General features: G+C 41.0%; 1 protein-coding gene across 3 annotated transcripts; it reads left to right on the forward strand.

The window, feature by feature from the left end:
* Nucleotides 1–9,056: 9,056 nt before the first annotated feature.
* On the forward strand, nucleotides 9,057–107,458 carry nova2 (NOVA alternative splicing regulator 2). Of its 3 annotated transcripts, XM_075472846.1 has the most exons (5): nucleotides 10,116–11,079; nucleotides 13,558–13,626; nucleotides 31,809–31,952; nucleotides 74,344–74,510; nucleotides 97,170–107,458. In XM_075472846.1, the coding sequence occupies exons 1-5, from the start codon at nucleotides 10,923–10,925 to the stop codon at nucleotides 98,190–98,192; spliced, it is 1,560 nt and encodes a 519-aa protein (XP_075328961.1). In that variant the 5' UTR covers nucleotides 10,116–10,922; the 3' UTR covers nucleotides 98,193–107,458. The 3 variants fall into 3 exon arrangements, with proteins under 3 accessions (XP_075328963.1, XP_075328961.1, XP_075328962.1); XM_075472848.1 differs by lacking the exons at nucleotides 10,116–11,079; nucleotides 13,558–13,626 and adding an exon at nucleotides 9,057–9,126; XM_075472847.1 differs by lacking the exon at nucleotides 13,558–13,626 and having other exon boundaries at nucleotides 10,117–11,079.
* The last annotated feature ends 24,509 nt before the right edge of the window (nucleotides 107,459–131,967 follow it).

Below are 131,967 nucleotides of genomic sequence, written 5' to 3' on the forward strand. Positions count from 1 at the left end.
CTCCCCATCACAAACTAACAACAAAGATCCCACTAATCCTCGAGAAATGACTGTAAATCTCAGCATGTCCATCTCCCAACAGATCTAACTACTACAGAGAGCCGAGCTTAGTTAGGAATCTTTGCAAAATATATCAGAACTGCAGATTAAAATGGAACGAGAGCGCTTGGATAAACAAGAATAAAAGATGGATAAATACATAACCTCAGACCCTGGATAGGATTAAACGGCCGTCTTGCCGCTACTCTTGACAATAATAATGATAATGGACAGTTAATGGTTGGAAACGTTAGAAACACTGATGAAGCTTCTTTGGTACCCTCCCCTTTAATTTGAATCTACGCTACAGTTTAAGTAGATTTGTGTGTATGATATGTATAAAATCATTGCTTTACTCCCAATGTGGCCTGTGAGGCTGAAGAGTTTCTAGCAACAGACTGATAAATGAGCTAAGTGATGTGAAAAGGTTTTAAGTTTCATACTTTTAACTTTTTTACTAAACTTTATTATTCTGAAAGAATTATAGTCTGCAGGTTCTCTTGTTTCTGAACACGTTAGATTAATTGTTGACTCCAAAATGACCACGTAGGTCATACAGTAGCAGAACGTTCAGGGAACTAAAAACTCCAACGTTTTCTTTGTGCTCTTCACACATCACATTCACATCACATTCTGTTTCCGTTACTTCAGGTGTTCCTCAGGGCTCTGTCCTGGGTCCCTTGTTGTTTATTGTCTACCTTCTCCCTTTTGGTTACAATTTTCGCAAACATCATATTCAGTTTCATTGCTACGCGGACGACACCCAGCTCTACCTCTCAGCTAAGCCTAATTCTACACTTCCACCTTCGTCCCTTACTGATTGTCTCACTGAAATTAAACACTGGTTCACTTTGAACTTTCGTAGTAGTAAAACGGAACTTCTTCTAATTAGCACCAAATCAATGCTAACTAAACTTCTTAATATTATAATATTTCTATATCATTTGATAACTCCACCATCTTTCCTTCTCCTCAGGTCAAGAGTCTGGGTGTCATTCTCGATAGCAGCCTTTCTTTCAATTCTAACGTCAATAATATTACTCGGTCTGCTTATTTCCATCTTCGTAATATCCACCGTCTCCGTTCTTTTCTCACTCCTCACTCAACTGCTGTTCTAGTCCACAGTTTGGTCACCTCTCGTTTAGATTATTGTAATTCTCTTCTGTTTGGCCTACCTCAGAAAACTTTACATAAATTGCAGTTGATTCAAAACTCATATCCTTTTATATCCTGCCACCAGTTAATCTGCTGATTGTAGATTGTTCTCTTATTTCTTATTATTGAGGGTGTTGCTGGCATCAAATTCTAGATTTGTTTAAAATGTCTGAATACAGTGAAGTTGGTCAGTGAAGACACTATAGGGCACTTCCTTGTGTCTGATAAATAAAGGTTTAAAGTTTGTACACTAAATCATTAAGATTGATTATAGTAGGTTGGAGTATCACTGATCAGAGTGAGATATTTATCTTTTCAAATTGAAAATAGTGCCTTTATTTAACCATTATAATGTATATATTAGGACATTCATTTAATTTGGTATCAACAGAGCAATATCAGATGTTTAAAGTCAGTTCCATCAGTGCTTTGAATGAATCCCTCTTTGGAAAAACACACTCTTGGAAAAACCAACCAGGTACTAATTTGCTTTTGTTAAAATGTCTGGAATTCCTTTATACTGAGCACCTCAACATGCATTCAGTAGTGCGAGTTTTACTAATAATATTTACATATACATTTTTTTATTATTTTTTATTTTTTTATATTTTATATTTTAATTTTATATTTTGTATTTATTTATTTATTATTATTATGATTATTATTACTATTATTATTATTATTATCATGTATTTTTTGTTTTATTGCACCATACAGACATGGCCAAATTCCTTGTGATGTGAAAATTACAATAAAATCTTTTCTGATTCTGATTCTGAAATCTTTTCTGATTCTGAGTTGATAAAAGGATGTTCAGAAATGTGGACCAGGGCTCCATCTGGTGTAAAACGACCGCAGCACATTCCATGCTGGTTAAAAGCTTCATGACAAAGTCTGACATCTGGAAAATGAGCTCGAACAGATGCAGGTGAATAAACAGTTGTAGCAGTGGAAGCAACTATCGTTCCTAAAAAAGGAACGGTGTTAGACGTGGTTCTGTTCATGGTTTTTAATTGTAGTTGCAATGATGATGATTTTTCTTTGTCTTTACTGCTGCTTTCAGATGCTACTTTTCCTCTTGGTGATGAAATCTAAACCAGATCAACTATCACACATCTGTCATGAAGGGCCTTCGTCAGACAGGTAACAAATAAGCCAAATGTCACTTTGAATGAGATTGAGAGTTGCGTAACAGGGGGATGATTGAACTTTATGGAAGAACAACCATCAGTGCAACAATCTGCTGGTCAGTTATTGATGTAGAGGTGCCAAACAGAAGCCATTCCTCACTAAAAGGCTCATGACAGCCTGCCGAAAGTCCACAGTTGACCATTAATATGTGCAGGAACCAAGACACCGAGTATTTCTTCATTAATATCTCGTTAGTCCAACATGGTGATGACGGCGTTATTCTGTGGGGATATTTTTCTCTGCCAGGGTCTGGAAGATGGAGACAAATACCACTGAGTGTTAAGTTTTTATTGCTCCGGCCATGTTGCACAAAAATCATTTAAAAAGTCAGATTGTAACGTCTGAGATCATTATACAGATAATACCTTTATACTGGACCCTAGAATAAAACCCCAGCTCCAAATAACTTGGGACACTGTGTAAAATGTAAATAAAAACCGAATGCAATGATTTGCAAATCTTATAAACCAATTTATTATTCAATACTTAACATAGAAAACAATAAAACCAAAGCTTAAAGGGAAAATGTTCATATAGAATTACTTGGTGATGGTTAGAAATCAAAACCACTCGGTTATGATTATGTTTTGGGCCAAAATATGATCCTTTTATAGCTCTGGATAACATTTATTGCCACTTTTACACTTCACATGCAGCTGCTTTTACGTCCACAACAGGTCACAAATTCTTTAAATGTAGCTGTAGGTCATAAATGCTCAGTGGAATATTCCAACCTTCAGTTATTAATGCCCCTTTTCTCCCATTTTAAGGATTTAAGGTGGATGGAAGAGAAAAGAAAACCCACTTAAAGTTGAGTCTGAAACAAAGCAAAAGGCAAAAATCAGAGAAACTATCCAAACTGTATTTTTTGACAAATACTAACAAATTGTCCCCAGATATTAATCAGCATTATCAGTTGGCAGCACATCCAGAAAGAGCTCATGTCTTTCTGTGACACTAATTACCGTGTGAAATGACTCTGGTGACTGTTGATGCCGCATAAAACCAACTATTTATCCATTTTAGATGGCTGTTTACACTCACACATCACACACTTTTTCAAACATTTCCTTTTCAAATCTTTCTACGACGTAAAGACATTTGTGTTATTGTCAATCCCCTAATGGATATTCAGGATGCTGCACAGCTGTTGGTGCCGAGAGATTTACGACGTAACAATAAGGCCATCATCCAAATCCGATCCGGAGACCAGCTCTGATATCAGCATCTGATGCACCGGGCTTCATTTCAGTTTCATTGAACAAAATGAACAATATCAGGAACACTCTTCACCAGATGGGTCCGTATGTGAGCATCAGCGTGGTGGCGGACGGCCAAACACACGAGCTCCCCTTTTGTCATCAGCGGCACAGCGGGGGACGTGGAGACCTCTTCCCACCACAGTTAATCAAATCAAAACCTTTTATTGTCTAAATTAATTGCTGTGTGCATGCTCATCCATTTTAGCTGGACAGATGGAAAAGGAAACTAATATTTTTGGGATTTCCGAATGGGCAGTGTTGTTCTTTTCCTGGTCCCTCCACGCTCTCCTAAACAGAAACGACACAATTATATGTCAGACGACCGGTTGGCATTTATCCAAAGTGACTAAAAATGAGCCTTAATTCCCAGATTATGTATTTTTATCAGTGTGAGGTCAAGGGGCAAAGCGTAAATCTGTGGAATCTCAAGAATGATCACGTTTGGCTGAAGTGAGGAGCACCGCTATCAGTTTAGTGGCTGTGCCAACACACACACACACACACACACACACACACACACACACACACACACACACACACACACACACACACACACACAGCAGGGTTTTAAACACAGAATGGTGTAGATTTATGTGAAAGCTCATAAAGCTCTACCAGAAGCAAAGGGATGATGGGTGCTCACCCAAGCGACCTCCCACCATCTGTCCAAAATTAGCATAATGCACATTCCTACAACTTTCAGCTGTAATTTATCCTCCCCGTGTTCGTCCTCCCTTTGTTTTGTTTTTTTATCATGTCTGGAGTTACAGTCTCTGTTTGTAAATGTTTACAAGAACAAATCTGTGTTTAAATGAACCAAACACACACACAGGACAGGGCAAAACCCAACTTGATATGTATGGCCAACAGAATAAGTGAAACTTTACATTGAAGAATCGCTTAATTTACACCATTTTGCTATAATCTGGTTAAACCTTCTTTTATGATCAAAGGATGGTGCCTGTTATCGCTCAGAATATTAAACATTAACTGTTTAATTCTGATGTTCCCGCCTCTTTGGAAAATATTTGGAGTCGTAAATCAGAGGAGCTTTCTTCCACAGATAGCTGGCACACTGCGTCGGTGCTGCACTTTCTAAAAATACATGCGCTCTGATTTGTAATGGTGATCAAGTCTTTAAAAATAACAACTAGAATCTAATTTTCTCTCTTGCGGGGGCGGGTCGTCTTAGTTTGACTCATAAATCTTCGGCGCGATTGGCCTGAGTGAGGTCAGCAACCACGGAAATAAAGAGGAACGCATCACATCACTCTCCTTTCAATCTCACAGAGTGGCCGAGCTCCTGCACTGCATTGACTTTTCTATTGATTTTTGCCATGAAATTGGATGAGTACTGGGTGGAAGGACAATTATGCAAAAGTGGAGGAGGGAGGGGGCAGAATGGGCCTCGGGGAGAGGTCCTTCACTTATATGTAAGTGGTGGCTGGTTGGCAAAAGACTGAATAAGAGGAGGATTGTCTTTCCTCTGACCGAACCTCCAACAGGAGTCTGTTAGAAGAGAGTGCTTCAGTCACATGACAGTTAAATGTTTCTGAGGTAGGGGCCTGACAGCGACGTTTAGGATGGAAGAATTCTGATGACCACGTATCGGCCGACAGTATTAATTATATATTATATATATATATATATATATATATATATATATATATATATATATATATATATATGACAAATGTTTTTAACCTGGATTTAAAAGTGCTTACAGTTATATATATATATATATATACACACACACACATACATACACTATTAGCTCTGAGATCTGCTGACTCAGGTCAGATAGTGGAGCCCAGAGTTCAAACTGGACCCGGTGAAGCAGCTTTTAGCTGTTATGCTGCACACAACTGGAACAAACTACCAGCAGAACTGAAATCAGCCCCAACTGTAAGCACTTTTAAATCCAGGTTAAAAACATTTGTCTTTCCGTGTGCTTATGGTTGAGTTCATTTAAATAATTTTAAAGCATAATGCTATAAATCCTCTTAATTGTTTCATATTTTTCTTTTTTCCCCTCTTCTTTGATTGCTTTAATTTTGCGTTTTAATGTTTATTCTCTTTAAATTGCTTGTTTTTATGCTGCTTTATTCTGTTCTTTTAAATGTCTTTATGTAAAGCACATTGAGTTGCCTGTGGTATGAAATGCGCTATATAAATAAAGATGCCTTGCCTTAATTTACTGAGAAATTTATTTTTTGTGTACATATTTGGCAAGATGTTTGTTAAATTCATGAACTCTAAGGACACATGGGACGGCGATATATGAAGATAAAACAGTCGTCCCATGAAAATGCACTAAAATAAACTGTTAAACCCTTTAGTTTAATAAAGCTGAGTTAGATTAATAACTAAAGTTAACTCATATTTTTCCAGTATTCAGTTATTGAGGATAAATAAGCGAAAAATCAGTTGAGAAACTGTAGGAAAGTTGAAAGTGTAACAGAGAGAGAAGAGGCTGAAAAGCATCGGGATGCTTCGTTTGTAACCTGGCAACAACTGAACTGATCACATGCAGTGTTGTCAGGTAACAGGTGAATATTTTGTGTAAATATAGACAGAAACTTTTCTTTCAGTGACATTCCCAGGACTCATGTACTCATGTTGCTCATGTAAAGTCTCCATCCACCCAGAGTGATAGCTGTATAGAGAGGTGATGAAGTTGGAGACGTATATTTCTGCAGCGAAAGTGAGTGAAACACGTCTATTTTTTATCTTTTTTCCGCTGTTACCTTAGCTCTAAAGACTAGTCAGTTTTACATTACTGTGTGAGTCTAAAGGCACCCTTTTTTTCTTTGTATATTTCCAGGAAAACTGGAAAAAGGTGCAGCAATTTATTTAAAATGCAAAGATAAATGGTAACACACTATATGCTGCGGAGTCACCCTTCCATGGAGACCACTTCTGATGAGGCTTTGGCAGAGGATGGATCAGCTGAAGGTCTTAAAAACTGTTTCTTTAGAACATCACTTTCAGATATTGTTCATCTGCTGGAGATAGTTAAAGTGCTCCCACTTTTGTCACAGCGGAGGGTGGGCCAAAGGGAGGGAGCCGTCTGGAGGACAGGCACAGCCAAGAACTAATCCTGATTAAGTGCTTGACCACTATTAATTTTGTATATAAAAAGATACAATTATACACAGTACCAAAGGCGGGGAGGGCAGCAGCCTGGAGCTACAACAATGAAGAAAATTATTTTCTATTTCTGTATTTGGCAGGACACGCAGGAAAGCAGCACCAGATGTTAAGCAGTAATAACAAATAAGAAGAGTCTTAAAGTCTGAGAGGACGGTGGCCAGCACAGGGGTGTGGGAAGGAGGGATTGTCAGCGCACGGATGGGGTCATGTACGATGAAACGGGCTTTAGAGAGGGCAAAAAGATTATTATGATTGTAAATGGATGCACAGTCCAGCTAATCCATCCATTTTCACTTCGAGACTCGTCTTCCACAATGTTTTTTTTTACTCGCAAAAGGTTAAAGTTAGAAGTTTAAAGTACATGTTAGATTTAATTCAAAGGTTAGTCCAGATGTTTAACAATACAAGGTTCAAGATGTACAAAAATCTACATGGTTAGGGCTCACACATTTTAGCATTCAAGGCTTGTTTTTTACATTTTTAAATTGTTTTTTTAAATTCTTAGATTGTTTGTAAAGTGTTTATAATTGTATAAACATTTTTATTGCTTTATTATGTCTTGCTACTGGATGCTTGAATTTCCTTCGGGATCAATAAATTATCTATCTATCTATCTATCTATCTATCTATCTATCTATCTATCTATCTATACATAAATCTAAAATAATATTAAGATATATATATATATATATATAAATAAATAAATAAAAAATAGTGTTGGCAGAGCTGCAGTGCATGTTGCTCATTTACTGTAATAAAACCAACAGTGTGAAAAATAACACCAGGTACAGTCTTATTCACCCATGTGTTGTACTGGTAATGTCTTAATTTCTTGTCTTCCATCAGGCTACCAGCAGGTGGCGCCAGCAGCCCGCCACCTTTAAGCGTCACTGCTGATTTTGCACCCCGAATATCCATTTAGCTGCTGTGCCCCAGTGCAGGTGCAGCCACCAAAATCCTGCGTGTCCATGGCCAAACTCTGCGGAGAGAACCGGAGTGAGCAGTTTACAGCTCCAGGATGATTTGTTCCAAGAGAAAACTCCTCAGACAACACGGCATGTGTTTTTATTTCAGTTGTCAGAGGGAAAATAACCAGCTCTGCAGGCTTTTTATCACCGGGCACACTGTGCATGACGGGATGAAAATATTTCGTGTTTATCTCAGAACACATTTTCTGCTCCAGGTCAAGTCTCAGAACTCTTTTGCCACCTCGGGCGGGGGGGTTGAGATTTGGCACCCCAGCTGGCTTGTGTCTCAGCTATTCTTCCTTTTTTATTTAAGTCACTCCCAAACATTGTAAACACATAACTGGGAATTCCACACTTTGGTTCCAAAATGAAGAATCCATCTCTGGAGAATGCCCCCTCTCTCTGACTGTTTCCATGAGCAGAAATTTATGTGCAGCTCTGGATAACATTTATTTGTTGGCTAAACTAAAGCTATTGCGTTCAGATCGTGACAGTGGGGGAAACTGACTTATTACTGTAAACGTGCGTCTTTCAGCTTGCATGTGGTGTTCAGGATGGTTTATGGCAACTCTTTGGGGTCACTGTCCACAGCCAAACGGGAGTTTGCAAAAACCAAAATCTCTGAAAACCATCTCACTAACATCTGCTCATAGCCCCGACCTAATAAAAACTAAAGAATGCTGCTAGTCCGTGTGCTTTACTGCTTATGAGCTTACTTCACTTTTTCCATGTGCTGCTGCAGCAGCGCGGACGTTCCGGCCACGTGGGACCGTCAAAGTTTAGCTTCCAAACACATTTTGTTCCTGTTCCAAATGTATAAATGCATGTGTCAAGCTGAAACTGTGCTGCACTCAGCCTGTCCCACGGTTACAGGCGTCCCAGGCCTTTTGTGTTTGCGAGCAGCGCCTGCTGTGTGTGGTGCCCAATCCGTTTCAGACCACAGCTTTGAATCCATCTGCCTTGGATTTGCCACGTATTTCCAGAGCAGGAGACTGGCTCACCAGTGCGGTTCTCATGGCGATGTGAAATAGTGTGAGGTGGCTGTGCGTGTGTGTGTGTATGTGTGTATGTTTCTATGTGTGTGCACAAGCAGCACAATGTCACCTTGACTGCGATCTACGGGAGGCACTGAGGGCGAGCAGCATCTGTAGAGCTCCGGTCGGAGAGGCAGAAGGGGACTCGACGGTATCTGCGCGTCTCTCGGGGTGTGTGTGAGAACATCTCCAATGTGTGAGTGTGAGGGAGAGAGGGAGTAACACTGAGGCGGGTGTAGCTCTCTCAGACAGCTCGCAGTGCCGGAGGATCCCTCTACAGACCCAGGCAGAGCGACGCAGAGATGTCAGGAGCAGCACACACAGGTGGGTCACACAGCGGCTGAGGGGGGGGGGGGTTAGGTGAGATGGGCCGGGCGCGCAGGTTCCTACGTGTTGGACGGGTGCTTATTAATGTCATCATTGTAATGTGATCATACAAAACTGCCCAAAATGTCAGATTTGTGTTCAGAGGAGGCTGAGGGACTGTAATCTGACCCACGGGTCACTGCCATGCGTCCCAGGCTGCGGGGCTCCCACTGAGGCAGTCAGAAACATCCTCTGAAGTCTCACACGTTGCTTATTTCTAACATTTGAATTTAAGGCAGAGCTCTCTACATCCAGCTGACAGGTAGGGCTGCAGAGCTTCCAGCGGCCGCAGAGCCTCCAGGCACCTGACGGCACTTGTTGGAACCGAATAAAAACCCCGCCGCCGCATCCTTTTCTCTCCGTCATGTGACTCCACCGGGCGGATATATCTGACTCCTGATCGTTCCGCTGGAGAAATGCAGCCTCGGCCAATCGCGTCCAAATGGAGGCGTCTCTCTCTCTCTCCTTCTTTTTTTTTTTTTTTTTTTTAGCTTTCTCCGGCGATGCCTTCACTGGTCGACGGAAATAAGGCAGCTGAGCTGGTGCGCATGTGAGCACCCCTTGTGTTTTAACTTTTGCAAGATGCGTATTCTGGCCCTGTGATGGACTCGCAACCCGTCCAGGTTGCGCATGCCTCTGGGACAGGCTCCAGCCCCCCCGCGGGTATAAAAAGTGGATGGAGGATCTGTATTTTTCCGAGAAAACCTGGCATATTGGAGCCCGGCGGACTGATATGACGCACTTTAGGTTACACATTGATTTTTCCCGTTTTTTTTCGTTAAGAACCAGCTTTCAGGCAGTAAATGGGTTTCCCTTAGAGATTGTTTTTGGGGCTTAACTGTCAACGACGCGCAAGAAAAACACAAATTAAAAATGCTGGAAAGTGCGTGGAAAATCCGAGTGTTCGTGGTCCAATAAAGGCATCGCGTGGCCCAGTGACGTCAGCCGCTCCCCTGCGCCTCCTCCAGCAGCCAGTCAGAGGAGGGATGCTCTGAACGCAAGACTGCAGCATCTTCACCGAGAGAACGAGCAGCGCAAAACGTCTCTTTCTCTGTGTCTTCCCGCAGCTCCGCGTCTCCGGACCTTCATCACCCACCCGCCACCCCGGGGTGTCTTCACGACTGGAGCCAGGATCGGACAAGAAGAACGAAATTCTAGAAGCCAACCCAAATAACGCATCGGATCTTTTAATTTTCTTGTGTATTTTTTTTTTTGCTCCAGCGACTTTCCCTTTTCCTTCTTTGATCCTCGGCTTGATCTCTCCTCTTTGTCTTTTTGTTTTTGTTTTATTTATTGTTCCGTCTCGCCGGCACGTTGCAGAGGAGCGCCACCATCCTGTTCTTCCTGACATGAGTACTGGTTGCAGCGGAATGATACACATATCCTAGTACCCATATCTGAAGGTTTATGGAAGATTGATCCGTTTGCAGGTTTTTAGCAGCCCAGAGGACACTCCATCCTTAGAGGTTTCGGATTTTCTCCCTCTCTGAGCCGATCATCCGCCGCTCAGCGTTTCTTTCTTTCTACCCCTGCGCAGCATCTCTCTGTACGCACGGCGCTCCGCGGAGAACAGCGCAGCTAACCTGCCCCGTCCGTAAGAAAAAAGGCGTATTTTCCCATTCTTAAATCGCTTCTGCCTTCTCCAAGGACTCATCTTTACGGCTACGCTGCGTAAAAAAAAAAAAAAAAAAAAAAAACGGTAAAGGGGGATTTAAACGCAAACGCAGCTTAAGCATCCAAGAGCAAGCTCGAAAATGATGGCCGGCGGAGCAGTACAACAAAACGGCATTTTCTCAAATCCTCACCATCACAATCAACAACCACACATGGAGTCCGATCCCCCGGATTCACGTAAAAGACCCCTGGAGACCCCTACGGAGGCCAGCAGCACCAAACGCACAAACACGGGAGGTAAGAGCAGCGATGGGGATGCTGGGAGGCGGTCCGGGTTTCGGTGAATGTTGGTTCATATGAGACAGGCTGAGAGAAAGCAGAGCAGGTTGATCCCATTCTGGAGCTCAATCCGTGGCGTGGCTCAGCCGCATTTTCTCACATTTCGTATTTGTGATATAAATTGAGAGAGGATGTTTTTATGCGCTCCCTCGTGAGCGACAGTCATTTTCCATCAGCATTAAAAATAATCACGGGTCGCCGCTTTTGATGGAAAGGAAACAATGAGCCGAGGCGAGCGGGGATTTGGAGGGAAGCGTCGGTCCCCCTCTCTCAAACATCCTGAATCATTTCCCCTCTCTAGGTCAGCCGAATTTGGTGGGGTTTTTTTTGTGTGTGTTTTTTTTTAAAAATTGCGTCTTACGAATTACGCGGAGCCACAGCGGCCATGCTGGAGCCAAAATAAGGATGTAAACAAGTGAGAGCCAGATAGATCAGGCTAGTGCGTGATCGCAGGGTTTCATCCCGTCGACGGATGACCTTGTGATAATCTCCCACATCAGCCACCGTCGCCGCCGTGTGTACAATTACACAAGCGGATAAACAAGCGGGCTCATATTAACAGCAGGCCCGTGGCGAGCCGGAAAAAAACCAGGGAATCTGGAGCAGCTCAGAATGCGACGGCGTTGAAGTGTTATTGCAGTATATTCTCACCATGCATTGCCCTCCTGCAGCAAGGAGGGAGACGTTTTTTTTTAATACCCGTGAGATTATCCGATGATGTTTCTCCATGATTCTCAGGGTTGGATGAAATATGAATATGTCGCCATGGTGATCACCATATTTGGTTTTTGTTTACATGCTATCATGCACCAAGCATTCCCATCACCTGGCATTACAACCATCAGCAGCCTATGCTGGCCATGCACCCCATCATGGACATTTGGACATACAATACACCTCTAATGGAGCAGCAACTCTTAAAACTGAGCTGGTAAAGGTTCAGGAGTTGTTCCGATATGCCATAAACCGAGAGCCCAATACACCCCCAGAGGTTAGAAGCTTTAGATTTCAGGGGACTCATCCTCTATAAGTAGTTGGTTCAATGTTGTGTTCTTTTACATTTTCAGGGAGCCTGTTATTGGTTCTTTGACAGCTGTTTAAAGCCCATTACCTCATATATAAAACAGAAATCAAGATCTAAGATTCAGGGATAAATTGGAGCAGGTTTAATTTGATAGGCGCCTCGATCATATAGAGGGGTGTCAGCATGACTGATTAACATTCTCATACTGAAATTGCCATACAGTTCCCCTCAGTAGCTTCTGGATCATTCAATAAAACACTGCAAATATGTTTTCCTCTGAAAACCAACCCGTCTTAAGACACAATTACTTTAAAAAAGCAAGGATTTTAGTACGAGGTAAACACAGTCTTAAAGATCACGAGTGCCACCTCTGTAAATGAGTTGGCCGGACAATGACCAAAACAGACTCTTTAAACCTACCCTTCTGTTTTGCAGAAGTAAGGTGCCTCTTTTCTTTTTGGGTATTAAGGAGTAGTGATCCTCTGTTCCATCAACTTTGGTGTTCGGGGACTATTTGGGTGTCTTGATGACCCCTAATCTTTGATCCTCAAAAGGAAAGCAGAAGGGTAAGGTCAGAGAGGAGGGGGGGGGGGGAGTGGGATCGGGCCTTTAAGTCCCAGCAGGAACCGTGACAGCCATCCTCACGAGTAATAATCAGACAGCGAGAAAGTTAGGCTGAGCAGGGGTGAGCGGCGGGTTAGCCAGCAGTGTTTAACTGCAGATCGATGCAGCACTCAGAGCGCTAAAGGCTCCTCCTCGCTGTATGTAAAAACCCACGGCTGCCTCTCAGGGGACCTTCCTCCTGCCTGCATAACAGTCGGGCAGCTTGTCCATTTAGACAAATGAAAAGGTTGCAATGATGATGATGATGATGATGAGGATGACGGCACGGCTGAACAGACTTTTACTGAGGCAGAGAGGACGCTTGCACCGCAGCAAGGTCGACACTTTTAAACATCCAAACACGAGCCCCTCGAGAGAAGAAAAACAGAGGAATCAGAGCTTGGTTGGGGGTCTTTCTCTCCTCTGTTTTACAAATGTATTTTGTTCTATTTTTTATGATCTTTTAAGAAATTGGTCTTTATTTGACTTTGTTAGTTTGGGAAAACACTGTTGAGATCAGCCTAAATAACTTCTTCCTTATTGAATATAAGATCCAGTAACTGTTGATGTTTCTGGCTCTTTATTCAGAAGAACACATTCACCACAACATGGTGGCTGCTTTGACCCAAACAGAGGCCGTATTTTTTTCACCAAGAAAAGTGTCTTTTTATTGTATCTATATTTCTGAAGCTGCACCCAAGCTGCGGTTCTAACATTAGAAGTTAAAGTTAGTAGATGATCATGGTTGTGTCTCTGAATGATTAGTTCACGCCACACACTCCCCACCCCTGTGCTTCCTCTCTCTGTAGTGGCCTTCCTGCAGCCCCTATTTGAAACTGAAGGCATTGTATTCCCTCACCAAGAAACTGAGACTCATGGTAAGACAAGACTTTGATTTTGATCTTCTACCTGTTTTTTAATCTTTAATGTAACATTTCTCAATGCAGAACTGATTTAGCATTGACCAAATCTAAAAATTTTAGGGTCTTTAACGAGGCGAACCGACAACTGCAGGGCCTGGCATTTAAATAGGACTTAAAGTAACATTTAACACCATCATTCTTCTCATGATTCAGGGTAATGCATGCTGATATTCTTTATATTGTATGTTATCAATTCCATAACATCCATTGTCATGCTTTTTATGCAAATTCAGTGTTTATTTTGTCATGATAAGTGCACAGATGAGTGCTGCTGATGACCTTTGACCTCATGTTAGCCATATCATCTGCTGATGTATTGTTCAAATGTTCATTCTTGGCTTATTATCCTCAAAGTGTGATATACTGTCTGATGGCGGTAAAATTCACATGACTTTAACTAAACTGCTTTTTTTCCTTTCAAACAAGCAGATGTTAGCTTTTCCTTTCAACTCCATCTACTCTTTTGTAGACATCTGTAGATGTGAAAGCGTTTAATTCCATGCCGAAGAGAAATATGGACTTGTTTTTTTTTTTCTGCTTCGCTCCTGAATCCAGGGTTTAACTATATATTATGTGTGTGTGAAGAAAACAGCAAGTGAGATAAGAAAGAAAGAAAGAAAGAGCTGGTCAGCTGTCAGAGGGTAGACGTGGGACAACATGGGACTCCTCCAGCTCTGCGGGTCGTAAATCACAAACGTCTCATAAAGAGCTGACGGTCTTAAAGACGGAAAGATCAATGAGTCACTGCAGTGGCTGCTGCTCACAACCCCCACCCTCACCACCTCTCTAATCCACCAACCCAAACCCATTCTTATGAGTGCCCCTCACCCAGCACAGCGGGGCTCTCCCCTCCATTAAAGGAACGCAGTTTTCCCTCTCCACACATACGATGAGCACATTTTTAACATTTAATTCAGCCATTTAAACTTGATCAAAATGGACAAAAAGAGGTAGAATCTCCCAGTAATTTATTAATTTATGGATCTGCTTTTTAGGGTTTCGTATTTTGATTTGTTGTTTCGAGAGACGATGTTCATCTGGAGAAGAAACTCTTTGCAGGAGCAGAATGATAACATCTTAATATTATTGAGACTGAGGAGAGTTCAGATTAGTCTGGAATTAAATGTTTCTGGTCAGTCGGCCTTAATCATCGTAAATAGGAGGAAATGCTGCTTTAGGCTCCTGGAAACAGGATTTTAAATCACATTAAATATGTAATTGAATAAATCATTAAATGTCGTCAAATAGATATGTAATCAAATTCCTTCATGTGCCGACATTATTAAGGACAATAATACACATTTAAAGCAGCTGTGTAGCTGAACTTGTGATAATTATTTATAAGATTACATTTATTTTTATCTAACTTTTAGCCTGCTGGTCTGTATGAAAAAAAACTACATCATGTCGTCATCCACCCCTCATTTCTTTCCATTTCCTACCAAGCAGCCAGATTTTCTTGTCATCTAATTCTTTGGCCATTTCCTGCTTTTTCACTCCTTTTCAGTCCTTGTACCTGAGCATTTTCAGAGGAATTAGTTTTTTCTTTGTTAAGCCACTTAACTCTGACCTATGAACCATTCAGGCAGAAAAAAGGCTCCTAACTCAAGGGATGAACCAGTGTTGTGTCCACACAGAAAAGACAACTTAGCAAAGAAGCCATTTAAAATCGTATCTTTAGGCACTTTGTTCCCAGCAGCCTGTCACAGAGACACATCATTTCTTTAGCTGCATGTGTGAAAAACAGCAAAGATAACACAGTGTGACAGACAGAAAACAGGATTTCTGCAGCAACAAGGTGATTCCCAAAGAGCTGTTAGCTGAAAACTTGGCATATCTCAGCATGGTGTGCAGTGTGTCCTTAAAACATTTGAGGAAACTGGACAAGTGGAGGACAGAAGAAGAAGTGTCAGGCCTAAAGAACTATCTACAGCAGATGAACAGGATCTGAAAGTGATGTCCTTAAGAAAGAGGAAAAACTCCAGCAAAGACCTGACACAGGAGCTGAGAGATGCATCTGGACCTTCAGCTGATCCATCTGCTGTTGGCCCAAGCCTCATCAGAAATGGGCTCCATGGAAGGGTGGCTGTCAAGAAGCCGTTCTTAAGGAAGGGAAACAGGGAGAAAAGGCTGAGCTGTGCCAAAGGACACAAGAAGTGGGCTGAAAATCAGTGGCAGCAGGTCTGATGGAGGGATGAATCCTCCCCAGAGCCCGGAGCTCAACATTACTGAAGCAGTGTGGGATCATGTTGGCAGAGAACGCAACAAAAGGCAGCCCACATCCAAAGAAGAGCTTTGGGATGTCCTTCAAGAAGCCTGGAGAACTATTCCTGAAGACTCCTTAAAGAAAGGACAGAAAGCTCGTCTGAGAGGGTTCAGGCTGTGTTGGAGGAGAAAGGAGCTCAGAGCAGATATTTTTCCTTAAATAATATAATAATTTATGTTTGCAGGTTTCAGTAACTCACTGAATCTATCTCAAACCTGGACTTCACACGTGGCACATTCTTTTTGCGTGGTTGGTCACATTATAATTTAATTATAATTTAAATGCAACCACCATCGTATGCCGGTGTGAACGGTCTAGGACCCTGAAGCCTGCGCATGCGCAGAAGAAGACGCGACGTCACACGCAGCACGCTGCGTTTGCCGAAGTAAATACGGATGCTAAACATGTGAGCGCGCGTGTAGAACTTCTGAAGTTGTTGTGCAAGTGGAGCCAACGAAATTATAGGGAGTTTAATTAAGTCCAAAGCCTCGCTTTATTTCTACTGACTGGCTTCATTAAGGGTGTCCGCCATGCTTGTTTCTTCCATTGTTTCCATTTGTTCTGGCCGTGTCCCGCCTTCTCCGGCACAGAACTCACCTCAGTGACATAAAAGTCAGATGAAATTCGACATGACTCTTCAGATTGAGCGTTTTGAAAAAACATCAGATATCGGTTTTAGGATCAAATATGAAAGTGGCCTGGCTCTGATTTGAAAAAGAAATCAGATTTGTGCTTTTTAGACTGTCAGATATGGCTCACAAAAAGGCAAAAAAAAGTCAGATTTGGACCACTTTTGCCAGCAGTGTGAACGTAGCCATGGTGACGTTTTAATCCTAAACAGTATCTGCATCATAGGGGGTTAAAACACTGGAATAGTTAGTTTGAGGAGCTGTAGGTAACTGGTATGTTCTCCAAAACCCACCAGCAGGCTTTTAGCCTGATAGTCTGTTCAAAACAAATGCAGCTTTCAGGTGAAAAAAACAAAAAACGCTTGTATAAGCCATTAGGAACTCTTATGTAAGCACAAACAGAATAAATCGGATGTGTTTTTTCTCTTCTTTTTGCTTTCATGTAGGTGGTCAGTAAATGAACATCTGTTCGGGACACAGGTTCAACAGAAGATGTGTGTGTGTGCAGAATAAGTTTGCTGACCAGCTGATAAATTCTCAGTCCTTTTCATCTCTTCTTATTCTTTTTTCACATCATCTTTTTCCTCTTTTCATCTTCTCTCCTGCCTGTAAGATGTAATACATTCATTTAGTAAATGGATGACTGGCTGGTGTTGGGAAGGAGGAGGAGGAGGAGGGTGTTGGAGCTTGAGACGCCCTTGCCAAGTGACATTAGAGGACTGGACTGGCTGTACACCGGGAGCTTTCAGTGCGTTGTGTCTTTGTCTTTTATGTCTGACTTTACTTGCAGAAAGCAGAGATGAAATTTAATGAGGGAGATGAAGGGGTGTGTAAATGGATCCGTGCGCACCCTTAACATACGCTCAGTCATGTTGTGCAGGGAGCCTCGGCTGCCTGAGCCCAGGCCTTAGATGTTATTGATCTGAGTGTTGCTGTGAGTCTTATTTCGGGCCGTCCTCTCAGCGCAGGGCAGCCTTCCTCGCATCGATCCGACTGAGGAAGAAGACGCACCACATTTGTCTTTTATCAACTAAAAACCACAACCGTGAGGTTGTCGGTGGGACTTTTGAGATGTTTTCTTACAAAACAACAGTTATATTTTGCCTTCTGCTCACATGGAAGCTGGAGCGTCCTCCCCTCTCTTCCTGATTCATCCCTCCGGTCGTCCTCTCCTGCCTATCCATACTAATCATTCTCTGCTTCGGCCCATCACGACTGCGGCCTCCTCCTCCTCCTCCTCCTGTCCTCCTTTACCCTCGTCCTCCCATCATTTCATCCTCCGCCACCCCCTCCATCAATCGCACACACACTACCACTGACGACGCTCGCTCGGCAACCGTTTCCGAGGCCGCCAAATCGATCCACAGCCGCCGTCGGCAGGAATCTGCTTCTCCTCCTACAGTCTCAACTCTTGCTCTTTTTTAAAGCCACTGCGTCAAAGTAAAAAAAAAAAAGGAAGAAGAAGACGAAGAAAAAGCATTGTACAGGGTGGGGTGTCGGCGCAGGGAGGCGGGAGTATTCCCACAAAGACGGGCATGTGATTGGTGGAGTGAGACTTTGGTCACAGCGAGGCAGGCGCTGATAGGTGAGGCGAACAGAGTGGCGATAAATATGGATGAAGGAGGGATGAAAGGGCCGACACAGGGATGGGGCCCCTCCTCTGGAACAGTCAGCGAACAATACGACCCGATTTTCACACACTCTGAAGGGAGGGACAGAAGGCGGCTGCTTCAGTTAGCTTTGTTCGCCACTGTGTCTGCTTCGTTTTCTGCGCCCTGATGAAGGCGAATGTTTCATCACGGAGGCGTCTGATTGGCTCAAATTCTAAAGCATTACGGTGGTGCGTTTGTAACGAATAAATGGAGGAATGTCAGAGCTCTGCTCATTTTAAATACACATTTCTGCAGTTATTGGGATGCACTCTGTGCAAAATTTTGTTTTTGTCACTAAAAAAAAGAGCCTTTTTTTAATGTAAGGAATTATCTTAACATCGATGTGTCATTCAAGCAGGCTTCTGTCACATGAAAATGAGCTCATGCGTAAAACAAACCACAGTATTGTTATTTAGCAAGTGTTTTATACCCCTTTACAGACATAACTTTGTGATATTGGCTTCTAAATTCAGTCCCTAAAATCCCTGAATCCCTCCAACAAGGCTGCGTCTCTATTCATAAATTAGAATTTAAAGGACTCCTCTCATTTCCTCTCTACATATTTGACTGTCCAGGGGTTTAAGGGGGCTGCTGGCCTCTTTAAAAACCAGGCGCTTAAAGAACTTGAGCTCATTCTGCACTCTGAAATGTCAAATATTCAGTCGATTGAATTAATGACGAGAGAAGAGTAAAAGATTCAAATGTTGGAGAGGCAAAAGGACGATTTCCTCTGCGAGCTCACGGTATTTACGAGTGACGATGGCCATCTTTTAGAACGAAGACAGCTGCTCAGAGCCTCGCTGCTCAAGAGCTTTACGCCTGTGTGTGTGTGTGTGTGTGTGTGTGTGTGTGCAATACCTCCCAACAAAAGAGAAGAGGACTGGAGGGGGTGTGTTAGACAAAGCCTGCCCCCCTTAACTCTCCCTGCTTACGAGAGATGAATATTTTCCAAGTCCCCAGAGTACCGAGCCTCCGTACCCGAGCCCCCCTTTATCAGGCTCTGCTCACACTGTTTAAGACTCTTCCCCTCGTGAGGGGCTCTTATTTACATTTGACCCATATTAGTTTATTATGGCAGATTCTGATATTTGCTCATACTAATGTTATTTTCTTTTTACTTAATCTCTGTAAATGTGAATGAGTTCATTGTGGAGCTGAAAAACATTCCAGTGAAATCTAGTTTTATCCATAATTTGATGCTTTGATTTAGATCCCCTGAAAAGTCACGCCTCCGAGGTCATAAAATGAGATGAAAGAGAGTTGTTTGCCGGCGTGTGAGCAAGAAAATCAGGGATGAATATGGGGAGTAGAGTTTTCTGTCCATGAGATATTTTACAGCTGAAGACTTTGACTGATTTGTTGACCTGAGACCTGACCATTGTTTCGGTGGTAGTTAGGATTTACCATCAAATAACATGTTATTTTTCCAAGAGAAGTTTAACACTGTGACTCTAAATTTGCTGAATATCTCAACATAAGTGTTCTACATAAAGTGGGATGTAATATCCAAGTTTTCCCCAGCTGTGGTCAGCAGTAGGACAGTTTTCTACAAACAAAGGGACACTCGTTTGCTTCTCAAAAGTGAAGAATTTCACTGCTTTCTCTTTGACTTTTTTTGGGGGGGGGGGGGTTGTTTTTGAGGACAAGACGGCTTGAAGGAATCTAGAAATAGCTATTTATTAGAAACTTTTACCTCTTTAAAAATCTGGAATCAGGAGAAACCTTCGTGTTTGTTTTTAACTAACAAAAAAACACGGGAGGGGATTCGTGATCTTCAGCCGTTCTGCCCAGACTCCGCAGGCCCGTGGACACCAGATCCCGGGATTTGAGCCCCCAATCCCTCAGCATGGAGAGCCTATTCTGGGCCTGGCGGGTCTGCAGGGGCCTTAGCAACAGATTGGACTGTTGACACATCCAGTTATGTCGTGTTGGAGAAGGATTTATTATTTATTGTAAACAAACTCCACATCTCCAGATCCCGGAGGCTGGAAGATGGGCAGTTTTTTGCTCTCACACATCAGGGTGGAGACTCACATGGACTCACATGGACTCACATGGAGGCCTTGCTGTAAACTCAGTGTCCGCGTTGCTGGTTCCATTCATGACAGAAAAAGTCCGTTTGATGTGTAAAAGAAAATGTGTGTGTGTGTGTGTGAGATGCTCGGAGGAGTGAAAACAAAGACCCTCATCACAGCAGCCTGGAGGGAACCCTGTAGTTACTCAGCTGCAGACACCATATCTACACAAACACACTCCTACTCTGCTCTGTAGAAGGTTTGATGTTGTAACTCTTTGTTTCCGACCCGAATATAATTTCTTTATTTTCTTAACTGTGTCTCAGTGTTTGTGTTTTTTGGTTTGTGGGATTGTCGTGGTTTAATTCGACCGCCAGAAGTCTGGCAGTCTGCATCATCTGAGAAACCGAGTGCAATCACATAGTCAGAAGCTATTTCTGCAAAAGTACCCACAATTACATTTGGATAGAAAAAGTCAAGTGACAACAGCCTGTGTTTTGAGTCGGTCCTGTTTAGCTGTCATGTTGTGTGCGGTATACAACATATTAATGTGAATATGCTCCTATAAATGAGTGGAGAGAGGTACTGGAGGAAATGAGCAGCTTGTTTTGGGTTGGAAAGTTTATCAACTACAGTAATTACTGATGCTGAAAAATAGCAATTAGTATTATATAATGTGTGTAAATGCCCTAATAACATCCATCCGTATCTGACTGTTGTGTAAAAAATGAAAAAACAAAGGAGTGAAACGTTCAAACTCTCCCAAAAATCCCACCTCTGCACATCTGGTTAGCTGTTCCAGAACACGGCTTCTTCAGCTTCAGCAGTGTTACTCTCAGTTGTCTATATGATATTAAGGTCTATTATGGACCCCAAAAGTGTAACCCTTTATTAACTGCCCCCCTCCGTCGTCCCTGACAGATAAAACAGGGGGGACTAATCAGTAACAATCACCACTGTTGTAATTATGGTGTTTTTCTAGTGAAAGTTTAGATGCTCATTACGCCGTTCGCACGCCAGAGTCGCTGCACATGGGGGGAGAAGACGCGCTGCATCTTTGATGGTTCTTCTTATGTAAAAAGATGCAGAAAACAGAAGCAGCGAGCAGTGAGCATGACATCATTCTGACTTTTCTCAACAACCGTTAATATAAAAGTCCCAGCGAACATCGGCAGGGGACTGAATGGTTTGACTTGCAGGCTTTTGGCTTAACCTCGGACGGTTATTCCACCATGGGGGCTCATTTTAAAAATGAATTTTGAATTTTAAAAGCAACAGGAGACCAATAAGAATTTATTTTCCCGGAAAGTTTTTCTCTGAGAAGCATAAACCCAAAAGCTTTAACTTTTTTCTCTTCTCAAAAACTGAATTATTTCATGAAATTTTTCATGGACGGACGAATATCTTCATTTGTTTTTCAGCTGATTAGATGAGAGGTGTGAGGGAAGTAAAGTTTAGCTTTGACACTGATGGGTCAGCCGTGACAATGAGAGAATCCAGCTCAGTGTTCTGGGGCTATTATGAGCGACATGTACCTGTGCGATGTAATTACGCATAATCCGAGTTTGCAATCCTAATTCTGACATTAATATATATTGAATTGGTCTTTTATGGAAATGTGGCGGAAATATAACCAAACTGCTCTTTGTGGTTGTGTTCAAGCTGGACTTGGATGTCAGTGGTGACTTGAAGCAAATATTATGCTTACAAAACAATGCTTTTTAAAGGGATATCACACATCGATGTTCGTTTTTTTTCTCTCTGCCGCAGAATGATATGTGAGCCGTGAAAAATATTAAATTAAAAGTCTTGAAAATGGAAGTTTTGCAGTAGGTTTGAGCTTTGAGGAGGAAAAAGAAGCTATTAAGATTTCATGGACCATTATGTCCAGATGCACCTGATAAAACTTGAGGAATGTTGACAAAGCTCTAGTGTAAATTGTGGTTTCCAATGTGGTGCAATGCAGGAAGAAGAGGCCGATAGTGAAACAGCATGTATATGAAAACTCAGTCACTCAAGTGGTCAAACCCACTAAAGGCTTATTTCCTAAGTATAATACAGTCTGTCTTGAATAATGAAATAAACTCCACAGCTCTGCAGTTATAATAAGTCTGCATAAGTGTTCAATAATGCAAAAGGACATCACTTTCAGATGCTGTTCATCTGCTGTAGATAGTTCTTTAGGCCTGACTCTTCTTCTTTTGTCCTCCACTTGTCCAGTTTCCTCAAATGTTTTAAGGACACACTGCACACCATGCTGAGATATGCCAAGTTTTCAGCTAACAGCTCTTTGGGAATCACCTTGTTGCTGCAGAAATCCTGTTTTCTGTCTGTCAGACTGTGTTATCTTTGCTGTTTTTCACACATGCAGCTAAAGAAATGGGAACAAATGATGTGTCTCTGTGACAGGCTGCTGGGAACAAAGTGCCTAAAGATCCAGTTTAAAATGGCTTCTTTGCTAAGTTGTCTGTTCTGTGTGGACACAACACTGGTTCATCCCTTGAGTTAGGAGCCTTTTTCCTGCCTGAATGATTCATAGCTCAGAGTTAAACAAATTGGCCAGGTACAAGGACTGTACTAATGAGTGAAAAAGCAGAAAATGCCCTAAGAAAAACTTTGTAAAACCTTCAGAAAGCTGCAGAACTATTGCTCAAAAACCTCTTTAAAAGAGTACAAGAAAGTCTGGCTGCTTGGAAACTAAATATAAAGAAATGAGGGGTGGATCAAGACTCTTAAAGGTTTATTTGATGGGTGTGTAGGCTTTATAAACTTTATAAATGGGTTCATATTGTTAACACCTTTCACCTGACATTTAAGAGATAATCAGCACAAGCACACACCCAAAATATGTTCTGAATGAAGTCGTGAAAGTTTTTTTTTCACAGGTTTTTTTCTATATAAATCACGCTTGTCCTCTTCTGTAGCGCATGCTGCACATAGATGCATGGTTTTATGATTTCCATGGTAACATGTGCAAGTGTTACCATGCAACAGACACAAGTGATGGACATGAGTCATGCGTTACATCCTCTAATATACATGATGAGTCATGTTGCCAAGGTGTGTGGGCCTGTTTATGAGATGTCGGAAACGATCTGTTTGCGGAGGAGGTGTTTCTGAGTGCGTGTTTGTTTCTGCTTTGTGATGCAGCCTCGGTCTTGTGCTTGTGTGCGTATGCATATGTGCGTGTGTGCACGTGCGTTTCATATTTACCAATTCCCCAGCCTTATTAATACGAGCCGGTTATAATTAGCTAGCCTCTATCTAAAGCAGGTCAGTCCAAGGCTTCGTACTCAAAGTGGGTCACTGCAGAGAGGAGAGGAGAGGAGAGGTGAGGACTAGCAAAGATGAAACAGAAGGCGGGTAAGGAGGTGGGGCAGAGGAAAGTGAGGAAGAACAAAGATAAAGAGGAGAAAACGAAGGATGTTTTTAGGACACAAACATGTGATGGCTCCTCGAGCTTTAAAAAGAAACGCTGCTGTGAGCATCTTTGCAATCAGAGGGGCATTATTGTCACAATAAACATTACATCATCATTACAATTTGCATCTAATAGCTGACACATTGTCAGAAGTCTGTAAAAGAAGCATGAAAAAGGATGCTTAAGAGATTAAAAACATAAATGCACGTGCAAATGATGGCCCACAGCCTTATTACTACGAGCCTGATAGGCTTCAAGGAGACCAGGACAGCTCAGTTAGCAACATTAGCCAACGATTGCTTATGTTTTTTCTAGAGCTGAGCAATGATTAAAATTTTTAATCTAATTAATCACATGATTTCCCTGATTAATCACGATTAATCGCATTTGTACGCAAAATCCCAAAATGAATCCAAAAGTAGTGTATAGCTTTTAGCATTTAGTTTTATTTTAAATGTGCTGCCATATAAATGAAAGTGCCATAACATTTGTTGTGCAAACACACTTTTAGCATCTTTCTGTAGTTTTTATGTAGAAGCCTCGCTCCACTGTCTGTTTCCCTGAATGACTTGCTGCTATCAGTTGTGTGTTTTGCCTTTAAGTGATATTTTAGACTGGAACCACAGCCCTTTTACAGACAGCCGTTCCACTTCCTATTCGCCCCATTATAAAAAATTTGGCCGCAGTTCAGTTGAGTTTCTCTGGGGGCGCTGGCGAGCGAGTGCAGAATGACCATTTTCCATAGGGCTGGCGCTAATAACTCAAAAAATGTCCCCACTAGCGGCTGAAACCTGAAAATAATACTGTGATTTCTGACAGAGGGATCTGGATTTATATCGAAAGTACAATAACCTGGGAGTTATGGCTTTCTGTTTTCTTACAGGTCTGGCATTTGCGAGTCAGTATACGCTAGCATCTAGCTAACGGAATCTGAAGAACGCACGGCAGATTACGACCGGCTGCTTTACGGCACTCGTCCACTGTGCCAGAGTGCTAACCTGGTGCTGCTAACAACAACCAAAGCTAAACCAGAGGCTAGTCAGAGAGTATGTAAAAGGGCTGTGCTGAAATCTGTAACTATTTGAGCTAACACCTCTCTGCTAGCTCAGCGCTAGGACTGACCATGCCGTAAAGTGATGCCACATGCGTGACGTCACTCGGGATGCAATACTGACAATAAATGTGTATTTTAAACAAATCTAGTGAGTCTAAAAAATCAAACCAAGTGCCGTTTGAAAGGATAATTTATCCTGCCTTTAGGAAAATTAAAATGAAAAAATATAAAAAATTATATCCAAAGAAATGGCTGGATCTAAGGTGGATTTCATAGTACCACCATAGAGTTCGGCGTGCTCTGCACTGCTTCGTTGGCGCCCCTAGAGTGCAGTACCACCCGGAAATAGCCGCCAGTTTTCCCTCTCCTCATAATAGAGACTCTCTGCTGGAACTACTACGCTGAGAAGACAATTCAACTTGGCTGTAAATGCAGGAGTTTTTTTTTTAATTTATTTTGAAATACGTGCTTTTATGTTGAAACCAGTAAAACCGGAAGTAGAGCCGGTTAGCTCCATGAGCTTCACACAGAGACCGAGGAGCACCTGTAGCGGTGATGTGCTAGTTTATTTTTATTTTGTTACTCCATGCTTCGTGGTGTTTGCTGTAACTGTGAATGTGATGCATTCAACAGACTTTAACAATAATAAAACCTGCGTTAATACGCGATAAAATATTTATCGGCGTTAAATAATTAACGCGATAATAACGAGTTAACGCCCAGCCCTAGTTTTTTCACAGTACTGCAAAGTTTGCCATTAGTTTAACCAAAATATCAGAGCATTTAACAGGATATAAAACAGAGAAGTTTGTTTTTTCTGTCCAGTATCAGCTGGCGGGCTATTAGCCATATCACACACTGTATAACAAAGCCATGCTTAGGTACATTGCCAGAGACATGGGAGTAGACAGGGAGGGTAAATCAAAAGCCGAACTATCGAATGAGAAAGCAAAATTCACAGTGAACAGTTCCTGTCTCAGTCGGGCTTCATATCAGCACGCAGTCCCTGTTGGTCCCTCAGTCTCACACGTCCTGCAGCCTGATGCTGTTGGCGACAGAGACGCCATCAGTTTAACCCAGTGATACTCACTATTTTTTTCTTCACAAGAGCCACATTTGCAGAGCAAAATTAAGGGAAGAGCCACTTTAACGACAACATACTAAAGTCCCCTTTTGCAAATATGCATTTCTACATATAAAACATCCCACAAAAAAAGAAACAACACAGCCAATACATTTTCAATTAAAGTAATACTATGTAACATTTCTACCTTAAAATAACAGCTTGAAAAAAATTGTGCGGCTAGAATGAGTTTTAATATTACGATTGGCCTGTCTCCTATGCCCTTAGGGGGTCTGAGTTGGAATAACTGCGCTATGTAACTTTGCTGGACCGGCCCGGGAGCTGAACGGAAGTACTTCGACTTGCTTTCTGGCACACCTACCGCAAAAACAAATAGACTCCTCTCACGCTCCCAGGTACATTTGATTACTCCTACCTTCTCGGTCGACATAGCTTGCACCTTCTGACTCCTCGCCGGTTCGTCAACAAACGTGAAAGCGAAAGAGTTTTGTATTTACGACAGTGTAACCGTACATTACCTCCAAGCCTGTAGGGGGAGCTCCATAATGTACTTTTTGAGAAGTTACATTGTATCGCTTTAAGACCACATTTACCTTAATACTGGGATGAGCGGAAGCTGGCGTGCATGTCCTTGACTTTCTTCATGTTGTATTTGTAGTTTGTTGTTGTAATCATAGTGAGACATTCAAGATGAGCATGTTTTTTGTGCTGGTTTTTGCCCTTTTTTAATTAAAAACCCATCCATTGTGCCTGCATCTCACGCTGGCTAAAGGAGCTAGCGTGCTCTGCGGTCAAGTGAGAGGTGGTTTAAGTGGGCTGCGTTGCCAGGTTTAACAGTGCCCCCTTTAGGAAACACCATCAAGCCTTAATTAATACTTAATAAAAATACTTAATACTACAAAAACGCAAACTTGATGAAAATACTTAACACTGTGCAGTATTTGCTGTATGTTATTTGAAAAAATGTATTGTTATCGTTACCATATTGTTATAAGCTACTATGCGAGTGCGAGCCGCCAATTAAAGCTTGAGGAGCCGCATGTGGCTCGCGAGCCGTGTAATGAGTGTCTCTGGTTTAACCCAATTTTAGCTTCTGCATCCCATCTGGAACCCCATCCACTCTCCAGGTACATAAGCCACAAACGGTTGGCTCTGTGCTAACGGCTGTCCAAAAACCAAAATTAACCCATGCAGGAAAGCTAAGTCATTAGGTCAGGAAAAGTGTGGACTCCACCAAAACAAAACAAAAAAAAGACCAATTTATTCAGTCACAAGTATAAAACATCACCATCACCAGTACTGCAAACAGTGTTGGAGCAGAGACACTCGTCATGTTACGTAAAACGAGGCGCTGACGCTGCTCATAATGGCCGATATTCTGCATTTCTTTCACTTGAAATACATTAAATGCATCACTAAGGTTTCCACAACATTTTACATATAAACATTTTGAGCAACACAACCAACAGGTTGCACTTTAAATGATAATGAGCCTGCTAAGCTTCCAGCATGCTGAGTGGCTGCGAATAAATCCAGATTTTTCTGATTTCTAAGATGCTTTTTAGGCTTCACCCACTCAGGTTAATAACTGATTGGATCATTCACGTCTCGAATGTTTCTGCTTCCGAGAAATGTCCTCTAACTGAGTTATCACAAATCAGACGGATGGTTGGACGGAAAGAAGATTTTCTCAGAATATTTATTTAAAAAGTTGACGTTTTCATGGTGGAGTTAAACTTCCAGTTTGGAAAGAAGTCTGACTCAAAACCTGTTAAACTCGTGGAAAACGCCTCGCCTGCTTATTCGGATTCACACAAGCTTTGGTTGAACTGAAACACCAAGTTCTTCTTTCCTCTGCTTCCATGTTTGAGCTCCCTGCAGTTTATATTTCATCACTAGCAGAGCTGAGGAAGGGCCGGGAGAGTGTCGGGTTTCCTGAGTGTGTGCTCATTGACTTGGCTGAACATTTAGAGATGAGAATGGAGCCCACCAAGAGAAATGTAGATAGTTGGAGCGCGTGCTTGGATATGAAAAAACTAAACTCTTAAGGTTTTTTTTCAGTGCAAATGGGCTGCTTTGTGACAATAAAGCTTAAACTTGGAAGAGTCTTTGGCAATTTAACCTAACAAGGTTGTAATTTCTGCCATTTTTCAAAGACTTGTTGGGTGTTCAATAAGGTTGAACTGGCAATAATCGGCTTCTTAGTCGTAAATGAAGTTAAAAAACAAACAGAAATGTTTATTTCTTGGCTCCAACAGAGTCGCTTCCTGGTTGGGTTTAGTAGTTATGGCTCCATTTTGCTGGTATCCATGGTTATATGTTAACAAAACAAGTTACGACAAACTTTGTCACTTTGAAATCAAAACTACTTACTTAGAGATAGAGAATGATCCCAGTTAGGGTCAAAATCTGTGCTTTGGTGATCCTCACCTGCATGGAGATGCTTTAATAAGAGTTTTAATATTCCACAAAGGTTATTTTTGGCCTTTTTGATCAGTATGAACTAATGTCCTATGACAGTCTTTATTGAAATACATTTTGAGAGTCGCTATGGGAGAAACAAATGCAGAAAAATACAGAATTTGTGGTCTCCAGCATGTTCTGCATCACCAGAACTATTTAAAACACTCACAGTTGTGAAAGGAGTTGTCATCTAATTATCCAAAATGAGGGAAAATGATGAGTGATATTACATCACCGGTGGTGTTGAAAGAATTTCTGGGATCTTGAGGCATCGTGTGATGATCAGAACAGGAAGTCTTTGGGCCTGGTTAACACGTTCCTCACCCTCCTGATAATTTCATTGCACCTGTTCAAGTGGGACTACTTCTTTTTTAATTTTTATTCTCATGTACAGACTTATAGGAGCTCAGTATCTGTTCACCAACGACTGTACCTATCAGGAGACCTGAAGAGCCAGCATGACTGAAGCCACCTGTGTGGGTGTGCGGAACCTTTCACTAATTAAATGTATTTATAGTGAGGTGTCACAAACACCTCGGTCCCACTGTTGATTTGTGTTCCAGGCATTCGATGTGAGCTGAATTAAATTATTAAACGCTATTTGCTCGTATCTTGTCGTTACGCCACAAATGAATGCAGGGCACTTACGTACGTAATGTTCACGAGCTCTTCTGTCTTCAGTTGTTCCCTTGAATAAAGCAGAGTTACAAGGTGCCGCGCCCTTGTGAGAAAAATGTGTCCCGAACAGTAATCCTATTTTAATCTGCCTCCAGAGGTTATGTGTCCCGGATTATCAGATATATGGAATGCTGCGAGGGAAGGGGGCCCGCGACACGTTGGAGCAGAGGCAGTTTAAAGAGATGTAACACTCAGAAATCATGTTAGAAACTGCTCAGAAACGGATTTCTGTAGAAATGCAGGAGAGCTAAATCTTTGCAAAGACATAAAAGCTGAAGACAGAGTGGCGGGATCACGAGTTTTTGATTTACTTTGTCTTAATAAAAGGGATTTTAAAGGCTGAAAGACCTAAAGACTAAAAACCTTCAGACATGAAATGAATTTGACCCTTTGCTGCTCCATGAAAAAAAAGAAATATCTGCATCTCCCTGAGGTTTGTTAGGATTCCTTAAGAATTTCTAGTTTATTGCTCATATCTGCGATAGAGATATAGAGTCTAGTCTTGCAAGAAAATGTGTTACAGATGTGCTTGTCTACATGTCCAAAACATAGTAAATTACTATAAAGGCAGAGTAATAGTGAAATAGTTTAAAATAGTTCATGTTACATGATGCCAGCCTGTAACCAAGTATTCCGTTATATGTAAGATGGAGACATATAACCAGTTTGGAATCCACAAATTGTATTTATTCTTTATGAAACTGATACTTTTTGCGTTGTGGACCAAGTATTACACCAAGAAAAATACTGTGCTCCTCTCAAAATTAATCTCATGGGTTGTTGGTTCGTGCAGGCAGAAAAAAACCCTTAAAAAATACTTTAAAATATGCAACATCTAAAGGTTGTGAGACCACCTGCATGTGAAGTGTTAAAATAGAAAACATTTCGTCTAAACCACAATGTTATCAAGCGGCTTTGGCTAATGATCCAACCAGGAAATTACAAACGTGTTTCCTGAAACAAACTGAGGAAAACTCACGAGGATCGAGTGATTGATTGAGTAGGAGACAGGTGTGGAAACGGAATAATGACTCGATCTGAACACAGGACTGAAACCCTGGAGGATAAACTAAGCCAACTAGGAACATAGACCCAAAAGACTAAATAATTAAACCACAAAAAGACTGGAAACACAAAGGACGGGAAAAACAGAGTACAAAAAAACCCACAAATCATGACAGAAATGAGGTCTGAATGTTTGTTTTTTTTTAGTTTACCGACAACACATTGATGTTATCACTATGCAAACAAAGTAAATCCTTTTGTTTGTTTGTTTTGGTTTTTCTGGACTATTATTAAAATGTGGGTAGAAATGCAGAAAAGAACCACCTGACCAAATGTGTTGCAGTTCCAGCCGCTGTGATTGAATCCAGCTCCATCAGGGGCTGATTTTCTCTTTTGCTTTGTGGCCCTTATGCATTAGTTGGTCATTTTCCACTTAAAACTAAAACACAAACGATCCAGGCAGAGCCAGGCAGACAAAAAAAAAAAAAAAAAGCATTAACATGAAAATGTCAGACCTTTTTCAGTCATTCAGAGCTTCTGTAAATGAACTTGTTTTTTCAATTCACATGCAAATTTAGCATTTTCCCAGACGGTCACATGTTGGTTTTGTGCATCAGATTTACTTCAGTAAACCAAATGTGTTCATTGTTCATGTGTACTTAGCTGGAAGTTGACATTACGTACTGATGATGCAGGATAACTGGATCAGAACTGTCCTTTTCCAAGTCCATTTTTCCAAATCAGGAAAAAGTTTTATGTGTTTCAGAGTCACGCGTGTGCATTTCGTCTCTGGGTTTTGCTTATCTGGAGGAGCTGTGTGGAATAAAGAAAGGGACACTGTACTCCCAGATGAAAATAAGAGTGCAGAAAAATCCTGATATTTGTGAGTCTGAGGAAGGAGAAAGAAGGGAGGAGTGGCTCTAAAAGTAGGTTTGGCACAAGTAGTTTTCATTTTGGCACATTTTAGTTTCTGGACTTCTCCCTTTGCAAGGCCACCTCCTTTCCAGCCTTCAGCCTGATAAGACTTTTTTTTATTATTTTTATAAAGAACCATACTTAGCTCACACTGTATTTCTGAGTGAATGTACAGCTCCAAGTCAGCACGATGAAATATATAAATAATAACACATTCGGTTCGGTTTGTTTGTGTGAGCTTATCGGCACCGATAATCAGCACATGTATGTGTCATGGCAGGCATGTGGTGTTATGTGTTCACCAGGCTTCGCATCCACAACCATTGTTTGAATCTGATTATCTCCAATAGCAAATCCGCCGTGCAACATATTCCTCAACTCTCTGCCCTTCGTGCCAAGACGGTGACGAGGACCAGATTCCTCAAACCGTACGCTGAAATTAGATCAGACCAATCTGCACAGAGTGTTTAGAGGCATCCACAAATGGACGTGCAGAGAAAGGGGGGGGGGATAACTCTGGCAGGGGATCATCAGATTATGGAAATAATTAGTTGTCATGAACAAGAGTTATCATTTGATGTGATTGGGTGGATTTCTGCAGCTTTGGGAGACGGTGGAGGGAGCAGGAGGGGAAGACGAAAAGAGAGACTAATCCTTCTGTCCTGGCGTGGTGAAGCGGCGGAGTTTCACATCTGTTCTGTCAGGCTGTGATTGCTGACAAACACGTTCCTTCCACTTCACAGTTTACATTTATTCAACTTTTTCCACCTCCGAGAAAATCAGATCAAAATACAAACACAAAGGCATGCATGAGGGCAAAGGTTAAAAAAAGATTGATAATGCACTCTTTATCTTTTTGTGAAATTTTTTCCTTCTCAGTTTTACTTGTGTGGAAAAACAACACGAACTGCACAAGCTCTCTCTCTGACTTCCTGTTTCCTGTTTCCTGCTGCAGAGGAAGGCGAGTACTTCCTGAAGGTTTTGATTCCCAGCTATGCGGCGGGTTCAATCATCGGGAAGGGAGGTCAGACCATCGTTCAGCTGCAGAAAGAGACTGGAGCCACCATCAAACTGTCCAAATCCAAAGACTTCTACCCCGGTAAGACGCCCTGTTTTAACAGGATGGATGTGTGGATGTGTGGATGTGTGGATGAGGCTGGGAAAATAAAATAAATGTGAATCCTGACATATTTTTAAACAGTCAAATTTGCTGTTTTTATAATTTTCATTCTCAGTTTCTTGAATGATTTAAAATAACGAGCCATTCTGTTCAATAAAAAAAAGAAGACATTCTTTAAAACGCTGAACATTTTGTAAAGTTTTCTGCGTGAATCCAACGGTCAAATGCAAAATAAGTTGGATAAAATCAAACCAGTTGTTCACGGAGGGATGGATAAATGTTTAGATAAATAAAAAGCTCCTGAATTTGTACCGACTCGTTGATCCATCCATCCATCCTCATAAAGGAAGTGGATGAACAGATGGATCAGTACAAAGTGTTGTGAGCCATTAAGGAGGCATTTCATTACTTTAGTCTTCATGCATCAATTTTTCATAACGTTAAAACACTCATCCACACACACACACACACACACACACACATACACACACACACAGTGCTGTTTCAGAGTGGCCGCTGGATGAGTTTTATCACAGATTAGAGCGGCCGACATGCCGCTGGTTGTCATGCGCTGACGTTGGCGATGAGTCTCGTATCAATGCTGTGAGATGGATTTATAGAATTATAAAGTCTGTGCCGTCCATATGTGTGCGGTCATTGTGTGAGAGTTTTTTTGAATCCTCAGGGTCATTTGGGCCTTAACCAGGCCACACATGCACACACACTCAAAGTGTCCCGTGGTGATTGGGATTAAAGGATCGGGATGAAATTGTGTTTGTCTAAACTCCTAATGCCGCCCTGATGTGACATGTGGCTGCAGCAGTGAGGCGGGGGTGCGTGCGTCTGAATGTTTGTTTGTTTTGAAATGCAGGAAAAAGCAACTTTGTCTGCTGTTCGGTATATTTAAGCAAATCATCATTACATTTTTCAGATTTTAATAATTAGGACATAAAATAAATAAAAAAAAACACAGAAGGAGTGTGTGAAAAACTAAGTGAACCCCCTGATCCAACACTTTGGTATCCAGAGGAGTTCACGGTGGACTCAGTGACTGCGAGGTGCCCAGGTCCTGTGGCTGCAGAACCAGCCCACATCATCAGCCCTCCACCACCGTGCTTGACAGCTGGTGTGAGGTGTTTGGGCTGATATGCTGTGTTTGGTTTCCTCCAAACGTGCTGCTGTGCATTATGAGCAAACATCTCCACTTTGGTCTGCTCTGTCCAAAGGACATTGTTCCAGAAGTCTTGTGGTTTGTTCAGATGCAGCTTTGCAAACCTAAGCTGTGCTGCCATGTTCTTTTTAGAGAGAAGAGGCTTTCTCCTGCAGCCCTTCCAAAGTCAGTCTTTTTCTAACTGTGCTGTCATAAACTTTAACCTTAACATGCTAACTGAGGCCTGCAGAGTCTGAGATGTAGCTCTTGGGTTTCTGACCTTGGGGTGACCTTTAACCTTTAACATGCTAACTGAGGCCTGCAGAGTCTGAGATGTAGCTCTTGGGTTTCTGACCTTGGGGTGACCTTTAACCTTTAACATGCTGACTGAGGCCTGCAGAGTCTGAGATGTAGCTCTTGGGTTTCTGACCTTGGGGTGACCTTGCTGGGACGTCCATGACAGCTGTCCTGAATGTTTTCAGCTTGTGAATAATCTTTCTCTCTGTAGAACGATGGACTCCAGATAGTTTGAAAATGGCCTTATAACCCTTCCCAGATTGATGAGCTGCTTCTCTGAGATCGTTGCTGGTGTCTTTCCTCCTTGGCATCGTGCTAACACACACCTGAATGCTGCAGAACTTCTGCTTTTATAGAGGTGCTCACACTGACTGATGATCAGTTGATAAAATAAATTTGATTAGCAGCACCTGGCTGCTAGATACCCTCATAGGAAGCAGTGAGGGTGGATGTAGATGTAAACACGACGCAAGAGGAAAGATGTTGGTTCAGAACTCTGAAAACACGACATCCTTCTTTGACCTCAGCTAAAAGCTTACAGATTTCCAACTGTAACCACAACAAATTGTTCATGCATCGGTTGCCAGGAGTTGATATCGTTGGAAAACATCAAATAAATTGACCAGGAAGGTTTTGAATCTGCACACAAAAGCCTGTTGATTATGAATATCCTCTCAAATTAAAAATACATAGTACTATTTTGTTTTGACTCCCTCTGTTTCCACTTTTTATGACCTCAAACTGCGTGTTGGGTTAGAATTGAACGGCCTCCAGTTTAGCTGTGATTACCAGTGGAAGGTTGGCAGGCAGCTATTGTTGTTGTGGTGAAACATGTTCATATGACCCAAATCTGTTACTATGACGCATACTTTTCTGTCTTAATATGAAATTCACAAGCAACAGGGTCCCTGTAAAAAGGTAAAATTACTGTCACATGCTCACTGTGAAACAAAGCATCAGCAGTCCTGCATCAAGTTAAACCTCCAGCGACTTTCCAGCGTTGTCATAGAGTTTTGCGGATTCGCTGATCTAATTTAGCAAATTGATTTTTTTTTTCATACTTATATTGGTTTGTGTAGCTTCCAGTTTTTGACCAAAATCCTCAAATTTCCAGAGACTAAGCTTTTTGGATGAAATTCAAATAAATAAAAAGGAATTATAATGAAAACAATCTACAATCAATCCCAGACACAGATTTTTTAAAGATGCAGCTTTACTTGAAAACGTTTTTTCCTGATTTAAGAAGAAGGGGAGGAAAGTACAGGCACGGATTCAGTTCCAGTGCTTCGATTTTTCGACATGAGACGTGATTTTTGACATGATGCATGTTGGAAATAACAATTACCAATGACTCGAATAATTTTCCTGTAGAGCTTCCTTCCACATCATCCAGCTGCATTCATGTTTCCCCCCCCGGCCTCTAATTTAAACTCCACTGAGGTCCCCAAGTGTTTATTTGGTTTGAAGTTCAGCTCTCATTTTTGTTGTCTTTGTGTGTGCTTCTTTCGGGGTGTTTGGATTTGTGTATCGGTTCAGTGTTGAGGTCCGCAAACAAGCCGCCGTTGTTTGACATCAGCACACGAGTCCTCTGAAAGCTCTGCCAGCGAGAACAGATGCAGGGTTCAAGAGCCTCAAAGACACACACACACACACACACACACACACACACGTGCACGGATACACACGTGCAACAGCACGGATTCACAACACTGTAAATGCAAAGAGACGAGCAAGAAAAGAACATAAATCCAAATGGAGTCTGCACGCTGGCACAGAGGACGCGCATGTGAATCTATGAAAATATTTATCCACGCAGATGCACAGGCACCAGACACAAACACCTACACATATGTATACACAAACACACAAACAAGGCTTGTAATTTCTTGGGGCAAAGCCCAGAAGAGGTGAAGATGAGGAGGGAGGAAGAGACAAGTGAGAGAAAAAGAAAGAAAGAAAGAAAGAAAGAAAGCGAGGGTTGTCTGGGCTTCAGTCTGGAGGGGACGACAGAAGGAGCTGTGTGTGTGTGCATGTACATGAACCCTTCCTCTGCTCTGAAGGGGGCATCTGTATGCAAATGAGACACGGTTCTTCCTGGGTGACAAATCAAAAGGCCCACCTGCTGCAAGGGCCCGTCTGTGTGTGTGTGTGTGTTGGAAAGAACAAGGCCAGTTTGATGAACAGAGCTGAGAGTTACTGCTGTGTCTTGGCCAAAGTGTCTCATTCCTCTCCTCATTCTCCATGGAGGATATCGGTCACCCCTCATTCCTCCTCCTCCTCCTCCTTTATTCGCACACACACACACAGATAGCTACACAAAGGAAAGCCGAGGGGGTCACCCGAGGTTTTGGAAATTTCATTTCATTGTTCTGCACTAAAAAAACAACAACCAAACCGCACTTATTACAAATAATGTAATAAGACGGTACAAAAGTTAAATAAAGGAGCCGTGATAATTAGGTTCACCAAAGTAATAACCAGGAAAAAGGTTGGCAGTAACAATCGGGGTAATAATAAACTAAAAAATGATTTTACAAGGAAACAGAGTGCCAAAAATAACGAGGAAAACAATTTAAAGGATGAAGTAAAACATTGATAATGTTTAGAGTTTGACCCAGTGAGAGTTAACCACATATAGCTGCGTGACATACAGACACTAAATACTTCACTTATCCTAAAGTCCTTATTAGTTTCAACCAAATCACAAACATTTAAGATATAAAGAGCTAACATTTCTTCCCTTTCACTCAGTGAGCCTCCCCTTAAACTGTTTGGAGTCTTCCTGAAGAGTCTTGTCCCACACTTTGATAGCTGCTTCTTTAATGGGATATTACCACGAAATTGAATGGAAACAGTTAGTTTATTAGTTTGCAGAGCTGACATGGACGGATCCATCCCTGCTGAAAACCCATTGACCCCTGAAGTGCTCCTGTCAATCACTGCTGGCTTGACTCTTTACATCTGAGCAAAAGAAACTGGCCTTTACGACGAGGCATAAATGCAACAATGCAACATGGACTGGAAAGCAGCTCCATTTGAACTCAGAAGGTTCTCAGTCGTTGTCATGTTATTTTCTTTGTTTTATTTGAAGTACATAAAGTGCTTGAATGAAGTGATATTCAGAGGCTCAGATCTCAAACTGTAGCCAGCAGCAAACAGTGAGAGGCTGGTGCGATGCACATGTTGTACTCGGCCCGTCTTTTGTAAATGTGGCCAAGAGAAACATCAGATCCACCACCAAGTCTTCATTCATGGTTATCAAACAGAAACTACTGTTTCCAGGTAGCAGGCTGCAGCAGTAAATATCTCATTTCTACAGAATTACCTTGAAACAACAGAACTGCAATATGGTAATAACCAGTTTTGACTTATTTCATGCAAGATTGTAGCCTATAATATAAAAATAATGAATCTATTTTACCTCATTATTAGGCTTTTACCGTATTTAGGTTTTGTTTTTAACTATTTTTCTGTCTGCAGGTTATCATATCCATTACAAAATGTTATCATACCAATACCAAATACTGTAGTTTTGTCTTGTTGTATCTTTCATTCATTTAATTATTTTTTTCTCTTGGTTTTTGGCCCCTTATTACTTTAATTTTCAGATTTAATTCTGTTATCACTCTGATATCCCCACTCAGGTTATTGCCTAGTTCTTATATCAGTATTTGTATGCCTTTATATATGAATCAATTCATTTATTTATTTATTTGTTGTTATTTTACACAAACATTTACACTTGCAACCATATATTTTCACTGTGTGATTGATGCTGTTCAGTGTCATTTTTGCTTTTTGGAGTAGTAACATCCCAGTTAAAGTGCACGTTTCCTTCCACAGAGTGTTTCAACACGGCTGTAAACAAATATGAGCCATTTTCCAAAAATGAGCTCATCAGCTTAAGTAGAAATAAAACACCTCCGGCGCTTTATTGCAGAATTCAAACAGTGTTTGGCAGCGTTGCAGAGCAGAAAGACCTGAGAGACGTCTCCAGCTGAACCTTGAAGATTAGAAGCTGTTGAAAGATGACAACAAAACAAAACTAATTCTAAAAGTTAAGAGTTTTACTTTAAATGCAACAACATATACGCAGATTTTTTTCTAAATTCCAGCTTTAATTACTGCCTGATATATAAATGTAGAATTTGGAGCAGAAAAAGAAGGTGAAAACAAACAAAATGAAGACTGAAATAGAAAATTCAAAGACCAGAATCAACACAACGGGATGAAAACACTAATTAAATGAACATGAATTACAGGGTAATTACATGCATTTTCTATGTTTAGTTTGTGTTAACAGACTGATATGATACTTCAAACAGAAGAACTATGCTTTTAAAATCCTGGACGTAAACAGCATTTTCTTTCACGACCTTGTCCAACCCTGCTCTCCTTCTTCAGCCTACATTCTCCCGCTCGTATATCACACCCTCCATCTCTCACTCCTTCCTTCCCTTTTTTTTAATTCACGCATCTTTCGATTTGGCCTTATCTCACCCATCCGTCATGTCGCCCTCCCTCTCTCCTTGTGCCTCCTCTCCCTCCTCTTCCTCCGCCATCTCTCCCTGCATCCCATCTGGAGAATAGTGCAGCAGCAGCACTTAAGAAGACAACCAATTAGCAGGGAGCCGCAGCGCTGGGGGACGAGACAGGCAACCATTCTTCCACACACACACACACACACACACACACACACACACACACACACACACAGATCTATGCAACCCACCATTCACTATTATGGCACAACAGATTTATTACATACCCATACAGTACAAGGCGGTGCCGCCTCCAAATATAGCCTCCCTCTGTCTGGCTCTCAGTCTCTCCTGAGCAAAATCAGAAGGACGTTACGGTATTTTATCATTTTATATTACTGTTTCAACTGCAATCAGCAGGGAATGATTTGCATTCTTTGTTAGGGTGAGATGAGCTCGAGTTTTGGTGTGAATTAGGGAAACTTGTTGCCTTGAAATGTCTCAGTGGTTCAGGTGGCACTGACTCACCGGCTAATTACGGATTAAAAAAAAAAGCATTAATTACCTGTAAATACACATCCTAAATGTGTGGATTAGTCATCAATGATGCAGGGATGGATAATTACAACGGGAGCACCTGCAGGGCGGCTGCAGCCACTTACTGAGGCCTAAGTACCCGAAGCCGAGTTCTCCACTAATCATGAAAATGAAACACCGTCTTCTTCAGGCTTCTGACGTCGTACGAATTCAGATTGTTGTGTGTTGGTGCTCTTAGGCCTTAGCTAGCAGAATTAGAATAAAACTCTATTTGATTCAGGATAAAATAGGTCTTGAATATTATTAATTGTGAGTTTGTTGACCTGCCAGTTTTACAGGTAAAAGATTCCACAATTAAATGGAATAAAGGTAACAGATCTCTCCTCGACTTGTAGACTGTTGAGATAAAACTTGTGCAAGCAGCAGTTTTTGAACAGAGAACGAATAGAGCCGCTGCAGCTCCACATAAAATATTCATTTGCGACACCTGTTTTATAATTAGAATCGACCTGCTTCCCTCCTCCTCCCCTCTTCTCTCCGCTGAGATATTGACCTCTGGTCGGACGCAGAGTCAAAGCCATGAAGACGAACTTAAGGATGGAAATAAGTTTGTGTTCCTGCCAGCGAAGCGTCTCTCTCTGTCCCCTTGGAGTTTTATGGCAGCACTTTAGGTGTTACAGCAGAAGGACGCTAAAAGAAAAGTTGGCCGGGCAGAGAGTCACTAATTTAAAGGCTCTTTCTATCCGTCGACGCTGGGGACATTCGTCTGACTTCTGGACTGCACAACGTGTTTGATTTGTCGCAGTGGCAAGCACCATTTTGTTGGGTTGCGAGAGAAAAACTCCTCAACGAAACGCAGTCGTGCTTGTTTAGAATTAGAACGTAATCTTGCAGATACAAGTACCACAAATTAGTTTAAAAAAGGTCAATTGGGTAATTGAGGTTTTAGAGAAAAATGTGATTAAAGTGCAGCTGAAACTTGGTCTTTCCAAAAAAAATAATGTGAAAATCCCTTTAAACCTTTTTTTTTTTTTTTTTTTTTTTGAATGGATTTTTCTCTGCTTTTCTGGAGCTGAAAGCAACTAGAACCAGATTTGTTTTGCAAGTCGCTGCCAAAATCTCTGAGCTCATTGGATGACAAGCCCCCAAAACATCCAGTAGTGTCCGCCTGGAGATAATTTGTCTTTAAAGACTTCACCTTTCACTCAGTAACATGAACATTAATCAAATCAAAGACCGAAATGCAAACGAAAAGCAACAGCTTGAAGTAGAAGAACATGATATCTGCCTTCATTTGGGCCACATTCCTGCAGCAGTGACATCATCGCGTCTTCAAGCCACTTCAATGAGCCTGATCTGAACTGAAAACGATGGTTAATGAGACGCCCTGAAGGACCCGCAGCACATGGTCTTATACTGCAGAGAAAACAGAACCGATTAGTTTCTCATTAGAAGCTGTGAAAACATCTCCGCTGAGTCACAGGAAGAGAGAAGAAGGAGAAGCCCGAATTCAGTGGATTATTCATCCACGCTGGGATCGTACCGGGGTTCTCAGCATACATTCGACTTTACTGACACGAAAACAAATAATCCAAATATGAGAAACTCTACCTCAGACTCACTCCGTCTCCTCTGTTTGTCCTCTGCCACCATTTTAGAGCTTGGTCTTTAATCCCACACCATGATTGCATTTTCCAGCATTTAATATCCCTTGTGCAAACACACACACAAACACACAAAACCAACACACATCTGTCGTAAAATGCCACACGAGCTGACAGAACACCTGACACACACACATCCAACCTCTATCGACATCACTCATTTCAGCACTCAAAGCCTCTTATGCAGCTCTAAGCTCTCAGACTCAGAAATGGAAAACTGCAATATTACATATCACACAAACACACACACACATGTGCAGCTGTAATGGATTTCCTACTTGTTAGCCGTTTCCCTTCTTCATTAAATGACTTATTCATTATAAATGTCTGCTGTTTATCAGTCATAACGAGATGATTTTCAACTAAATTAGATTCCCGCCTTGGTCCTGTCTGAATTTGTCAAATTACAGCTGAAAAGTGACTGCAGTCAGTGGCTCAGAGCTCAGCCAAACTTGGGGATTTTAGCTGCAACACGAGAGTTTCCCACTTGTTTAAAACTGAGACATTTTCATTTTAACAATATTAATTAATCTCCATTATTAACACAGGCTACGACTCTCAGAATCCTTGTGAACAACCTGAAAGATTCCTGGTATTTGCAGTGAATCTGTCGGTGCAGAACACTGGACTCCAGGCTTTCTGGTTTATCTTCACCTTGGGGCTGAGTTCAGACGGCGACCCGAAGCTGTTTGTTTGTGTTTGACGTCAGCCGGCAGGCAGACGGGCTGAGTAATGCGTCTGTACCAGTCAGTGCCGTTCAGGCTGACAGACAGACAATCGTATGCCAGCACTTAGATCGAGCCGGAGCTACGGCGCGGCTCAACTCGGGCTTCCATGAGAGTCTCGAATGTTTCGGTTTAGTTAGTGGTTTTTAATGTTCTGTAATTCTAAACTGCTGCAGCTTTTATTTAACCCTTTACAACCCAGTGGTAATTTTTAAAAGCCTCCATTCAAGCCTTTTATTCCTCTAAAACCAGCTTTTTTTTCCTCGTGTCGATGCTTTTTTTAGATGCGTTGCATCAGGTCAGAATGGATTAAAGATGGTCGAACAGTCGTTCTGTAATGAAATATGTTGGGAAAGGATGACTGAAGCTTTAAGATATTGAAAAAGTAAGCATTTAAATACACGCTGTATTGTTTCCTGGGATAAGATCTTTCATTTGATATGCGAGTACAGCTTCCATTTCTACAGGTTTCACTAATTAAAAACATTTTTCTCTCTTTTGAGTCAGAAAGGCTTTGTGCATTTTAGTGCTTCTTTATAAAAATCCTGTTTGAGATGACCTGCTACGTTTTAGAAATGTTGAAAGGCAGCCTTTAGCTTTTCCTCTGAAACCCTGAAACAGTGTGGAGCAGAGGGAGCTCAGTTGCTGTAAAGGTCAAATTAAAAGCGGCGGACGCTCATCGCTTCCCTCTAAAGTGCTTTCCTGAGTGTGTTTCTGTGTTCAGAGGCTCCGCTGGGAGCTGAACCCTGAACTCTGGCAGAATGAACATGAACTCATGCAGAATGAGATTCCCCCAACCCGAGCAGTGTTAATACCACGCTGACACACGGCTCTGTCGACCAGCTCAAAGTCGCAGTCCACAGTCAGACTGATGCACACCGGCCACAGATTAAAAACTGTATCGTGCACAGAAATACACACCGACTTAAACCTTTCGGCCTTTCTTTTTGATGGCCTCTCACCTAATGTTCCGGTTGCATAAGTTCTGAGCTTACGGGCAGCCATGTTGGAATGTTTTACTAAAAGAGATGGACCTGATGAGTCACTGGTTGCTATTCTGTTTCCCACCTTTGTTCCACTCCTGCGCAGACAGAGGCAGACGGGGAGGCTGTCGAGAAACAGTCCATGTAAAAAACTACATGTTCTGTGGGAAAGATGTTTTAACTGTGAGTGACAGTGACAGAAATTGTTTTTAATTGATCTGCTGTGTAGTATGGCAGCTAAAAGAAACCCTTTACCTCGAAATATTAAGAAAAAATGGCCAAGCTTGATTCTAATGGGTGCACCTTCTGCTCTGGAGAGATTTGAGAGAAAAGATTTTAGGCCTATCACAGAAGCAATAACATTTGGTAAAAGAAGAATCAAATTGCCAACATTTCAATATATATACTTTATAGAATTAGAGGAGAAACTGTGAGCAAAAAAAGTAGTTTAAAAGAAAAATATATTTTAGAATAAATGAGAGGTTTAAAGTGTGTGACATCAACTCAAACCTGAACATTTCTTGGAAAAATCGACAAAATTCATCAAACTCAAACTGGGTTGCAAATAAACCATTAAAGATATATAAAATATACAAATTCATTTAGCAAAAGTCCAACTTCTCATGACTCGTTTCCTCTCTGAATGATGTTTTTACTGTAACGTATGTCTGAGTTTGGGTTGTAACCAGCATATGATGAATCACTACCAGAAATCATAGCACATTATTTCTTATGGAGCTAAATCACAAACATATAGATATATAATATAAAGCTCCAGCAGAGTTTGGTGTTCTTACTTGTCTATTTTCTTTCTTGTCCAGTCCTTAAGAGAGTTTTACTTCGAGTTTCTGGGACTGAATTAGCTCTTGGAGAGTAAATCTGATTACATTGACAGGACACCAGAAACCTCCACATGTGACCCAGTAGCTTCCAGATCAGAGAGGACAGATGTAGTGTAGCATGCAGTGTGTTGTCAGATAGAGTCCAGCTCCTCTGAACCCTCTTGACAGGCCTCCTCCTCCAGGGACCTTTGATTTGCCGACTCTGCAGCTCACAGGTGGCATCAGTCAGTCAACTTGCTGCCTTCAGATGGACTTGGCCGTTCAATCTGAGGTCTGAGGTGAGGCCGTATTCTTCTGCAGAAATTATTTCCTCCATTTCCTTCCATTTCCTTCCTTTTCTGCCCTCTGTAGTTTGTTTGTTTCTGCTCCGTCTGTGTCAGCCTGCAGGAGTCAAAACAGCCAAAACTGATCATTAAAAATGGAGAAGTTGGGGGTCGATATTGTTTTCTCTTCACCTCAGTGCATGCTCCGTCTCTCCATTTGCTGCATTTGTGCTTAGACTTTTAATAAGAGAGGACTGAGAGTCCCAGCGAGGCCGACCGTAAATACAACAGCAGGAATACGGTCGGCCTGCCCACAGATCAATGCTGCGCTGAGTGCACATCTCTCTGTGTGAGTGTGGACTCTCAACTGTCTTTAACTGTGATTTCAACCTGTGCGTGTGAACCAGAGTGAGTATGTGTCCTTGGGATGTGACGGGATAATGCAGTCTGAGTGAAATATGACTGTTAGAAACCCACTCCGACACTTTCACTGCCTCTGCACAGCACACGTGTCTTTGGGATAATCACCACTGATAACCACCTCAGTTCTGTGTGTGCACGTGTGTGCCTACATGCTGCGATTATTTTATTACATCAGAAAATCTAAGATCTCTGTTTTAACTTCTTGAGACAAGACAATAAGAGATAAGAAGCAGAAGTAGGAGGAATAAGGGGACTTTACACCCATCCCACATTTATTTTAGTCACGGTTCACCTAACTTTATTCATTCGTTTCCACTCTAAGACAAGTAGTACTAATAAAAATGATAAATTAGATTTTTTTTGTTCTTTTTGAACACTTCACTCTTCTTCATTAGACAGGAGCAGCTGGAGTCCTGCTACAATTTAAGATCTTTGATTTATTCTGAAAATAAGTGGGATCTCTGGAACATGACTTTGAAACTCAATATATTTTCTTTTCTGTAATTTCTTGTTATGAAACTGAATCTATCCACATACAGTGTCAACAGACGTGCTCTTTTTTGCAGATTTCTTGTGCTATAGAACAAGCTGAGGAGCTCTGATTCTCATCCCAACCCCTCATTTCCTGTTTTTCAGTTGCTGTTTTGTCCTTATTTCAAACATTACACATTATTTAGGTAAGATTCAACAAAAAATAATTATGAATACATCACAGTTCGGGTTATAACAGACACAAGTCTGTTGTTTTAGTCACGGTTCACCTAACTTTATTCAATCGAATCCACTCAAAGACAAGTGGTAAACAATAAAACATAATAAATTAGATTTTTTCTTGTTCCCTTTGAACACTTCAGTCTTCTTCATTAGACAGGAGCAGCTGGAGTCCTGCTGCAAATTAAGATCTTTGATTTATTCTGAAAATAAGTGGGATCTTCTGGAGCATGACTTTGAAACTCAATATATTTTTTTTCAGTGATGTAGTCTAATGATGAAACTGAATCTATCCACATACAGTGTCAACAGACGTGCTTTTTGCAGATGTCTAGTGCTATAGAACAAGCTGAGGAGCTCTGATTCTCATCCCAACCCCTCATTTCCTGTTTTTCAGTTGCTGTTTTGTCCCTATTTCAAACATTACACATTATTTTGGGTAAGATTCAATATAAAAAATGAGTACGAATACATCACAGTTCGGGTTATAATGGAGACAAGTCCTGCCGTCTCAGCTAAACACACAAAATATGCTGGACACACAGAACCAGCCATCCTTAACAGATGGAACAGGAGAAGAAAATCCAAAGTTTTCTGTTTTATGACTACTTTATTCAATTCAATTCAGTTTTATTGTCAATTCTTCACATGTACCAGACATACAAAGCAATTGAAATTACGTTTCCCACCATCCCACGGTGAAGACAAAGACATATATGGTAAAAAAAAATGACACATAGCTAAACATTAGGCTAAATAGACATATCTAAATATAAAATAGGCATTTAAAATAAGTAAAGTGCAAGTTGCAAGTTGCATAGTAGTGCAAAGAAAGTCAGGTAATAGCAGCATAAGTTTTCATGTTTTGTTTAAAACATGAAAACTGGCCTTTCACATTGTTACATAAAATTGTATCTCGGTCCCTTTTTTTAATACATTTTAAGGTGTTGGTACCACAAGAACCTCGGTCTAGCTCAGTCTTCATTTGTCCCTGAGAGAAAGGAAGTTTTGATCCCTGGTATTGGCCTTTTCCACACAGAAAAATCGATGTTTTTAATGTGAAGTCTGACACATTTCATTTAGACTCTGCCACATTTTAAATGAATCCAAAGCCCTCGGAGCTGCCTGCAGAAACTTTGCACTGACACATGGTGAAAAAGCAGGTTCAGACAAAATAGTTTCAAGTCTTATGAGCTATCAAATAATTATTTGAAAAAAAATGTGCTTTTTTTCTTATTAATACAAAATAAATACTATCTACATTAAACCCAGCCGGTTCATTGATTATAAATCAATCCCACACCTGCAGCCAAGTGTGTGATGACTACGATTCACTTGGATTCACATCTATAAGCTGGATCCTGTAATATTAGGCATATACAGACGGAGGTCTTATCTGCAGCGCACAGCTCAGAATCAAACACTTTATTTTCCTGCTGACAGATCTGAAATAAAAATGTGATTTTTTCTTTAACATTTTTATCTTCACATGACGAACAGAACACCCACTTTGCTCATATGCCCAGTTGTAAAGAATTCCTAAATGACCAGTTTTGTCTGAAAAGCAAAAAAAAATCTTTTTTTTTTTTTCTGTGTTTGGTTTTATTTTACGGGCTCGCAGCCATCTCGGTCGGCTCTGAAACCAACTCCAGGAAATGTTGATGGCTCACCGGAGACTCATGTGTGAATGTGGAACATGGATCCCTGTTTGCTGGTTTCGCTCATTCCTGGCTTATGTAAGGGAGAGGCGGAGCAGAAAAGGGATGCAGACTTCCCGAGCGGTGCTGAAACGACGATTCACTTGTGCGCGAGTGAGAATGAGAGTTGAAGAGATTCCACCTGCCTGCCATTCACAGCATCGTGGCGCCCTGCAGCCGCTCAAACTGCAGCGTCATTGCAAAGGCTTTGCTGGTCTCTGTCTTGCCAGCCGAAGCGCGTCTCTCTGGGCGAGGCTGCGACTGCCGCTCTCAGGCTCCACTGAGGCCTGCAATCTGACCGACTGATTGGTCATGCAGTTCAGAGACAGCTGGACTCCTGGTTTAAGCTGCTAAATGCATTCAGCAGAGATGCACTTGAATCACATCCAGGTCTGTTGAAGATATGGAAAAGTCATTTCCAAGATGGATAGTGCCAGCCAATCTGCAGAGTTTGTCACTGAGTTAGTTTCCATGCTTATATTTCAATGTGGTCTAGCAATGTGGTTTTTACTTTTCAAACTGTATGATTAGAATCGTGCAATAATCAGATTAAGGATTTATTTAAATCCTTTGATTTGTTAGATCATGAAAATGCACCAGTTTTCAAGCTGTGCAGGATACCAGACAGCAACCATAATGTTTTGTTTGCAAACCAACAGCAGGGCAAGCAGCATGTGGACTATTCTATCATTTTTGTGTTTTTTTGTTGAATTTAAACCAGTCAGTTTATATTTTTAAGGCAAGGCAAGTTTATCTGTACAGCACAATTCAAAAAGGCGATTCAAAGGGCTTTACAGAGACATTAAAACAGTAGAAATAAAAACATGATTTAAATTTTAAACAAAAAAGAAAGAAATAAGAACAATAGATAAAATCAGTAGTTAAAATGTGACTAAGTTTTGAAACTCCAGCTTCAGATTTGGAGCTTTATTCAAATGCAGCTGAAAAATAGGTGTGTCTTCAGTGTTTCAGCTGATCTGAGGCTTTCTGGGAGTTTGTTCCAGACATGTGGAGCATAGAAGCTGAATGCAGCTTCTCCAGATTTAATTTAAACCTAATTAATCGATCAAAAATCCCCAGACAATCTGTAATTCTTATGTTTCAGCGATCTTTTCTTTATTGGGCATTCTCACGTCCAATAGATCTCTTTAAGAATCTTGTTTTTCCCCACAACAATCATTAATGATTCATGTCTTCCAGTTCAAGCATCTCACAAAAATGACAGCAAGAGATAAAGAATAAATATACTATATATATGAATAAACTCGAGCAAACAAAGAAATGCTTGCTGAAGTTTGTTTGTCCCCGTGTCTGTGCTGATCCAGCTGTGTCAGTGCATGTGACAGATTAGAGTCCAGTCAGCACATAAAGAGAAGGGGGTGTAGGAGGAGGGGGAGGAGGAAGAAGAAGAGAGAAGGAGTTACCAAAGGGGAGAGTGAAATAAAGAGGAGAAAGGAGAGGGCGAGCAGGAAGAGGAGGAACAGTTCAGCGTGCAGAGGTTTGCTTGAGCTCTGAGGGTTTCCAACTGTCGCAGACAAAAGGCAAGGCAGGGCGCTCTGTATGACAATAGGCTCTTTGACCCCGGTCAAAGTAGCAGGGGGGAAGACGGGGGAGGAGGCGGGGTATGGAGGGTGTCCCCATCTGTCTCGGAAAAGAGAGCGTCTATACATCTGTACGCTTCGTGTAAATCTGTGTCACTGTTAAGTCCCTCTGCAGGTGTGTATGTGGTGCACGTGCAAACAGAAATAAGCCTCAATCATCACAACCCTCACAGATGGAGTTGCATCTGATGAGGAGTGTTTACGTTTGTATAATCACATCTCAAAACTTTTATTCTTTCTGTTGCTTTACACAACCTCACATTTCTACATTAGTTACTACGATTAATGGCAGTTTTTCCTTAGAATTATTAAGTGAATTTGAAGTAAACCTTTCAAATGTAACCAATTCAAGAACAGGCAAGTTTTCATTTCCTAGGTTGGACTGAAATATAGTGTCATCACAATGTGACTGTTTAATGTTACACAGATATGAGGTCCTTATGTGAGAAAAATTGAGGAAAATCCTCAGAATTGTGTCAGCCTTCATGTTTATCAATTCATCTTTGACAAGACAAAACCACCAATAGATATACAGTAGCTAGCATAAAACTTTGCCCAGCTCTCTTTTCTAATTGAACATACACTGTTGCTTTTTAAAGAACAATTTTACCTTTATTTAATTTATCTAAATATTAAGTAGCACGCTAAGTACTATAGCTTCACGTGGCTAGCTAGCATAAGCAGGCCCGGAGCCTAGCTCATCATGGCTAATATATCATACACATTACGGGTTTTTCTTAAACACTAATTTCAACCTATACATATATGCTGTCAGCTAAACCTATGCTTGGTTACACTGTGGCTTTTTATGACATAGCATAGCTAACTGACTATAAGCTTCTTTGCTAACTTTTTCAGTTAGCTACACTAGTGAGTCTATTTTTTTCCCCACAATTAAAATCTAATCTGTCACCTGTAACTGTATTTAAATGCACGAAGAACTGGTATCTTATATAAATGTTCTGTTATTTTTGTGTGGGTACAGCCAGTGTTGTTATCTGTTCATAATAGAATGTAGCTAACATTTGCTAAAAAAAGTTGCTAAATATTTCTAGAAGACATTATATGCTAATTATCATATACATCATTTGACCAGCCCTTTATAGCTAATTGTATACAGTTTATCAGTACAGCCAAATACCAATTAAAGCTGCTCTTATTCACATATTTTTCTGTTTCTGTTGTGAGAAGCTAATCTTAGATAGCTATGACTAAAATAATGGCCCTTTAAGACGATAGATGTGTCAATCTACAATCACTATTGCTCTGAAAAATCCTGATTTTATAACTTCAGGATCATCCGACAAAATCACCATTTATATTAAGTTAAAGACAACAAGCATGCTGTGATTTAAGCTATATTTACATGTATGAGTGTCACAAAGGGAAAAAGATAGATGATGATATTTTAAAAGAAGCAGTGAAATCACTTCATTTAAGACTTTCTGGTAATAGAGGAGCATTATGATGATGGGCCACAATAATGATCCTCGCCAGCAAATCTGCAAAAACCGAACCCCATAATGTGACAAGACTCATTCTGCCATCTTTTCACTTTACTTTGCATTGATTTTGTAGTTCCATAACTTAATTATTACATAATCTTGATTAGTTCATCCTGCATTAAAAAGAGATTAGATTAGAGCCACTTGTGAAAAAACAACTAAAAGTGGTGGAGAATTTGCAAAGAACGAACCCATTAAATTAGATCACTTTCCTTAAAATTGCCAGAAAAGTTGCTTGCCTTAACGAAGGATTCTGCTTCCCAGACATCCCTGTTTTTCTTTATGGAAAGCAATTTTTAAAAAATGCTACCTACCTACTTGCATTTTCTGCAGCACACTGTACTACATACCGAACCATTCTTGAAGTAAAACACCTTCCTGTTACCACAGGACATCTGTTTCTAAGACTGACAGCCAAATTAAAAACTGCTTTTTGTGAGGCATGGGGGGAGTAAATGTTTCCAATTGACGGCTAGGATTTTGTTTAAGAGTGTTTTAATCGTGACCCCATTACAACCCTTTAAAAATCCTCCTGCTGGTGGATATTATGCGAGTCAGCCTTTAACAAACAAAAAAATCCTCTAGCTGCATCTAAGTCAGCAGACATTAACTGATGGGTGTCTCCCTCTTTCTCTTTCCTGTCACCCAACTTCTCGAATCTGTCAGTTCTTATGACAGAGAGAAGCTTGGCTAAGCAACGTGGTTTGGACCTCTTCATAAAACATCTTTGTCATGATCACAGACAGCAGTTTCAGCTGGTTTAGCCGGATAATATCGCCTGCTGTTTCTTTTCCCATAAATAGCAGACATAGCTGGAGTTGTTTCTGTGTCACCATGGCTATTTGCTTCTTTCACAACCTGCTATGAGTACAGCACCAGGCCTTCGTGTTTGTCTTTGTGAATTTGTGTTTTGCGTGTTTGATGTAGGTTTGCAGAGGTAGGGCGCAGCAGCTACACACACATGCACACCCCCACCCCCCAAAGGACAAAGCAGAGGATTGTGGGGCTTCACGCCCGTTGCCTTGGTGATGAGAATCAAAGTGACAGCTCTCCTTTAGGAGGAGTACCCCACCTCCTCCTCCACCTCCTCCTCCTCCACTCATTCCCTTCTCTCCTCCACAGCAGGTGTAAGAGAGTGTGAGAGACAGAGAGATGTCTTTCTTCCCGTTTTTGGTCGGCTTCCAGATCCTCTCGCCTGCTGTCCTTGAGAGTCGCTGAAATAAGCAGCGCTGGTGGGAAGTTGAGGCTGTAATTTGTGTGTCAGCTTTTTTAATAACATCATAAATTGTGAATGCAGTTGGAAAACCGAGTAAAGCTTTTTCTGGAGGAGCTGCTCATAAGACATTATTCGATCCAGCTACAACACTATATCAGAGAATCGTACCATAACGACCCGTATTTGCAAATCATTTCCTCATGCTCATTATACGACGAGACTTTACTGCTCTTTTAATTTAGATGCAAACGGGTCAGAAAAATATATCTCAAAAGCAAAGTGTTCATCAACTGCAACGCAAACGCAGTGACAAATGTTCTCCGTCCTGATTGGCCCTCTGCAACAATGACACTTAGCGTTGGTGGGAGCCATGGCAACGTCCCCCTGGTAGCACAAAGGGGTCAGAGCTAAAAGGTCTAAACCTGCTAATGTCTCCGAGCACCCCTCGCATGCACAGATGTGTGTGTGCATGCTCTTAAAGGAGCAGGTTCCTTCACAACGGAGTCCGGCTTTGTTAGGCCGTTGCTTTAAGGAGGAGGAAGGTGAGCGTTGCAAACAAAGAGCCTCATTGATGTGAGTGAGAGCCAGTTGTGAAATTGCATTTTTTTTTTCTTTACAGACCCCCCAATCTCTGGCAGAGGGACAAAGGTAGCCTTTTGGGACCCCTTAACCCCTCTGTCGAGCACACACACCCTCCCCTTACAAAGGAACTGGTTCCACAGCTGCCTCGAGTCCCTCATCCCTCCCCAGTCCCATTAGTTTTAATCCCCAGTGAAAGCTCCCTCAATTTCTCCCCCTTTTCTAACACTCCAGCAACCATATAGACCCACCCCCCACATGCACAACACGTATACACTTCACAACACCACCGTAGCCCCCTTGGTCTTGCATGATTAATCCCCCCCCCCTCTCCCTGTCTGAGGTCCCACAAAGCCGTCAGCTGTCATATCGTCTCTGACACACTGGCCCGTCCGGAGACCACAGGGTGTAATTACACGTATGGTACAGATGTGGTGGTGTGTTATGGTCAGGGGTCAGACGGGTTGGCAGGATTTAAAGGGATAGTTCGCCTCTTTTGACATGAAGCTGTATGACATCCCATATTAGCAACATCATTTATGAACATCTTCTTACCCCCTGCTGCGTCCTGTGAGCCGAGTTCCAGCTGAGTTTTGGTATTGATGAAGGTAGTCCGGCTAGTTGGCTGAGGTTTAAAAAATAAAGCGTCTTGCTTCTCAAAACAATATGCGTTCAACCCCAGCCAACTAGCCGGACTACCTTCATCAACACCAAAACGAGGCTGGAACTCGGCTCACAGGACGCAGCAGGGGGTAAGAACATGTTCATAAATGATGTTGCTAATATGGGATGTCATACAGCTTCAAGTCAAAAGAGGCGAACTATCCCTTTAATGTTGGTCACATGACAGGTGGAGCAATATTATCCTATTATTTTCTCCTCTTGTTTTGTTTTTTGGTTGAATTTATTATTGATTTTACGAGTAAGATTGTTTAATAATCAACAGCACTGTCAATCTAATCATCAAAACAGAGAAGGGATTAAGCGGCAGCTTGTTTTGGCAATCTTATTTCTTATTGTTTTAACCATGAGTGATGATGACAGAAGGGCACAAAAATAATCACGTGAACAGTGAATCATGTTTTTCACATTCCTCCTGCTCACCACTCTGCCACATTTTGTGCTTTTCCAGCAGTTATCCATTCTTCCACATGTGTCATCTCATCAATAAACTTGGGCCACTTTCAGTAAATCTCTGCTTTCATCCTCCTCCAGCCTGCAACCGCCTGTTGTTCTCCGCGTCGTGCCGTAAATCACGCCGTCGTGTTCCATGTGGTTGTCATTAATACAGATGAGGTCACACTTCCAGGCAGACCCCACCCTCTGCACTCAGATGCATGTACACAGTGACACACAGACAGCACGTTACACGGTGCACACTTTGCACATGCATGCGTGCAAACGTGCCGATATATACGCGCTCGCTCAAACGCTCTTCTTCCGCTCTTCTTCGCTGCAGAGAGGAAGGCCCGTAGACGGAGGAAGAGAGGGAGCTAATTAGTGTTTTAGCTGATTGCTAATTGCCACTTTCTTCCACCTACTTACACACGACTGTGAAAAGAGAAAGAGATAAACTAACAGTCATTTTATACCCCTTTCTATCAAAAACTCATTTCACTCTTTTACTCCTAATTACACATCCAGCTCATCTTTATCTGGTCCACTCGTGCACAAACACATCCAGGAGTCTGGCATCCTGTCTCTGGCCGTTTTTCAACACTTTTTTTTACCACAAAAACCAGGATCTGCAGAAGGAATCACCTCTAGATATCTTACAGATACAGAATGATTTGTCAACCAACAGAATATATGTTCTTTGCCTTAAATGACAACTTCAGATCAATCATGTTAATTTCTTTTTAGCTTAAGTTTCACTCAGGTGTTCATTCAAAACCAGCCCGGTCAAACAAAAGCAAGAAAAACGACAAAGATATCAAAGACAGTGTGTTCACTGTGTGATGTTATGAAGCTGATATCAGCGAGCTAGTTCACTTCTTACCACAGCTGTTGGCAGATGTTTATTATGCCTGTGAGTGGCAACACACTCGAAAAAAATCAAAGTCTTACCAAGTATATTTGTCTCATTTCTAGTCAAAATATCTCATTACACTTAATATAAGACACAACTGCCTAACAAGTGCTATTTCAGCCAGATATAGGGACTTGTTTGAAGACAATACATCTGGAATATCTTGTTAAATGAAAAAGTCTTGAAAACAAATTGTTTTGAGTCGGATTTCATATGAAACAAGCTTTTTTTTTACATTTGAAGAGGTTTTTAAGCTAATTTCAAAATCACTTTTAACTCAAAAGTCCTAAATATCACATCTTATTTCAAGAAATCTTGGCAAGCCGATTTTCACTAGTTCCATTGGCAGATTTTTTTGCTTATTTCAAGCAAAAACATCTTTTATTTGTTGTTTTTTTACTTATTTTTGCATTTTTTCCAGTGTATGCTTGTATTAGCAGCAACATATTTTCCATGTACAGTATTTCTATCATCCTTTGCTGTATGAAACACAAAACATTGTGAAAAGTCCCACATTTTGACCCTCTTCTCAGCTCCCAGGCAGCGTGAGGTTTTGTTTGGCTTCTCTTTACAACATCTCTGATTGAGGACGACAAATAAACGCTGGATTAGAGAAGAAGCATTCGACTTGTATATGTTCCTAAACTGAGAATTACTGTGAAAGCATCTGCACCTGGGTGGGGTGAATTACTTCAAACAGTCTGCCATCTCATGGAGGCCGGGCAGAATTTCAAAAATGATTATTTATTGACACGAGTGGAATCGGATCAGGATGGGATTATGCTACGTTATGTTAAGCATAGAAACTTTTCTTTTAGTTTTAAGAAACTGTACAACTGATGAATGCTTATGTGACTTTGGATGCATTTTCCAGATTCCAGGTGGAGCGTTCTGGCAGGGATGTGTTGCATGATATAATCATGATCTGACGCATGGGTGTAAAACTAAAATCTGATGTTTTGCTTTACGTGAAACAAACTCTTTATTTGTACTATTTCACCAAAAGAAAATTAAACTTGAGAGGCACTTTCTTCATGTTTTGTTCGAGCAGAAAGAAAGCACATCTCTTAGACAACACCGTCACTGCACTGGAAAAAAATCAAAGTCTTTCCAAGTATATTTGTCTCATTTCTAGTCAGAATATCTCATTACACTTAATATAAGACACAACTGCCTAACAAGCACTATTTCAGCCAGATATAGGGACTTGTTTGAAGACAATACATCTGGAATGATGTATTTGACATTTGGAGAGGTTTTTAAGCTAATTTCAAGATCACTTTCATCTCAAAAGTCCCAAATATCACATCTTATTTCAAGAAATCCTGAAAAGCCGATTTTCACTAGTTCCATTGGCAGATTTTTTTTTTCCTCATTTCAAGCAAAAAACGTCTTGTATTTGTTGTTTTTCTTACTTATTTTTGGAGGGGCATTTTTTCCAGTGTGTGGGTCTAAGCAACCCGACCTCTGCTCTGTCTTTAATCACATTTCTAACTGTGTAAAAGTTGGGTTTGAGTTACAGTATTAGTCTTCTTCTGCAGCCAGAGTTTTATTTGTTTTTCCAATGTGGATTTATGTCATGTCGGAGGAGAAGCGTGTGAATGGCGTGAATTCTTGGGCGGTTTTTACTAGCGGTGCAAGCATTCAACCGGCCGCAGAGAGGAAAGTTCAAGAGTAGTTGAGGATGTTTTGGTGAGTTTGACGCTGCACAGTTTTCACTTTCTCAGGCCACGTGTCCTCACTGCGGAGCCAAGTTGCAGTGCACACACACACATGCACACACACGCAATCATGGGCAAAACATGATCTCAGGCGGACAAAAGACATACTCAGAAACGTGCATGCGCAACACTGCCGTCCCAGCTGTAACAAATGGGGACCAGATTGTGTATGATGATTATGATGATGTAAAAGACCAGGCATGCTGGTCTCCATGGTTGTCAAGCTTTGTTGAGTAAATGTTCAGAGTGTGAGTGCATGTGAGTGCATGGTCGAACCCTGGTGCCGCGAGCTATTAAACAACTCTCCTAGGCTCCCTGTAGAACTGATCAGATCCTAATCATGCACAAGTTTGCTTCAGTGTGCCGTCATGATGAACTGTTGTTTCACTTTAAGTTTGATTTCTTTCAGATTTCAGATGAGATTCCAGAAGTGCACGTAATCTGTTGGCACATTTGTACCTGCGCACGATGTTTCCTGAATATTCCCTCCAGATTTGAAACCAGATAAAGCAGGATTTTTTTTACAAGAATAAGAAATCCCAGTGTTAATGTTTGGAAATGAAAGGCGGTTATGTGCAGGTATTATAATACGGCTCAATAAACTTCAACAAACAGAGCGGGGTTCTAACAGTACATTAGATTAAGCCCTCTGTGGGGTACATATGAAGTCACAACATGGGTGTTTGGTGTTAAGGGGAGAGAAGATTGGGGTGACGCTCGAGTTCAAACACCTGGTGCTCTGTAAAGTTGTGAAAACGCTTATAAAGTGAGATCGGTATTCTCATAATGGAGCTCGGATCGACTCCATGGACGCGCTGATAGGCGTATTGCTGTAGCTGCGGGTGTGCGTTGGCGTACGTGAGACACGGTTCTCAGGACGAAGGGTGTGTTCAGCTGAGCGAGTTGGCAGAAATGAGAGGAAGAAACAGTGAAGATGAATGTAGAGTGCAACATCTTTTATCTTCCTCAGACTTAAAATTCACAAACTTTAGTCTCAGACAGCTCTTTTTTTTGTGTGTTTATTGTTTAAAACTGTAAAAATAAGTTTGAAAAAAGTACCGTTTTTGAAATTTCTCTGAAAAGCCCCATTAGTCTCTATGGGGCTGTCATTTGGAGCCTAACAACACAAAAAGTGTAAATCTGTTAGCTTAGAGGCGTAAAATGTGAGAGAAACGACTCATTTTTACACGTTTTAAAGAAAGGAATTGCAGCTCGAGTGAAAACTGTTATTGCTGCAGAAGGTTAAATCTCAGCTTCACTCCAGCTCAGAACAATTTGCCCATTTATTTCTGTTTTTCTTTCGCTATGCCTGAATAAAGTCAGTTGTTTTCATGCATGAGATGTGATTCTGTGGCTGTGTACAAAACCGCATACTTCTCCTACTTCTCCTACTACTCATACTAACTTTTTGAGTTAGTATGCGAGTTTGAATAAGTGAGAAGTTCCCGGATGCATACTAGATTCGCCGAAATGTTGGGTATGCATCATGAGGTTACTACTCATACTCAAACTACCCAAGATGCAACGTAACGTGACGTCGCCGATCGTCATTTCCTGTCAAAACGGCAGTTTCAAGCTAGCTACAACGAGGGTAGGTTCACTTCCTGTTTTCAAAACAAAAGCACCAATTGTATGGTAATGGCTTTCCCTATGATAAAAGGCAACGGGTATTTTATTTTGTGAAAATAACCGGAAGTGCGTTGCTCACTGCGGCTAGCTTTAGTAGCGCCGAATTCGGAACAAAATTGTAAATAGCCGGTACTTTGTCAGATCTAAACGACTACTTTCTTGCCTGAAAATGTTTCAAATGTTGCTAAAGTTTACAGAGTTTAGAGCTTAAGCGAAATCAGCTTCAGGCTGGCTGATTTCGGCTCGGGCAGGAGCGAAATGCATTGTGGGTAAACGCTCTGCATACTGTCTGATCGATGCAGTACACAGTATGGAAGTATGTAGCATGTATTATGCGTTTTCAAACACAGCCTGTCAAGCAGAAGAACAAAGAACAAGGAATAATAATATATATATTTTACACTTTGCTGGAGTCCCACATATTATACTTCTCATAATGCATGAAGAGGTTTTGATGTCCTACTGTGATTTACTGTTTAATTCAAATGAAGAACTTCTTTCACTTCTTCTTTGACTGCTGGGCTGTACAGTAGTTTTCTTTCTATTTATTTGAGATTTTTACTCTCTTGGAACTTAAACAAAAGGTAGTGAGTCAGCAATCCGCTGCTGTTTTTAATCTGTCTCTTAAAGGTCCAGTGTTTTAGGGGCCCCCGTAAAATGCCTTCGCTGAGTAGTTGCATTTACTTTTAATTGTGACTCTGCTTTTAAGGGTTGAATGTGTAAAAGACAAAGTAATCTGGGAGGAACAGAGATATGTGCTTGTTTTCATACCTCTTTAGGACCTTCTCTGGCATAAATCAATGTGAAACCCCGATCAAAGTGTAACTTGAGGTTTGGTTTTCGCTGGGCTGGTCCCAGTAATGGTGGCTGTGTGAACTTTTGTGTGGGAGAGAGGCTGACAGCAGAAATGGGGCAGCTGACGGGGTAACGGGGCAGTTGCAGGGATGGATTTGCAGGAGGGGGGGATTTGAGGCTGTTAAAGGGTTGGGACAAGGAGGCTTAAGCCAACTGATACTGTCCATATAACACACACTCACTGACACAAGCCAAACATTGTGTAATGTACTCATAACACTCAGAAACGTTAAAAAAAAAACAGCCGTTTGAAGAAGAAAGCTCATGACAGGCAGATATGAACACATAAAGTCAGACCTTAGAAACACGCACACACACAGCGGAGGCTCCAGAGGTATGTTTTGATAACTTTGGCGCAAGGCATTGAAGAGCAAAGGGGTGTGTGTCGGGCTGGGAGACAGGTGTGGCTTCATCATGGCAGTTGTGCGACACCAGACACCAACAGTGGAGATAACACTCATTGAGCCTATAGTAATGGAGCTGGAGTGTTTGCTCGTGTGAGCGTTCGCCTCATATATACGGTGTGAACGGGATGCCACAAAAGCCAAGTACACACTCAGATGTGAACAGAAGGTCAGCATGTTGTCAAATCCCGCCATTCCAGACACAATTCTTCTCCTTTCCTGCAGACTTGAATTCATGTGGTTGAGGAATGATTCCACATTCAGTCTGAGCTCTGCAGAACACTGATCACTTTCACCAAAAACCACTTTGTTACGGCAGAAATTTGGAGCTCAGAGATCAGAAACAGAATCATTCTTTTGGTCTGATTTCCTTAACTTTCCTTTAACTTTATTTATTTATTTATTTATTTCATAATCATGCCTGTTTTTAACACAGTGCTGCCTGAGGGCCTGAAGATCAGGGCTATCCACACTGGAAAAAAATCAAAGTCTTACCAAGTATATTTGTCTCATTTCTAGTCAAAATATCTCATTACACTTAATATGAGACACAACTGCCTAACAAGTTCTATTTCAGCTAGATATAGGGACTTATTTTAATACAATACATCTGGAATATCTTGTTAAAGAAAAAGTCTTGAAAACAAATTGTTTTGAGTAGATTTCATATGAAACAAGCTTTTTTTGACATTTGAAGAGGTTTTTTAAGCTAATTTCAAGATCACTTTTAACTCAAAAGTCCTAAATTACACATCTTATTTCAAGAAATCTTGACAAGCCGATTTTCACTAGATCCATTGGCAGATTTATTTGCTTATTTCAAGCAAAAACGTCTCGTATTTGTTGTTTTTCTTACTTATTTTTGGAGGGGCATTTTTTCCAGTGCAATATTGAATTTCTGTCATTGCAAGATGTCTCCAGATTCTATGAATCTTTTGACGATATTATGTATTCTCGATGATGGAATATTCAAAGTCTTCTCGATTTCACAGAACATCATTCTGAAATTCTCCCATGATTTGTAGATGCAATGCTGCTGTTCTTTTTCACCAAAAACCAAGCTCTTCTTTGTCTAATTTGAATGTTTCACTTTGTTACGGCAGAAATTTGGATGAAAAACAGCTCGGAGATCCAAGACAGAATCATTTTTTTGTTCTTTTTTCTTTAGATTTAGGCCCCCAATTTCTTTCGTGTGAGAGAAGTTAGTCGCAGAGGAAAGAAAGTGATGCAATCGGACAGACAATTAAAGAAGAAGTAGAGGCGATGGGAAATTAAAAGCAAAGAGTCGGTTAAAGAGAGAAAGACCCGGGGTCAAAAAGAGAGCAGTTATCCCCTCATTCCCTCCTCTCCTGGTGCCACTTCATTATAAAGTGATGGTGGCTTTTAGTGTGTGTTTGAGAAAGACGTCGGCCTGTTAGGGTGTGAGTAAAATCAGAACAGCGTTGAACTGGTTTAGGTGGAGCAGGAATTCACACGAGGTCCGGTTACCTCGCCGCCTTCCGAGGATACAAATGAGCTGTGTGTGCGTGGAAGACAGATGAGTATGCCAGTGATTATGTGTGCGTATATATAGTTGTCTGCGGTGACACTTTCTGCAGAGACTGTGTGTGAGAGTGTAGCTGCATTCTTTCCACAAGTGTGTGAGTGTGTGGAAGGGTTCCTGCAATGTCACCATTTAATGACATGAGTGTGTGTGTGTGTGTGTGTTTGGTCCATGGGGAAGACCCGAGCGGCACACACTAGTACAGCTGTTCCCCGTTCCCATGACGACAGTCACTTCCTGTGCAAACTGTGCTTTTTGTGACATTTTTAGTTACGCTTTTTCACCTGTGGACATGGATTCATTGTCTGTGCTCATCTCGCAGAGAGTGTAATTGACATAATTTGGTATTTTCTCATCCCTGCACATCACATTAATTTGCTTTTGTGCTTCCACACGTTGGTTTTGAGCTACTGTGGTAGCTTCGGAAGGTTTTTATTGTACATTGCTAAATGCAGATTCTCAGTCATCCAGCTCACGGTAACTCTAAAAGCCGCACTCATTCAAGATCTTGGTAGTAAGTATCTGTTTTACGATCAGTTTCATGTAAACTATTAGTTTAGTTTGAGTAGAAAAATTTCTTCTAAATCAACTAAGCAGTTGTTTGAACCTGGATGTCGGTATTTTTATTTCTCCAAGCTCAAATCAAAGTCAAAGTAAAATGTATTTGTATAGCACATTTCATGTAAATGTAAATGTAAATGTATTTTATTTATACAGCCCTTTACAAACAATCGTTACGGTGTAACCAAAGTGCTTTACAGCAAGTAATAAATAAAGAGAAGAATAAGTAAAAACAATAAAAGAACAGTGAAAGCAATAAAATACAACAAAATCAAATAAGATAAAATAAGACAAAAGTGTCATCATACTACTGGGTATCAAAAGCAATCCTAAATAAGTAGTTTTTTAGCCTAGATTTGAAGAGGATTTCATGTACAGAACAATTCAAAGTGCTTCACATAAAATAAAAGCATTGCAGCAGGGAGTGTAAGAAGCATTAAAAATACATAAAAGAATATAAAGAGAAACAAATAAAATAATTAAAATGAATTTAAAAACGAGCAACAGTCCAGATAAGTTCAAAGATATCGTGCAGATTTCATGCATAGACACATAAGAAAAGAAATATTTTTAACCTGGATTTAAAAATGTCTCCATTTGGTGAAAGTTTAATCTCCACTGGCAGTTTGTTCCACTTGTTTGCAGCATAACAGCTAAATGCTGCTTCTCCATGTTTAGTCTGGACTCTGGACTGGACCAGCTGACCTGAGTCCTTGGATCTAAGAGCTCTGCTGGGTTTATGTTGCAGTTCTGTGAGGTTTGGAGGAGGTGTAAATACAAAACTAATAAATGGTTTATAGCTCCTCATTAGAGCAACACAAAGCCTGTGGTAAAGCTTAAACACCTACGCTGTTGTGGTGTGGATTTGTAGCACTGCGACAATCAGTACATTTCCATCCACGGTTAAGTCGAGCTGCCGTTACAGCTGAAGTAAGCTATTTAATTGGATTACTGAGCTTATCCCAGGATCCAAGCACGTAAAAATTATTTATCTTTTTGGGAGACCTATGTCACACTTTGCTGTTATAGGTATGAGTCTGTCGACATTGGGCTTTTTCTGTTTGACCCATTTGATAACAGGACAAAACAACTGACAAATAATTTAGCTGGAGGCAAACTGGATATCTTTAGAGCTCTCTGGTTTTTGTAAGTGCTGATGTGCACGATATTCCTTGTGGTTATTCTGTTGTTACCGGCGTCTTTTTCTTCTTCTTCTCCTGTGTGTTCCGTCTTCTTCTGTTATTTCCAGGTTGAAAGCCCAGGATGGGAACTGCAGATTATGCACATGGGCCAGTTTGAGACCAATTCAGCATAAACCTGCAGGAATAAGTCAACAACTTTGAAAAATTTAGCTTTGTGGTGCTATTATGAGAAGTTTCCCTCATAAGCAGACCTTATTTGATGCCCAGGAATGAGAACAGAATGAGTTTTTATACTCTTACTGTATGTCTCCTCTTATTTTGACCTATAGTGAGTCTTACAAGGTTCATACGAAGCTTTTATGGGATATATTCGCACATCTAAATGTAACTTTTGTGTGGCTCTGATTGGTCAGACATCCTGCTGGGCCACTTACTTCCCAAACCTCTCTTTTCTCATTTGAGCAGAGTATCCATTCAGGTTTGTGAAACGGCATTTACTGAACACTTAACTCAAAATGAAATGGGTGAGTAATTAGAGATGGGCCTAAAAGTCTTGTGTGGTTTTTATATGATTTGAAACATTTTGTGATCGCTGAACAAAGACACTTTCTCGCTTAGAGCAATGGAAGATGATGCAATAAGCTTACTTTAGTGCTGTCACAAAGTGCTGCATGTGCATCCTATACGAGCCCGTCAGCCATAAGCTCCGTTTGAATAAGTTATGATGTAATTAAAAACAGCGTTTTTCTACGACTTGCTCAGAGCAGACCATCAGCTTTCAGATGAACGAGACAGCAGGTTCAACAATGTGATGGAGAGACGGAGCGAGAGGAGAAAGAGGAAGAGGACGGTGAACACAAAAGAGACAGAGAAGGGGAGATTAGCTGAAGAGAGAAGAGAGGCCGAGGAGGCCGAAAAGGGGGAAAACGAAAGGAGAGGAAAATCAGAAGAGAGGCAGTCATGGCATCTTTTCAGCTGTTTGCTCGGCATGGGCCGGGTCACTTGGGCAACAGCAGTCCTGCTGCCAAGGAAACGAAAAGACAAGAGAGGAGAAGGAGGAGGGGGAGGGGAGGGGAACTGAGGACAGCAGCCAAACACAGGGTGGATGCTGAAGTAGGATTGTGAGAAAAGACTGTTTTTTGTGGTGGTTTGTGAAATGCAATAAGTGTCCTACACGGCTCATTTTTAGCATTTCTTTGTCTTCCAAATGAAAAACCTTCGGCTGATAGAGTGAGATGTAAACTTCCTGCAGCCCAGAAAGAGAAAGGACAGCTTCAGCAAGGCCTTTATGAGAACAAAAACATGCAGTCTGAAGCATTCAGGGCTCCTTCTATCGTTCCAGATAACTGACTGTGTTGAAAATGATTTTTGGTTTTTAAAATGGAGGTTGGGAGGAATTTGAAAAGTTTGAAAGCTCAAATCCTTCCTGCAGTCTGCATGTGGTCGCTCCCGTTGGCACATCTTCAATAGTTTCAGTCATTCCGTTTTCTACATGCTTAATGTAGCTCAGTGCTAACAGACGTGCCATTTTCTTTTTGCTTTGGATCTAAATTTGCCTCCCGAATTTGTTTCCACGTTGCTCAAAAACACGGATGGAAGAAGTGGATGTTTATGAAGCGTGCGGTTAACCAGCAGAAGAACTCTGGATACAAGCGAAGGACATGGAGTGAAAAACAGGACGAAGAGCAGCAGAACCCTCCAAGTGAAAAGCATTACATCAGTTCAGAGGAATTCCTGCCTTTTCTTCCAGTTTCTTTTGTTGTTCTTTGGAGTGAGTCGCCTTATTCTTCTGGCGTCTTGGGTGCTCTGTCACTGCCGGACCTCTGGACCGATAAAGGAGGAGAGGAAGGAGGCGGGGGGAGGGATGTGTGAGGGAGAGACAGGAAGGGAGGGAGGCTGACAGGAAACATGGTGGGGTTTCAGAAAATAACATGAGGTGAAGAAGAAAGGACAGACACCATGACATTAATGTCAAACACAACTCTCTGGCTGAAGCTTCCACCGTGAAAGAGTGCAATGAGTTCTCCAGGCTTCTTGAAGGACATCCCAAAGCTCTTCTTTGGATGTGGGCTGCCTTTTGTTCCCTTCTCTGCCAACATGATCCCACACTGCTTCAGTAATGTTGAGGTCCGGGCTCTGGGGAGGATTCATCCCTCCTCAAAGCTTAGTTCAACAGTCAGAAATCTGGGAGTGACCTTTGACAGTCACCTGAGGTTGGACAGACAAATTAACAATGTCGTCAGGACTAGTTTTTTTACAGTTGTGTCTCCTATAAAATGGGTTAATTCCCATTAATAAAAAATAAATAAATAAATAAATAACTAGATAAAATAAATAAAATAAATAAAATAAATAATAATAATTCCCTATAAAATTCTCCTATAAAACGCCAAAGTTAAAATGTTTTTAAGTCGTCATGACCTTGAGAAAGCCATCCATGCCCTGATAAGTTCAAGGTCAGACTATTTTAATGCTCTTTATGTGGGCGTCTCCCAGTCTTCTCTCAGCCGCCTTCAGCTGGTGCAGAACGCTGCTGCCCGTCTTTTAACCAACACCAACAGACGTGTGCACATCACTCCTGTTCTGAACTCCCTCCATTGGCTTCCTGTCCTTTATAGAACTGATTTTAAACTTTTAATGTTTGTTTTTAAAGCTCTTAACGGCCTCGCCCCGTCGTACTTATCTGAGCTTTTATCAGTCCTGGTAGAGCTCTGAGGTCAGCAGATCAGTTTCTGCTGGAAGTGCCCAGGTCAGAATACAAACCCTGGGGTGAGCGAGCCTTTTCCCAAAGCTGCCCCCAGGCTCTGGAATAAGCCCCCCGTCCAGCTTAATTCTGACCTGGGCCTCCTCAGATCTAGGGTAAAAACCTACTTATTAAGGATTGCTTTTAATACCCAGTAGTATGATGATACTTTTATCTTATTTTATCTTATTCGATTTTGTTGTATTTTATTGCTTTCACTGTTCTTTTATTGTTTTTACTTGTTTTTACTTATTGTTCTCTTTATTTATTACCTGCTGTAAAGCACTTTGGTACACCGTAAGGATTGTCTCTAAAGGGCTGTATGAATAAAATACGTTTACATTTACATCAGACCTGTTGCCACTGATTTTCAGTCCACTTCTTTGTCATTTTTCTTAGGTTGAGCTAAATAAAAGGGGACAAAGGATGCTAGTAACATATGAAATATACAATTTGAAATTGGTTCTTTTGCAAAGCTCTGTCTGTTTGTGTTGACACAACACTGGTTCATCCCTTGAGTTAGGTTCCTTTAAATGATTTACTGATCAGTGTGAACCAGCAGAAATGCTCAGGTGCAACCTCTCAGATCTTGGTTGTCCTTGCTCTTGTGCATCCAGTTTGTGATAATACTGCTGATCAGTAGCATTGGGTTCACATGGAGCTACAGGATTTTAGCAGCATACATACAGTAAGAGTAAAAGTATTATTCTGGAAACATAGGATCTTTTCTGTGCTGAGTGTTCACACTTCCGTGTGCTCACACCGGGGTGCCAGATGAAAACTTTTGTTTTCCCCATTTCTGTGTTTTTAAAGTCTGTAAAGAGTAGTTAAGCTGCCCCCTGGCCAGATGCTCATGGTAACTCCATGATTTAATACGTTTTTCCTAATTGACCATGATTTCGTCTGCTATAAATGATGTGGAAGCCAGTGGGAGAGCGTATATTACGGGCCCGTTGGGGCTCAGGGGAGACCAGATGAACTCTGTGCCAGCTCTTTACAAAGCAACCATCATATTTTCATCCACATAAGCTTTCACCGAGCTCTCACTTTGCTCTTCTGCTCATCTTTCTGTCTTCTTCACTTCACATTGATTCTCTTTTTCCTCCTTAAACTTTCCTTCCCTCTCTCTTTAGTTTCTTACTTCTTCTTGTGCTGTTTTTACGCTCCCGTCTTCTTCAGCCGCGTTTCCTTCCTTTCTTCCTCTGATCGATCCGTCCTTCAGTGATTTCTTCCTTCCTTCCTTCTTTATTTATTTTTATTTTTTTTTACTTCTTTCTCTCTGTCCTGTTCTCTCTTTAATGACAACTTGGTCGACTGTAACAGAGAACAGCTCCAAGTTTCCTTACTGGCCCTGATTACATCAGCACATGCAGTCATGCTCACGCACACACACCCACACACACTTGGAAGAACAGTTCATGACATCACCAACAGCTGCCCAGCTGCATGAAAGAGCATGTGTCTTGTGTATATGTGCAACTGTGTGTGTGTGCACGGTCTTAGAGGGGGGGGGTGACGGTTAGTTGCCATGGTAACGGAGCAGGACCAGTGAAGGGGTGAACTTCTCTGCCATCTATCTCCCCAGAAGAAGTTTGGTTGAACTTTGGCTGTAATCAATGTAACTCTGCAGGGTTTCTCTTTTCTTTCCCTCTCCGTCCGGCCTTCCACGTGTTTGCTTCAACAAACCTTAGCCCTAATAAAAGCACGGTGACGTCTGCGCGGTCGATTTATCTTTGAGTTATTGAGTCATCAATCGCTTAATCCATCTGTCTTTCAGTGGCTGAGGCCCGTTGGTCTCAATGTCAGCACTGTTTTTTCCACATTTCAGGGCACCATCGTGCTGGTAAACACTGGGAAATACAATGCAGGGTTATTAACAAGCTACTTCGCCTCTTCAGAAAGCAGGAAATAAGCAACTTCTGCCGCTTTGTTGCTGAGTCGTGGACGAAGAGAATTTTAATCAGCTTGTTTTTTAAATGGCTGCACCTCAATGAGACTCAAATATCAGATACCTCATGCATCGAACTTAAGGTATATTTTGGACAATGTTAGCACTGAGGAAAGTTTTCTTTTTTACGAGAGAAGCTGATGATAGTGGGGTGTTCTTTCCTCTCATTATGGAAACTTTTAGGAGTACGATGAGCTGGATACAGAATACCAGGACTTCAGAATCTCTGGCTGACTTTTATCACTTCCCCTCTGTCTGACTGTCCTCTCTCCGTCTTTCCATACACTGCAGTCTTTAAGCCATCTTATATTCTCTTTAACCCTTTGGAACAACAAGCCCGGCTAATCCAGCCGATATGATCAAAGGTAGCAAGTTAACCTGAGCTTATCCTCAGCCTAAGGAGATCTGTTTAATGAGCTTACATTAAACCAGCCGCCACATCTCTGTGCTTCCAGTCAGCTCCAATGGAGACTTTAAGGTTATTTTATACTGAAAGATGGAGAGTTTGTCTGTATCCTTTTTCTGGGATGTAGTTTTTAACACATGATGTTCCTGTATCTCCAGTCTGTCTCTCTTTTTGAGACGGCAGCCGTCTCACTCTCACTTACACTGGAAAAAATGCCCCTCCAAAAATAAGTAAAAAAACAACAAATACAAGACGTTTTTGCTTGAAATAAGCAAAAAATCTGCCAATGGAACTAGTGAAAATTGGCTTGTCCAGATTTCTTGAAATAAGATGTGATATTTAGGACTTTTGAGTTAAAAGTGATCTTGAAATTAGCTTAAAAACCTCTTCAAAAGAAAAAAAAAGCTTGTTTCATGTGAAATGAGACTCAAAACAATTTGTTTTCAAGACTTTTTCATTTAACAAGATATTCCAGATGTATTGTATTCAAACAAGTCCATATATCTGGCTGAAATGGTACTTGTTAGGCAGTTGTGTCTTATATCAAGTGTAATGAGATACTCAATGAGACAAATATACTTGGTAAGATTTAGATTTTTTCCAGTGTACTTTCCCATGTAGAAAATTCATGTTAAAAATCTTCTCCGGATCAGAATTACATCGACTTTAGGTCAAACTTTCCACTTAAAGTCCAGCTCAAGGCCTTGTTTTCCTTTAAAAGGAGCACACAGATCAGTGTAGATTTTGATGAAAATCTCTACGGTAAAGGCACAAAATGGAGAAATTAGGAAAAGACCACAAGCAAGGAAAATCTTGACATGATTAACAGTGAAATTGATACAAAAAAAAACTGTAACGAGAGAAAACTGTTGAGTATTTCTTCAAAAATATCCAGACAAGCTCATGTGCTCACTGTTTGTTTTTCAGGTTTCCACATTTCTGTGCACATCACACAGAGTCTCCTTGTCTCTCCGTGTCTCCGTGTGTCTGACATTACTTTGTTGTGACAGCTTTCACAAAGGTCTCTCCCTCAGCATCCCAGTCCGTCCGTCTCTTTCCTCGTCTCTGTTTGTCTCCCTCTGTCTCCGCTGTCGCTCCATTTTGACATCCCTATCGTCTCTGCGCCGATCCGCCTCTCCCTCTCTGAGTTTTTCTTCCTCTCCCTCTGCCTCCTCCATCCCTGATGGTGTCTGATGTGACTCAAGTCTTGTGAGGCTCTCTTCGTATATATATCCCCTGCTGATGCTTTTTTTCTCTTTCAATCACTGGCGTGCTGGAAGTGAAAAAGCTGTACATCTCAGCATAGCAGGGGATGAACATTATGTACCTGTGAACACATGACCTCTGGCGTTTCTGTCACATCTTATCTTTTTCATCTCACTCCCTCTGTTATGCTCTGCTGTTATTTTGCAAATATTAATGTTTAAAAAAGTTTCAGAAACACACTCCAGAAAGGAAACTTCTTCCTATGACAAATGGGGCCACTTTGCAGCAGTTATCAGACACATTGTTTCACATATTCGTCGCATTAGCTGCAGATTTTCAGGTTGGCTGTTTATGCCTTTAGTTGTTTCCTGACCTAAAAAACAATATTAATAAATCAAGAGGCAGTTACATTTTCTCAGGCAGTTGAATTCTTACACTGTGGAAGCAAAGTTTGAAGCTGCACTTAGTGAAATCTGCAAACCGTTGGGGATATTTTCTAAAATACAATAAATTGTTGGATCGTTTGATGTTTAATAGACACAAGCCCAAAGAAATTGTCTGACCAGCTTCATTGCATTTGGAAAAATTAAACAAATCTAGAATTTGATGCCAACGACACACTAAAAAAAAGATGGTAAGGAGGCAAAAGTGTATGAACTGTTCGTAAAGGCCAGATAAATGTTCAGCTTTCCTGGTAATGAGGTTTATTAATCATATCTCTTTTAAAATGAATCTTTTGCGCCACTGTAACCGGACATTTTATCCATTTTGACTAGCGTTAGAGCTCATACTAAAATGCACAGGCTAGGATTTGCTTTCATTTTTTGTTGTTTGACTCTCAAACAGAAAACAAAAAACAGCACAATATGCTTCAACACATTCAAACAGACAACCGTGCTGCAAACGAGGAAACCTTGAAAACACTCCAAATACATGCGATAATGTCAACAGCCACAAAATCTCACAATAAATGCAAATACAGCAACTTGCTGCACATATCTCAGCAAAGAAAAAAAGTTACTGAACAAAGGGCCAAAGCCCAAAAGGTTTGAATCATTTATTGTACATGTAAACAGCTGCAACTTAATTATACTTCATGCACAGAACAGTTTGTGTCAGGCTGATATTAATCAAGACTAAGAGGTTAACAGGTGTTTGCAACACTGTCAACATGCCTTGATTCTGATTCTATGCACTTACACATTTTATGTATACATAAAGTACAGAATTGTACCTTTGGGGGTATGATGGCTTGTCACTGGGGCAGTACCCTCAGAAGGTATAGTTTTGTACCCTTTTAGTTTGTACCTTACAGAGACCAATCGTGTACCTCTGGTGGCAATTTTGTACCCTTTTACTGAAGTAGCCTAACACAGACTGTCTATTGTACCCCAGCATGTAGAAAAGAAGGTACATATATGTACCTTTTACCACTTGAGTACATATATGTACCTTTTGAACCCTCAAAAATGTACATATAGATACCTTTAGGTCAAATAATTAACCCTAGGGGGTACATTAGTAGAGATTGTACCTCAGGGGACAAAAAAGGACTCGTGCTGTACCCTTATTTCTGAGAGTGTATACAACCAGGCCCGACAATGATTTATAGAACAGTTTGGCAAATTCAGTTATTTCTACTTAGATGTTTGAATTCTACAAGGTTTTAGGAACATTAGTGGTCAAAATATCCTGTCTCTCCCTGTGGAGCGCAGGTCTAAAACGTGAAATCTTACATTTCCTGAGTCTGACCCTGCAGGATCTCACAGGCTTTCTTCACATTCTCTCCTGTTACAACCAGAAAGTCTCCAAATACAGCTCAGATGAGCCTAATGGTATCCTCAAAGGGCCTTTAAAATGCTCGAAGATAATTGCACTAAGAATAGATTTCACCTGTCCATCGCGTGACCTTTAAGAGGCTAGAAACAAGTGTGACTTTTCTTATGTATCAAACGAAAGCCCCCAGCGGGCAAGTCTCTCCTCCCCCAACTGGACGAGGCTGGAAAGAATGAATCATGGCTGCAGATTGTAGAGGTTGATCACACTGATGCAATTAACAGGCTGAGACGCAGAATCACCTTTACGATGACGAGCCACCGTAACTCTGCTGTTGTCAGCGGGAGGTCACGTCTCTCCTGATTATGGCTAATAACGCGCCTGCTTTGACGTCTGCGATAACACTCAGATTTTTACCTCGGAGATTACGGTGGCGTTCATCTGGGAGTCTGAGGCGTGCATATGTTGCTGTAAGTCAGAAATCAGAGAGGCAGCTCTCTGTGCTGTCTGTCTGTTACCACTGGTGCCTCTCCGGTCATCGGGGAGAGGAGGAGGAGGAGGAGTGCAGGGGAGGAAGGAGTGAGTCATGTTCGTTAGACCTTAATAAAAACAACTGCCAGGGTCCAAAGCCAGCCTCGTGATGATGATGAGTGTGCTGGTGTTGAATGAAAAGGTGCCGGGTCACTTGGTCACCGCGGAAACAACGAGCCGAAGCTCGCGTCTGGGATGAATTTCACAGATTTTCTGGTGCAGTCGTCCTCTGACAGAAGTTCCAGTTCCTGAACTTTGTGTGTTTTTTGTCAACATGACATAGTGTTAAAAAAAAATAAAAAAAAAATGTTGTAAATCAGTTAACAAACCTGCTTCGTGCGCGTGTTATCAGTCCTTCCTTGGCACCGTTGGAGCTGGTTTGTTTCAGAAACTCGACGTTCTCTTGACCTGAAACTTCGGAGCGCAGTAAATTGTATTTTACAGTCTGTGGTTTGTCCCTTTGTGAGTTTAGCAGTCTTTCACGTTGATCTTTATTGCATCTCAAATTCTCCCAAATGTTCCATTAAACTGGTTTCTTATCTCATTTTCTGTCTCAAAGCTGCATGTCACGACTTTAACCGGCTGTATTAAATTAGCATTTTACTGGTATTGGGTTGCCATTTAGCTGTAAATGGGGTTGTTAGGTTATTTTTTCCTTTGTTTGTTGCAATAATCCTCGTTTCAATGAAACAACGTAATTTCTTAATTAGTCTTAATTCCTCTGAGGTCACCCGAAAGTCCCTGAAATTTCAAAAGCAGCTCCAGAGAAAGCACGCATGGCTCGATAGTGTCCATAGATACCAGTTAGATATAGTTCAATGTTTTTCTGCTATGTTCTGCGTCTATAAAATGTCTTTTCTGTGTTATGTAAACGTAGCAGTTTTAACAACATTGAGCAGATGTTTCTTCCACTGCTGCCGCATGTCAAGTTTGGAAATGGCTTCCAACTGTTAAAATGTCCAATGATGAGGTACATTTTATAAGGGAAAATACTAAAACACACATTCACACTCACACATGCGCACTTTTTTTGCATCAGTAGAGGACAGACTGCCAACTGAGCTCACTCTCAATCACTGAGGGATGTATAAATTCTGCAGTGTTGGCGCTGGTTTGGCATTTATACGTCTGCCACTGTCAGTCCCTCCCTCTGTGTGTTTTCAGCAGGGAAACAATAAACTGAGACATGAGCGTGCTAATATTTATTAAGATGTATCAATCTGGGATGATTCAACCCGGTCCCATAAGAAAACATGAATGTCCACTTGTAAATTGTGAGATGGTAACGTGTCCCTGGACGGTTGTTTTTTCTGTCAGGCAGGAGTTCCCGATACAAAAAATAATCAAAGCCATGAATATTTAAATGTTGGCTGCAAAGATTTTTGTAACTAAACGTGCATTCAGAGAGATGTAGACCTAACCGTGTGCGTTAACCACGTCTTTTCAGTTCCTAACCTCAACCGCGTGCAGGTGAAAAAGTGAATAATGGAAAGCACGGGGGAGGTCTCACTCCAATAGGGTTTAGAAAAGTGTTTAAAATCTACCCACAGATGGACAAAGTTACAGACTGAAGGAGAAAAAAACAGCTAAAAGTGAGACCAACACATCTGTGAATACATTTTAACGCTGCTCCTTATCACATCTGTACAAGGCGGTAATATTTAACCCTCCTGTTGTCTTGCGGGTCAAAAGTGACCCACTACCATGTAGAAAAAATACCTTAAACTATCTTTTTCCAACTTTATGACTTTTCCTAAAGGGACCCCATCATTAGAAAAATTCACACTTTATTTTTGTTTATGTTTCCATGTGGGCTGTACACCACTAGGGTACAAAGATTGTCTTTTGGGTCATTTTAGACCCGTGAATTATAAAAACATTTAAACAGCAGAAAAAAGTTCACTGTTTTTTTCCATTTCGATATAAATAATTCAGAAGTAATTACTTCACATTTATATAATAGCAATAATAAACCTTTATTATGTAAAAGAAAACTGAGAAAACAAGAAAACTGTTGGTCCAACTGACAGTTGGTTTGTGGTAAAACCAAAAAAAGTGTAATCCTGAAAACTGGTGATTGTCTTTTTGTATTGTGTAACAAAAAATACATGATAAAAAATGTATTGAATTGAGTTGAATAGATAAATAACAGGTGGTTTCATCATACAAAATAGATTTTGGATTCAATTAAGTTGCTTTATTTTGGGGCTTTGGTAGGGGTGCTATAACACCTTGGTGGACTGCGATGCTGAAGGGTTCAGGGAGTTATACGATATGTAAACCTCTGTCTAAAAAGTGACAGTGAGCGTTGTGTCATGTGCAAACTCGCTGATCTTTGGGTAAATATTTGATAATGAAATGAATCGGGTCTTTGCTGCAGCAGCACAGATGTACAGGAGCTTCAGTGAGATGATAGCGTGGCCTTTTCTGCCCAAATCACACACACGATTTAATGCGCATATATATAAAACAAAACCCCGCCGTCATTCTCTCATGCCAAGACAATGGCCTGCTAATCCCTGCTCCTGATTGGACGAGTACAGATTACCCAGAGGGCACCAGCTGTCAGGGAGAGAGGCGAGGCCCAGTTTCCTCAGTATCGACACACACGGACGCACACAAACACACACACTTCGCTGGTTAAGTCCAGTCTGCCTGCCACAAAACCCGGATAAAACACGGAAGGAACCGTTAGCGCGAGGCTACTCTTTAAAGCTCACTCTCACGCACAGTTAACGTGATTTGTAAGCTTGTCGTCATTCTCACTTGACCAAACCGAAGCACTCAGCGGCTGTCAACAAAGCCTGTTTGTCACTGCTGTCAGCAGACTGTAAAAATAGGAATGGGCACCAATATGCCTGCAATGCTAACAGGCTTTACAAGTGCCCAGCATGGCCAGGTAGCCATATTCTGCAAATGCCAAATGTGTTGTCAGGTTTATTTTTAGTCTGTTGTCACAAACCCTCCACTCATAACTCATTCAACTGTTCTCCTTCTTTTTTGTTTTACCCTTTTTGTTTTTCTTTAAAATTCTCTGTTCACTTGCACTCTTTTGTCTGATTTGAGCCGTGTTTGTTTCAGCGAATAAATAGTCTTCTTTTAGCCCCTTCTCACTGAAATATGCTGTCTGTTCCCAACCCCCCTCGTACAAACACGGAGAGGCTTTTTAATCCATCTGCTCCCAGTGCAGCCGCGGAGAACTGAGCCGGGCCAAACCGAGCCAGTCCAACAATCCAGGGAGAGGGAGGCAGGAAGTGCAATCTGACACGCTGCTCGGCTGCGATAAGACCAGATCCCACTGAAATGCTGGAGAGGAGGGAGAGGAAGGGCAAGAGGAGGAGATAGAGAAGAGGAAAGGATGGTGAAAAAAGGAAGGAAGGGAGCATGAGGAAGAGAAAAAAAGAAAAACAGAGACGGTTGATGCTAAAACAGTGTGAGAGTGATGGAGATTTATTGCAGTGTTAAGATGGACTGAAAGGCTTTGCTTTGACCTAGAATTCTCTGTCTGACAGTAACTCTGCTTTTTATTCGTATACATTTTCATAGACAGTGAAGTCATTCAGCAGAAACGTGCTGCCGTAACGCTGAAGTTTGGACTTTTATCTTTAAAGGAGTCGAACTACGAGCCACATTTACAACAGCTTTTGACTTCTAAGAGGATGAAACCCTTATGTATTCATCAAGTTACGCAATGCAAGTCTTTGCCACTCAAACAAAACTCATAAGTAGAATTATAGTCAAATTATACTGGGATTTAAAACAAAATAGGTAAATACGAGATTTGTCTTGTGACCCCATGTGGAAAACTGACCCTCTGGGGGTTTTATTTCAATAAAATTGAATTTATCTACAATGAAACAACATTCATTAAGATGGATTTCACAAGTAAAACAAGTTTTAAGACTCTTCTTCTCAAGATAGTGAGTAGTAGCTGCCTGAAACTAGGGAGAAAATCCCCAGTTTTAAAGAAAGTGATCTACAGCTTAATCTAAACTGAACAAGTTTCCTGCTTCTCTCCTCCTCGGTTTTTTTAAACTGGCTTTGATTTGCTCGGTTTTGCAGACAAACATCTTTGATCTCACTCGGGTGGAGGAAAAAAAATCTTGAAAATATACAAAGCAGTTAACAGTAAATACAGAGAAATATAAAGCTTTGTTCCTTTTATTTATTAGTAAGTTGCACTGTTGATTTTTTTACCAATGCAAACCAATAAACTGGAGTTGAAAAGTAATTTTAGAGAAACAAAATACAAAAGTTAAAAAAAGTCCATTTTATTGCCAGTTTAATCATTGTCGTAAAATTGGATTTTCTTGTCGTACTTTATATAACAGCAGTATATTTATAATGCAAACAGACTGCATTTAGTCTATTATAGAGATAAATCGTAGTTTTTGGGACAAAAAACTCTAAAAGAAAAGTTTTTAATGTTTAAACAGCTTGTTTAGAAGCAGGGAGGTTGAATAAAAATGAGTGTTTTAATACAATATGAAGCTTTGTACTTTCTACTCATGAGGTCAAGAATGACGTTTCTTTCTTTAAGGCCTAATTTAGATATTTTACTCTTGTAGTGGTCATGATGTTTGATCAGTTGATTCTATGACATCAGATCACAAGTTTCTATTTAATTTTCTACTGTGAACATCACACAATTTCCATTTTTGTACACTTTTCTTCACCCTAATCTCTGAAATTATTTGTTTGATAACTGTTTTGTGCTTCTTTGTTGTTATTGTTTGCTGCTGCTGTGTCATTTCCCAGCATTACGGTCTCCTGGTGTCTTATCTGGCTGTAAAAGATACAGAAGATTCTGACTGTTTAGACCAGCTGCACGACATCAAACATTTTATCTGCTGTTCCAACCTGTTGAAACAAATGTAAAATGTTCATTTCTACCTGATTTTGGGGTTTTCTACAGAACTTATGCCACTAAATTATGCGTTTTTGACGTCTTCTTCAGCACGTTTTATCAGCAGTGGAGCTCTGCTGTGGTGCACTGCTGCCACCCTGCTTTACATCCAAGCACAACACATTGATTCAGCAGAAAAGAAAAAGAAAAAAAAAGTGAATGCGATTACCAGCACTCGTCTTAAAACGTGCTCTTGAGCAGCAGGTGAAAAAGTGCAGATTTTTGCTGTTTATTGCTCCTCTGAGTGTTGCCGCCATCACTTATGTGCTTGTGTGTGTTTGTGTGTGTGTGTTCAGGAACGACAGAGCGGGTGTGTCTGATTCAGGGGACGGTGGAGGCGCTGAACGGCGTCCATGACTTCATCGCTGAGAAGGTGAGGGAGATGCCTCAGAGCACCCAGAAGACAGAGCCGGTCAGCATCCTGCAACCGCAGACCACCGTCAACCCGGACCGTGTCAAACAGGTCCGTCTCTAATCTGTTCTCATTTATTCTTTATGTCGCTTTCGGATTGATATACTGTGCGAGTTTCTGTTCTGAGCGATTCTGAACGAGGTGCAAAATAAAAACAATGAACACACGTGTAAGAGTGTAAAGGAGGGAAAGAAAGGAACTGAGTGAGGAAGGGAGCAACGAGGAGGCAGAACTGAAGGGAGAAAATTAAGGAAAGAAGGCCAGAGAAAGAAGGGGAAAGATTGAGAGGAGAGAGTCAATGTTCCCTCTAATTGTTCATGTGTCTGGGCATAGACACAAGCTCCCTGAGCACACTGAGGACCACTGTGAGCATCATCAGATGTGCACGCTGTGGCCACACACCTGTATCACACCTGTTCAGAACCCTGGATCATAGCAAGTTACATTTGCTTATTAAAAGAATCAAATCACAGCAGCAATTTTCATTAGTTTACTTTTAATGTAAGCGATTTGGCCCACTTAAAATGAAAAAGACAAACATCTTGTTGTTCATGAGATGTGTCGTATGTTATCTGTTATATGTGAGAGATGTTTTGCAGAGTAAACCTTTCTCACTCGAAAAAGAAAAACTCTCCCCCAGTTTCACCGCTTTTTCTTCTATTTGCACTCAGACAGCCATTCCATCCTAAAAGAACCGCATTTCTTTTTTACTTTGGCTTGGTGAGTGGATGTGTCGCTGGCGCTGCCCGTTGGTTTCGCCATGATAAGGGGCGTGTCTGAACTCCTAACTCCGCCGCACTGTTGTTAGCTAGCTAACCTGCACAATGGGGCAGGGCACATATGCAAGCACCATCAATGCTCTGATTGGCTGTATAGCGTAAGCAAACCGTATCATTGGCTGAACACTTGTCACTCACTGCGTTACATTGAAAAATGGTACAGAAAAACACATTATTGGTCTAATGAATTAGATTACATTAGGTCTAGTATTAGATATTAATGAATACGTTTATGGTGAATTTTATTTTATGCGCTGCATAGATTTTCTTGTGCGCAGCTTAGAGGGAACATTGGAGAGAGATGAGATTCAGTGGGACAAGATGTTGTGTCTAAGGTGTGAACATGTAAACTGCACATGTCAAATGAACTGAATACACAACACAAACAATACCAGAAAGCTAAACATTCAGCAGGAAATAGTTTCCCACTCACGAAAGAGAGTGTGTGGAGCAGAGATTGGACCAAAACCCTGTGAAATGTAGGCTGGAGCAGCGTTAGAGTCATTTAAAAGGAATAAGACAGACTTTGTTTAGCATTTGTAATTAGCTGAAATCTTTAACTTGTATTTTATTTTGTTTGAGAAGGATAACCCTTTCTTCTCCCCCTACACGATGTAGTCAGAAAACATGTATCCTGCCACATTTCACTGTGTTCGCTGAAAATAGTTGACAAAGAACATCCAAAAATTTGCTCTTGCAGAGAAACTTTAAAAGAAAATGTTGTTTGATTGCAGCTCTTTACACAAACTCATTCACCTGCTGACTGTTGTTATAAGTGTCAATACCAGCCGTGTGATTGAGGTCAATTAGTGTGGCCATTGATTATGACCCCAATCTGTTTAAGCGATTATCATCATTCGCTCTTCATGATTGCTCCAGTATTGATTATTCAGGTCTAGCTTTGTTTCCATGTATTGACTGAACGGGCCTGACAGGGAGTGCATTCAACCATCCCGACACTTTATTTTGACACCGAAACAATTAAACCGGCTTTGAAACTGTAAAATGAAAGATAATCTAAATGAGAAAAAGCTGATGGGATGTGCTGCTGTGTGTAAAAAGTAATTATTGTTTTTCTCTGTTGCGTCTCAGCTTGAGTGTTGCATTAGTGTTGCATGCATCCACAGTCATAAGCAGCATCTGGGGGACGGGGAGGAGGAGGGCTACGCCTTTATAGTTTTGAATAATTAGAATTACCAGACTTATGAACACACAGCCGCAGAGGTACACACACATTTAGACCTTTGAGAATGAGTTTCTGCAGGGTGCACAATTTCTATTTAATCACGATAGGTGCACACAACACCCATGCTGCCATAAAGGAATTAACTGTCGGCTGTAGGAGGAGTTTGAACGGAAGAAAACAATATTATTTATTTATATGTGAAAGGTTCATCAGTAAAAAAAAAAAGACAAACTCGCCGAACAATGACAGAATGAGTCTGAAACTGGTTTAAAAAACGAAACGTACGACAGGAAGTTCAGCTGGGTCTTTAGGTGAGAAGAGGTGTGACTTTAAAGATCCGTTCAGGCGTTATATATCATCATATTCTGAGACACAAATATTTACTTTATGGTTTTTGGAAGTCAAAAAGAAATGGATGAGAATATTAAAGTAAAACTGTGTTGGTTGTGGTTGATATTTCAAAGATAACAGAAATAATGTGATCCGAAATCATAAAGCTTCACGCTGGAAGAAAAACGTCCTGTAAAAAAACTGATGAATTTTGGGTGGAAATACCCTTAAATGTGCGCGTAAACCTTCAATCAGATTAATGCATTCCTTCAGCAGTGCATCCTCATGTATACAATAATGGTCCTGTTAATTCAAAAACATATAATTCCATAATTTTTAAGGTAAATCTTTGCACTTCTCACTAACTTTACCCTACATATCCTGCTGTGTGGAATTACGGAGAAAGCTTATTAAACAACGATTTCCTATAAGCTATAAGTGTTACAGATGAGGCTGCTTACTCTGTGATGATTGTTTGTAAAGTGAGTTACAGAGAGGGCACAAAAGTCTGATTTTAGGGGTATAGGGGCATTGATTTTGGTAGTTATCATTTAAAGTTAATGGTTTGTTTCTCTTGTATCCTCTCTGTTTTTGAATGGGAGTAGTTTAAGTCAGCCGATGAGAACTATTTTCTATCTACTGGGTATTTGTGTTCCTTTGCAGTGAAAAATGATGAAAATAAAACTTCTGCTCACACGTTGAATTCCCAAGGCCACACATCCACTGAAGAGATAAAAGATGACGACATTCAGGCCTCAACCCATGATGACCCAACGTTCAATTAAAAAAAGCCACCTGAAAGCTGAGAAACCGGATTTACTGAAAACTTAAAGCTGTACACGAGACCTTTCATTTCTCAGCCTTGGAAAAAACTAGAAAAATAAGAGGTTAAACCTTCTGCTTCACTGCTTTAGCGACTTTGTGCTCATCAATAGAATAGTTAGTTCAAGAAAAAGTCGAATAAGTTTAACAGTGAAATAATAGTTTAATAGTTAAATCTGTTTCACCACAAATTATGACACGTTTGGCCCGATGTGAAACTCTCACATATGCTCACAAATACTGAAATTACCACTTTTCCAACAGGCTGATGATTTGCATCATGTGAAGCAAGAGTCCTGATACGCTGGTATTGTTGATAATCGTGACAATAAATTAATTAAATATCAGTGTTGTGTAAATATGATAATATTTAGATTAGATCTTAGCTAAAAAAAATGAGATTTGTTCCCTAACATCCTATTTTGAATGCAATTCATTCACCAGAAAACACGAAAAATTAGATAAAAAAAAGATAAATTAGTCTGATAAGAGTATATTTGTTTTCTAAAATCTTATATCGAGACATTCCTAATGTGCTATTGCACACTTAATCATGTTTTCAGTGTTCCACTTCCCTGTCTGGTTAGGTTTAGGGTTAGATAAACACATGGTTAGAGGGTAACTGCACCTCCGTTCTCCTCTCTGAGCATCAGGGACCAACGAAATGGGTTGAGGTCAGGCCTCCCCGCAGGTCAGTTAAACGCTTCCACATCACAATCAGGCTGCTGTTGCCAGGCAACCACCTGAGATTCCAGCAGGTTACTGTTCAGGGCTATAAAAAAATAAAAAAAATTGCAGTACACGATTCACACAATGTTCCACAAATTCGACGTGATGTGTTAATTAGTGTGCTTGGGTGCCGGTGGGCGGATTCTGTTACTGTCGGACTGACCCGTGGTTCACTGCTGTGGCGAAGATGAATTATTCATTCAGCCAAAGTAAAACTTTTTCTTTTTCCTGTGCAAACACGATGTGTATACATTACGTTCATCATGTTCATCATGTGTACGTGAGCCTGAGGCTGACTGACAGCTGAGTAATCCTGTTTTGGATGATTTGAGCAGCCGTGGGGAGACAGGCAGGCTAATAGCTGCTGATATTTAGACTCTTATAATAGCGGGCGAATCCCCCTGTTGCTCTTTCGGCTATTTATACCGTGTCAGAGAGGACACTAAATGGGTTTGTGTAGCGTTTGATGACACAGAGGCACACATGTTCACACACAGAGAAAGAACCCTTTCACCAAAATAACCTCTTCGGTGCCGCCGGACACTTCGGCCTCGAAGATTAAACGAATGAGTCATCAAACCAAAAGCGCCCCCAATAAAGAGAAAGTCATTTGTTTTGTTCACAATCGTGATCAACTGTGACATTTTAAAGAACCATACAATATGTTTTCCTAAAGACTGGTTAAATATGAGGAGTGAGGATTAATATTTACGCACCAACTAAAAGTCCCTCACACTACAGTACAGACCTTAGGTAAAAAAGTATGTTTTAAATGCAAACTATTCTTACAAATCGTGCTGGGATGAGCAATCTATGGTGGCCCTGAAGGGCAAAACCCAACAACAAAAGAGTAAAACACAAGATATATTACAGAATGCCACGATTCAGGTCTGGGCAGAACCCAAGTCCATTGCCACTGGATGATGTCACTTCCTGTTTTCGGTGTGTAACACTCTCATCGCTCCCCTTCAATTATGAACAATTTCAACTTCCCTTGAGCTGTTTTTGTCACCATGCTGAAGTTGGCTGCCATTATGGCAGTTAAGGGTAAAGACAGAAAAAGGCAATTCAATTGTTTTGGATCTAAACCACCTTAGATGAAGTCCAGATGAAAAACCATACCTCACGGACCGGTTAGATCTAGACTAGAATATCACACAGGAATGTAAACTGTTTAAAACTGTTAACCTGAATTTTTTTCATTAAAGTGCAAAAAAATCCAAATTTGATCTGTCAAAATATTGTATTTTTTTTAACTGGACCTGGTCTAATGTGCTTTATATGAAAAATAAATGGATGAAAAGCATTGAAATGGCCCGTTTTTGCATTTACACAAACGGAATAAAGATTCAACTTAAATCCGGGAACAAAACCAGCTCAAGAAAAGCTGCAAATGTTCTTAAAATAAGGGAACTAATGAGGGCATTTACTCAAAAACTACAACTGTTGTGCTGTGTGAAATGTCTCTGTGGGGCCACCATAGTAATCAAACAAATTTGACCTGTCAAAATATTGTATCTTTTTAACTGGACCTGGTCTAATGTGCTTTATATGAAAAATAACTGGATGAAAAGCATTGAAATGGTCTGTTTTTGCATTTTCACAAATGGAATAAAGATTCAACTTAAATCCGGGAACAAAACCAGCTCAAGAAAAGCTGCAAATGATCTTAAAATAAGGGAACTAATGAGGGCATTTACTCAAAAACTACAACTGTTGTCTCTACCTTTTCCCAAAAACTACAACTGTTGTCTCTACCTTTTCCCAAAAACTACAACTGTTGTGCCGTGTGAAATGTCCCTGTGGGGCCACCATAGTAATCAAACGAAGTCGCACATTGCCTGAGGCAGACCTCCCATCATTGGACTGTTAGGAAGTTAGTGAGTAAATCCTCACTAAGTATACGGAGCATGTCTGTGATTGTAGTGTGAACAAAACAACATGTCGATTTGATTTGATGAATGAAAAACGCACGTTGACATTCACACCCTCATTCAACGTGTGCGCCCCTGAAAGATGAATTGGCGCCTGCTGTGACGCAGTCGTTGATCGTCTACTGTTTCAGTCGTGGATAAAAATGTCGTCTTCTCGTTCTTCTTGTCAAGAGCGCGGCTGTCGCAGCATGTGGTGGCAAATCTCTGGTTGACCCAAAGGACTGGTTGAGGGAGAAAAAATAGGAACCCGGGAGAGAGGGAAGATATCTGAGGAGCGTTTGGAACAGATTTGGAAGTCAGAGTAAGAAACAAAGATGACATAAAGATTGATTGGGAGAGGACAGAACAGAGTCCGAAACAAGAGCCCGGCTGGCTGAGTGGGTGACTGAAAGCTGGAAGCAGATCTGAACTCTTGTTAGCCGACAGCTGCGGAGTGATGGAGAGCTTCATGGGACGAAGCAGCTGCTGATAGAAAGAAAAACAGAAGCAACAACATGCCGCGGTTCAAGGCCACGAGACAGGACAGCGGACCGGTGAAGAAGATGATTTATGAGCTGAATGAATTCCTCCGCCGACTCTAATGAGGTCTGACATGACATGCGGATGAGGAGAATTTATCGAAGGATTTAATTGCTTTTATTGTTCAATGCTTTCTTGTTTCCGCACCCAAGTAAACTCTCGTAAAACATCGCAGAGTCCCTGTTCACACTGCAGCAGGCGAACGCTGAGAGTGAAAGTCCGAATGTAAATTTGAACTATTTGAAAAATGATAAACAAATGATTTAAGTACTTAAACTTCCTCACAGAAGAATTTGTCAGTAAATTACTAGTACCACACAACAACTGAAAATGAAACTAATGGAAAATAACGCATCAAACATTCGTTATACGTCAGTGATTGTTGCATAAAACAACAATCACTGGCCTGAAAGGCCTGAAAACTCACCTTTTTAGAAAAGCCTTTAGTTTACCTGAAAAATCTTAAAATGATTTTTCTGTTTGTTTCTTTATTTGTTTTGTTTTGTTTTTTTAAATGCTAGTTTTAAAATGTAGCACTCTGAGGCCATTAAGTTGGCGTAAAGTGCTTTATAATAATAATAATAATAATAATAATACATTTCATTTTTTTAAAAAGCGCCTTTCTCAACACTCAAGGACACTTTACAACACTTTAAAAACACAATAAATATAATAACGCAAGTTAAAAAGAGGCTAGAGGGAGAATGCAGCTTGAAACAGATCAGTTTCTAGTTTTGATTTGAAGAGGGGTAAAGGTATTTTATAAATAAAATATATTACTATTATTATTATTATTATTATTATTATTATTATTATTATTATTATTATTATAAAAGCCAAACACTCCGGAGGCCCAGTGTTTATGTGTAATGTGGTGAAGTAACACCCACTTACGGCATCAGTGTTGTCTTCGTATTGGCAGGAAACGTGCCCTTTGTTGATCATCCTTGCTTTATTGTGTTTGGGAGTCAGCTGCAGAGCTGCCCGCCCTGTGAGACGGGGTCTAAATGGCCTTTGCTTCTGTTGCGGTATTATTCTGGGGCTATTTTTAGCCCGAGCTGGCCTTTATTCAGGCTGAAAACTGCAGCGGCACTTTTTCTTTGTTTAGCTTAAGTAACAGCAGCACCGAACGTTTACTCCAGGGTGTTTCCCTGACCGCCCCATCCAGCCCCTTCCTGCGGCCGTTTCCTGTGACCTTTCACCTCCTGCACAAACACCTGTTTCCTACTTCCTGTTGTTGCTACCCTACACAGGAAGTTTGCCATATATGTGGGGAAAGTGGAGTCTGGCTCCCTTGAGCTTGATTGCTGCAGCAGGCGGGATGAGTTCTGTGTTGTTGGTCGAATGAATAAAAGCACAAAATGCTTCTTCAATTACAAGAAACTCATCAGTCAGTGCAACAGCGCCCCTTTGGTCCATGTCAGCTGGTTTCAGGGGGCGGAGTCAGATGTGCCTTACTTTAGATTGCTTCTACAGCTTTGCATTACCATCCAGACAGGAATGTGGACACAAATAACATTCAATAGATCTTAAACTATGTAAATATGGTACGTAAAATCAAAATGTATCACCTGAGAACAGCACAGAAAGGGAGACCAAGCTCAGACTGCCACACACTGAACTAATACGATGTTTCTAAGTTTGTTTTGCTAACTTCTGGGCTGCACTACAGATTCAAACAGACAAAGACCTGTTCCAGCATTGTTTTCCCCTTTCTTTCTCAAGTAAACTGCATACAGCTGATGAGAATTTGCTGATTCACAACAGAGGTTACAGTAGATGCATCTTGATGGGAAGTGGAAGTTTAGTAGAGATAGTTTAGAGGAGGCTGAATATTTCTGCTTCATTCTAAATCTGAGTCTGTGTCCCTGCCCATCTGAACGGCTCACTGAACCAGAAAACCCCCCAAACGAACTGACAGCATCGTGTTATGTCTGAGCTTTTTGACATGATGGTCACAAAAAAAATTATACACGTAAGGCAAGACAAGACAAGTTTATTTGTATAGCACAATTCAACTATAAGACGATTCAAAATGCTTTAAAACAGTAGAAATAAAAAGCATGATTTAAATTTTAAACAAAAAAGAAAGAAATAAGAACAATAGATAGAATCAGATAAAATCAGTAGTTAAAATGTGATTAAGTTTTGAAACTCAAGCTTCAGATGTAGGATATATATTAAATCGCTGTGCGGTTCATAAAAAGATGCTTAGCCCTGCATTCTATCTAATGGCCAACAGGGGGCATCTCATGTGGTTGCAAGAAGGCCTCAGTTTATATTACAGTTGAACGTAAAATGTTTCTACTTCTCAGTTGATCTTCTTCAGTAAACAAAGTTAAACCAAAGTTAAACCAAACAGCAGATACACGCACAAACAAAAACCTGTTTTATCCTATTTGTGCTGACTCATGATCAGGACTTTCTTACATCTTACGTAACATTTAAACTTTCTTTCCCTGTGATTTACGGCTTCTGTGCTGAGTTTGCAGAAAAAGACACTCTCTGTGGGCATGTCTTATCTGCTTCAAACAGATGACCGAGCGCCTGCATTTTATTATCACTGCCGTAATTCAAACTGTTACTGAGCTGCGTACGCATGTGAGAGCTGCAGCTCAGATCAGCCTGTGTTGGTGTACATGTAAAAGACATTTCTGCCCCCTGGGGAGGGATTCACCAGGATGACCTCCGGCTGATAGGGCCGGAAAGAAGAAACAAAAGAGGGAAACAAGGGATGAAAGCAGGAGACAGTAGAGAAGTTTGAGATCTGTTCTTTTTTTTTGTGCTTAAAAACAAACATTTTAAGAAGTTCCTCCAGGGTCTTAAAGATTCACGGCCCTCTGTGCACAACAGCGTTCTCCATTTCATTTTGACCTACGCTGCCCTCTTAAGTGTTACTACATGTGCTTTATAGTGGATATTCCAGGAGTCAAAAAGCTGCTTTTATAAGAGCAGACATGAAGACGACTATTGTTTAGAGGAGGATAAAAAAAAGATAATTTAGCAGGATTTTTTTCTGATCTTTTCTATCGTCCATCGTATTCAGGATGCAGGCTCCGACACTACGCGCTGTGTGTGTTTATGTTCGATGACTTTCTCTGCTGTTGCTGCTCGCACGTGCACGTCGTGGTGGGAGAATTTCCACATGAAACGCGTTCTCACAACTGGAAATACTCCAGAGTGGCACCTGTTCACAGCACACAGGAGGGGAGATGATGTAAATGATATTTTATGTACTGAATTAAGCCTTTGAGGGACGTCTATCCTACAATGGGGCTGTCTGAGTTCAGAATTGGATTATTTTGTCAATAATTATGATTACAATGAATTGAATTCCAATTGGCTTGAATTGGACTTTATTATTCAAGTGCCTTGAGATGACATTTGTTGTATTTGGCGCTATATAAATAAAAATTAATTGAATTGAATTGTATTCAGATCAGGGTGCAGGCCTGAAAAGTTGAATTATTGTTTAAACAAAACGATATGAGCTGTTAATGAGACCTGAAGAAAGTCATTTGTGGTCTCAGTTACCATTAAAACAGCTTCAAGTTGAATTACTTCCTGATAAACAATCAACATGAAGTAAAACCAGGAGGATTTTATCATAGATCGAGATCCCAATTAATCTTTTTCAAATTAGTTTAAACATAAATCTTCTAAATCTAATGCTTTAAGAAGCACAATTTCATTTCAAAAGACCACTTAAACTGTAGCAGCATGCAAACATGTGGATTCTTTGTATGGCAGGAAATAAATGTCATCGTTTTTTTCGCATGGAGCCAGAAAAAAGGATGAAATCTTTTAAACTTGCAACACATGGTAAAAGCAACATGTAAACTGTGTGTAGAGACACGGCTCCGTGTGTGTGTGTGTGTTAAAGTTAACACTATGTTCCCTCACCGTGTGTCATTCTGTTATTTTTAACCTTCACGGGGGTTTCTGTGATCCGGGATAAGAGGAGAAAGATGGATAGAGAGATGGAAAATGAGGGATGACACAAGGAGAGGGGCGCGGGACTGAGGGCGAGCGAGGCAGAGGCAAAGTGGCAGAGAGAGAGGCGACTAAGCCCGCGGATCAGTGGGAGGCAGATTAAGCTAAAGTCCCCCGCTTAAGACTTCAAAGTTCAAACTCCAGCAGCCTCAACAGTTGTTCCTCTGTCCTCCACTCACTCCGCATGTTTGTGTGTCCATGTGTGCAGAGACACCGAGAAAACATGCGTGCATTGTTGTGGCGTGTGTGTTCAGCTGACACAATATGCAGGTTTTTCACACTTTTAAAAACAGAATTCTGAGTCCACATGCAGGACTTCTTTGTGTTTACGCTGCCACGCCCCTGGCTACATGTGTGTGTGTTCATGCTAGCATCCAAAGATGACCCTGACACACAGCCGTGTGACCTGGGAGGAACGCGACACAATGTTTAGATGAGAATACGGCTCGTCTTTGCCCGCGTGACGACTTCAAAAGTGACTATTCCAAATTTTACCGTGGACCTGGTCACAAAGATCAGGTTACGGTCGTGTTGATCTATTTGAAAAATATATTCTATTGTTTTCAGGCACATATAATCCTAATGGAAAGCTTTATAAGCTTTGAAGGATTTGGATGGAAATGCAGTTTAAAGGTTTGTTTTCTGTCCACATATTAAAAACCAGGCGGGAGTTTTATTTTTTCAGGATTTTCTTCTCACACTACGAGTTTGGATGATGCACAAGCATATAAAACACTAGAATTTTGATTTAACCCCATGAACTTATTGTTTTTTTTAAATGATTGGACGGGGCTTGTTCTTGTCTGCTGATCTGAAAGAAGGTCTAACATCTCAGGAGATGAAGAGAAAACTTTTATCCTTAGAATAAGAATTCAAATGTTTGCAACCTTTGACAAAGTACTGTGTGTGTGTGGTGGTGGTGGTGGGGGGGGGTGTGTGTGTGTGTGTGTGTGTGTGTGGGTGTGTGTGTGTGTGTGTGGGTGTGTGTGTGATGGTTGTTAACAGTTTGCTTGTTCCCCGTTTCTTACATTAAATTTGATCTCACATCTCCACGCTTTGGTGCCCTCAGCCACCTCCTGAAACATTTTGACTGATAAAGAAAAACAAAACCTTTGTTTCTCTCTGCCAGTCTGCTTTGAAATTGTAAGAACACCTTCAGGGCAAACAGGGAATCTTCTTTAATATTCAACAACATTTAATTATGCAGTCAACATTCAATTCATTTGCAACATTTTTAAAGGTTTTTTTTAAATTTATCTTGACTTTTCAGCCTGTGGCAACAACATTTAATGTGTGATACTGTTAAACAGAAACTCTAAAGCTCATTTTGAGTATCGTATTTATTTATTCCAGTATATAGTTGGATGTAAAATCCTTTATTTATTGTACATTGGCTTCAGCATTGTGTAAGTTCACACAAGACATAGAAAGTTACTTATTTCTGTCTCAGTAATCTCAGAGTCAAGCACAGCTTGTGAAATCTTTAAGTTGGACCGCTGGAATAGGTGATACGTTTTTTTTAAATGCAACATTCAAACTCAGTCATGATATTGCGCAAGAAAACGAGCAAAACAGAGAAATGTCCCATTTTTTTCGGATTATTTCCTGTTGGACATGTTCTGATGTAAACGGTCCCATGTCAGCACAACCCTGCAGGAAGCCGTCACATTGCAGATTTGTGTGTCTGCAGCTGAGGTGTCCGTTCTTCGTCTCATTGTGGCTTCATCGCTCGGTCTCTGGGACGGAGCTCAGATCTGCTCCTCAGATCTGCTCCTCAGATCTGCTCCTCAGACAGAACTCCAGCAGCGAGTCGGCTCACTAATTTGCTTGATCGTCCCATTACTTTTGATCACAGCGGAAACTCGGAAAAATCTGTGTCTCAACCCTTTCAGAGTGCTGGAGGATGTGGTGGTTATAGTGTGAAGAGCAGTGCGTTCACAGATGTATTAAAGGGATAGTTCGCCTCTTTTGACATGAAGCTGTATGACATCCCATATTAGTAATATCATTTATGAACATTTTCTTACCCCCTGCTGTGTCCTGTGAGCAGAGTTCCAGCCTCGTTTTGGCGTTGATGAAGGTAGTCCGGCTAGTTGGCTGGGGTTTAAAAAATAAAGTGTTTTGCTTCTCAAAACAATATGCGTTCAAAAGAGTAATACATTTGCATCACAAAATGGTTCTCCAGGAAAAAGTCAGACCTCACAATCTCTTGGCCCTATTTTCTCTCCCTTCATATCACTGCCTGCTCCCGCCTGCCTGTTACGGTGTTTGCTGCTCGGAAGCAGGGGACTGCTCGGTCTGCACGTTCTAAAATGTATTACTCTTTTGAACACATATTGTTTTGAGAAGCAAAACGCTTTATTTTTTAAACCCCAGCCAACTAGCCGGACTACTTTCATCAACGCCAAAACGAGGCTGGAACTCTGCTCACAGGACGCAGCAGGGGGTAAGAAAATGTTCATAAATGATGTCGCTAATATGGGATGTCATACAGCTTCATGTCAAAAGCGGCGAACTATCCCTTTAAGACTGCATTTTGAATTTTAAAGTATTTCTTCAAGTAAATCTGCGTCTTGTGCCCAACATCAGACTAGAATGATCAGGATCAAAAGAACCACGTAGAACTGCTTCAGAAAATGAACCAAACGTCCTCGGTCTTTGATCTTTAAACAGTTTAAAATTTAAGCTCTTAGTAATTTCACAGTTTTTCGACCTTCATAAACCCCCAAACAACCAAACTCTGAACTTGTTCCAAGTTTCATCCTGAATCAAATCGCCCCATTCGGCCGTTGACATTGATTTGGTCTTATCTGTTAAGCCGGCATCCCTGCTGAAGTCAACACTTCCCACCCTGATCCTGGGCACCGTGTGGCTAAGTGTATTCATGAACAGGAGATCAGCTTCGCCCTTTGACCTCAGTCCAGCAGCTGCAGCAACAGGACGTTCTCATCAGCAGCTGGATGGAGGCCAAGCTCCCTCCTCCCCTCTGCAGAGAGATTTCACCCAGCAGAAAATGAAGCTCTGAGACGAGAGAAAATGCAGGAAAAAAATGTAAAAAAAAAATCACAAGAAGGAGCACATCAGAGCAGCAGAAGGGGGAAAACATGAAAGAGTCGTCACTGTAGGGGAGATTTCCTGTGGCCTGTCACCACATAATCTTCTCCTGAGGCAGCGCGGCAGAAAGGTGTTGGCAGCGGAGGATTGTGGGTAGGTAAGTGTCTGCCTGACTGAGTCGGCCATTAGAGCCAACCAAAGCAAAAAAAAGCAGGATGAAGAGGATGATTTCATATCAGAATGCCCTTCAAATTGGTACCAGGTTGCATTGTGTGTGTCTGTGTGTGTGTTTGACCTCGTAAGAAGAGGCTATTGAACCGAGAAAAGAATTAACTGTTGTAAATGCACTGGAAAATTGCAGCAGTAAAACTTTACGAGGCAACCAGATGAGGGAAGACTCAAAGAGTACACAGTTTCGAAATATCCAAAATGTAAAAAAAACTCGTAAATCTGTGAAGAAAAGTGGCATGAAAGGAATTAAAAACAACAATGTGGAAAGACATGTTGTTAGCAGACAAGAGAAGACCGAGGAGGAGGAGGAGGAGGAGGAGTGGAGGCGAATGGAGAGCCTCATTAGCAGAGAATCAGTCGGATATAAAGATGGTAGATGTGATCATTAACACCAGGAGGGATTCAGACGCCGCTGTACGCCGCTGTTTATCCTCCCACTTCTACACCAACAGCGTGAGAACGCTTCACAGCAGAGGATGAAAGGGTTCGTGGGTAAAATCCTTTCGGCTCCCTCTCTGACTCCGAGCTGCTTGTCGCTTATTTATTTTATCCCTCATCCTCATTTACACCCCCGCCCCGCTCGTCTCCACGGCGCAATATAAACGCCGTAACAACAAAAGCATAATTTTCTGACGCAAAAGTTCGACTTCTGAGTGAAATTTTTGGCAATGAGTGTTGTTTTTGTAACAAATCTTTTCAGCTGTAACTCATCCTGCCGAAACATTTACATGAAAAATAAAATTGGGTTCATTGTGTTACTGTGCGGATGGTAGAAAAATCATTTAAATTTGGGCGAAAGGAAAGCGGCTGGATGTGTGTATAACTTTAAACGGCTGACTCCGGAAAAAAATCCTTTTTATCTTCTTCTAACGACAACATCTCTGAATATAAGAATTGTGGTCTCTTTTTTTATAGTGAGGCAGCAGGATTTTTAATGAGGCCTGGGGAAAAGGGAAGTCGGAAGCGAAGTAAAAATTGATTAATTTTTGATGGATAGATGTGCCTACTTACACATTTTACAGTCTGAACTGCAAAGAAAATCATCAGTAAAATCCAATTAACAGTTATCACTCAGGTTAACTGATTTAAACGTTACAATGCCGGTATCTTTTGTATCAGATTAAATACATGAATTTAAGAAAAAACATTCACATTTTTATTGTTTGTTGTACTTTCAGAAGCTTAAAGAATCTATTTATGTTTAACTTTGATCTGGAATGATCTGTTTTAGCTCGAGTCTCTTTAAAGACGAAAAACAGTGCAGGGAATCCAGAGAAGGTCCAGATATGCAGGCGCAGTGATGCAAGAAGCTGTCTTTTCTTTTTGCTATTTATAATAGTGTTGATCTTGATAACTGAGCAGCCTCCAATAGTCGGTGCAAACTTCACCTTCGGCCCTCGCTGAGTTTCCCTGGATGTTTGGCAGGCTTTGACTCTTCCTGTTTTTAAGAGTTGTCTCTCCTTGGCTTTTAATTCTGTTCTGTTTATTCAATATACAGCACAGGACTTTGTTCCCAATAACAGCAAAGTGTAAATATTGGGTAACGGTAGTCAGTCAGTGCTCATCTCTAAATATCTTAATAAGCTAAAACAATCCAGAGGCTGCTATGCTCCAAGATTAGATTCGATTTCGATAGATTCCCGTCGGTTGCTCTCATCAGGGCAATCTGATGCCTAAACATCAGACAAACAAAGTAAACTAGAAAGAGCTGTTCCTGCGAAACAGCAGTGAGAATGCTTATGAGCTGAATGGGGATAGCTGACCGTGCTAAAAAAAAGCTGAAAATAGTTCAATTTTAGCAGTAAAAACTATTGGTTGAAGGAATTTTGTGATTTTTTTGTGTACTACCAAACTTAACATTGGAGTTAGTCAGAGAATTTGAGAGGTTGATCTCGGTTCAAGGCTCATAGCTGAAATTCTGTAAATGTGAGCTCTTTGGTAGTTACATTGGCTGAAAGAAGACACATTTTCCTACATTTTAAAGTATAATTTGTTTCTCTAAGTTAAACTGTATGAAAGTTAGAGGAATTTGTTTAAAAAAAACTGAAAAATTTGAAACTTATCAGCACGCACTCAACTGTGTGCTCATTCATAAAAATCAAGAAGGAGCAAAATGTTCATGTTTTTGAAACTGTCATATTTCAAAATTGGCTGAAGATTTGAAAAAGCTGAAACAATTAGTGATAGCTGAATGTCTTGTGACCCATTTAAAGTTTGAATGGTGTCTGTCTAGCTGAAAGCATGCAGAAGTAGTTGGGTTGGAAAGAGGGAGATGATTTGGAAGAGCTGAAAGCAGTTTCCATTCATTTGAATGACGGGAACATTTGAATATCTTAAAAAGTGTAAAACAGAGCTGAACGTTTTGATACCAAAATTGTAGAAATAGCTGAAAGTATGCAGGAGTAGTTAGGTGCCGAAAACTGGAGGGATAATAATGATAAAGAGAAACAGGAACTTAATAGTGAGAATGCCTTAAAGCATTTTCACAATAAACACGAATCAGTTGATGAATGATGTCCAGCAGCTTTTAGCAGAGCAGGAGCTCAAAGCAACTCTGGAGAAGTTTGTGAACCTTAAAACTATCTTGCTTTATAATTCACTGGGTCTTTGGTGGCGTCTTTTTGGCTTCTTTGACCCGATAAGAGAAAAAAGAAAAAATGGTGTACTGCTGTACATGTGCAGGACTCACACAGATATTTGTTTTTATGGCCCTGCTGTTACATCTGACAACTGTAGGGGGCGCCAAAGAGACAAAACGTTTGCCAAATGTGTTAAACAGTGGATAATATCAACATTTTGCGCTAAATTTGGAAATCAACAACCATCGTAAGTGTGATTTCTTCACCAGTCAGTGATGTTTGATCGTAGTTAATCCATCCATCCGCGATGATGTCACTGTCCACAGGCGGCGACAGACACTGGTGGATCTTTTTCCAAATCAAAACTCTGTATCTTTGCATAATTCTTCTTTCAGTGAGGTGTACAAACACCACTATTTGAGCAAAAATCTACCTTTGAATATAATTTGCAAGAACTGCATCTATTTATTTTTCTATCACAGCATCTTGCTGCCTTCTGATCATTCAGAATTGCTGCATTTATGTATAAAATACCAGTTTTCCGCTTAAAAAAACCTTATATTAACATCCAAGTGTGATTTTTTTTTTTTTCCCACAAGACATAAACACAGCATCGCTGTTGTTGTAAGAAGTGTTTAAAGTTTTAAAGATTTGAAAGCCACAGTTTGAGCCACTGGTTGACTGGACAGCTGCGACGCAAGATGGCAGAACGCGTAAATGAATGAATAAGTTTATTTAAAGGACAGCATGCAATACCATAAATAAGCCATTTCATGAACAACAACAAGATGGTTACATCGGATTTAGCAGAAGTGCTATTTTCCATCCGTAGTCCTTAAAGGGGGATGGGGTAAGGAGTACAATTATTATCATTTTTTTCCTTTCTTTATTTAAAAAAAACAACCTAATTACTAGTGGGTCTATTTTAATCATTTTAATTTGATTAATATTTTATTTAATATTTTCTTTAAAAAAGTCTTTAAGAAACCTGATTAAAAAATAAATTAATTAATAAATTAATAAAATTTAAAAAAAAACAAAAACAATTATCAGTGGGAGCACGTCTGTTTTAATAGTAGGTGCATTTTAATATGTTTGGGGAAATCTTTGAAGTTTATGCAGGACTTTATGTGTTGGGGGAGTTCATTCCATTCTTTTATAGCTATATATGAGAAGCAGTTTTGTGCAAAAGCGCTTTTTCTTTTTGGGATGGTGCAAATCAGTGGCTGGAGTTGTCTGTAACGTCTATAAAACGCTCTGACGCCACACAACCACTTGCACCTTTAAAGTTAGGTAAAGAGGTGAAAAAAGAGTCGCTCAGCAGTGTTCAGGAATTGTTAAAATTCTTCTCATTAATCTGTGCAGGACAGCAGGACGTGTTGTACGAGCTCCACAGTGATGACTCACTGATCGATAGAAGAAAACTTGTTTTCATAGACTAATGAAAGAGGGGAAACTGTTAATCCGACAGAGAGATCTCAGAAACAAACATCTCCAGGGGAAAGATAATTCTCTAATACTCAAGTTGAGGCAGCAGGAAGTGACTGTGTGGTTTGGGTTTGTTCTTGTTATCAGCTCCCTCCCGCACGCTTCTCTAATTTTCTATTTCTATGTAAATTCATCCCGCGCCTCGGAGAAGGCTGCAGAGAACAAGCAATGCAGTGCAGAGCGGCAACAAACCTGTGTACCGAGGCCGCGGCCAAACAAATGTGCAGCTTACAACTGCAGCAAACGGGAGGAGGAGGAGGGTGGAGGGATGAAAGAGCGGAGGAAGCAATCAGCAATCAGAACAGCCTTTTTTTTCTTGGGTTAATTGATCTTTGTGACTTTGAATTTCCCGTACCTTTTCTGGCTTTTATTCGTTTTATTTCACTTATTTTCACAGAAACAGGAGGAAAAATACTTAACGTTTCATCTCCGTCTCTTTCACTCTGAGGAGCTGACGTCTTCATGGAGGCCGACTCTTTTCATCTCTCCCGTCCACCCTCTTTCCTTCTGCTCCGTAAATGAGCATGTGTCACTCAAACAGAGAGCAGGAGTTTCTCAGCCAGTGGTAATTGCAGAAAGCAGGGCTCTCATAAATACACTCCTGTTTATTTGCTCTAATGTGCAGCAGAGGTCCATCTAATTTGATGCAGGTGTTCTCCTTTATGAAATCCCTGCAGAAACACTTCATTTTGTTTGCACTGAGATGCAAACTAACACGTTTTTTTTGAGGGCTTGTGGGTGTCTCTGGTCTGTTACCTTTCAGCTGAGGGTTTCTTTTACTGCGTGTTGGAGGTCAGTGCTGCGGCAGTGTGATGCGTCACTCTCGTCCTACGTCACTGAAGCCTCCGTGAGCGCTTATGGTTCATGTAGACGTCAGATCTGCGATTGTGTAATAAAAAATGTTCTCTGCTTTTAAAGAGCAAACGAGCACTTTACATCAGGTTTTTAGAACACGATGTCTGTTAAAAGACATTTCTCTGCCGTTAAATTAAAGGTTTCTGTTGATTAAAGACTGCTTGATTGAAAGAATTCTTCATTATTTCCCTTTGAAATGTTTCCTTTAAATGTTGCTGCTGTGACTCTATACATTTTTTTTAACTTAACCCTGAAAACGTTGCAAAGATTTGAAGAAGCATTAAGAGTGTATATATTGGAAAAGCAACATGAGCCTCATACAGTTTGTCAAATAAAGATGATATTTATATTAGGGCTGTGCGATACTGCAAAATTTGATATCGATCCAATACTAAGTAAATACACAGCCAGTATTGCCGATACCAATACTTTTTACTAACACCATCTACTTTTGTGTAGGGGAGAGCATATCATAATTTATTAAGTGAATGCATCATCAATATGCAAATTTGAATGAAAACTTTTCATGATTATTTAATTATTATGTAGGTTTTCCTTTAATTAATCATGTTTATGATGATAATTAAACACAGGACAAAGTTTTCAGGCAATTAAAAATACTTTTATTAAGAAATGTTTATAGAAAACTTAACACTTAAATTTCCCTTTTGGGGTGCTAATCTGTATTTGAAATTAACAAACTCAAGATTTTTTTTTCAATTTGAAATGAAACTAAGTAAGTTGTGCATATTTTTATGTAGGTGCGTGGACAGGGAGGAGTCGGGTGCTCCGACATGTGCGCTCAATTACACGTCGATTGGGATGTACAAAGGAAATTTGCATACGCACAGATTCATACATCTGGATATTTTTGTGCGTTGGCATTTGGGTTTGAGCGTACGCCATGTTTCAGTAGGAAATCCACGCAAGTCTTTGAACATGAGGCCCCTGGAGTTGTACAGAAGAGAAACTGAAACTTAAGAATCGATCTCATCACACAAGCATCGATCAATACCCAATACCAACGTTAGTACCGATACCATCGATGTTTTAAATCGATCCGCCCAGCCCTAATTTATACGTATCTTTTAAACCACATCTACCTGGAGCTTAACCTTTAGCACACGTAAAGATTAGAGGCTGCATGTACACGCTCAGCGATATTCTGACTATTCACCTTAAATGAAATGAGACGATATGAGTGTTTACATGAGTTGGCCAAAGGACATTCCACTCATATCCTCGTTTACGCGCTGCAGAGCATGGTTGGATTAATGCTAAAGTAGCTTTGTGACAAGTTGGGAATAAAAATGTGTTTTTGCTTTAAACTTTTGAACTAAAACTCTCAGATTTAAGAGCAGGAAAAAGGTAATTGACCAAAATTTATACGACTTTGAAAATAACTTTTCAAAATCATTTTTAAGTGTAATGTGACATGTTGTTAATAAAACATTCAACAGGTTTACTGTGTAAGTAAATGAGAAATCAATTAATAGATTCAAAAGAAAAGTTCCATCAGTTGCACCACAGTTGATTGCTTTATTGGACATGTTGCATGACAGTCACTCTGATTTATGGGCCTCCCATAGATAAAGAGAGTGAACTGTAAAGCATCATGTTGGTCCTCTGACTGGGGACCTGGTGTTATACTGGATGTGGTGCCCTGTGTGATGCACAGATCTGTAGTAATACATCATTTCTACATTTAAAAGTAAATATTCGGCACTGAGATGTGTGTGTGTGTGTGTGTGTGTGTGTGTGTGTGTGTGTGTGTGTGTGTGCGTGTGTGTCACTGCCTCACTCCCTTTCAATACCCTTTGAATGCCGGAGCTGTGTTTCCATGGCAACGCTGACCCCTGGGAGTCAATGTTATTTTTTTCACACAAGTAGCCTCTTTAGAATTCCTCCCTCTTCTCTCTGTCTCATCCATCCTTCCCTCCCACTCTGTTTACCTCCTTCTACCTCTCCGTCTCCTGTTTATTCACTCTTTATTCATTATCTGCTATTCCACGGCCTGCGTAGTTCAGGCCGTACTACATCTCTTTCTCCTTGAGGATGCCGTCACGCTTCTCCAACATGTGCGCACACACGGTTCACTTAAAGCCACTTTTCAGACATGGCTGATTTCATCCCTGAATCTCTTCTTTGGTTCTTTTTGTCTCTTCTTCTTCTTCTCACGGACGCCTCTAAAGACAGTTCATCTCTTGCATGATTCTTCTTCGTGTATATTCTAAATGGTTTTCTCGCATCCTTTTTTGGTCACATCTCAGGTGTCACAGTCATTAATTCCAGTCCTCAGATTTTAAAAGGATGCAAATACAAAACAGATAGATAACAGAAAATGTCACTGTCATTTATTTACTGAACAAAAAAGAAGGAGCAGAGTGTGAAAAAATAAGTCCATCCTTACTGCTTTGATAAGTAGCAGCCAGGTGCTGCTGATCAATGCACTGATTAACTGATCATCAGTCAGTGTGAGCACCTCTATAAAAGCAGAGGTGTTGGTCAGTTTGCTGCATTCAGGTGTGTGTTAACACGATGCCAAGGAGGAAAGACACCAGCAACGATCTCAGAGAAGCAGCTGCTGCTGCCCATCAACCTGGGAAGGGTTATAAGGCCGTTTCCAAACTATCTGGAGTCCATCGTTCTACAGAGAGAAAGATTATTCACAAGCTGAACACATTCAGGACAGCTGTCAATCATCCCAGGAGTGGACGTCCCAGCAAGGTCACCCCAAGGTCAGAAACCCAAGAGCTACATCTCAGACTCTGCGGGCCTCAGTTAGCATGTGAAAGGTTAAAGTTCATGACGGCACAGTTAGAAACAGACTGAACAGGTATGGCTTGTGTGGAAGGGCTGCAGGAGAAAGCCTCTTCTCTCTAAAAAGAACATGCACAGCTTAGGTTTGCAAAGATGCATCTGAACAAACCACAAGACTTCTGGAACAATGTCCTTTGGACAGACCAGACCAAAGGGGAGATGTTTGCTCATAATGCATAGCAGCACGTTTGGAGGAAACCAAACACAGCATATCAGCACAAACACCTCATACCAGCTGTCAAGCACGGTGGTGGAGGGCTGATGATCTGGGCTGGTTCTGCAGCCACAGGACCTGGGCACCTCGCAGTCACTGAGTCCACCATGAACTCCTCTGGATACCAAAGTGTTCTAGAGTCAGATGTGAGGCTAAAGCTGGGCTGAAACTGGCTCATCAACAGGACAAAGATCCCAAACACAGCAGCAGATCTACAGCAGAATGTGTGAAGAAAAGAAGATTCGAGGTGTTGCAACGGTCCAGTCAGAGTCCAGAGCTCAGCCTGACTGAGATGCTGTGGTGGGACCTTCAGAGAGCTGTGCAGAAACCAGAGCTGCAAACCTCAATGAGCTGAAGCAGCGCTGGAGAGAAGAGTGGGAACAAGATTCCTCCTCAACCAGGAGAGAGACTGAGAACGTCCCACAGGAAACCAGCTGCTGGATCAGGGGTTCACTTAGTTTCTCACACACTTGATTATGTGTTTTATTTCAGTTTTTTGTTCAGTATATAATGGCAGTGTTATATAATGTACCGTTGTTCATCTGAAGTTGTATTTACCTCATTTTAAGTTCAGTTAGGGAACAGATTTTTTTTTTTTATGATGTTCTGAGCGTTCTGATTCTGATCTTTGAAACTTTTTCTTATTTTACAGGGGTGCATATGGTCATTTTTGTCTCTCTTTCGAACACGAACTTTCTGTTTCTCTGTGTAGTATATCCATCCAATCCAATTTTATTTATAAAGCACTTTACAACAACCTCAGTTGACCAAGGTGCTGTACAGAAAAAATAAAAACAAAAAATTAAAATAATAAAATACAAGAATAAATTAAAAGACATACAACAGCTATATAATTTAAAACAATAATAATAATACTAAAATAAATAAAATAAAAAATAATAATTATACATTCAACATCTCACATCGTGTCAAAAGCCAAGGAGAAGAGATGTGTTTTAAGGTAGGATTTAAAAACAGATAGAGAGGAAGCCTGTCTGACGTGGAGAGCCATCCATAGAGAATCACTTCATCCAGCCTCCCCGACGTTTAAATCTTCCCATCGTGACTGTAGAGAAATGCATTTCTCATGATTTTGCTAAAGCAGATTTGTTGCAGAAATTGTGATAACTTGTGCTTTTTTTCTGTTTTCTCCACCCTCCCCACCCCTTCCCACCAGGCCAAGCTGATCGTCCCCAACAGTACAGCGGGACTAATCATTGGTAAAGGTGGAGCCACAGTCAAGGCAGTGATGGAGCAGTCTGGGGCGTGGGTCCAGCTATCCCAAAAGCCTGAGGGCATCAACCTGCAGGAGCGTGTGGTCACCATCAGCGGCGAGCCTGAACAGAACAGAAAAGCAGTGGAGATCATCGTCCAGAAGATCCAGGAGGACCCGCAAAGTTCCTCCTGCCTCAACATCTCCTACTCGAACATCACAGGCCCCGTCGCCAACTCCAACCCCACCGGTTCCCCGTACGCCAACTCCACCGAGGTCATGCCGGCAGCAGCGGCGGCTGCAGCAGCTACAGCTTCCTCTCTGCTCGGCCAGGCAGGCCTGGCTGGAGTTGGAGCCTTCCCGACCACAATGTCCAGCCTCTCAGGCAACGACCTGCTCGCCATCACCTCCGCCCTCAACACTTTGGCCAGCTACGGCTACAACACCAACTCTCTGGGCCTGGGGTTGAACCCTGCCGCGGCCTCAGGGGTGTTAGCCGCCGTAGCAGCTAATGCCAACCCAGCAGCAGCCGCCGCAGCTAATTTGTTAGCATCTTATGCTAGTGATGCATCCACCAGCGCAGCTCACTCTGCAGCCAGCCTTGGCGGCTTCTCCCTGGGATCTCTTGCTGCCGCTACTGGAGCCACAAACGGCTACCTAAGCGCTGCGTCGCCACTGGTGGCGCAATCTCTGCTCGCCACTGAGAAGCTAGCAGAAGGAGCAAAGGAAGTGGTCGAGATCGCCGTGCCGGAAAACCTAGTGGGAGCCATCTTAGGGAAAGGAGGCAAGACGCTAGTGGAGTACCAGGAGCTGACCGGCGCCAGGATCCAGATCTCCAAGAAAGGCGAGTTCATCCCTGGAACTCGGAACAGGAAGGTGACCATCACCGGCTCCCAGGCTGCAACACAGGCCGCACAGTACCTGATCAGCCAGCGGATCACCTATGAGCAGGGGGTACGCGCCACCAACCCACAGAAGGTGGGCTAAACCTGACAGCCAATGAGAAACGAGGAGGAAAAGAGGAAAAAAAAAAAGAGTGGGGGCTTGGGGGAGGAGTATAAGAAAAGCAAGAGCTGAGAATGGAAAAAAGGAGAGGAGAGCAAGAATGTCGGAAGGAATCGTTTGCGCCGTTTTCTTCTGCGTGTTTTCAGTATTCTGTATTAAAAAAAAAAGTTTTTTGACGCAAAGCAAAAATGTGCTGAGAAAGGTGAGGAGGGAGAGGAGCGAGTTGTTACGCTGAAAAACCAAGAAAAAAATGTGTAAAATGTAAATAAGGTTTTATTACTTAATGTCTTGACCTTTTGGGATTTTTTATTGTTTTGTTTTTCTTGTTTTTTTTTGTTTTTGTTTAGTAAATTAAGCCGTCTGTTTGTGTATCGTGTGGACAGAGCTGAATGCCATGTAGACAGGCGGACCGCCTGAGAGGCTACAGTGTGGGGGGAGGGGGGGCATGGGCATGGGCACGGAGAGGGGGAGGGTTGGTGTTTACAGGGTACAACCCTCCACCCCCCCCCTCAAACCCTAAATCCTGTATGGAAACAACCCTTACCCGTCCCTCCCCCCCTGCAGCCCACACCCACCACCCATTAGCAGGGTTTTTTTGTTTTCCGTCTAGATTTGCCCCACTTCCTTCAAATACCCTTCTCACCCCTTGCCCCCCCCCCTCTCTCTCCCTTGCCCTGCTCTACCCCTCCCCCTTTTTACAAGGGTTTTATAATGAGCGAGTCTGCAAACTTCAGCCTGGTATGTGAGAGAAGAAATGCCCTCGACTCCCCCCCTAAACTCCGTCTTCTCTCTCCCACATATGACATCACCTCCCTCCTTCTCCTCCTCCTCCTCCTCCCCCACTTCTCTGGGGAACAGCGGAGGGGTGAGGTGAAACCGGGGAGAGGTGTGGGTGTGGGGGGGGGGGGCAGGAATCAGCTGGGTGTTTCTTCATTTTGCACACCCTGTGATGCCCCTGCAGGGGTGCGACAGCACGTAGCGCCCTCCACGTGCGGCTCTAGTGTTTCAGATAGAATGTCGAGGCGCATGCTGATGACCTCACGTAGTGCGAAAACCTAGAAACGGCGAGAGTGATGCTGTGCGAGCAAACACGCAGGATCCGCGGCACTTTTTGCAGTCTCCTGTGATAACTCTATTAATAATATTATCATGTTTATTACAATAGGAATCATCACCATCGTCACTATTTATTAATGAAATCACCCGATATAAAGCTCAGTTTTTATTTGTTTTTTTTTTTAATCTGTGAATTCAGGTTTGACATGAATGTAAATGAGACTATTTTTGATTTCAATCTTTTGTTTTAATGTAAGTGGGCTGAAGATGAATAGTAATGTCACATAGTGTAATATATGTCTTATTTAAGTCCAGTAAGCAAGCCGCCCCAGGTGTTAAGATCATTACAGTGGAGGATCACCTTGTATATCCAGTCAAAGAGCAGAACAGGGAATGCACACACACACACACACACACACACGTACACAGTGAAAAAAAAACATAATGCCATATTTGGTGCTAGAAAAAGGGAATTCATCATATCTTGTGATGCAGACTGCAGCAAGTCTCTCAAATTCTACACCATTCACGCCACAGACTGCAGAACAGGTATATTAACCTTAAATACCTGTTTATTACGCTCAGCTACCCCTCCTCGTGCTGCAAAATGTCACTGCTGTCTGTATCTGTAGTTAAATGCCCGGTTGCAGTTTCCCTACTATGTAGAACTGCAACTAAAAATGAATAATTTATCAGAGCTGAGACCCACTCTCAGATGAACTGCTGCTGCTCAGCCTGTGGTCATTCGAACCCTTCGGGTTACCCCAAACCGCAGACTAGATCAAGTAAGAGCACTTAAGACTGACAACATACTACTGAGAAATGCAAAACATTAAAGAGGAAACACTGAAAGGGGGCGAGGGAACGTCGTTTGTCCAGGTTCCACTGCCGAATCTGCAAGCCTCGCTCGTAGATTTGCTATTTTTAAGGCAGCATGCATATCGGTTAAGGAGATAAATAGCCTCACTGATCCTTGCCCTTATCAAGCAACCGTCCGGCTGCCAATGAGGTAAAGGGCAGACGACTGATTTTCAACATAAGTCAAGGGAGCAGAGCTGATTTCTGCCCCTGGCGAACTGCAGGTCGCTCCATGGCAACAGGTTTACTGCCCACTGTAGACCCACAAGGCTGCTCAAGATGCTGTTGTTTATTTTCTTGTTTTGTTTTTTTTTTGTTGTGTCGTGTTTTTATTTTTCTTGTTTTTTCTCGGAGTACACTGAATTTTTTTTTTTGTCTTAATGCACTGTGAAGCCAGAAAGCAGTTCTCTCGACTCAAAAAAGGTCAGGGATGTGCACTGTAGATGGCATTATGACTGGATGGGTTCTGTTTGGCAGGGAAAAAAAACAACACATGTTTGAAACATATGTAGGATGCATATGAAGAACTTCACCAGAAAGCACGTCATATCTGAATACTGAAAATCGAGACTAGGTCGATTGAAGAGGATCAATCAATTTGAGGATGAGATTCTACTTTTCTGTTATCTTGGAAAAGTGTTTTTGGAATAAGAGGGCGGGATGCTGGGGGAGTGTTAGCTGTCCACCAGCAGGTCACAGAGACTGGAACAAATTCTAAATTCAAATCTCTCTTTACGCATCTGTGTCTTTTTCATGAATAGTGTAAAAAAGCATATCCAACGGGCAAATTCCTGGGCAGATATTTAATTCTAATAAGAGTTTAGATCGAATGTAAACTGCTAAAAAATGATGAGGAGGGGGTGATTGGATTTACTGACCTTAACAGCCCTTTTGATTGTTTTTCGAAACCAATCTGATCCCAAAATCCTCCACTGTGCTATCGAACGTGTCACTCTCTGTTGGAGCGCCAGTGAGGGTTTATCTCCACAGCTTGGTAAGGAGGCTTCTTTACTCCCATCTAACACCATCCACACTCTCCTCACCCTCCCACCCGTCCTCAGTTTTCCAGTGCACTCCCATTCTGACACCCCCCTCCTTCCACATCGCTCCATGGGTGACTATGTCTGGTGTTCCAATCGATGCATGTCTGCTGCTTGCCCCGGTAAACGCCACAGATTGAGCCTCTCCTCTCTCTGAGACGAGCAGAAAACAACCACACCTGCAGAGGAAGGCGTAGCTGGCAGGGCGCAGCGCTCAAACACTCCCAGCTGCAGTTTGGATCGCTGCGTTTTTACCTTAATTTGGAACACCTTGTTGCACATACATACACATTTGTTAGGGAGTAGTTTGACTTTGAAAGGGTTTGACTGGATTAAACGCAGGAAGGCGGTGCTTCTGTTTCAGCGTGGACATGTACTGTGCTGTGTGCATTTGTTAACTGGCTAATCTCACTGTGAGGCAGGTGGATGACTGACTAATTTATCATTTATCAAGCAGAAATTGCAAATGACTGCCTCATTCTTATTAGCTCTCCAAATGTGAATTTTTCTGCCATACACCACTTTTCACCTTCCTTTTCCACGAGGGACTGAGGCTTAACCGACGCCCCGTTCCTCTGTTTTCAGGTTTTTTTAGAGGCTAATGTTAAAAACATGTTGGTTTTATGGGTGACTTTACTAATGGCCGAGCCGCTGATGGTGCATTGAATGACAAATAAGAAAAATAATTACAAAATGTCTGTTAAAAGTCAGAATTCCCAGTCAGGAAACAAAATATCGAACAAAATGCTGGTAGAGCATTGTTTGCTCCTTTCTTTCTTAGGCTAACCATATCACTGCTTAAAGCATAAAGCTTTCCGACTTTCCATTTCTGAGGTGGAGCAAATGCAGCATGATTTGAACTAGAAGTTGGGCGGAGATGAAGATGAGTAGGCGGGATATTTTTGCTCTGAGTTGAGAGTTTTACGTAGAAATTACACTGCAAATGTACTGATTGAGATATTTCCAAACTAGCCGCGTACATAGTGTCAGGGTTGTGATATCAGGACACTAATTCGTCACCTTTAATAGCACAGCAAACGGACAAACAGGCAGTTTGTGGTTTGTCTTTTTCCCTCTCACCTGGAGTAGTCATAGTTTACAGACTTTGTTATGTCAGTTTTCCTGCTTGTTGTTTCACAGAAAGCAAAAGCATGCATGCAGCACAGTTCAGTGTGTTTATGGTGGCAGAAGAGCTTGAAATTCCTGATTAAGGTGCCAGATGACTTTGATAAACGCGGGATGGATTTGTCTTTTTCATCTCATTAATTAAACCTTAGAGTTTTATCTTTTAGACAGCGGCCAATCTCTTTAGTTATCTTAATGTTAGGCGGTCGAGATAAAAATGTGACAAGTATTGGAAGCAATACATGTAGTGGCATATCGTGTTGTCCTGTCTTTTATCCTCTGTCTGCCGTAGGAGCTTTTGGATTTCTCTGTAGATGTTGGATAGGTTGACAAGAGTATTTTCTTTTTTTTTGTTTGTGGAAAATGCTGCTATTGAATAATAACTGATGTACTAAAACTACAAGGTTAAAACATATCGAAATCTGTCCTTTAGCTGGAGAGGCTAGTTTCAAGCGGCAGTATAATAATGCTCTGTTATAAGCTGACGATAAGTTAAGAGTAGTGTAACCTGAACAAGTGAAACCTGTGCCAAAATACAAGCTAAACTGTAAATGTATTCATTTAAACCACATTAGGAAAGAGGAGACCTACTTTTGTATTAAGAAAATGTGAAAAGTGCCAAATGAACCATATTTATAATTACCTAACTGAAGGGGCAAAAGTCCTCGTAAATGTTTTTAAGATCTAGGTTGAAGAACAGACGAAGCACCTCACTATAACAGTGTGTTTAAGCCCTCTCTGTCCCTGCTACAAGAGGAGGGACCGCCATGTTAGCCAAGTGTTAAGCCAACGCTCTGGGAGCTTCACCTCCCAGAATGCAACAGCACTATGACTCTGGGGCTAGACTGCTCAATACAGTGATAGGTTAGCATTCTAACGCTAAAGAAAATGTGACTAGATAGCATTCTTAAACAGCCTTTTATAGTTACGATAAAAATGTATTTTGTGGAAATAGATGTTATCTTTTTTGCACGTCTATATTGCATGATATCAAAGTGAAGCGTGGACAAAAAAAAAGTTTAAAAAAAAATGAAGAAACAAAAGAGAACTGATAAAAAAAAAAAGTTTAAAAAAAAATAGGCAGTGTATTGTTCATTTTTCAAATCTTTGCATGCCGGTAAAGGGTAGAGCATTTTGATATAGTTTTACACGCGTTCAGATGTTCGTTGTTACCCCCATGCAGTCACGTTAAGTCCTGGTCCACCTGCTGCAGGTGGGCCACATGTTGGATTTTAATGTTACAACAGAAGAAGTGTGTCGTGGTTAAGCTGACTAACCTTCCTCAGAGGAATACGAACAAAAATCTCGAACAAACCTAAGACTGTGTTGCTACATGTCGAGCGAGCTTGGACTAAAAATGTTTCTTTTTAGCTTCAGAAAAAAAAACACAAAAAAAATAGGATTTAATTACAAATAGAGACTGAGATTGTCCATGAATGTACTCACCTTTTCATAAGTTTGCATATCACTCTTCTGAGCACTGGCGTGCAGTAGAAGCTTACATGTGTTTTTGTGTGTTTTTGTAACATTACTAACCCCTCGGCACATCGTCGAGCTCTCAGTATAATTATGTTGTCTGTTCTTTAACCCCCCCCCCCCTCCATGCTCTGAGCTCTGGCTTGTCTTGTAAACAATGCGCACCTTATTGACCTCAAATTATGACATGGAGTATCTCAGGCCACGCCCACTGCGATTCAGAAAGAGAGACAGTGTAAGACAGAGGCTAAAAATCCCCCGCCTCACATGAATCCAGAATATAAACTCTCAGACACACACGAGCCCGTGTGCTGCTCTGTCGGCCTCCCTCGGGAGCCTCGCTGCAGAATTTGGGACAGACTGTGTTTTCGCTCCCTTAATATGCGATCCGAGACTCCGTTCCCGGGGAGAGAAACAACGCTGAGCATTGCCAGTGTTGTTTTCAAAGTGGTAATGTTTTGCTTTATTGGCGTCAGTGTGCAAACTTTTTTTATTCATTTGCAGCCAAAGTCTCTTTCTGCCATTGCTTATCATGTGACAGAAGGATTTTCTTTGCGGTCATGTTTCCTGAAAATGGCCCAAAAAAACCCAGAGAATTATCAGAATTTCCATTATTGATCCGAGTGATGTGTTTGCACTATACTTTCTGCTGATACTGTGCACGGCAGGCCGAGCTGAGGTGGGGGTCAGTGTGCGAGACTACTGTAGATGCGTAGCTTTACTGTCGGTGTTTCCTCAGTATTGTATTTAGATGTGCATGCTCCCGTCTGCTCCTCTCTCTGAGTTTGTCTGCTTTAGGCCAGCTTTGTGCTCGTGGTGTCCAGTTAGTCGTGTTGTTTTTTTTCCATGTCCTTTCGTTTGGTTCTTTTTTTTTACTGTAGAAGAATGCTAACTGAACCCTAAACCTGCTCGTCAGGTGACCTCATTGCTTCTCAGTGGGTGTGTGGCACTTCAACTTTTTTTTGGTTTTTTTCCTCCACAAACCCACTCTCACCCACACCAACCACTGACCCTCTTCAGACAACCTCCACGACACATAACGGGACCCCCCCACCCTGTTCGTTTCCCACCCCTCCTCCTCCTCCTCTCCCGAAACTCGGGCCCCATCAAAGCACCAGCAACTGTAGACTACATTTGTCACATCACTGTTTTTCTGTTCCTTCTTCTCGCTCTGTTTTTTTCCTGGTCTTTGATTTGTATTGTATGCTCTAACCCAAGCCAGTTTTAACAAAATGCCATTTCTGTGTGTAGCCTGTTTACCCTTTCAACACACACACACACACACACACACACACACACACACACACACACACACACACACACACACACACACACTCCTCCATGCCCTCTTTTTTTTTTGCACTTTCACTGCCCACTCCTCCTCCTCCTCGCCCAAAACATACACACACTTTCCTCCTCCGCCTCCCACGAGTCTCTTCTCTTTCTCTCTCTCTCTCTCTCTCTCTCTCTCTCTCTCTCTCTCGAGTGCCAAAATAGAACAGAGAGGAAAACAAAAAACGACAACAACAACAACAACCATTCCAAGCGTTTCTTTGAGTTGTTCTTGTGTGTCGGACATCCATCCTGGAAGCACCCATGAAGCCAGCATGCTCCGCCCTCATAACATGATGTCGCTCATGACGCCTCAACTGAACAGCACCTTGCCCCCTCCACCACCACCTTCTCCTCCTCCTCCTCACCACCCCCCACAGAGCTAAACCCGACAAGGATTAACCCCTCTGCAGGTTGGCTACCTACCTACTGTCCTGCCTCTCAACCTACCTAAAACAGTCCTACCGCTCATGCCAGCTGCTTTCCTAATTCTGTCATTTCTTCAGCCTGTGGGACTTCATTGATTGTGTGCCATAGTGTTGGGGGCACCTTTCACTCTCCTCACCTCCCCCCTCTTTTACACCCCCACCTCTTCTCTCTCTGTCTCTGTAACCCCCCCCCCTCCTCTCGCTCTCGCTCCATTTGATTTTTCTCGATGGGAAAGATTCAAAAAACTCCATTTTCTAATGATGATTTTTTTTTTGTTGTCGTTTAACATCCAAAACCCACGCACGCCGACACATCCACCGCCCCCCGTGCAGTGGTGTGGGGAGTGTTTACGCACCGTCAGCTGCGCAGCCATCCTCTGTCTTCTTGAACTTTTTGAACTTTCACCCCCTCATGAACTTTATTGACCTTCTTCCTCCTCCTCCTACCCCCCTTCTGTGTTCATCCAACTGTTTGGACGATAACTCTCCATTCCATCCCCCCCAAAAAAACCTCTTTGAGACTGTGCAATGCTAGCTGATATGATTGGATTTTTTTTGTTTGTTTGTTTGTTGCTCATCATTGGGGACAGTCCTCTGAGATATAAGTTTAAAAAAAATAAAGAACAAAAAAAAAAACATATGAAAGTAAGAAAAATATCCAAAAAAAGGAAATGCAGACAAACAAAAAAAAAAGGATAAAACACTAAACAACTGTTTCTCCACAATTTCATTTTTTTCTCTCTCATTGTAAATATTTTTGTCAGAGTTTTGCTGAGCTGTAAAGAGAGAAGTGTTGAGCAGAAAGGGGCCGGCAGCATAAAGAGAAACTAGTGGACGCAGCAGATGATCATGACACTCTTCATCCTCTGTATCTGATAGTTAGGTCTGCCTGTATAATCGGCTATGCTAGTTCTACTGTGTTACCCTGTGCTGTTGTTATTAGTGTTGATTTACCTACTGTATTCGCTGTTTAGCTTTCATGTTGGCTTGCAAACTCTTTAGATAACTGTGCTCATCGAATACTAAGCTTGAGAAGTAGTCCAAGCCGTTCTCAGCATTGGCTTGTTTATGTGCATTCGTTGATGTTTTTTCTAAAAGTCTAACAGTGAGTTGTAGTGGCATAAGTATCTTTTGTCATCAAGCCATAGTTTTAAGAAATGCTTGGTCGTGTTAGAGACATATCATGGTGGAAAACGGCTCGACTCAGCTCCTCGTTTTTTTTGGAGCGAAACCTAGGGAGGTGGATGAAAAAAAAAAAAAAGAAAAAGACCCTCAGCTGCTGCTGGGGTTCTTAATGAGGAGGCTGAGCTGCTACCTTTTGTGCAATACAGTCCTAGTTTACATTACGTAGAATGATAGATTAGAGATGATTAACCCTCTGCAGGTGTCGCTCAACCATCCGGCCGCCTGCAGAACCAAACTGGTATCATATCTCCATATTTCGCCTCCACATCTGGGACATTTTGAAAGTATTAAAAGTGACTGCGTGAGATTAGACTCCACCATTTCATCGCATTGCTCTCAGCTCCACTCTTGATTTATGCTGCCTGCCCCATTTGCCCTGAGAACACCACATGAGCTATTTATTTCTCAGACTCTTATTATTATACTATTAATAAATAACAACGCAACAAGAAAAAGGGAAAGACTGGAAAAAGGTGAATTAATATTATTATTGTTTTGTTTTTATTTTTTAGTATTTTAGTGGTTGCTTTTAACAACATTCATTAACTGACTTAAAGATTATTGAATATTTAATGTAATTGTAGCATTGTGTTTGTAAAGAGAAAAAAAACCTAGTGAGTTGTGTTTCTTGACTTGTGGATTACCAGTGAAGTGGGCAATCTAGTGCTAATATATATGAGGTCTTTTTTTAAGGATTCTTATTTTGCGACAGCAACAGCAGTCATTATAAATGTTCATTTTAGCATCACCTGTCTTCCGTTGTCTTATTCTTCACCTTCCACCACACTCTGCATCATCACAGTAACACATCGCAAGTCTGGGGTGGGACCGAGTGCGTGTTTGTGTGCATGTGTGGGTTAACAAATCTGTGTGTTTATTCGTGCGTCTATGCAAAAGTTGCGGGTAAATGTGTCCTTGTGCCAGTCCACCTCCTTGTGTGAGCGGATGCGGCGTGTGTGAGTGTGTGCTCGTTGGGTTTGTGAGGTCGGGATTCGGGGTGGGTGTTCTGTCCAGTGTCCACCAAAAGCTAAAACCTGTCAGGCTTCCATACTTACCGATGGAACCTCCTGACGTTATAGCTGCAAACCCTCATCATGTGATCTGACTCAACACAACTGTCCATAACCCCCTTCAGTCACCTGACCAACCAAATCAACCAATCACTGTCCACCACTACCGCCTCCCCCTGCGCCATCCTTTTGCTGCACACCACGTCAGCCCCATGTGATGTTCTCCATCGATAACATACTACTGTCACAATCTACTGTTACATGCTGACAGATCTGGGGATAAATACTCACCTCGAGCTGTAATCGCTTGGTTTTGTTTGACAAAACAAAGCCCATCATAAATTAAGACGCGTGCACTTCAGGTTGTTCGATTCTGACGGCGTCAGTTCACCCAAAATTAGTTTATTCTTCCAGGTTCTCAACATATCTGTCCCTGTGATTTCTGCCCCAAAACCGTAGAGGTGAATGGAATTTAGTTTGTGGTGGTGCTCACAGCATTAAAGATTTAATTTAAACTTTGAAAAAAAAAATAATAAATCAATAGGAACCTTTCAGTGAAGGAGAATGTGTCCCTGTTGCTTGGGGTAAACCACACAACTCACTGAGAACAGTTTTTATCGGGACTATTTTTTCTCTCGAAAGTAGATGTAGTTGTTGTGCAACAAAAATAAAATTGCATTTCTGGGGGGATGGTGACAAAAATCCATGAGACAGATGTGTCGAAACTCGCAATCTGCATTACTAAAAGAACCGCAAGGGTTAAGTTAGGAAACATTTTTGCAGTTTGGATGAACTGGCCCGTCAGTCTTCTCCTGAGGTGCACTCGTGCTGTTCATTTGAAACCATTCCAAATTCAGGATTGTTTTCCCCAGAGCTGCATATTACATTCTACTGTTCATACTACTGTACGTGCTGCATACTACCTTTACCAGGTCAGAATCCACCTTAACCTGTTTCCATGCCAACCACAGAGGAGCCAGTTGCATGGCAACCAGCTTCCGCCACAACAAACCGACCTACCAACCAGCCATCTTCCTCCACTGATGAGGCCCGTGCCCACCTGACTATGATCGCTCCTTAGAAGAGATAGAGGAAGAGAGAGGATAGGAAGAAGGGATGACAGATGAAAAGAAGTAGTTGTGATTCTCAGGGTGTCTTATATAGATCTGCTGTTTAGTCTGTTCTCCAGTCTCTCACTGGTGTCCTGTTGCCCCTAACTGAGCCCAAAGACGATCATGTCCTCCTGTGAGAAATTCCTCATATTCCTCGATTAATTGACTATTGACCAATTCCTCTCGATCAGTTGATTGACAGCATTGATTGACCAATTTTCTTGAGAGATGCTACGCAGCCAGCTGAATGAAGCTCGGCACTGTAACTAATGTTTACAACCCAAATGAGACCAACAACGCTGTTGAAAGAATGTCTAGGACTTAAAAAAAAAAAAAAAAAAAGAGACAAATCTCTGAAGAGTACTTATTTCTAAATGATGGAACTTTTCGCTTACTTTCTATGTGACATGAGGTAATGTAATTTTTTTCAATCATTGCATGTGACTATTTTTATTTGCAATGAAACTGTTAGAATGGATGGTACATTTGTGACGTCAGTGCAACGTTTGGACGCCGATGCTAGAAATCAGTCGGTGTCTAATAACAGTGTTTTCATGTCGCCGTAAGGAGTGCTTATGGACCAATGAATGCTAAATGTGTGACCATACAAAGCTGTAAAGGTTTTGTTTATTTGTACATGGTTATGGGTACAATAAACCATTGAAGAAAAGTAACACCTTTAGTCTTAAGGATTAAGCCCTCGCACATTTGTTTGTAAAGTCAGATCCGAGAGAGGTACTTTGGATAACGCAGTATGTGCTGTTCAGAGGTAAGTTTCAGCAGTTAAAGTTGACCCAACATGGCACCTGGGAAGCTACTTCCCTTCAGATATCCAGAGGGCTTGGCTTTACATGTTAGACAGTTAGACAAATTAAAGACAATTAGGGTTTGGTCCACTTTCACACATCCCTGTCCTCCCAACAACAGGCATCACAATCGAGAAGGGGAGGGGTTCAGCTCTCTGACATATTCATCTACCCACAATCCTCCTGTGCTCCAGAGTCATCCGATCAACAAACACCTGCACTCCCACATCCACCATGATTCCACAAACCAGCCAGTCAGCTCCTGTGACCTCTGGCCAAAATCGTCTCAGCCCTCTTCATGCCATCAGCTAAAGCGGCCAGTGGCTTTTTTTGAGCTGTTGTTGCAAAGCCCCCTGGGAAATGGAGTTCACAGTTCACAGCATGGTCCGACCAACCACCTGTCACTCTCCTCCCACATATCTTTCTCCATACGCCACTAAAGAAGTTCCTCCGGCTTCCAGGGAGAAGATCACAGCAATTTTGTGGTTTTTTTAGAGTTCAACTTGTTTCACCGTCCGGACGGTTTGGGCCGTTTAAAACAAAATACATGGGTTTTAAAGGCAGCTAAAACACACAAAGAATTCAATTCAGTTCTTTAAAACGGCCTTGTTTACACTGCACTGCTCAGTTTACACTTTCGATATCAAGTTTTTGACAATGTCACATTTAGATCTAAGCATTCAGATGTTAACATTTTATACCTGGGCTGTAATTAATATATGTTAAAGGAAAATTTGCTCATTTTCATTTGCTGGAGGATGAACTGCTGGGAGCAACTATTCACGATGGTAAATCTAATCCTCAGCTCCAGAGCCAAAGAATCTGTTGGGGTTTTTTTTGTTGAAGACGAGGAAGCTCACAGAGTAGAATAGAGTGGGTGTTTTTACTGGATTTACTGTAGCTTTTCACAAGAACTGTAAATAAAACTAAATGAAATCAAAGCCATTTCTGAAACCTGTTGAAAAATGCATAAAAGCTGTTATTAGTAGCAGTAAAAGTAAGAAAAACACAGGGTAAGTGAACAGAATGAGCTCTGTGTTAGTGTAATTCTGACAACCTTCAACCTTCAAAGTGTGCTAAAAAAAAACATATTTCCTTCCATAAGAAGTGATTCGATCCTCATTTACGTCGATCTGCGGGCCCCAGAGGAAAGAAAATGTCCAGTTCTGCCATTAAAATCTGGTTGACTGAGGTTTTGATAGAAAACATTCGACTGGGTCTGCTCAATGAATACATTTGCTAAAAAAAACAGGTAATCAGTTTCAATTCAGTTCATTTGATTTATATAGCAACAATTCACCACAAAACGAATTTCAAGGCACTTTAAAAAGCAAATAAACAAGTTCAGTGCAGCCTAATTCAATCCAAATTATTCTAATCTAATTGTCATCCAATTCAGTCCAGTTAATTACTATTGATGAAAAGTGTTCTAACCAAGGAAACGAACGGATCACACTGAATCTTCACTTCAAATTAATCTCCCCCGAGCATCAGTGAGGAAGAAAAACTCAGTCTGTGATGTCTTAATCACAGCTCCAGTACAAATCTGCCTTCGGTTGTAGGTAAATATTAACTCAGTCATAACAGATGACCAGAAGAGAATTACAATTCACACTTATTCAAATGTCAGCCAGAGTTTGAGCAGGCAGCTGACATGATTATGAAATACTGCTTCCTCACTGGAAAAAATGCCCCTCCAAAAATAAGTAAAAAAACCAACAAATACAAGACGATTTTGCTTGAAATAAGCAAAAAAAATCTGCCAATGGAACTGGTGAAAATCGGCTTGTCAAGATTGCTTGAAATAAAATGTGATATTTAGGACTTTTGAGTTAAAAGTGATCTTGAAATTAGCTTAAAAACCTCTTCAAATGAAAAAAAAAGCTTGTTTCATGTGAAATATGAGTCAAAACAATTTGTTTTCAAGACTTTTTCACTTAACAAGATATTTAAGATGTATTGTGTTAAAACAAGTCCCTATATCTGGCTGAAATGGTACTTGTTAGGCAGTTGTGTCTTATATCAAGTGTAATGAGATACTCAATGAGACAAATATACTTGGTAAGTTTTAGATTTTTTCCAGTGAGCTGTTTGGCTCTTCTTTCTCATCAGAGCCAATAAGATTACTCACGACTCCACCACAGTTCTTCCTCCAATCACCACTTTTCGGACGAAAACGCTCGTCTTAATTCACTTGCTTTTAGCATCTCTGACAACGTATTTCCAAAGGTTACTATCAGCGTGTTTACAGATTTTCTCCTGGGTAGAAAAATTTGCCACTGGGATGTAGATACTCCATCTCCTGCGATGGATGCTAGTGTGCCTTAGATCAGCTTCCAAGGGTGTTGCAGGTTGTGTCAAAACCACAGTGGCCTTTGAGGATACAGGAGGTAAGTTGCTCAATGCACTGAGAGATTTAACACATGTTATATCAACATCTTTGTAATTTCTATTCATAAAAGTCTCCGGATCTATTTTGTCGCTGTGTCTGGGTGTATTTATCTCGCTAGTTGCCCTACTTTAGTGCAGATGACTACAGTTTTGTACAGATGCGCTGGCTGTGGGAGCCACAGAGGAGCTTCTATGATTAACTGGCTGCACTTCTGTATGCTTGGTACCAACATGCAGATCACAGCTGCCTCCTAAACTGGGGCACTGGGATGTCATTCATGCTGCCGCTGCAATTATTATAAACTTCCACGAGTCAAAGAGCTCGAGCTCAACTGTAAGAGTCGTTTAATTAATCATGAACTTAAACATCTTTCCAAAGAAATGCCACAGCTTCTTAAGCATAACTCTTAATCTCATCCTCGCCGGTGCTGGCTGGTTATATGTCTTTGTCAGTGTTAACAAAGCACCTACTACCCCTAAGAGGCTGCATATTGATTTCATTCCCTCTTCATCTGCCCTTTTTACTTTTTCACACGTTCCCTCATTCCTCTCGACTCTAAGAATAGATCCGAGTGAACCCTCAGAGGAGCTGTTCACAGAAATTCCCAGGTTGTTCCTGTGAAGTCTGGGGGGGGGAGTAGAGATGAAGATTAATTGAACTTGCTTCCTGCTGAGAAACTGTGTTTCCAATGTACAAGAAGCCCAAATCTCTGTAACCTCTTATGGGCTCTGGATCATGTTTTCCATTATATCTGCCTTGTTTCCGAGGGTTGAGATGAACATTACATAGATGTATGTAATAAATTATTTAGTTTGTCTTCCTGTTAGAATAAAACAAAAAAGCATTTCTGAGACAAACCAAAGCCAACAAGAAGCTACAGAATCACACCGTCGTGTCCCTTTGCCATTACATTAAACTTTAGTTACGCCTTTAATTCCTCGATGCAGGCAGGTTTGAAGGGACAAGTGAGCCTAGAGAGCAGAGAGGGGAATAATTTATGTTGTGGGCTGATGAACTGGATGTCTCTCTGCCCTGCTTTTAATGAGTTGCCTCATTTCCCTGCAGAGGTGCAAAGTTCCACAACATTAACAAGTGACTGCAGAACATAAGGTAATGCACACCGTGTAGTATGGTTCCCCACGAGGAGCAGGAATACAGCAGCTGTATGTTTAATGTTGAGAAGGAGACACTCTTTATTCAGATCTGTGATTTTCAGTCCAGTCCTTGGATGTGTTTTTTATTTGTTAAGCCTCTTAATACTGAGCTATGATCCATTCAAGCGTAAAAATGGGAGCCAGTGTTGGATGAATCAATTATTAATCGCCTCTTTAGACATTTTGTTACTAATCACAAAAAAATTATCTCAGCATGGTGTGCAGTGTGTCCTTAAAACATTTGAGGAAACTGGACAAGTGGAGGACAGAAGAAGAAGTGTCAGGCCTAAAGAACTATCTACAGCAGATGAACAGGATCTGAAAGTGATGTCCTTAAGAAAGAGGAAAACATCCAGCAAAGACCTGACACAGGAGCTGAGAGATGCATCTGGACCTTCAGCTGATCCATCTGCTGTTGGCCCAAGCCTCATCAGAAATGGGCTCCATGGAAGGGTGGCTGTCAAGAAGCCGTTCTTAAGGAAGGGAAACAGGGAGAAAAGGCTGAGCTGGGCCAAAGGACACAAGAAGTGGGCTGAAAATCAGTGGCAGCAGGTCTGATGGAGGGATGGATTTTGGAGCTTTTGCCAACATAAGCAGATGTTTTTCACATGAAAGATAGAAAAAAATATTTTTTCAATCCTTTGCCATTCAAATGTTGAGCAACATTGTCTAATTGATTCCACAGTGAGGAGGGATGTTTGCTCGAGTCGCTTCATTCTGCTGAAGTTTTTTTTTTAATTTTGAGGGCAAAACCTCACATGTTACTCAAATTAAAATGGAGGTGATGCCTCGCTGAACTGTCGTATAACCTTAAATCGAATGTGTCTCCTCACCTTCAAGCCGTGTTTCTGCCCTGCAGCTCGTTCTTTTAACACTGAGCTGTCAGACATTCGATTAACAACATCAATGCTTGACTGTTTTAAGGCTGTGAGCTACAATATAAGACGAGAGTCGCTTCAAATCGTCTGCAGAAAAACAAAATAATTTAATGGAAACTGCTTTGAGCAGAAAAATCATTTCAAGTGAAAAAAAGCAGGTTTTTAATATATATTTCATATTGACTTTAGAACTGAAAAACATTGGCTTTTAAAACATATTTGTATATTATGTGTACATAATAAAATTTTAAATCAAAATTGATATTTTTGGCAACTAAAAGCAATTTGTAGTCATTTTAAAAGAATCGTACCTTTACCCGGATGACTGTGTTGTTCTGATTATATGTGTCTACATGTAATTGTAGCAGAAAATTAAAAGAAGAACATCACACAAAGCCACGGAGCCAAAGGTAATGTTAAAGCTGGCTGAAATAGAGCTGCTGTTCCCTCAGGTCCTGAAGCAGCTGTGCTCCACGTGTTTTCCTGCCATGATCAAAGTCCAGTGACCACAGACACGAAACCCATCGGCTGAGCGAGTGAATGATTTTCTTTGCCGTTTCTCCTGCTGTGCTAACATTTCTAACTCAAATTTATACATGTGCATTATTTCATATTAATGCTATGCTAAAGAAAAGACATGTTTTTTCTTTATGTGAAAAGATACACATGCCATAACTGCAGTGGGAAAAGCTGTGATTTTAAAAAGCGCTGCAGTGTGTACGGGGATTTCTCCATGATTTCAATCTGATGCTGCATAATGTGTTCTGCAGTCTTGCAGTTGTTCCTTTTCTTTTGTTTCGGGTCTGGGGCCTAAATGCTTTAATAAATACATTTTCTACGGGACAAAAGGGAAGCCTACGCAGCGCTTAGTGTGTCTAACTGGTGTTGCAGTGGGTGGCAGCAAAACCAGCACACAAATAAGTCCTTCCTCCTCTTCCCTGGTGTGTGTTTTTTTCTTCCTTTCTTTGTCTGTAAATAACATAAAATGCAATTTGTCTACAAGCTCTCATGCATCTTATTTGAGTTCACAAAGCAATATTTGACTACTTTTGCCATATTTCTTCTCTTGCTCTTTATGTGTTCTTGGACTCTTTCTTAGGAGAGAAAATGGAACTTGTTGAACTGAAGGTAAGACTCATCTGGATGACAAACCTCAAAGCTGCACGAATCAACACAAACACACACTATCAAAAGACTTATTTCACCTCAGTTCCAGCTGCAGCAGGCAGATGTTTTGCCAACAGCAGACAAAGACAGCAACAAGCTTTTTTTTGTTGTCTTAGAAGCAATCTATAAGGGCAAACCCAATTTTCTGGAATCAAAACAAAGCTGAGATGCGTTCTTGGCTCTGTATATCAGAGGGCCAGAAGATGCTTACACTCTTTCCAGTCTGAACTAAATGTAAAGTAGAAGAAGTCATGTTGCGCTGCAGCAAATTCGCATAAGGAGGACACAGGCAGCATTTATTGGTAATATTCTAAACATACTGATCCGTGCAAGCGTTGAGTGTGTTTCTAAGTATGTGACGAAGATGACAAATACCGTCTAAAATTGCACATGCTTGCGTCTCAGTCAGCACAAAGAGGAAAAACACACCTGTGGAACACAAGAGTTTAAGTCTTTTGGCTGTTTTGTGTTAACAGGGAACCTTTTTTATCCAACCTGAATGCTGCCAGTGTTCCATGATTTATATTTACTTTATTTATTTATAACAAATTACTTAAATCTTTTCCAGCAATATCACAAATAACGTTCTTTCACAGTTGCTTGATTGAATGTACGTTTTTCCTAGTTTGTTAGTGCTAATAATGCTTCTGTTGAGGATCCAAATCTGATAAAAATTCATTATTTCAAATGTTATAACAGACTCAAGGCCCAGAGTAAAATAAAGATATTACATTGAATAAATAACACACAAACACAGCCGCAAAGATACCTTGAAATAGGTATAACTCAGTTTCCTACAAGCAGAGAACCTCACCGTTGTTTCTATAACTGGGTTATCGTATATTACTAAACTTACTAAACATCAGATTGTCCCAAAAATAATGACATTTTCTCTGACACTGAGGCAGCAAATACATTTATACACTAAATTTCTAAAAAATAGTGTCATGAGTTGTGACTCCCGCAGCTATAAACATTTGACCTGCACTGTAGCGTCTTCACTGATATCTTCATGATGTCATTATGAGCAACTTTAAACATTATTTAAACTAAATCATCTCCTGGAAGTTGATTTAATGCTTAGAATGCTGCTGCCTCAGTTACATATTTTAAAATGATGTTTAACCCATATAGGAGTTTGCAGAGTTTGAGGCCTCTACTGCAATTCATCAACAAAGTAACAGAGAACACAGGTAGGTCAAGAGAAAAAAGCGCCCCACATGACCCATATTACCAAGATATTGTGTCTACGTCAAGAGAGGCAACACATTTATCACTTTTGAAGCGAATTAAATATTCTTTTAGGCCAGTTCCAGTAGCAAATGTGTTATGGTAGGTGAGATGGTGGATGCTCTCTGCCATTTGAGTACAACACACGCAGGAATGCTAACAAAGCTAGCCTCAAAGCTAACCTTCAACTGGAAACCAGTTGAGGACAAATATGGAACAATCATTCTCTTAGAGGATGTTCATTCAGAGACACTCCAGCTTTGTAAAACATACTTAAAGAAATAAAATAAGCTGTAATTCAGCTGTAGAACATTGGAATCTGCATTTCTAAAACAAATACCTGCATAAAATGGTAAATATGTACATTAAGGTTAAAAGAGAGTTCTTGCAGAGCTGTCAGTGGAAGCAATGGAAAGGATTATACAGCTTCCTCGGGGAGGTAATTCAGCTCAGATAGTGACAAAAGATATTGGTTGTTAGCAGTCGGTTGTGTCTAATATTTGGAGCAAGCACAAACAGAATGGGAAGGTTGTGAAAGGGAAACATACAGGTCGGCCAAGGAAGACTCAAAGCATCAGGACAGAACACAGAAAACTCAAAACAATATGTCTGAAAACAATAAAAAGGTTCAAGAAAAGAGGAGTCAATGTTTAAAGGAAATATAGATGCTTTACGTCATTATCTCTACAGTAAATACACAGGTGCAAAAGAGCATTAAAAACTAATGCTCAGCTCTTAGATAAAATGGTTTTGTGTCATATCTTGGATTTGTTTTTTTTTTCCTATGAACGTCTTTCATAAAGAGAGTTCTATTTTTGCCAGATGTTTTATGAAGTTTCTTTCATTTGCTAATGATCTGAACCCAAAAAAAGGTTAAAAAGTGATAGAAAAAGCCTCGCAGGTTGCATTATAATCACTGCATCGCACTAATTGTGCATATTGCATTGTAACAAACACCAAAACAGGAGATAATATTATAATTTGCATCATATTAGGCTCAAAGCTGGGTCCTAGTTTAAAATTGTGCATAGGAACAGAGTTTATTATTGTAGTGGTCATTCTATTTTTACACTGATAACTCAGCCCTCCAAATCCCACAAATCCACAAGGAGACATTAGTCTCTCCTCAGTTTGTGAGAAGGCAGCAGCCCTCTGCACTCACATCCTGCACTCTGAAAACAACAGTTCTCCAACGGTCCAAAATGGTGCTTTGGTTCTAACTCGTGTTAGAAAGACCATCGATAGATAATAGCTGAATGTTCTGCTCTGTTGATCCGATAGCGCCTGATATTACCCAGTTTCCTGTTTGGATAAGAAACCGATGCCTTTAATCCACCACTGTCTGTCAGTTGGTGTATTTTAGTGCATTTCTGGAACAGGTGCATTATTTCCTAATAATAAAACTGAGTCTGATATTTGAAATATGTCAGGTTGTTTCCCTTGGCAATCATTGAGCTAAATGCAGCACGCACAGCCAACATTTTGTTTACTGGCCTAAACAAGCAGCAGAATTCTGCAGCATTGGTAGAGTTAGCAGCTCTTTAAAAGGTTTCTAGTTCAACTAATTTCATTCAAGAGATATGTTTTCAAGCACAATTAGACGTGAGATTTGGAGGGATAGATAAATTATTAAGCTAAGGTTACAAAAATAAATGCAAAACTATGCCTGGGATTGTATGAAAAGACAATGGTTAAATTATGATGTAATTATCTGAGAAAAGTCCTCTTCTTATAACCAGAGGAACCACCTGCACGCAGCCTGCAGAATCCTTTTTAATCACAGTGTAGAAGTCTCTCGACACGCTCGGCTCTGCCCAGCGGGTTCAATCGTCCACCTGTCTTTGAGACCCCCAAAACATCACGCCAACCCTGTCGGGAAACATTAGACCTTCAGTGATGTATGGAAGTCAGCCAGAGAGGAGTGAAACCACATCAGGCCGACAGCTCTAACTGCCTCAGGCTGCTGCACGGCACACAAACCAGCGAAAAAACACAAGAACAGGAAGTTCTTTCTCTGGTGGCTGTTTTAGTTTTATTCTGAGATCAACAAGCATAAAACCTTTGTGCATCTGCAACAGTAAGATTCACTAACAATGAGCTGTCATGGACTGCTTTATTAGTTTCTCTGTGTTTCACGTCCAAAATCATTGGCTTTAAACTGGTTTTAACACGAACGCACGCATCGAATTCCAACTTTCACATATTCTCAGTCACAAATCTTATGAGAAAGTTTAGCAGTCACACGTGGCTGTAATAATTACATCCATCGAAGACTTATTGTTCTTGGTTCTGGCAGCAGTCCGTTTTTGTCCAAGTGAACATCCGGTTACCTGTACACTGGAAAAAATGCCCCTCCAAAAATAAGTAAAAAAACAAGAAATACAAGACGTTTTTGCTTGAAATAAGCAAAAACATCTGCCAATGGAACTAGTGAAAATCGGCTTGTTAAGATTTCTTGAAATAAAATGTGATATTTAGGACTTTTGAGATAAAAGTGATCTTGAAATTAGCTTAAAAACCTCTTCAAATGTAAAAAAAAAAGCTTGTTTCCTATGATATGTGACTCAAAACAATTTGTTTTCAAGACTTTTTCATTTAACAAAATATTCAAGATGTATTGTATTAAAACAAGTCCCTATATCTGGCTGAAATGGTACTTGTTAGGCAGTTGTGTCTTATATCAAGTGTAATGAGATACTCAATGAGACAAACATACTTGGTAAGATTTAGATTTTTTCCAGTGTAGCCCTTCACCACCTTCCTGATCCTCCTGAAATACACAATCTTTGTCCTTTGTCCTGTTTACATTCAAGAGGACCACACAGGTGGCTTGTTTACATCCTCAACCCCTTAACGCCTGAATTTATATAGCTGTATATAAAAAAAAAATGTTTTGTGTGTGTTTTAGCCTCTAAGTAGATGGTGAATAATGCTGAGATTGTTAATTTCACTTTTGCACAAAAATAAATAGAATTTTTGGTATGTTGCAAATTTGCGACAACAGGCATCCTGGTCAATTTGGAGTCAACGGTCACTCCGGCTATGGTTTGTAGCATATATGCGACAATAGGCGTCAAGGGGTTAAATACGATACGATACGATACGATTTAAATACGATTTTTAACGTAGCACCAGGTAAAATAATATTACTATGTGTGCAGCCTTTTTCCTTGTTTCTTTTCCCCCCTTCTTCTTCTTCTCTTATTTTCTCCACCACTTTCTCGTCGTCCATGTCTTCTTCTCGTTTCCTCCTTCCTTCCCTTGTTGTAACAATGCACGATTGAAAGAACACTGCAGCAGGCTGCTGATAAATGTCATGACTAAGTGAGAGTCAAGACAGTCTTAGTGGTTATATGACCTTGAAATAACCTTGACTCTGCATTCCTCCGCTCTGCTTTTAAGTTATTACAGTCTCTGGTCATTTAATAACTGAATGATAATCTGATCAAGCTAAGTGCACAGATGTATAGAAGATGGAATGAAGCCGCCTTTATTCCTCCCGGCCAGACAGATGAGATCCAGAGGTTTCTGGTCCAAAATGCAGAGAAAACAAATTTCATTTTGACAAAAAGATGCATGGCTTATTAAACTGAGAGGTAAGAATCTGTCCTCTCATTACGTTAAAATTCTTTGTACCAAGAGATTGATATGTTGAGTGTCTTTCCATCTGAAATGCTCTGTTTTCCCTCCTGACCAATCAGAGTCCTCTGATTGGTCAGCTGAATGTTAGAAACGGTGGAGTGGAAGAGAAATGCCTCGTTTTTTTTTACATGGCAGGCATTATTCAAATGTATTTCTAGTGATGTCATCATCTGAATATGGAGAAGCCTGGAACACGAACAAGGGGTTTCAAACAGTTCAGAAGTCTTTTTTTAAGGAGAGAATAACTTAATGTCTTGCGGATTCTCGGCTTTCTAACCAAGCAAATCTTTTACAAAAGCTAAACCAGACACTTAGAGATGGGGAAAAATCCCAAAATGTATAATTCTGCCTGTTTAACATGTCATGTCTCATTGCTTTATCGTGTTCCAAATCTGCAGGATGAAAACGAAACATCGCAGTTCTGTTTTAGGCTTCATTGTGAAACAGTGATGCTATCAGAGCAAAAATAACTCCCAGCTACATGTGTTTGATGGGTGTATCAGCTTCAAACATACCACAAAGAAGAGCAGCTAGAGCAACACAACATCAATAAATCAGAAAGGTAAAATGTGCCAAAACAAAGCTTATAAATTAAGTGTTATGTCATGGGTTATATGAACTTTTCACATGATAAATCAGTGTTCATGTTATTCTTTGAGTTGCCATCAAACTTTCTATGAAGACAGACATGTTTATTTTTTTTATATACAATCTATTTTAATGTATTTTGGTAGCATTTTTAACCCGAAATAGGAGTTAAATGTTTTTTTTTTCTTTAAATCCAAGTCAGTATTTTTGGGAACAGGATTTTTTTAAACCCTTTTATTAAAAAGCACCATTTTGTTCAGCAGCAGATTGCTGCCCAGTCCTTGAATTTAAAGGTTTCTATTACCCTCCTTTGTCCTGTTTTGAGCCCCCTGCCTGTCCAAATGCCCAAGAAGAAGCCTGGAACTCTGACAGCTGGCAAATCTACGAAAATTAAATCACGCCAACACAGACAGAGCTACTTGTTCGGGTCAGAGATCAACTGGATGTACTTAGTTCTGTGAAAGTGGAGGCCTGGAGAAGCAGAGGAGCTTTATGCACAAACAGTTGAAATACAAAGTGACTATTTATGTAACACACTCGGTGTCAGCTGAATTCCCTTTACATAAGTCAGCTTATGGAGCAACAGACCGTCTGAAAACAGGAGACAAAACATAAACCACTACAACACACAGCCGGAGAGAAGCTATGCGGTCACTCCTGTGGGGAGAGATTCTGTTAGTGAACAATATCAAATACATATCAAGTCACCGTTAAATTACATTTACACAAACACATTATAAAACCGTTTCACATTAACTGATTATATCACAATCATGTAACCTAAAAGGACCTCCTAAAAGAAATTAAAATGGAGATAAATCTGTGTGAAAGGAAGTGACACTATTACTCTGACCCATTTCTGTGAGTGATATAACAGACAGAGCATGGTCTCCTTTAGGATTACTGTGAACAGCAGGGTGTTTTTTTTTAGATAGATGGAGGTCAGCGAGTCTGCTTTACACACATTTTTTAGAATTAACACAGTCCAGTTTGTTTTTACATCGAATTTCAAGTTAAAATGAAATATTTTTCTGTTCCGTGCAAAACAAGGGGTGCAAAGATTCCCCGATACATTCATTAAAGATGGAATTGCATCATACCACATCCCTGTATTGAATAAAATGTGTCGCACACAAAGAAAGATTTCTGTGTCAGCGCCATTACTATGTGCATGTCCGTAAGAGGATTACACAAAACATGCCTGGAAACCAACCCTGACAAAGCACTGTCTGAACCATCATGTGGAAATATTTGGATTTTAAAAAAGGAAAAGAACACTGAACACAGAGCCTGATGAAATACAGCACAATAAATATAAATACTCACCCACTCAGTGGGGTCACATGGCACTGAAGGGATCGGATTATTGGCTAAATTACAATAAGAATGAGTTGAGAAAGGGTAATTCTCCTTGGATATATGGCGGTGAATGAACGGTATCAGAGGCACAAAGCGTGTCATACCCCGGTATGATAGGTGGCGCTGTACCCATTCCAGCTGTTGCTAATAGAGCCACTTCCTGTTGACCTCTTCACCACCAACAACAACAACAACAAACTCAGGCATTGGAGAAAGATGGAGAACGCAGAGCCAGATGAAGCTACGTCCCTCTACATTTGGTCTGTGATGAGCTGCTTGTTGCACAAACTCGATGCCCAACGGAGCATTCTCCATCGCGTTGTTTGTTTCTTTCTGACGGCGACAACAACAGGAATATCGTCTCCTTTGACTTCCGGGTCACGACCCCGGGAAAACATCTGGAGCATGAACGCAAAGTCTGATTTACCACGTGCTTCAGCGTCTACAAGCAGGTTTAATTTGACTTTCAACCGAGTTATCTCAGGGTCTTAACCCGATCGCGTGTAACTCGATCCGATCCAATTCTTAGTCAGATTAAGGTGTATACATGCACTTAATAACTCAGTCTTATTGTAATTTAGCCCTTAATCCGATCCTTTCAGTGCCAGAAACTGTCCCACTGAGTGAGACATCACAGTGAATCCCAAATCATTTATTGTTTATTGTTTATTTATTGTTGGTTGAGAGTGACAGCTATGGTGACCAAAAAGTACCTCAGTGGTTCCCAACCTAGGGTTCCTGCCCCCATAAGGTGTACGCCAAAGATCATAGGGGATGCGCGAGGCTTTTACTCAACACACGTTTTAAAATTAGATTTGTATATGTACAAAATCATACCACCTTTATCAGATTATCAAACATGTGTAGGAGGATGAAACACTTCCACTCTACCAAATATTCTTAATAAAACCAGTAAATGTGGCCTGGCTGGTGCTGGAGTGCATTGTTGGAATAATTCTAAAGGTGGAGCCACCATGATGTCCACTGTCTGATGCAACAGTCTGATGCCAGAGTGTGAGTCTTTATGCACAGATCTGCACACAGGGTTACTCAGCATATAAAGATGCATTCAGTTCAGAGTTTATTCTTTTAAATACTTGGGGGAGGGGGGCTTCCAGGAAAGAGGGTTCGGGATAACTGCCGAGATCTGATTACAGCCGAGATTAAAGACACAAACTAGACTGTATTTCTTTGTCAGACTTTTATATAAATGTTAAGAAAAAGGTTCAACAAGAACTAAGAAATAGATTTTCTCTTTTTATAAAGTACAGTAAGTACGTTGAAGGCAATGCAACATTTATAGAGATGTTTTTCTTTACAACTGAGCATGAATACTGTTGGCAGACGAGCTGTAACGGCCTGAAATCCAAGTGATGCGAGGAGGTGCCTCCTGTATGAAAGAGCTTTAAGAGCGAGCCGAGGATGGGGGAGGCTCTTTTAATCGCTGCTTTGGCGTTGAAGAAAACACGCCTTTGAACGTATGCTGAACAGCGACATGTGAGTGGAAAAGCCTTGCCGGGTCAACAGAGAGTAGCATGAAACAATAATTCTTATCAGCACACTCGCAGTCGCTGCTGCACTCGCACATTGTCTCGCCTGCTAATCTTCTGGATGTCTTAAAAAGGTCGAAAAAAATCAGGAAATATCCACAAATGTGGTCTTAACCCCTCAGTTTTGTCATATTACAGGCCCATTTCTAAACTCCAGCTCTTTTCAAAGTTTGTTGTTATCATTTTTATCTGATTGAATGCCTTTTTAGACAAGAATACTATCCTGGAGGCATTCCAGTCGGGATTTAATCGCTCACACAGCACTGAAACAGACCTTCAAAGGCTCTTTTATGGGTTTTTTTTTTAGCAAATGACTCTGGTAACTGTTATCCTCGTGCTTTTAGATTTAACATCTGCCTTTGACACTGTATCTCGGGGAGCTCTGGTGGTTGTTACCTGTGTTTGCCAACCCCTTTAACATGAGAACAGGAGGATTGCCTTTGCCTGACATAACAATTTCCAATGAACAATCCCACTTTGACAACTCCCAGTCGAAGGGACTCGGAGCAGAAGGGCTTGTCAGTCTCAACCCGCAGGCAGATGGCTGCCTAGCAGGACTTCGGGGGGAGTGATAGCTTTCTTCCAATGGCCAATTTATTTCTCACCCGGCAGCCTGAACCCTGACCCAAATTTAACTGAGGGCTCGCACACACAAACACTCTAAGAAGGCAGCTTCCAAGTCGTCATGTGGAATTTACTGTCTTGCTCTGTGTTAAAACCTTTGAAGATGAATAAACTTGATGGGGAAATTATACAAACTGCTCGCCACATTGATTTGTTCATGCAGTAAAAGCCAATGATCAGAACTCAAGCTTATAGCTAAAAGCAAGCATAAACGTTGGAGTGATACAAGTTCAGATATGCATAGAAATGTCTTGTATGTGTCAGACTGGGGTTGTTGAAAACTATGTGCCGGGTTTTACTGAGTTGTGGAGTGGGGCTGTTAAAGGTTTTTCACTAATTTTCTGCCCAGGATTTTTAGAGCTGGTCAACAAATCACAATTCTATAACAGCACTGGGAAAGCAGCATGGGCGTCAATTGGGTATGGCAGCTGCCACACCTTGGCTCCAGGGGAAAATGTAAATGTTCGTTTTTCTTTTTTTTTTAAATGAATTTATGGAATTACTCTGTGTCAATTTGTATTGATTATTCTATTATTTAATACATATAAATGAACTACAAATGAAATTCTGAACAACACAATCAATTGATCTAAATATCATCTTCCCTTTTGAAATGTGGTATCTCCCAGCCCCCCCCCCCTCCCTCCCACGAGATGACGGAGCCTGGAGGTCAAAGCTGATGTTATTAGCAGGATTTGTTGTTTGCTAATTAATGTAAAATATGAAAAGAAAGCAGAAAACTTTAGATTTATTTATCACCAAAAATGATGATGGTCCAATGTTGCCCCAGCAGCAAATCCTCCGCTAATGCTAACGCTAACGCTAATGCTAACAGGGAACGGAGACGAGTCCATTGTTATGTTATGTGAGTGAGACTGCATTTGCACACAGATAAGCTACATAGCAGACTTTTGTGGTGATTATTCTATAATTATTGATTTATTGATACTGTAGTCATGAGACTATAGTGACCTTGCCATACCTTAGCTTTGGCTAAATTGATGCCGCTGGAAAGCAGTGCTATGTAATAAATAGGCCCTCTACGGTGCTTTAGCCTCGGTGTAGAAACAAGCTAACACACAGTTCCGTCTTCATCGTGGAAATGGATCTGTTAGCTCGATTCTTTCATTGGAAGCTCAAGAACAAGCCGGAGGAATCTCAAGTTAAATAAAGTATTTAATGGTGGTCACAAGTGAAGTATATCAGCGCTGGACCCGGACCAAAACACCTCTCGCAGGATATCCGTTAGGTCGAGCCCCGATTTCCGGGTACATTTTGTATTTATATGACTCATTATTTCACATAGGTTGGACTCGACCGAGTATGATTGGACATGAGGAGGTTCAACATGCTTCGTCATATTCTCTGGATAAGCCAAACAATGTGTGAATCTTGCACCTGCTTTCCCAGGCTAATCGTTTTGTCTCACTATGCTTGGATCATTTAAGGTCGTATATCGTGTGCATCGTGGAAAAGTACAGAGCTAAGAACAAAGCTAATTTTAACACATCTTACCTGGATTCCAGAATTGCCAGAGTGGAACTAGTTGGTAAAATAAAACTCTCCCTGAAGCAAAATGACATCATTGTTCTGTCTGCTGTTACACTAAATATGCCAGTCCAGAGCAACTTGCTGCAGGAACACCTGAATCTGTCAGGACAGATTCTCTAATGACGCTGGTCTCTCCAGTCTCGTGAGAATCCGGTCGCCTTGCAAGGATACTTTACATCGCTGGCGCCCCGAATACGTCTCCAGCTCCAATCTGCATTGAGCAGAACACCCGGGTGTACGAGTCCATTTTAAATCAGGGTGCCGGGGGAACAAAAGTGGGCACACTTTTTCAAACATGGAGCCTCTAAAACTGACAGCAACACACTGGCAGCTCACTCTCAGTCCCGCTGTGCAGGGCAGAGTCAAAAATAATGAATTAGCCTAATTATCTATGAAAGTGATGAGTATTAGGAATCCTCCACAGCCTGCAGGATACAGCGTACTGACAGCCTTGATGTTGTAAGGGAGTAGTGATGGTTCCCGGACAACAGTCTCACAGAATAAAGAAAACTGAGGAAAAAGTTGAGCTGTTTGTTGTGAAAAAATGCGCAATGTGCATCTTTTTTTTTATCTGTGCCTGATTCACATTTTAGCTTTTGTTAAGCATTAACGAAACAAGGGAATTACATTAAATTAAATTCAATTTAATTGATTAATTATTTTCTGTATGAATATATCCCAAACAGACCAGGAGAAACTCATCCATGCATTCATCTCCAGCAGACTCCATCACTGTAACGCTCTTTTAACTGGACTTCCCAAAAAGAGCATTAAACATCTGCAGCTCATCCAGAACGCTGCTGCTGGAGTTTTAACCCGGACTAAGAGATCTGAACACATCACAGCAGCTTTAAAGTCTAAACATATAAACCCAACAGAGCTCTTAGATCCAAGGACTCAGGTCAGCTGGTCCAGTCCAGAGTCCAGACTAAACATGGAGAAGCAGCATTTAGCTGTTATGCTGCAAACAAGTGGAACAAACTGCCAGTGGAGATTAAACTTTCACCAAATGGAGACATTTTTAAATCCAGGTTAAAAACATTTCTTTTCTCATGTGTCTATGCATGAAATTTGCACGATATCTTTGAACTTATCTGGACTGTTGCTTGTTTTTAAATTCATTTAAATTATTTTATTTGTTTCTCTGTATATTCTTTTATCTATTTTTAATGCTTCTTCCACTCCCTGCTGCAATGCTTTTATTTTATGTAAAGCACTTTGAATTGTTTTGTACATGAAATGTGCTACAAATAAATTTGACTTGATTTGATTTAATTGCTTTACTGGGAGCATGGTTTGTTGCACTTTGCATCTCAGCGTGGCCTTTTCATTCTGCACTGGAAAAAAGTGCCCCTCCAAAAATAAGTAAAAAAACAACAAATACAAGACGTTTTTGCTTGAAATAAGCAAAAAAATCTGCCAATGGAACTAGTGAAAATCGGTTTGTGAAGATTTCTTGAAATAAGATGTGATATTTAGGACTTTTGAGTTAAAAGTGATCTTGAAATTAGCTTAAAAACCTCTTCAGATAAAAAAAAAGCTTGTTTCATGTGAAATCTGACTCAAAACAATTTGTTTTCAAGACTTTTTCACTTAACAAGATATTCAAGATGTATTGTATTAAAACAAGTCCCTATATCTTGCTGAAATGGTACTTGTTAGGCAGTTGTGTCTTATATTAAGTGTAATGAGATACTCAATGAGACAAATATACTTGGTAAGATTTAGATTTTTTTACAGTGTGTTTGCTTCTGCTAACTTCATCAGATTTGTTTATTATGTTATTTGAAATGTACTGTGCATTGTAGGGCTGAGAGACAGCTGCTGTTTTAAAGGGATAGTTCGGGATATTTGACATGGATCTGTATGGCATCACCATAACCAGTGTCGTGCATTCAAACTGACTTACCCCCGACAGTGTCCTGTGAGCCGAGTTTTTGTCCAGTGTTGGTCAAGGCGAAAGTAGTCCGGCTTGTTTGCTGGGGTCAAGAAATTAGCGCGTTTTTCTTCCCAAAACAGTACGTGTGCTAAAGAGTGATTTATTTCATCACAAAAACCGAAGCCGGCAAAAGTCACTCCTCGTTATCACTTGGGCCCTATACTGTCTCTCATTGTGTATCAGTGCGCACGTCATTCTGACCGCGAGCTGTGCGCACGAGTCTTTCTGTTCTTTGGCAGTGCTCAACACTGTCTTACTCTGCAGACAACTGGCCATCGGGTCCAGCTGGTCTGGGACGCCTCTTCCAGTTGATCTTGGGAACATGGAAAAAAGTTCTCAGACGCCTGCATTCAGGAGTGCAGGGAAGTCACCGTTATTTGTGATGCAGGCAGCAGCTGTCCCGCGGCCGCCGACATCCTCATCTATGGAAAGGTTTTGTATCTGGGGCATAACTAAATCCCACTCGTGGCAGCAGTAACATTCCACCTCTGTCTGCATTACTTCGCACTTCAAACAAGTGCACCAGGATTTGTCGGCCACCCTGGGTATCGCAGCTCCAGCACTGGCTCCAGCTTCTGTTTCCATCACTTCTCTGTCCACCCTCTCTCTTTCTGCCCGATCTAAGTCCATTTGGCAAACTTCCTCCTCAGTATAAACGGGTTCATAAAGATACCCCCTTGGCTCTGAACGGAAGTCAATATGTTCCTCGTCGCTCTCGTAGTCAGACATCTTCCCGAGCAGTAAACAAAGTGAACTCGTGCACACAGCTCGCGGTCAGAATGACGTGCGCACTGATACACAATGAGACAGTATAGGGCCCAAGTGATAACGAGGAGTGACTTTTGCCGGCTTCGGTTTTTGTGATGAAATAAATCACTCTTTAGCACACGTACTGTTTTGGGAAGAAAAACGCGCTAATTTCTTGACCCCAGCAAACAAGCCGGACTACTTTCGCCTTGACCAACACTGGACAAGAACTCGACTCACAGGACACTGTCGGGGGTAAGTCCGTTTGAATGCACGACACTGGTTATGGTGATGCCATACAGATTCATGTCAAATATCCCGAACTATCCCTTTAAGTGAAGAATATCTTGTCTTGTAAATGGGTCAGACAGAGAGATCACAGGCTGTGGAGACAGATTATTGCAGAATCAGCAGTACAAGATAAGAGAGTGGAGAGGTATAAGGAGAGTGTGAGGGTGAACCTCTGGTTTCAGTGTTTGATCTGCATTCCTGTCCTCACCTATGGTGATGATCGCCCATTTAAGACTGAAGGAATGCGGCCGCAGATTCCTGTGGAGACGAGATTAAGAGCTCAAACGTTCAAGAGAATAACCTGAAAACTCTGCATTAACTGAGGCTGAGCAGAATTACATTTTTTTTTTTTTTTACGTGATCTCTTTGTTGCCCGTGTATCCCCCGCTGGTTGTAGCTCCGCTCTGCTCACAGAGCAGCACAGACTGTATCCATGTCTGCTTCTGCTGTGAAGGTCAAGTGAAGGAGCTCCTTTTTTTTGTCGTTTGACCTGCACTGTCACATGAACACGCCCACCGAGACACAGAAACACACAGTCTGCTATCACACAGAAACAAAAATAAAAAATGACGCACATACAAACTGTGTCCACACACAGCAACAAACTGCACCAAACCAGCTCTCACTGTCAGTCTTCAAGGCTCTAATAAACCAAGACTCTGAAAAAGCTTTCAGGATATCGAGCGGCCCAAACAATGGGGAGAAATGGCATTGGGGTTTCCATGGCAACTGCTGCAAGCTGCTAAGGGGGCTGCTTTGAAAACATATGTCAGACTTGACTGGTTTGTTCACAGTGAGCCTAGCAACAGATTCTCGGTGCAGCCTATCACGCTGTCTCGTGCAGCATTCACTGTTCTAACATTTGACTTTCTGTCTGCCGTCTGTGGTCTAAAGTGATTGAAGCAAAGAAAACTCGTCCCATTCACAAAGGGAGAAGAACCTCGGGCTTCTTGGCTGTGAGAAGCAGATTTTTTTTTTTTTTTGTACAGCCGAACTTAATGAGCCGAACTGATCATATTTTCCTTTTGGCTTTTTAAAGATTTTAGTCCAATCAAAAGATGAAGAGAAGCGGAGCTGTAAATCCTAAGATCCACAACAGCTGATCTCTGTTTCAGAAAGGAGAATCTCCAAAATTCTCTGAGCATATTATCTCAAAGATCCTTTTAAGTCTCCTTGCTGCATTGTCTCTTATAACAAGAGAGGATTTAACAGCTGAGAGTCAGAGATACTTTCACCTGGACTTGATTAATTGGTCGGGTTCGATATTATTGGGAAGTCATTTCTGACTAGCAGACACTCACCTGTTTCAGCTTCTTTAAGGGGGGGGGGGGGATTTATTGCTTTTGTATTCACTATCATTCAATAGAGGCTCAAATGTTCTGCTCAGCAGTTCTGAGTGTATGGAAGCCAACTGGTCACTTTCTGTTTCCTGACATTTTTTAACATTTAATAAATAAAAAACCTAAATAATGACTTGATAGATAGATAGATTTTTATTTTCGAACATGTATAAAAAAGAAAATGTGTGTAACTATTTGTACATACAAAAGAAGGAAAAAGAGAAATTAGTAAAAAACATAACAAAACACTGCACATTGTTCAAAAAAGGAATGGGAAGAAGTACATTACTTTTTTTATCCTAACTACAATACACCTATATAAATATACGCCATACACACTGGAAAACATCTAAATCTTACCAAGTATATTTGTCTCATTTTGTATCTCATTACACTTAATATAAGACACAACTGCCTAACAAGTTCTATTGCAGCCAGATATAGGGACTTGTTTTAATACAATACATCTTGAATATCTTGTTAAGTGAAAAAGTCTTGAAAACATCTTGTTTTGAGTCATATTTCACATGAAACAAGCTTTTTTTTTTCATTTGAAGAGGTTTTTAAGCTAATTTCAAGATCACTATTAACTCAAAAGTCCTAAATATCACATCTTATTTCAAGAAATCTTGACAAGCCGATTTTCACTAGTTCCATTGGCAGATTTTTTTGCTTATTTCAAGCAAAAACGTCTTGTATTTGTTGTTTTTTTTTACTTATTTTTCCAGTGTATACACTTCCTAAATATCTAAATAAATATATAATCACAAAAATAAATATATACTACACACATATCTTTGTAAATATAAATATGAATATATATATATACTAATTAAATTACAATATAACAATTAACCCTTATGAAGATATGTGATATACGCAGCTGTAAATATCATTCTGTCAAGTCCCATGTGTTTGAATTCCTGTTTGTCACTGCAGAGGTGGTGTGTGGGTTGTAGCAGCAGCTCTCTGCCATACCACCGCCACACAATATAAAGAGCAAGGTGGGAGGGTGGGTAGGAAGAAAAAATTAAGGAAATAACTGAGACGAGGAGGAAGAACGAGAGAGCGATGGGGAGGAAGTTGATTTGGGGGGAGGGAGAGCAGAAACGAGAGATGCGTCATACCAAAACATTAGTATGCAATCAAGTTGTTGGTGCAGTAAGGATTGTGGCGGTCTGTCGACGGCTGCCGCAGCCTTTCATGTCGACACTGCAACACACAAACACACGACCACTGGCTCAGTGACACCACACAAACAGCCAGCACAACAACTCCCTCCATTGTCTGGGGGGAAAATAGAGGTACAAAAGAAGAATTGCAATTTCCATGTCAGTTTGTGCAGAGAGGCTTCATATAGCCAGTTATTGATCCATGTCACCCCTTTCAGTTTCAGCGGAGGGGCTTATTACAGGGCTGCAACTGGAAATGGGCCAGAGTACAAACTCATACCGGTACATATATACAGAGAAGAGCAGTGGGTATTTTCTAATTTGGTTTCTGAATAGATAGATAGATAGATAGATAGATAGATAGATAGATAGATAGATAGATAGATAGATAGATAGATAGATAGATAGATAGATAGATAGACAGACAGACAGACAGATAGACAGACAGATAGACAGACAGACAGACAGATAGATAGATAGATAGATAGATAGATAGATAGATAGATAGATAGATAGATAGATAGATAGATAGATAGATAGATAGATAGATTCTTTGCTGCATATTTATAAGCTCGAGCCCTCTGTGATCTTTATGCTTTCAACAGCATGCCTAAAGACTGTGTGTGTGTGTTTTGGTGGGGGAGGGAAAGGGGGACTCTGAAGACATTGATGAGCTGCACCCTCCCTCCTCCCCTTCCTCTCCAT

The sequence above is a fragment of the Odontesthes bonariensis genome, chromosome 9 (genome assembly GCF_027942865.1).
Source record: "Odontesthes bonariensis isolate fOdoBon6 chromosome 9, fOdoBon6.hap1, whole genome shotgun sequence".
Taxonomy (NCBI): domain Eukaryota; kingdom Metazoa; phylum Chordata; class Actinopteri; order Atheriniformes; family Atherinopsidae; genus Odontesthes; species Odontesthes bonariensis.

What these genes read in the sequence shown, in the direction of transcription:
- nova2 (XM_075472846.1), top strand. Translation starts at nt 10,923, where the DNA reads ATGATGGCCGGCGGAGCAGTACAACAAAACGGCATTTTCTCAAATCCT. An exon ending in CAAACGCACAAACACGGGAG is followed by an intron (nt 11,080 to 13,557) that starts GTAAGAGCAGCG and finishes CTCTCTCTGTAG; the next exon opens with TGGCCTTCCTGCAGCCCCTA. An exon ending in CCAAGAAACTGAGACTCATG is followed by an intron (nt 13,627 to 31,808) that starts GTAAGACAAGAC and finishes TTCCTGCTGCAG; the next exon opens with AGGAAGGCGAGTACTTCCTG.